The sequence below is a fragment of the Coregonus clupeaformis genome, chromosome 33, assembly GCF_020615455.1.
Source record: "Coregonus clupeaformis isolate EN_2021a chromosome 33, ASM2061545v1, whole genome shotgun sequence".
Taxonomy (NCBI): Eukaryota; Metazoa; Chordata; class Actinopteri; order Salmoniformes; family Salmonidae; genus Coregonus; species Coregonus clupeaformis.
This window is the reverse complement of record NC_059224.1, coordinates 21,014,144-21,150,745: the sequence shown is the minus strand read 5'-3', so window position 1 is coordinate 21,150,745 and position 136,602 is coordinate 21,014,144. Positions and strand designations below refer to the sequence as shown.

Below are 136,602 nucleotides of genomic sequence, written 5' to 3'. Positions count from 1 at the left end.
TAGCATTTATAGCAATGGTTATTAATTGTACTGCAGGGATGGAACGTAAGTCGAAGAAAATTGAGGTTGTGGTGGCAGTTGCAGAGAGGTATTTGGGTGTGCGAGACTTGACATCAGAAGAGTTACAGGGTGTGTTAAGTGGTTATGTCCCATCCTTTCAGGTTGAGGGCATGAGATAGGAATAAATAGATGTAATAGTGGAGTAGGTTGGTGTTAATTTGTTTTTTGTTTATTACATTTCTTTGAATTTGTGAGTGTAGTGTTAGATGGTAGGGTATTTCTTTATTTTTTATTTTTCAAGCAAAATATAAGGGAGTTGTACTCCAGTCTAGTAGGTGGCGGTAATGCAACATATTGGATGCCAACCGCCGTTAAACTCATCGAAGAATAATAATTTTGATCTGGTTTGCTGAGACGCTACTTGATGTGGTCATCACGCAGCAGTCACGTAATGAGAAAATAGTCAACATCCGATTCTGGAACGGGCATGGCTTTTTGCAATGTCAATTGCACAAACTAAAAAAAATGCATGTCGAAATATCAACCTACCGATAAATACATTCAGTTCGAAAGATTAAGAAAAATTAAAGGCTAGACCTACACGATAGTAATGAATGCAGCTTTCTATAGTCTTGAGAAGGAGTCTGTCTTCTAGTCGAGCTAGCTAGCGTTAATTCAGGAAAGCCAGCAGCCCAATTGCAGACTTCCATTGTCAAATCTCCACAGAATAGCCTATTGGATTTAAAATAAATCTTATTCTATCTTATTTTGTTTACTAGCGGTATACCAGACCATGTTATAAGTAAAACCACCTCCAGGGAAGCCATTTCCATCAGAGCCTTGTGGTCACTGCGTTACATTTCTGCCTGTGACTGCAAGTCATATTTGAGGTATATGGTTATTGTATGACTTGGGGTTGTTGGTTATAGTTTTAATATACCTTACATTACAGAAATAATGCACACTGCACCCAAAGGAAATATCTGAAGTTGATATATTGCGGGAAGTAGTATGACTACTGTTAGCTCAAGGGACGAAGTGCTCTTTACCTCTCCTCTAGTCACCTGCTACTTCAACTCCTGGATGTGACCCTAGACTCATACAATTTAAAGCTAAAAACCCAGACAAATCTATAGCTGTGAAGTATGTTGTCTCCAGATGGGCAGAGGTCAAGCAGAAGGAGGCACATTTGCACTAATGGCCTGCTACAACGCTGCTGCAGATGCTATACCATCCAGCGTCATCTTCAAAGGGTCAGACCAAATGTTAAAGTCTAACCTTGATGAAGTGTTCCAGCTTACCCTGATGAAGTGTTCCACTATTCATCTGAAAGTGGGAATTTGGACAAAACGGTTTTCAAAAGGTGGTATAATAATTGTTTGAGATTTGCTGCTTGTGCTGATTGTCTAAGGAGAAACAGATCTGCTGGACTCTGATATTATTATTATTATTATTATATTATCAATGAAGCAGGCAGAGATGGTGTTATATTGTTCCGTATCTACCTGCCACCTGACTTTCCCTTTGGGCTCTTCAAGGCTGAGTTTTCCAGGGATGCTTGTGACATCCTCCCTCCTTATAGGGACTTTGTCCCTAGGCACATGGTTGCCACAGTGTTGAAGCAGACGTATGATGCTTTTGAAACTGAGAGGACTGTGAAGGATGGGTTCAGGAGGACTGGTATCTTTCCATTTGACCACCATGTCATGGCTAGGTCTGTGTGGTGTGGGAGGGAAAAGATGAGGCCCGAGGTCGGTGCTGCTGGACCCTGTGATGATGGGCCAAAGGAAGAACAACCTGAACTTAGTGTGTCTGTGACAGACTATGACAATAAGAAGGCATTAAAGGCAAGTTCTCTATAATAATTACTTTGAGTCTCGGAATATCCCATGATTAATTTACACAAAATTAATATAACGTCATGTCACCATTGTACATGTTGATCTTTTGATTTACAGGCGGAATCTGATGCCAAACCGGTGCTGCCTGGGTCGTCTCTGCCAGTTTCTCTGCCATCAGAGTCTGTTGTGAAGAAAGAGGAGATATTAGATGTGGTGGTTAAAAAAGAGGAGGAAATTAAGGAGGAGGAGTTGAATGTTGTGTCAGACATATCCACAGTAGACCTTCATGTCACAGACTCCAATGAGGTGACGAAACAGAACTGCCCAAATAGTAATGCCAATAATCAATATTAGATTATCATTATCAAGGGAAGACTATCATGCTCCACTTTTCATATACCCACCCAGATCACAAGATTTTATTTTTTATTTTATTTATTTCACCTTTATTTAACCAGGTAAGCCAGTTGAGAACAAGTTCTCATTTACAACTGCGACCTGGCCAAGATAAAGCAAAGCAGTGCGATAAAAACAACATCACAAATTTACATATGGGGTAAAACAAAACATAAAGTCAAAAATACAACAGAAAATATATATTCAGTGTGTGCAAATGTAGCAAGTTATGGAGGTAAGGCAATAAATAGGCCATAGTGCAAAATAATTACAATTAGTATTAACACTGGAATGATAGATGTGCAAGAGATGATGTGCAAATAGAAATACTGGGGTGCAAATGAGCAAAATAAATAACAATATGGGGATGAGGTAGTTGGGTGGGCTAATTTCAGATGGGCTGTGTACAGGTGCAGTGATCGGTAAGGTGCTCTGACAACTGATGCTTAAAGTTAGTGAGGGAGATAAGAGTCTCCAGCTTCAGAGATTTTTGCAGTTTGTTCCAGTCATTGGCAGTAGAGAACTGGAAGGAATGGCGGCCAAAGGAGGTGTTGGCTTTGGGGATGACCAGTGGGATATACCTGCTGGAGCGCATACTACGGGTGGGTGTTGCTATGGTGACCAATGAGCTAAGATAAGCAGGGGATTTGCCTAGCAGTGATTTATAGATAACCTGGAGCCAGTGGGTTTGGCGACGAATATGTAGTGAGGGCCAGCCAACGAGCGCATACAGGTCACAATGGTGGGTAGTATATGGGGCTTTGGTGACAAAATCGATGGCAATGTGATAGACTACATCCAATTTGCTGAGTAGAGTGTTGGAGGCTACTTTGTAAATGACATCGCCGAAGTCAAGGATCGGTAGGATAGTAAGTTTTATGAAGGCATGTTTGGCAGCATGAGTGAAGGAGGCTTTGTTGCGGGGCGGGGGGGGTAAGTTGCAGCGGAGGGTGCAGAGCTGGTGACCGGGGGGGCAAGTTGCAGCGGAGGGTGCAGAGCTGGTGACCGGGGTAGTGGTAGCCAGGTGGAAAGCATGGCCAGCCGTAGCAAAATGCTTGTTGAAATTCTCGATTATTGTAGATTTATCGGTGGTGATAGTGTTTCCTAGCCTCAGTGCAGTGGGCAGCTGGAAGGAGGTGCTCTTATTCTCCATGGACTTTACAGTGTCCCAAAACATTTTGGAGTTAGTGCTACAGAATGCAAATTTCTGTTTGAAAAAGCTAGCCTTTGCTTTCCTAACTGCTTGTGTATATTGGCTCCTAACTTCCCTGAAAAGTTGCATATCGTGGGGGCTATTCGATGCTAATGCAGTACGCCACAGGATGTTTTTGTGCTGGTCAAGGGCAGTCAAGTCTGAGGAGAACCAGGGGCTATATCTGTTCTTAGTTCTGAATTTTTTGAATGGAGCATGCTTATTTAAGATTGAGAGGAAAGCACTTTTAAAGAACAACCAGGCATCCTCTACTGACGGTATCCATCCAGGATACCTGGGCCAGGTCAATTAGGAAGGCCTGCTCGCTAAAGTGTTTTAGGGAGCGTTTGACAGTGATGAGGGGTGGTTGTTTGACCGCGGACCCGTTATGGACGCAGGCAATAAGGCAGTGATCGCTGAGATCCTGGTTGAAGACAGCGGAGGTGTATTTAGAGGGTAAGTTAGTCAGGATGATATCTATAAGGGTGCCCATGTTTACGGATTTAGGGTTGTACCTGGTAGGTTCCTTGATAATTTGTGTGAGATTGAGGGCATCTAGTTTGGATTGTAGGATGGCCGGGGTGTTAAGCATATCCCAGTTTAGGTCACCAAGCAGTACGAACTCTGAGGATAGATGGGGGCATTCAATTCACATATGGTGTCCAGGGCACAGCTGGGGGCTGAGGGGGGTCTGTAGCAAGCGGCAACAGTGAGAGACTTATTTCTGGAAAGGTGGATTTTTAGAAGTAGGAGCTCAAACTGTTTGGGCACAGACCTGGATAGTATGATAGAGCTCTGCAGGCTATCTCTACAGTATATTGCAACTCCACCCCCTTTGGCAGTTCTATCTAGACGGAAAATGTTGTAGTTGGGGATGGACATTTCTGCATTTTTAGTGGCCTTCCTAAGCCAGGATTCAGACACTGCTAGAACATCAGGGTTGGCGGAGTGTGCTAACGCAGTTAATAACTCAAACTTAGGGAGGAGGCTTCTGAAGTTAATATGCAAAAAAACTACGCTTTTTACGGTTACAGAAGTCAACAAATGATAGCTCCTGAGGAGTAGGAGTGATACTGGGGGCTGCAGGGGCTGGGTTAGCCTCTACATCACCAGAGGAACAGAGGAGGACTAGAATAAGAATACGGCTAAAGGCTTTAAAAACTGGTCTTCTAGTGCGTTGGGTACAGAGAGTAAAGGGGGCATATTTCCGGGCGTTGTAGAATAGATTCAGGGCATTATGTACAGACAAGGATATGGAAGGATATGAGTACAGTGGAGGTAAACCTAAGCGTTGGGTAACAATGAAAGAGATGGCATCACTGGAGGCACCGATTGAGCCGGTCTCCGCGTGTATGGGGGGTGGAACAAAGGAGCTATTTGAGGCAGTTTGAGAGGGACTTGGGGCTTTACAGTGAAATTGTATAATAAGAACTAACTGGAACAGCAATAGGCAAGGCATATTGACATGGGAGAGAGGCATAAAGCAATCACAGGTGTTATTCGAGAGAGCTTTGACAACAACTGGTAATGGTGATGAAAGTTTGGGCTGAGGCTAAACAGATAAACAGGACAGGGTACCGTGTAAAGGAACAGTCCAGCAGGCATCAGCTGTGCAGCTGAGTGATCATAAGGTCCAGTGAACAGCAATATGTGAGTCCGAGAGCAGTTCGAATTGGTGCTACAGCACAGGCTAGCAGGAAGCACGGCTGTTGTTTGCGTGTGCTAGCGGGCCGGGGCTAGCAGATGGATCTGCAATGGGAAGCCTGTTGAAACCACAGACGATTACGTCGGCAGACCAGTCGTGATGGATCGGCGGGGCTCCGTGTCGACTCTAGGGTGTCCCGTCCGGTTGACAGAGAGGTAGATAGCCGGGAGATGGGCCTGACTCGAGGCTAGCTCAAGGCTGATTAGCCAACAACAACATCCATTTGGTTGCAGCTAGCTAGTTGCGATGATCCAGAGTTAAAGGTCCAGTGATTCAGTGATTCCGGCAGAAAAGATGCAGCTTATAGTTCAATTGAAGTGCGTTTGTCATTGCTATTATGTTAGCAGTTAGTACTTAGCAGTTTTATATCGAAGCCTTCATAATGCTTCTGTTTTGATGATTTAATTGCAGTAGTTTCCGAGAGATCACAGCCATGACTCCATTGAGAGATGGGATGAGACTTCGGGCCCTGACGATATATCGGAAGCGTCCCAGGAGATGACAGACGATTCTTCAGACTTATCAGATGGACCTGATGAATTGTTTGACATCAATTACATTTTCTCTGCAGATTTAGAATACTTTAACGAAGAAGAAGAGGTACTTATCATTTGGCCTGATATGGAACAGAATTCCAAGGCCAACAGCAGAAGTCTATTGTAAAACGGGGAGAATGTAGCCTCTGTTCATACACATGTGTTTATCTCTGTTTTGCTGCAGTTACCTGAAACTTCACAAGCTGTGAGAGAAAAAGCATCTTCAAAGTCGCTGCTGCCAGAGAAACAGTCACATACGCTCTTATCCAGAGCGACTTACAGTTAGTGAGTGCATACATTATTTATTTTTTAAATACTGGCCCCACGTGGGAATCGAACCCACGACCCTGGTGTTGCAAACGCCATGCTCTACCAACTGAGCTACATCCCTGCCGGCCATTCCCTCCCCTACCCTGGACCAATTGTGCGCCACCCCATGGGTCTCCCGGTCGCGGCCAGCTATGACAGAGCCTGGATTCAAACCAGGATCTCTAGTGGCACAGCCAGCACTGCGATGCAGTGCCTTCGACCACTGCGCCACTCGGGAGAGTACAGTCACCTCATGGTGAAACATTCCCAGTTGCACTAATGGGCCCAATCCAAGTGGCTAACCACAGAAATACAGGTTAGAAAGGTCTCATTTAAATGTTTACCTCATTTATGCCTTTACTACAGAGATACTACACATTTTATATGTTCTCTCCATTTGATATGAATATGACTTGGCCTATTAAGCCACTCTTTCAGTATAACGCATGCTAGATTTTTCCTGCTGCTCTAGTTCATGATCAAACACGTTTTAAGTTGTTTTTGAATAACCCCAAAACATGGGAGGCCTACGCCTGCGGTAATAATGAGAGCGATAGAAGAAACAATAGCAAGATATCGAATGAGAAATTTTAACAAACCTTACAGTTCAGCAAAGCATTATAATACAGAAATGATGCATGCACGCGAGGCCGGAAAACAAATACTTCCTTGCCGTTGCAAACCAAACGACCAAAAGCCTAATCCTACTAATTAAATATCATAAAAGCATTAAGACAATTAAAATAATGAAGATTATTTTCCAAACTATCCTAAAGTTGCAGCTTTTAAATTGGAATAATAATGAAAGTCAAAGTCTATGCTATTCTCAATCAGATTGATTTTGAACGACCAATATTTTAGGCCACAAGAAGAGAAATTGAGCAAACCAAGATGGAAAAATCGAATGAGTCAAAATAAAATTTTGGCAACAGCTGACGAAAGCTTATTAAATAAATGATACGTAGTTGGCCTAGGCCGATTTTCCATATTATTCTAGCAATGTGCAACCTACAACGCATATAGTAGCCTAGGCCTAATAAGAGCGGAGGATGAGACAAAAATGTGAATCAGTTTATAATTATCCAGTTCTGAGGACAGCACAGTTGCTCTGCAGCCCACAATGATTTACTACAACCCATAAGACACACAACCAGCGAGGCTCGTTGACTGTGTCACTTGCGCCCTCTTCAGCACACAGACACACAGAAAGGCGATGCAACCTGGTCTCAGAGCATTTCGTATTATTCTGTATGTAAATCAATGCTTTTAATTTTGTATGATATGTTACGTTTCGTATGGTATGTATTAACTTGTGATTACAATTTGTATGATATGTTACGAATTGCAAGAATGTTGCTAAATTTGCAAAACTAATGATATGTTACGAATTCCAATTTGTTGTTGCTTTGGATAAAGGGTTAAGGTTAGGGGAAGGGTTAGCTAACATGCTAAGTAGCTAAAAAGTACTAAATAGTTGCTAATAAGCTAAAACACTAAAGCTGTCCGTGATGGGATTCGAACACACAACCTTTCGGTTGCTAGTCGTTCCCGGTTGCTTGACGTTAGCTAAAAGGGTTAAGGTTAGGGGAAGGGTTAGCTAACATGCTAAGTAGTTGCAAAATAGCTAAAAAGTACTAAATAGTTGCTAATTAGCTAAAACTGTCCGTGATGAGATTCGAACACACAACCTTAAATAAAATGTTCTTATTTACATTTACGTAATTTAGCAGAAGCTCAAATCCAGAGCAACTTACAGTAGTGAGTGCATACATTTTCATATTTGTTTGTGCTGGTCCCCCATGGGAATTGAACCCACAATCCTGGAATTGCAAGTGCCATGCTCTACTAACTGAGCCACACGGGACCACCATAACAAACGTAATATTGCATACTAATATGAGTGTTTACTATGTTACGTGTAGTCTATGAGACTTGGCTGGATAGCCGGATAGGCCTACTAATTATAGCATACTATTTTGAGTGTTTACTATGTTATGTCTAGTCTATGAGACCTGGCTGGATAGCCGGATAGGCCTAGGCTACAACACATTTATTTCGTGCCACAGCTCCACCAGAGTGGAATAGGTCAATCGAAAAGATTTGGCTCCACTCAATATATTTTGTCAATGTCATGATTCCTCTCGTCCCTCCCATATTTGTATTTGTATTTATTTTGGATCCCCATTAGCTGCTGCAAATGCAGCTCTTCCTGGGGTCCAGCAAAATTAAGGCAGTTACACAATTTTTTTAACATTACAATACATTCACAATAGATTTCACAACACATTAAGTGTGTGCCCTCAGGCCCCTACTCTACTACCTCATATCTACAACACAAAATCCAAGTGTACATGTGTGTATAGTGTGTATGTTATTGTGTGTGTGTGTATGCATGTGACTGTGCCTACGTCACAGTCCCCGCTGTTCCATAAGGTGTATTTATATCTGTTTTTTAAATCTAATTTTACTGCTTGAATGAGTTACTTGATGTGGAATATAGTTCCATGTAGTCATGGCTCTATGTAGTATTGTGAAGAGATGTCTGGTGGCATGTCTTGTGTGGTATGGATGGGTGTCCGAGCTGTGTGCCAGTAGTTCAAACAGGCAGCTCGGTGCATTCAACATGTCAATACCTCTCACAAATACAAGTAGTGAAGAAGTAAATCAAATCACATTTTATTTGTCACATGTGCCAAATACAACAGGTGTAGACCTTACAGTGAAATGCTTACTTACAAGCCCTTAACCAGCAATGCAGTTTTAAGAAAAGTAAGAGTTAAGAACAATATTGACTAAATAAACTAAAGTAAAAAATAAAAGAGCAACAATAAAATAACAATAACGAGGCTATATACAGGGGGTACCGGTACCGAGTCAATGTGCGGGGGTACAGGTTAGTTGAGATAATTTAGGTCATATGTACATGTAGGTAGGAGTAAAGTGACTATGCATAGATAATAAACAGCAAGTAGCAGCAGCATAAAAAAAAGGGGAGGGGGGTCAATGCAAATTGTCCGGGTAGCCATTTGATTAGCTGTTCAGCAGTCATATGGCTTGGGGGTAGAAGCTGTTAAGAAGCCTTTTGGACCTAGACTTGGCGCTCCGGTACCGCTTGCCGTGCGGTAGCAGAGAGAACAGTGACTAGGGTGGCTGGAGTCTTTGGCTATTTTTAGGTCCTTCCTCTGACACCGCCTGGTATAGAGGTCCTGGATGGCAGGAAGCTTGGCCCCAGTGATGTACTGAGCCGTACGCACTACCCTCTGTAGCGCCTTGCGGTCGGAGGCCGAGCAGTTGCCATACCAGGTGGTGATGCAACCAGTCAGGATGTGCTCGATGGTGCAGCTGTATAACTTTTTGAGGATCTGAGGACCCATGCCAAATCTTTTCAGTCTCCTGAGGGGGAATAGTCGTTGTCGTGCCCTCTTTACGACTGTCATGGTGTGTTTGGACCATGATAGTTTGTTGGTAATGTGGACACCAAGGAACTTGAAGCTCTCAACCTGCTCCACTACAGCCCCGTCGATGAGAACAGGGGCATGCTCAGCCCTCCTTTTCCTGTAGTCCACGATCATCTCCTTTGTCTTGATCACATTGAGGGAGAGGTTGTTGTCCTGGCAACACACTGCCAGGTCACTGACCTCCTCCATGTAGGCTGTCTCATTGTTGTCGGTGATCAGGCCTACCACCGTTGTGTCGTCGGCAAACTTAATGATGGTGTTGGAGTTGTGCTTGGTCACGCAGTCATGGGTGAACAGGGAGTACAGGAGGGGACAATCTCTCCTCCACTTTGAGCCAGGAGAGATAGACATGCATATTATTAATGTTAGCTCTCTGTCTACATCCAAGGGCCAGCCGTGCTGCCCTGTTCTGAGCTAATTGCAATTTGTGGCACCTGACCACGACTGAACAGTAGTCATTTAGCAGACGCTCTTATCCAGAGCGACTTACATGAGCAATTAGGGTTAAGTGCCTTGCTCAAGGGCACATCGACAGATCTTTCACCTAGTCGGCTCGGGGATTAGAACCAGCGACCTTTCGGTTACTGGCACAACGCTCTTAACCACTAAGCTACCTGCCGCCACTAGGACCTACCTCGTTGATAGTGCTGTTAAGAAGGCAGAGTAGCGCTTTATTATGGACAGACTTCTTCACATATTAGCTACTGTTGTATCAATATGTTTTGACCTTGACCGTTTAAAATCCAGGGTTACTCCAAGCAGTTTAGTCACCTCAACTTGCTCAATTTCCACATTATTCATTACATGATTTAGTTGAGGTTTAGGGTTTAGTGAATGATTTGTCCCAAATACAATGCTTTTAGTTTTTGAAATATTTAGGACTAACTTATTAATTGCCACCCATTCTGAAATTAACTGTAGCTCTTTGTTAAGTGCTGCAGTATTTCAGTCGCTGTAGTAGCTGATGTGTATAGTGTTGAGTCATCCGCGTACATAGACACACTGGCTTTACTCAAAGCCAATGGCATGTTGTTAGTAAAGATTGAAAAAAGTAAGGGGCCTAGACAGCTGCCCTGGGGTATTCCTGATTCTACCTGGATTATGTTGGAGAGGCTTCCATTAAAGAACACCCTCTGTGTTCTGTTAGACAGGTAACTCTTTATCCACAATATAGCAGGGGGAGTAAAGCCATAACACATACGTTTTTCCAGTAGAAGACTATGATCGATAATGTCAAAAGCCGCACTGAAGTCTAACAAAACAGCCCACACAATATTTTTATCATCAATTTCTCTCAGCCAATCATCAGTCATTTGTGTAAGTGCTGTGCTTGTTGAATGTCCTTCCCTATAAGCGTGCTGAAAGTCTGTTGTCAATTTATTTACTGTAAAATAGCATTGTATCAAGTCAAACACAATTTTTTCAAAAAGTTTACTACGGGTTGGTAACAGGCTGATTGGTCGGCTAGTAAAGGGGGCTTTACTATTTATAGGTAGCGAAATGACTTTTACTTCCCTCCAGGCCTGAGGGCACACACTTTCTAGTAGGCTTAAATTGAAGATATTGCAACTCGAAAAGTTAGTAGTAGTAGTAGGTTTAAATTGAAGAAACTGCAACTCACTGTTGGCTGGGCTCCCTGCCTGTGCCTTTAAACCCCTACAACTCATCCAGAACGCTGCAGCCCGTCTGGTGTTCAACCCTCCCAAGTTCTCTCACGTCACCCCGCTCCTCCGCACACTCCACTGGCTTCCAGTTGAAGGTCACATCTGCTACAAGACCATGGTGCTTGCCTACGGAGCTGTGAGGGGAACGGCACCTCTGTACCTTCAGGCTCTGATCAGTCCCTACACCCAAACGAGGGCGTTGCGTTCTTCCACCTCTGGCCTGCTGGTCCCCCTAAAGCTGCGGAAGCACAGTTCCCGCTCAGCCCAGTCAAAACTGTTCGCTGCTCTGGCACCCCAATGGTGGAACAAGCTCCCACACGACGCCAGGACAGCAGAGTCACTGACCACCTTCCGGAGACACTTGAAACCCTACCTCTTTAAGGAATACCTGGGATAGTATAAAAGTAATCATTCTACCCCCCACAATTTTTTTTTTTTAAATAAAAAAATACATACACATTTATAAATAAATAATAATAATAATAAATAAATAAATAACTATATATATATATATATATATATATATATATATATATATAAAACAAATGAAAATTAAAAATATACTCAAAAAATAAAAAAATTAAAGAATTTGAAATTGTAAAGTGGTTGTCCCACTGGCTATCATAAGGTGAATGCACCAATTTGTAAGTCGCTCTGGATAAGAGTGTCTGCTAAATGACGTAAATGTAATGTTATGGCAAATAGGAGTGGCAATATCGTCCGCTATTATCCTCAGTAATTTTCCATCCAAGTTGTCAGACCCCAGTGACTTGTCATTGTTGATAGACAACAATAATTCAAATTACAATGCTTGTCTTTCATAATTTGGTCAGATATACTTGGATGTGTAGTGTCAGCGTTTGTTGCTGGCATGTCATGCCTAAGTTTGCTAATCTTGCCAATGAAAAAATCATTAAAGTAGTTGGCAATATCAGTGGGTTTTGTGATGAATGAGCCATCTGATTCAATGAATGATGGAGCGGAGTTTGCCTTTTTGTCCAAAATGTCATTTAAGGTGCTCCAAAGCTTTTTACTATAATTTTTTACATCATTTATCTTTGTTTCATAGTGTAGTTTCTTCTTCTTTTTATTCAGTTTAGTCACATGAATTCTCAATTTGCAGTACGTTTGCCAATCGGTTGTGCAGCCAGACTTATTTGCCATTCCTTTTGCCTCATCCCTCTCAACCATACAATTTTTCAATTCCTCATCAATCCGCGGGGATTTAACCGTTTTTACAGTCATTTTCTTAATGGGTGCATGCTTATTAGTAACTGGGATAAGCAATTTCATAAATGTGTAAAGTGCAGCGTCTGGTTGCTCAGTTGGTAGAGCATGGCGCTTGCAACGCCAGGGTTGTGGGTTCGTTTCCCACGGGGGGCCAGTATGAAAATGTATGCACTCACTAACTGTAAGTCGCTCTGGATAAAATGTAAAATGTAAATTACACACCACGGACCAACAAATATTATTTACACCAACAACATGTATATAATTTAAACACTATATTAGGCCCAGCCTTTGGAACTGGGGTTTTCCTAGACTACATCCGATGGATTTGGATACTGCTTTAAAGCACATTTCTGCAGCATTAGTAAAGATGTGATCAATACGTTGATGATTTCATTCCTGTGCTGTTTGTACAGTGGGAAAAAAAAGTATTTAGTCAGCCACCAATTGTGCAAGTTCTCCCACTTAAAAAGATGAGAGAGGCCTGTAATTTTCATCATAGGTACACGTCAACTATGACAGACAATTTGAGAAAAAAAAATCCAGAAAATCACATTGTAGGATTTTTAATGAATTTATTTGCAAATTATGGTGGAAAATAAGTATTTGGTCACCTACAAACAAGCAAGACTTCTGGCTCTCACAGACCTGTAACTTCTTCTTTAAGAGGCTCCTCTGTCCTCCACTCGTTACCTGTATTAATGGCACCTGTTTGAACTTGTTATCAGTATAAAAGACACCTGTCCACAACCTCAAACAGTCACACTCCAAACTCCACTATGGCCAAGACCAAAGAGCTGTCAAAGGACACCAGAAACAAAATTGTAGACCTGCACCAGGCTGGGAAGACTGAATCTGCAATAGGTAAGCAGCTTGGTTTGAAGAAATCAACTGTGGGAGCAATTATTAGGAAATGGAAGACATACAAGACCACTGATAATCTCCCTCGATCTGGGGCTCCATGCAAGATCTCACCCCGTGGGGTCAAAATTATCACAAGAACGGTGAGCAAAAATCCCAGAACCACACGGGGGGACCTAGTGAATGACCTGCAGAGATTTTGAGTGAAAACCTCCTTCCATCAGCAAGGGCATTGAAGATGAAACGTGGCTGGGTCTTTTAGCATGACAATGATCCCAAACACACCGCCCGGGTAATGAAGGAGTGGCTTCGTAAGAAGCATTTCAAGGTCCTGGAGTGGCCTAGCCAGTCTCCAGATCTCAACCCCATAGAAAATCTTTGGAGGGAGTTGAAAGTCCGTGTTGCCCAGCGACAGCCCCAAAACATCACTGCTCTAGAGGAGATCTGCATGAAGGAATGGGCCAAAATACCAGCAACAGTGTGTGAAAACCTTGTGAAGACTTACAGAAAACGTTTGACCTGTGTCATTGCCAACAAAGGGTATATAACAAAGTATTGAGAAACTTTTGTTATTAACCAAATACTTATTTTCCACCATAATTTGCAAATAAATTCATAAAAAATCCTACAATGTGATTTTCTGGATTTCTTTTTCTCATTTTGTCTGTCATAGTTGACATGTACCTATGATGAAAATTACAGGCCTCTCTCATCTTTTTAAGTGGGAGAACTTGCACAATTGGTGGCTGACTAAATACTTTTTTCCCCCACTGTAACTACCCTGGTAGGTTGACTGATAACCTGCACCAGGTTGCAGGCACTAGTTACAGTTTGATGCTTTCTCTTGAGTGTGTAGCCTGATGAAAGCCAGTTAATATTTAAATAACCCAGAAAATATACCTCTCTGTTGATATCACATACCTTATCAAACATTTCACACATGTTATCCAGATACTGACTGTTAGCACTTGGTGGTCTATAGCAGCTTCCCACCAGAATGGGCTTTAGGTGAGGCAGATGAACCTGTAGCCAAATTATTCAACAGTATTTAACATGAGATCCTATCTAAGCTTTACAGATATGTGGTTCTGAATATAAACGGCCACACCTCCAACTTTGGCATTTCTGTATTTTCTGTAGATCTTATAACCATGTATTGCTACCACTGTATCATCAAATGTATTATCTAAGTGAGTTTCAGAGATTGTCAGAATATGAATGTCATCTGTTACTAGCAAATTATTGATTTCTTAAGCTACATATGTTAACGTGGGCTATTTTTTGCACTTCTCTTGGATGCTTGATTGTTTTTATTGCTTTACTGGGAAGCTTAGCAGAGGTAGACATGCTCATGTTATTTATGTTAGTGCAGGGTGAGCTGCACACAGTAGACTTCCTACTAGGGCACACAGCCTCAGTGCTAACAGTATCACTCTGGTTCATAAGCACATGATTACTGCATAGAATAGCTGTGGGATCAGCAGAGGTATTCAGGGCAGTAAGAGGGACATAAATTGGGTTACTTACATTGTGTCTTCCAACGCCCCTGGGATAATCTACATTTGCTGAAGCATTATGACAATTCAGCGACACAATGGTAAGGATTAAATGAGCTGGGCTTGGGTAATTGATAAGTCATTGTCTCAACGCAGCCTTATAATGCTGTGAAAGGATCCAGGAACCCAAATGATTTGGGTGGATCCCATCCTCCTTATAATACAAGCTTTGTTTCCAGAAGGTATCAAAATTGTCAATAAATGTTATACCCACAGAGCTGCAATAGTCTCGTAGCCAATTATGGAGGGCTAAAAGTCTGCTGAATAGTTAAATGCCACAATTTAGGGAGGGCAGAGGGCCATATATTATGGGGCGTTTGTTGGTGTCAAGTAGTGACCCAATCAGTTCTTTAAAATCCATCTTCAGCTGTTCTGAGCTGCCCTTCATAATGTCATGGGATCCCACATGATAGACTCAATTTCCTGATGCTGGTTTAAAATGTTTGGGAGCAGCTTATTGATGTCCTGTACTCATGCTCCTGGATAGCACAAAGGTTATGCTCCAGGGACTGAGACATTTCTCACCATTGAACTGCCCAATACAACGGCCGGAGAGGGGAATGGCGAAATCCGCCCATTCCCACCCCTCACACAATTCGTTGAGTCTTTCACGGGCCCACGAGAAGCAGGATAGCATATGTAGCATGCGAGCTCGTGCTAGCAGACTTTTGTTTGTAAAAAATTGAGATTGCCACTAGGGGCGATAACATCATCAATGGGCAAGCACAGAAAATGATTTCAGATCCCTCCAATGTACTTCACTAATTTTCAGTCACCCTTTTGGCCGTTGGTATTACAGACCTTTTGTTTTTTGGGGACAAGTAACTTCAGCTTTTGGACAAGTAAAAAATTTGTCAAGCCCTGACATATCCCTGTGTCAGTCAGAATACAATGCACATCCCATCTAACATGTTTCCCCTTGTAATCTCAAAGAAGGGGACTTTGTCTTTGTCCTAGGCCAGGTCAGAGCCAGGCGTGCTTTGTAGGAATTAGGATTAGGCCTGTGATTTAGAAACTATGTTACAATTTACGAATTTGCTGAGGAAAGAATATGATTTGATTTAATTATGTAATTTGATAATCAGTCTTGGTGGATGAGTCAGGTGACAGCTCAGATGAAGAGCCATTGGTTAAGATGATCAGGAAGCCTCCAATAGACTGCCAGCTGAGCGAGAGCGTGAAGACACTGCTGAAATACACAGACCTGGCGGATGTGACAACGAAGCAAATCTACAATAGAGTAAGAGGACATATATCCAACATTATTAAAATTGCCAGCTTTTACTTGGTTAAAATCACATGATGCACACCAGATGATGTAATCCTTCTCTCTGGATGATGTAATCGGAAACACTTATCTTCTTCTATCGCTTTTTACTACAAAACAGAAACCCGCTGTTGGGCTGGTGCTGGAGATGATGAATTTGATGTTGAAAAAGGGTGGAATTGTCCTTTTAAATATGTTTTTCTAGTTCATTATCTTACATTGTGTGCTCTCTCTTAGGTATTTGAGATGTACCCCCAGTATGACCTGTCTAACAAGAAGGACATCATCAAGCAGACAGTGAAAGAGGTGATTTCTTTACAACCCAGGGTTTTAATCAAGCCATATTCATAGCTTTGACAGATAACATTATAATCAATGATCTCAGGAAATCATAGTTGCTATTGTGACAAAGACTCTGGGATTCCTACATATGCCTTTCCAGGATTTTTTTATTTTTTTTTACATACATGTTCAGACTTTTAAATACTATTAGTTTTGTGAATAAAATATTTAAATCAAAATCAAATTTTATTTGTCACATAGATGTTATTGCGGGTGTAGCAAAATGCTTGTGTTTCTAGCTCCAACAGTGCAGTATATCTAACAATTCACAACAATACACACAACCTAAAAGTAAAATAATGGAATTAAGGAAGATATAAATATTAGGATGAGCAATGTCATTTCTTGTACTGTACTGATTTGGTTTATGGTGCCGCTCTCTACTGTACAGTGTACACACATTGCATTAATAAGCACTACCCAAATAAGATGTTGAGAAATCTCCACATAGTGAATTTTCATTGTGATCCACAGAATGTAATAGATGTTTACTAATCAACTGTAAATGACACACCTTTTGAGACTCAATTTGGGTTTGTTGTGGATAAGTACAGCAGATGAGACAAGGCAATTAGCTTGCCCAGCAGCCCTGCCCTTAGGCCCCACTGTTTGGAGTAATGCACCATTGCTCTCCCTTCATCTCCCCCTCCTCCAATAACAAGATGATGCATTTTCTTCATGAAAAAAAAATTTATGCACTCACTAACTGTAAGTCGCTCTGGATAAGAGCGTCTGCTAAATGACTAAAATGTAAATGTCGTCAGAGGCCATATTCCCAATCTAAGAGCAGACTGACTCACTCTTCATTTGCATATGATAATACAAATGTTTAATCCTTGACTCGTGTCCTCTTGACTAAGACGAAAGGGGGTTTCACCAAAAGAGCTGGCAGTATCTCTGGAACACTTTCTGGCATGGCAAGCAGAGGTGGTATGCCTACTATGAAATGTATCAAATGTTGTCACTGCTAGCTTATTCTAAAGGAACAGGGAAGGCTGTCAATGATAACAGTGCATAACTACCATGAATGAGACAGAATGTCCATATAGGGTTTTCTAATTTTGTGAGTGCTTTTCAATAACATAGCCTTTGATCAAATGGCCTCTGGCCTATAGATTCTTATTGACAGGAAATACCTAAAGTTCCCAACAACTTTTTAAAGTTTTGACTTCATACTCTGCAAACTTGCACTCGAACGGTTTTGTTAAAATGTTAGGTTTGCCAACAGCGTTTCATTGATTTAATTGACTGCTGTGAGTTTTCAGTTTGCTTTTAACGCTGCTGGCGGAGGGAGGCTACATTTCAGTAATCACTGCCGTGGTCCCGCCCATAATTAAACTACACAGCGGGTTTAATTTCATACACCGTTACAATGCGTCTGGTAGGCCTACCAGTCGCGGTGCGTGGGTAAGCCAAGCATGGTCAAGTAAGTTAATGTTTCCGACATTTTCGGACTAGTAAACAACTATTCATTTATAACCACAGAGAGTTACCACAATTCGCAAAGAAACAGGAGCTGCCTCCCCTATTCCAGCACCATTTCAACTTTAATATTTCAACATCATCAAATCACCTATGCTTAGTCTAATACAGTGACAACTAAAAGATACCAAAAACAATTTAGTCAATCGACGTAAGCTACACTGATATAAAATATAAACACAACATGTAACAATTTCAAAGATTTTACTGAGTTACAGTTCATATAGGGAAGTCCCTAAATTGAAATAAATTCATTAGGCCCTAATCTATGATTTTCACATGACTAGGAATACAGATATGCATCTGTTGGTCACAAATACCTTTTTTTTTTTAAGGTAGGGGCGTGGCTAAAAACAACAGTCAGTATCTGGTGTGATCACCATTTGCCTCATGCAGCACGACACATCTCCTTGCATAGAGTTAATCAGGCTGTTGATTGTGGCCTATGGAATGTTGTCCCACTCTTCAATGGCTGTGCGAAGTTGCTGGATATTGGCGGGAACTGGAACACGGTGTCCACAGGAGGTCGGTGGCACCTAATTGGGGAGGACTGGCTCATGGTAATGGCTGGAGCGGAATCAGTGGAATGGTATCAAATACATCAAACACATGGTTTCCATGTGTTTGATGCCATTCCATTTGCTCCGTTCCAGCCATTATTATGAGCCGTCCTCCCCTCAGCAGCCTCCACTGACGCTGTCGTATACGTCGATCCAGAGCATCCCAAACGTGCGCAATGGTTGACATGTATGGTGAGTATGCAGGCCATGGAAGAACTGGGAAATTTTCAGCTTCCAGGAATTGTGTACAGATCCTTGCGACATGGGGCTGTGCATTATCATGCTGAAACATGAGGTGATGGCGGCTGATGAATGGCATGACAATGGGCCTCAGGATCTCATCACGGTATCTCTGTTCATTCAAATTGCCATCAATAAAGTGCAATTGTGTTCGTTTTCTGTAGCTTATGTCTGCCCATACCATAACCCCACTGCCATCATGGGGCACTCTGTTCACAACGTTGACATCAGCAAACCGCTCGCCCACACAACACCATACACGCTGTCTGTCATCTGCCTGGTACAATTGATACTGGGATTCATCCGTGAAGAGCTCAATTCTCCATCGTGCCAGTGGCCATTGAAAGTGAGCATTTGCCCACTGAAGTCAGTTACGATGCCAAACTGCAGTCAGGTCAAGACCCTGGTGAGGACGCCAAGCATGCAGATGAGCTCCTTGAGACGGTTTCTGACAGTTTGTGCAGAAATTATTCGGTTGTGCAATCCCACAGTTTCTTCAGCTGTCCGGGTGGCTGGTCTCAGATGATTCCGCAGGTGAAGAAGCCGGATGTGGTATGTGGTTGTGAGGCCGTTTGGACGTACTGGCAAATTCTCTAAAACTATTTTGGAGGTGAGTTATGGTAGGGAAATGAACATTCAATTCTCTGGCAACAGCTCTGGTGGACATTCCTGCTGTCAGCATGCCAATTGCACGCTCCCTCAAAACTTGAGACATCTGTGGCATTGTGTTGTGTGACAAAACTGCACATTTTAGAGTGGCCTTTTATTGTCCCCAGAACAAGGTGCACAAGTGTAATGATCATGCTGGTTAATCAGCTTCTCGATATGCCACACCTGTCAGGTGGATGGATTATCTTGACAAAGGAGAAATGCTCATTAACAGGGATGTAAACAAATTTGAGTACAACATTTGAGAGAAATAAGCTTTTTGTGCATATGGAACATTTCTGGGATCTTTTATTTCAGTTCATGAAACATGGGACTAACATTTTACATGTTGCATTTATATTTTTGTTCAGTGTAAATATGATGTGGCTGTCCATGGTTCTGATTTCTGTGTGTGTGTGTGTGCGTGTGTGCGTGCGTACATGCGATCGTGAAAGTAGAAAAAACATGTTGACTCACCCTACTTGTAGAGAATGCCATCTTCCTCTCTTTCATGTTGACGAAACGGTCTATGACTCTGTCATACAGTACACAGTTGTATTTTTTTGTGTCCTAGGCTACCTGGCTAAAATTCTTGCTCGCTAGCCTAACTTGCTTTCATAGGCAAAGTTGAGCCAGCTAATTAACGTTAACCTTCTACATTTTGCTACATATTGAACTTCCATCCTCCCAGGCCAGGGGCACAATGTGTGAATTTATGGTTGGACCAGAATTGCCATTATAATCATTGGCCAGTATGGAGAATGAAGTAAAACTACAAGTCCAAATCCTTATCTCCATCCATGGTTAATTTAGGAAAGAACCAATTTTAGCTAGCCCCCAGGGGACAACAACACAACAAGATGCAACAATTCAAGTTGTTTCTGTCAATGACATTTGGCTCTTGATGTGACTGGAGTGAAGCCACATCCAAACTGGCTTCCCTTGACACTATTTTGGTGTGCCAGGATTGTTTAGAGTTGAGCTCACTCAGTTTAGCTCAATGATTGGCTATTATTTTATACTTTTTTTTATCAAGGGAGGCCATATGCTCGCTGGCTTCCCTTGCATTCAATGTTATGGGGGGCAACAATGCCATACTCTTTTTGACCAGACAGCATCAGATTTATGGCCTACACATGCAGAGACAGATGCTTTCTCCGGTGAGATAAATTCAGCCTCTTGCGAATTGAAGGGAAATTATGAAACGCAGAGAGACGAAAGATACTTCTTCTATTTTTTTCTATTATTGTATCGGTCATTTTTGGGGGTAAGCATGGCTTCCCTTAGCATCCATGAATACACGCCACTGCAGCCTACATAGGGACACAGCGGTAAGGGTGGTCGACTTTGAAACGGTGGTTAGATCTAAAACGCCTTGTTTGTGCTGCTAGCACAGTGCGTGTTCTGTCTGGCCACGGTGCTTGAGTGACAGGCCGTCACTTGGGCATTTATTATTCTGGAGATGGAACGAAAGTACTCTTAAAAGGCCTATTAGGTTCAGCACTTGGCCAGCTCTGATGTATTTTATTGCAACGGAGCTGTTCATTATAGGCAGTGCTGAAACATTCATATTTTTGCATATTTAGGCCAGAAGTGTTTTACGGTGTGATATAAATAGTCATGTTGGATCTTTGATTGAAATTCAAGTAAACCTATTAAATAAAATTACATTTTGTAAATCCCAATACACTCTATATGATAAGCTACATAAACGCTTCGTTATAGTTCTGATGGCTATCAATCTCGTTGCAGAAAAAATAGCAAGTGTAACTTGGATGGGTGGGTGTAGACCGCCCATTTCAAGACAGTTCCAGTTGTCACCAATGACGTCAGGCCGAACATGAAGGGTTGTCCTCTGATTGATGGGCCTTCACTTCACAGGAGGACATAGAATGGCAACATATGACTCATTTTGAGATCACACCATTTGTCACAATGTCCGGTCATGATAGTGACATCAATATTGTAGAGGGATAAAACACTACCAAGGCTAAAACAAGGCTTGGAAAGAACATTCAGCTATGCATTCCCCTGATGAAGGCACTCTTAGCTATTATCCTTGGAGATAATTATTTGCACCTTGCAGAGACCGCATGTAGCCTAAGCCATAGCAGGAGAATGTTTAGGGGGACCCTTCTAAATAATAGGACCTGTATCTAGGCTACGTCTGAATTATACCTCAAAGTAACTCTATGAAAAACACTGAGGTCCCCCCAAGCACATACTGCACAACATCTCCCTATCCCTCAAAATGTCACTGTTAGTCTGGATCAATATCAGCACCATGACCCTGGGGCAGCAGCAGTGGCAGTTTCATAGCGTTGAGTCTCCATAAATGTTTATTTGTGTTGTGGAGCGCTGGAAGAACCTGACTCACAACTCGACCCTATAATGTACAGAGGAGGCCGCGGTCATGCCCCAGGGTCCAGGTCGCATCTGTCTAGGGTCTGCGTGGGATGCTTGCACGGGTTGCAGACTGATGTACTGATGTAGCCTAAAAATATAAATATGAAAAGTTACTTCGTAAACTTGGTTGAGACAAACCACAGACCCATAGTTCTTTTCTATAATGAATAGCAAGCACAGAACTATCTGTCTGTAGTCTATTTGATGTTTAGGCGTAGGCTTACTTTTTCAGTAAAAACTTGTTTAATTCGACCTCACACATTTTCATGACATTTATAGGCTAGGCCTACATATGCTTCGTTTACACAGACAACCCAGTTCTGATGTGTTGCCCAATTATAGGCAAAAGATCAGACCTGATAGGTCAAAAGACTAATTAGTGGCAAACATATCAGAATTAGGCTGCCTGTATAAATGCTGCCTTAAACACCTGCAATGTCAGATTGTGAAACCTATGATGATTTTTGATCGGTGCCTGTATGTGTAGGCCTACAGGCTGGTTGAAGTTATAACCACAAGAGGGCGAAATTGTTTCATAAACGATTCTTTGCTCAGACAAGTCGCACTATAAAGTTGCTAGACCTACAGTGCCTTCAGAAAGTATTTAAAATGTATTAAATTGAGATTTTTTGTCACTGGGCCTACACACAATACCCCATAATGAGCTATGTTTTTAGACATTTTTACAAATTCATTAAAAATGAAAAGCTAAAATGTCTTGAGTCAATAAGTAATAACAAGAGGAACACCTACGTGAGAATGCTATTCATTGACTACAGCTCAGCATTCAACACCATAGTGCCCTCTAAGCTCATCACTAAGCTAAGGATCCTGGGACTAAACACCTCCCTCTGCAACTGGATCCTGGACTTCCTGACGGGCCGCCCCCAGGTGGTAAGGGTAGGTAACAACACATCTGCCACACTGATCCTCAACACGGGGGCCCCTCAGGGGTGCGTGCTCAGTCCCCTCCTGTACTCTCTGTTCACCCATGACTGCATGGCCAGGCACGACTCCAACACCATCATTAAGTTTGCTGACGACACAACAGTGGTAGGCCTGATCACCGACAACGATGAGACAGCCTATAGGGAGGAGGTCAGAGATCTGGCCGTGTGGTGCCAGGACAACAACCTCTCCCTCAACGTGACCAAGACAAAGGAGATGATTGTGGACTACAGGGAAAAAAAAGAGGACTGAGCACGCCCCCATTCTCATCGACGGGGCTGTAGTGGAACAGGTTGAGAGCTTCAAGTTCCTTGGTGTCCACATCACCAACGAACTATCATGGTCCAAACACACCAAGACAGTCGTGAAGAGGGCACGACAAAGCCTATTCCCCCTCAGGAGACTAAAAAGATTTGGCATGGGTCCTCAGATCCTCAAAAAATTCTACAGCTGCACCATCGAGAGCATCCTGACTGGTTGCATCACCACCTGGTATGGCAACTGCTTGGCCTCTGACCGCAAGGCACTACAGAGGGTAGTGCGTACGGCCCAGTACATCACTGGGGCAAAGCTTCCTGCCATCCAGGACCTCTATACCAGGCGGTGTCAGAGGAAGGCCCTCAAAATTGTCAAAGACTCCAGCCACCCTAGTCATAGACTGTTCTCTCTGCTACCGCACGGCAAGCGGTACCGGAGTGCCAAGTCTAGGTCCAAAAGACTTCTCAACAGCTTCTACCCCCAAGCCATAAGACTCCTGAACAGCTAATCATGGCTACCCGGACTATTTGCACTGCCCCCCACCCCATCCTTTTTACGCTGCTGCTACTCTGTTAAGTATTTATGCATAGTCACTTTAACTCTACCCACATGTACATATTACCTCAACTACCTCAACTAGCCGGTGCCCCTGCACATTGACTCTGCAACGGTACCCCCTGTATATATAGCCTCCCTACTGTCACTTTATTTTACTTCTGCTCTTTTTTTCTCAACACTTTTTTTTGTTGTTGTTTTATTCTTACTTTTTTTGTTTAAAATAAATGCACTGTTGGTTAAGGGCTGTAAGTAAGCATTTCACTGTAATGTCTGCACCTGTTGTATTCGGCGCATGTGACCAATAAAATTTGATTTGATTTGATTTGAAGTATTGAACCCTTTTGTTATGGCAAGCCTAAATAAGTTCAGGAGTAAAAATGTGCTTAACAAGTCAAATAATAAGTTGCATGGACTCACTCTGTGTGGAATAATAGTGTTTAACATGATTTTTTTAATGACTACCTCATCTCTGTACCCTACTCATACAATTATATGTAAGGTCCTTCAGATGAGCAGTGAATTTCAAACACAGATTCAACCACAAAGACCATGGAGTTTTACCAATGCCTCGCTAAGAAGGGCACCTATTGGTAGAAGGGTACAAATAAAAAAAGCAGACATTGAATATCCCTTTGAGCATGGTGAAGTTATTAATTATACTTTGGATGGCGTATCAATACACCCAGTCACTAAAAGGATACAGGCGTCCTTCCTAACTCAGTTGCTGGAGAGGAAGGAAACTGCTCAGGGATTTCACCATGAGTCCAATAGTGACTTTAAAAGAGTAACAGAGTTTAATGGCTGCGATAGGAGAAAACTGAGGATGGATCAACAGCATTGTAGTTATTCCACAATACTAACCTAATTGACAGGGTGAAAAGATGGAAGCTTGTACAGAATACAAATATTCCAAATCATGCATCCCATTTGCAACAAGGCACTAAAGTAATATTGCAAAAACAAATTGGCAAAGCGATTCACTTTTTGTCCTGAATACAACGTTTTATGTATTTTCAAGCACAGTGGTGGCTGCATCATGTTATGGGTATGCTTGTAATCGTTAAGGACTGGGTCGTTTTTCAAGATAAGAAAGAAACAGAATGGAGCTAAGCACAAGCAAAATCCTAGAGGAAAACCTAGTTCAGTCCGCTTTCCACCAGACACTAGGAGATGAATTCACCTTTCAGCAGGACAATAACCCAAAACACAAGGCCAGAACTACACTGGAGTTGCTTACGAAGAAGACAGTGAATGTTCCGGAGTGGCCAAGTTACAGTTTTGACTTAAATCTACTTGAAAAACTATGGCAAGACCTGAAAATGGTTGTCTAGCAATGATCAACAACTAATTTGACAGAGCTTGAATAATTTTTAAAAGAGTAATGGGCAGATGTTGCACAATAAAGGTGTGGAAAGCACTTAGAGACTTACCCAGAAAGACTCACAGCTGCAATCGCTGCCAAAGGTGCTTCTACAATGTATTAACTCAGGGGTGTGAATACTTATGTACATTTTATATTTTTGTATTTCATTTTCAATATATTTGCAAAAATGTCTAAAAACATGTTTTCACTTTGTCATTATGGGATATTGTGTGTAGATGGGTGAGACAAAAAATATATTTAATCCATTTGGTATTCAGGCTGTAAAACAACAAAATGTGGAATTAGTCGAGGGTTACTTTTTGAAGGCACTATAAGAACGTTTAAAAAGATATTCGGCAAACACCAGAGGGCAGTCTGTTGCTTTATAAAATAAGTTGGGTTGGAGTCGCTGTCCTTGGTTCTGAAGCTGTCCAATGCATGATGCTGCGTGCCCCTTATTTGAATTTGTGGATAAGTTTATTAATTCATTATTTTTTTCACCATTGACGTAGGCTATATTTTCCCATCAAGCAAAATGTATTCAAGTCTTTGTGAATTGATTTCCGATTGAGGGGGGTTGCAATAGGCCTACATTGCTCTGTGGCTCAACCTAAGTGACTCAGGTTGTCTTGACTGTTAGGCTAATGGGATATGGTTGAGGGGGATAGTCAGTGACTTATAATGTTCTTCTAGTGCGTTTTCTCTGTCTGGTCTATGGTCACGCTTGTCATTGTGCTCATGTAACATCTTCTATAGCCTCCAGTCTCCTAAATCCCATTCAGTGGTGGAAAAAGTACCCAATTGTCATCCTTGAGTAAAAGTAAAGATACCTTAATAGAAAATGACTCAAGTAAAAGTGAAAGTCTACTTGAGTAGAAGTAAAAAAATATTTGGTTTTAAATATACTTAAGTATCGAAGGTAAATGTAATTGCTAAAATAGACTTAAGTATAAATCATTTAAAATTCCTTATATTAAGCAAACCAGATGTCACCATTTTATTTTATTTATTTATTTATTTATTTATGGATAGCCAGGGGCACAGTCCAACACTCAGACATAATTTACAAATGAAGCATGTGTGTTTAGTGAGTCCGCCAGATCAGAGGCAGTCGGGATGACCAGGGATGTTATCTTGATACGTGCGTGAATTGGACCATTTTCCTGTCATGCTAAGCATCCAAAATGCAATGAGTACTTTTGGGTGTCTGGGAAAATGTATGGAGTAAAAAGTACATTATTTTAAAAGTTGTCAAAAATATAAATAGTAAAGTAAAGTATAAATACCCCAAAAAACGACTTAAGTAGTACTTTACAGTATTTTTACTTAAGTACTTTACATCACTGATCCCATTAACTGTTCTCAGTAGGCTATCAAATAGGGTTTTGACTATGTGGTATACAGCTACGACCGAAAGTGACTTTTTCGTAGCAGATTAGGAAAATTAACGTAGCAGGTTAGGAGAATTAGGTTAAGGTTAGGAAAAGAATAAGGGTTAGCTAAAATGCTCTCCTAACCTGCTACGAAAAGTAACTTCCGGTCGTTGCTAGTCACAACCATCAAAGAGGTAGGCAGGCTACAACAGTAGGCTAACACCGTGTGACAACTATTCCTAATAAGTGTTCTTGCTCTCTCTTTCTCTCTCTCTCAGACACACACACACACATAATTATGCTCGGCCTCCATGTTCACACTGCACGGGGCGCGTGTCAGGAAGACATGTCCTAGTGTGCGCTCCGGTTGTTTACTGATTAAACGCCTTCTGCTGCTGGCTCCCCGTGTGCCCACGGAAAGCGCCCCTCTCTAGCTTTGTGGACTCCTTATTAGTTTTGATTATTTTTCCAAACGCTGTTTGATATTATGTACAGTTCTTCCTCTGCTGTCGCCTACCCCATTTCTTGGTGAGGAGAATATGGCACAGAGAATATGGCACAGAAATGACCCAACTCTAAACCAAACACCCCTCCAAAATGTGCAGGACTTTCGCCTTTGCAAAATACCAGTTGACTTTTGCCAATTAACTCAATCTACCTCTTCTGCTTTACCAGTTAAGGTCTTCAACTTTAACTATAGGTGGGAAGCCCATAGATCCTTAAAAGGTTACTATTTGGACTTAAGTCAGACTGCAACCAGCAGGCATTTCTGGCATCCATCCAGTGCCCTCCGCTTTTAGAGGTCAGATAGTGTGGATCAAAATGTACAATGTATAGCCTATAGGTGGATTAGCTAGGGTGGACCAGGACCACAATGATGGTCTCTCAACCCTTAGTAGAAAAATGAACATTTGATTGATGATTCCTCCAATATCTGGTCAACCGTTGACAAAACAAATCGAGGTATTCTCACACTGAATTAGTTTTTGCTGTGAGACGGTCCGGTTGTGGCATGGGGTAATGGGCCGGGTCACAATTCTGTAGACAAACACCATTTATCTTACCTGACTAAGCGGCTCGTGCACCGCTCAACTCTCTAATGCGGCACCACTGGTTGAGGCTGATTAACCCTCGTGTGAAGAATGATACGATTGTCTATTGTCTAAGAATAAGTGACCTGTAGTGGGATTTTAAACGTTCATCGTTTTGCCCTATCAAGACTGCAGCTTTTATGACCCGGTTTATGAAATGTGGTGAGAAACTGGCAGAGAGAGAGAAGAAGAAGAGGAGGGGTGGGGGGCTCTCGTGCTCTCACTGGAGGAGAGAGAAAAAAACGTCCGTTCGAGCCATTCAAACTCAACTATCACAAGGACCGCGCTGCACAGAAGACGGAGCAAGGCACGCGATATGTCTCGCGGATTCAGGTACGTCCCAAGTTCTCCCACCAAATTAATTTATGAAAGAAGAGATGTACAGATTAGGGCAGGTGTCGGGTTTGATATGCTCGTGACAAGGACAGATAAAGTGTAAGGAGTGCGTATAGGCTTCTCTCTTGTTCGATAATGCAATTTCATTGAATATTTGGAAACAGGCCACTGAGGTTTGTGAGCAATGAATTCGGGCGGTTGAGGGTGAAAAATATTGCATGCTGCGCATTGGATCTTATAGAGCATGATATATGGCTTATATGTTAGCCTATACCTAGAGACAGCGTGGACATCTGATGTATGTTCAAATATAATTTCACACCACTCAGTGCAACGATGTTCCATGTCATCAGACTGGGTATCAAGGATTTGTTCAGTAGTGTCTAATGAAGGGAATATAAATTGACATTGATTGGTTTAGGAACTCAATGAGATACTTTCTAAACGGTGGAAATACCAGCACATAGCTCCAGTAGGCAGTAGCCTACATCAGCAGCACCTGTGCGAAGCCGTTTCCTCAATAATCGTATGAGTTCGTTAGTGCGCTGTCCATGGTGCTGAAATGGCCTTCTCCGCAGCTCGGTTTTCTCAATGGACGGTGGGAGCGATGCCATGTACTCTTATTGGGAAATGGGGGGAAACGATGATAAACTGTCTCGAATTTTAAGTAGGCTATCATTTATATTACCTCTATTGGTTCAAAAGGGTCTACGACAATTGAACCATTAAAAAAAGATTGACTTCAGTGTTATTCTCAATGAACGTGTAAAGATAATTGCCCCCTGTGGTATAAATAATAGTATACTGAATTGAATCGAATTCTCGTTTTATGTTCTGCAGTTTGCAAAGGGATACTGTATTAGCCTTATTTCTAGTAGGCATGTTGTGTTTGGGCTATGAACTAGTCAATCTAATAATAATATGCTCGTGTTTATTGTGAGGGCCACCATTATTTTCAAACCCATGTAATTTAGAGACTATATGATAACTGTAAGATGTTGCATATCTGTTGCTGCCTTCACAATCTTGCTTGATCTTTTATGACAGTGTGTTTGATCTCTCTCCATGTGTGTTTGGATATGCTCAGGGCGCTGTGTTTCCAAACTATGGTCACTGGGTTAAACGTGGATTTCTGCTCAACTGCCCGGAGTGGATAGTATGCCCGCGTAGCTGGCACCGCTCATGCGATGTGGAATATGGCATGTGTAAAGATGGGTTTCCTCGTGCTCCTGTGTCTCCCTACGCTATTCTTCGACGTCCTCGTGCTGTCCCACAAAAGCAACATCTATGAGCGGTCGGCAGTCCCGCGAGCCGCACCCCGCTCCGTGGCCCGGATGGATGGAGACGTGATAATCGGTGCCCTCTTCTCCGTCCACCACCAGCCGTCTGCCGAAAAAGTGGCTGACCGAAAGTGTGGGGATGTTCGGGAACAGTACGGCATCCAGCGGGTAGAGGCCATGTTCCACACCCTGGACAGGATCAATGCCGACCCTTTCCTGCTCCCCAACATCAGCCTGGGCTGTGAGATCCGGGACTCCTGCTGGCACTCCTCCGTGGCCCTGGAGCAGAGCATCGAGTTCATCCGCGATTCCCTCATCTCGATCCGGGACGACAAGGACGGCTCCAAGTGGTGCATAGACGGCACGCCTACCAACCAGCCCCCGCCCTCCAAGAAGCCCATCGCGGGGGTGATCGGGCCGGGCTCCAGCTCCGTTGCTATCCAGGTGCAGAACCTCCTACAGCTCTTTAACATTCCCCAGATTGCCTACTCAGCGACCAGTATTGACCTGAGTGACAAGACGCTCTTTAAGTACTTCCTGCGGGTCGTGCCCTCTGACACGCTCCAGGCCCGGGCCATGCTGGACATAGTCAAACGCTACAACTGGACCTATGTGTCTGCGGTGCATACGGAGGGTGAGTCACTCAACCCACTCAACACAGGGGTTCTGAAAGCTGTGTGTGGGGTAGGATAGGATTAGGCCTAGTAGGCATTGTAGGAATGGCACGGCTTTGGAGAGGTTTTTTACATGCTGTCAAATCGCCTGTGTTCAGGTTTGAGATAAGAAATCCATGTTTAAGATAAATATGCCCAGCTATTGATAGAGGTGTTGGATAAATTGTTAAGGTGGTTTGTAAACAGTTAAGTACTTGCTAGCAGCTATGTGTGTCTTGTCCTCCTCCCTGCGGGCGTGCTCCCATGTGCAATATTGCGTTGGAAGGAAACTTGCTGTGGAATGGAATTCCCTCTCTCCAGACAAAACTATACATCTGGTGCAGTATAAGTATCCACACACACCCCAGGCATCTGGTGCAGTATAAGTATCCACACACACCCCAGGTAAAGTCAGTTATTTTGCCTTTCATCACACCCACACACCAGCAACACATCCAATCTCTCAAGCCACAATTCAGTCACATTTTTGTCAATGTTATCTGAATGGAAATGCATTTAGGTGTTTATTTGTATCTATTTATATTAAAAAGGAAATGAGATGTGATCTAAGATGTTCTGTCTCCCAGGATGTTTAATTTGATGCTAATTCTATTCCGTTAGAAAATAACAGGCGGGCTCTATAACAGGGCCACTAATGGACTGTTTCCCCTCTACTCTGTGCTGTGTAGCCTACTGTCAGGCTGGGTTACAGGTGGTGGAACCACATCATTAAGTGGGAATTTAAAGTATCTCTGGGCGGAATCATAGAAATAGAATCCCACTAGTAATTCTAATTCTATGCGTGTAACTAATACCTCCAAAAGTTCCCCCGTTATGTGTATTGATAGAAATCAACTCCCATCTGTGTTATTGCTATTCAGATGTAGAGGAATTACTGTGTTGAGTGTGTTTCCATCGTATGTAACCCCTGGTTGGGAGGGATGTCTAGTCTAAGCACAGCTTGCAAAGGGGTTCTGGCAATGCCCCTCAACACTGGAAATACCAGCACATCAATACAGCAGCCCACATAGCTTCTCAGCAGCACCTGTCTGAAGTCATTATCGGTAGGTAGTGTGTGAGTGCGTTGTCCAGAGTGCTGACATTTTTAATATACCAGTAGAGTACTCCACAATGCAAACACACACCATGTAAGCTCAATCACATAAAACTCTTTCACCAGTTTACCACTATTGTAAGTGGAAGAGGTAGAATTAGATGTGGAGATAGCTAAACTGTAGTTACTACAAAGAAATCTCTGCCATTAGCAGTTAGCCGAGGCTCCTCAGCATAAACCTCAATGAAATGTACCTAATGGTGAGAGTAGGTAATGATTGACAGGCGGAGTGTATCTCGGCTCTGAAGTGGACACTGAGGAATTCTGGGAGTTGTTAGAGGGATATGTGATAGAGGCCCTAAAGGGAGGGTCGAACTTTGGATCACCTTGTAAAGGTGGAACCTAGAAACCAGTTAGTCTCAAACCCGTCCCTAGGCAACACAGTGACTAGGGTCTGGTTTCAATGATGGACTCTTTTGCATAGAGGAACTACGTCACTGCCTACATCACTACTTTATCTGCTTGAATAAAATACAAAATAGTAGCTAGCAAGATGGAGATCACAGAGGTTCTTTTTAATGAGTGCTTTTCACAAGTGGCTAGTTTGCATCAACTACCTAAACCAAAACAACTGTAAAGGTTTTGCCTGAAAACCTAGGTTTTGAATCGCGACGTTCTGGCATGTCTGCATCGTGATTTGTTGGGAGAGTCCCCAGAAAGTTTTTCTTCCCCTTATCAACGTAGCACGTAGGCAGTGACGTAGTTCCTCTATGCCAAAATAGTCCATCATTGAAACCAGACCTTAGTCACTGTGTTACCTAAGGTCTGGTTTTTCGAGACTAGAAACCTGTAGGGGAGTCACAAAGTTCACAGGTCACGGTCAGGTTGAGAGGCAGGCAGGGCCAGGAGAGAGTGGAGGTGAAGGGCCATGAGGCTCAGCTAGGGGGTGCCAGGGATCTGACCTTCACCAGACCTGGTAGGTAGCAGTCCACTGGGATCAAAGAGAAGAGTGTTGGCATAATAAGGGTGTTGTATGTGAAGGGAAGCAGTGGAGGATAACAGTAGTAGTAGCCGCAGTAAGAGTAGTGTTTTTAATCTTCTACCAGGAGGATTTAGCCCACTGTGATGGCCACAACATTGGATTAATTGGATCTAACTAAACACATCTCTTCAGTTTGAAGCTATAGGCCTACTTGCCTATTTGAGTTTTAGAATATTAAGTGTATGCGGTAAATGGTGTTTCTGCACTTTGGGGAATGCTTTTGGATTGGTTAAAAATGTGGTATCTGCGGGGAGATGAAAATTGAGTGAATGTGTTAATTGATAGGAAAAATTTGACTGAAATACAACACTGAAATACTTAAATTGAAATGCAATGAATCTAAGGGGTTTAGAATTGATCAACCCTTATGTGAATTCACCTGTTCAGATAGAACTGCTATACTGGAAAACTAACAATTGGGGCCTAGTCTATAATATCATGCCAGAGTAATGCATTTGTGTGCTGCCAATTCAGCCCATTCTCATTTTTCAGAATAAGACAGGTGTGTGTGAGGGCTATGATTGTGTAAACAAAAGCACTGCATTAACATTGCAGACACATCTTTGATTGAAGCCAGCACTTTGAATATACATAATCCTCTATGCAGCATCCTCTATGCAGCATCCTCTATGCACTACTAGGACTGTGTCCCAAGTGGCACCCTATCCTCTACAGTGCACTTCTTTTGGCTTCATCAGCCCTGGTCAAAAGCAGTGCACTACATAGGGAACAAGATGCCATTTCAGACACAGTCTACATATGTAAAATAGGACAGTATTGCAGAGCTTGTACAACTGATTAGGATGTAATCATGGGAAAATGTAGGGTAGCCCTCTCCACACCATTCAGCATCCCTGATTGCAATCAGTAGCCACTTGACTATCTGGTTATATCAGAGGATGGATCAGGACAGCAGCACAGTCACAATACACTCACGGCCTGACGACTCAAAGTCATCAGACTACCACAGTTGTTAGTGTGGCTGAATCCAGTCACTATCAGCCTGGAGGGACTTGAGGAAGAGTATATTTTATTTTCCATTTTCTGTTCCAAAATGGTGACTCCTCGTTGGCCATTTTGTGTCTGCAGTGCTGACTTACCCCTCTGTTTCTCTCTGAACCCTAGGAAACTATGGGGAGAGTGGTATGGAGGCCTTCAAGGAGCTGGCCACCCAGGAGGGTCTGTGCATCGCCCACTCTGACAAGATCTACAGCAATGCTGGGGAGAAGCACTTTGACCGCCTGCTTAAGAAGCTCCGTGAACGTCTGCCCAAGGCCCGCGTGGTGGTGTGTTTCTGTGAGGGAATGACCGTACGCGGCCTCCTAATGGCCATGAGACGTCTGGGCGTGGCTGGAGGAGAGTTCCTCCTCATTGGCAGGTAAGGCACAAACCTGTAAGGCACTGATTTCTGGGCAATGTGGTTTTTGTCTTGTATTTAAAAGTGGGCGCAGGGTGGTTTTGTGCCACCTGCTTCCTGACACGCATGTCACCAAGGCAACCAAGTTGAATTAAAGCAGATACCATTAGTGCTAGTGAGAAATGTTCACCAGTAATTATTCATTTGTATCTCTGTCAAAGACGCACAACTAGAGAGGAAGCGCTGTCTCCTCACTGCTCATATTATGTTATTTCAATGTGTAGCTTTTGGAGACCTTGAGAATTGGCAAGGGCATTGTAGGATAATCACCTATATCCACTACATAAAACACTCCACAGACTACCAGGAACTACCAGTATCACATACCATGTACATACTGTAGCTATATGCATACAGGTATGAAAATAAAGATTTGTTGAAAATGATCTTTACAAATAATCAACAAAGCCTTCAAATTCCACAGTTCAAGGGGTTTCAGTTGCTCTTTTGAAGTCGAAACACCCCTTCCCCCTCTCTCTCCCCCCCACTTTCTCATTAGAAGAAGAGGGAGGGGAGAAAGGGAGAGCTACAGTCACAGTGTGACAACCATACAGTACACCATCAGTAAAGTACCAGAATATTAGTAACTTTCAAGTTTTGGGGGGGGAATTTTATAAGATGACATCTAGTGGCCTTTTTGGGTTCATCAGATTATCACAGGTGTCTGTAATTATTTCTGGCCCTCTGTGTGGCCTTATTACATGTATAATAGATAAAGTAATCAAATAAGATGATTTTAAAATAAAAAATAGAATGTCAAAGCTGTAAAACATGATCCTAACTATAAACCATCAACTTAGTGAATGCAATTGGTGTTTATATTTTATGCTGAAACATTCATATTAATTTATATTTTTACACACTTTTATTTATTTTACTATGTCAATATGTCTTTGATGTAAATGTTTTGTAGCCAAACTGTTGGCAGTTGGAAGAGTTGCAGAGTTAATTGAAAACAATGCCATTGTTGATTAGATGCTTTTTTCATTAATTAGGTTATTTTCTCTTGAATCATATGGTCTATCCACTAGAAACCCATGGACTATACATGAATACATATATTAAAAGTTATTCAAGTTTAAATTACCAAAGTTACCATAGATTGCCATAGATTACCTATTAATTACCAACATTTCAGAAGATTCCGGTAACTTTGGTAAATTACCAGTAGCTTTGCAACCCTAATCAAGACCTTCAAGGACAACGACAATCCTCTGTTGTCATCAAAAGTGATGTCTAAAACCTGACCTCCACTGCCACTGCCTCCTTTCTTGTTGCATGACATCCTCTCTATTTATTGGTGATTTATTGGGTGTGGAGGTTGGTTGAAGGACATTGGTTCTTCTAACTGTCAGGCTTATGTCTAAGGAGGAGGACATTGATGAGACAGGCAGAGTGATAGGGGGGGTTGTAGACTCTAAGCCAGGGTAAGTACTGTTCTCAGTGGATTTGCCAAACGCTTCTCAAACACTTCTGAAAACATTGCCCAAACACTGCTCCATCATCAGGGCCATCTTCTTGGAGAGCCCTTATGTTGCTCCTCTTATCTCTCACAGCTCTAGAGATGGAGGCTGTTATGTCTAATCAGCAGGGATGAAGAGAAAGCAGTTGCCTTCGTCAGGTTCTCTTTGTGTTGTTTGTGTCATATTCTATTGTATGGGAATTCAGTGGTTTTTGGAGGGGAAACAGAGGCACTCTCTCTATTCCAAGATCATGCCATATGAATTATCCATCGTAATGAAGCTCCAGTGTCTCTCCTCTCTCTCCTTCCCTACAGCATACCTCTCTGCTCTCCATCATTCCCTATCTCCCTCCATATCTTCCCTCTCTCTCCTCTCTCCTTCCCTACAGCATACCTCTCTGCTCTCCATCATTCCCTATCTCCCTCCATATCTTCCCTCTCTCTCCTCTCTCCTTCCCTACAGCATACCTCTCTGCTCTCCATCATTCCCTATCTCCCTCCATATCTTCCTCTCTCTCCTCTCTCCTTCCCTACAGCATACCTCTCTGCTCTCCATCATTCCCTATCTCCCTCCATATCTTCCCTCTCTCTCCTCTCTCCTTCCCTACAGCATACCTCTCTGCTCTCCATCATTCCCTATCTCCCTCCATATCTTCCCCTCTCTCTCCTCTCTCCTTCCCTACAGCATACCTCTCTGCTCTCCATCATTCCCTATCTCCCTCCATATCTTCCCTCTCTCTCCTCTCTCCTTCCCTACAGCATACCTCTCTGCTCTCCATCATTCCCTATCTCCTCCATATCTTCCCTCTCTCTCCTCTCTCCTTCCCTACAGCATACCTCTCTGCTCTCCATCATTCCCTATCTCCCTCCATATCTTCCCTCTCTCTCCTCTCTCCTTCCCTACAGCATACCTCTCTGCTCTCCATCATTCCCTATCTCCCTCCATATCTTCCCTCTCTCTCCTCTCTCCTTCCCTACAGCATACCTCTCTGCTCTCCATCATTCCCTATCTCCCTCCATATCTTCCCTCTCTCTCCTCTCTCCTTCCCTACAGCATACCTCTCTGCTCTCCATCATTCCCTATCTCCCTCCATATCTTCCCTCTCTCTCCTCTCTCCTTCCCTACAGCATACCTCTCTGCTCTCCATCATTCCCTATCTCCCTCCATATCTTCCCTCTCTCTCCTCTCTCCTTCCCTACAGCATACCTCTCTGCTCTCCATCATTCCCTATCTCCCTCCATATCTTCCCTCTCTCTCCTCTCTCCTTCCCTACAGCATACCTCTCTGCTCTCCATCATTCCCTATCTCCCTCCATATCTTCCCTCTCTCTCCTCTCTCCTTCCCTACAGCATACCTCTCTGCTCTCCATCATTCCCTATCTCCCTCCATATCTTCCCTCTCTCTCCTCTCTCCTTCCCTACAGCATACCTCTCTGCTCTCCATCATTCCCTATCTCCCTCCATATCTTCCCTCTCTCTCCTCTCTCCTTCCCTACAGCATACCTCTCTGCTCTCCATCATTCCCTATCTCCCTCCATATCTTCCCTCTCTCTCCTCTCTCCTTCCCTACAGCATACCTCTCTGCTCTCCATCATTCCCTATCTCCCTCCATATCTTCCCTCTCTCTCCTCTCTCCTTCCCTACAGCATACCTCTCTGCTCTCCATCATTCCCTATCTCCCTCCATATCTTCCCTCTCTCTCCTCTCTCCTTCCCTACAGCATACCTCTCTGCTCTCCATCATTCCCTATCTCCCTCCATATCTTCCCTCTCTCTCCTCTCTCCTTCCCTACAGCATACCTCTCTGCTCTCCACCATTCCCTATCTCCCTCCATATCTTCCCTCTCTCTCCTCTCTCCTTCCCTACAGCATACCTCTCTGCTCTCCACCATTCCCTATCTCCCTCCATATCTTCCCTCTCTCTCCTCTCTCCTTCCCTACAGCATACCTCTCTGCTCTCCACCATTCCCTATCTCCCTCCATATCTTCCCTCTCTCTCCTCTCTCCTTCCCTACAGCATACCTCTCTGCTCTCCACCATTCCCTATCTCCCTCCATATCTTCCCTCTCTCTCCTCTCTCCTTCCCTACAGCATACCTCTCTGCTCTCCACCATTCCCTATCTCCCTCCATATCTTCCCTCTCTCTCCTCTCTCCTTCCCTACAGCATACCTCTCTGCTCTCCACCATTCCCTATCTCCCTCCATATCTTCCCTCTCTCTCCTCTCTCCTTCCCTACAGCATACCTCTCTGCTCTCCACCATTCCCCTATCTCCCTCCATATCTTCCCTCTCTCTCCTCTCTCCTTCCCTACAGCATACCTCTCTGCTCTCCACCATTCCCTATCTCCCTCCATATCTTCCCTCTCTCTCCTCTCTCCTTCCCTACAGCATACCTCTCTGCTCTCCACCATTCCCTATCTCCCTCCATATCTTCCCTCTCTCTCCTCTCTCCTTCCCTACAGCATACCTCTCTGCTCTCCATCATTCCCTATCTCCCTCCATATCTTCCCTCTCTCTCCTCTCTCCTTCCCTACAGCATACCTCTCTGCTCTCCATCATTCCCTATCTCCCTCCATATCTTCCCTCTCTCTCATCTCTCCTTCCCTACAGCATACCTCTCTGCTCTCCATCATTCCCTATCTCCCTCCATATCTTCCCTCTCTCTCCTCTCTCCTTCCCTACAGCATACCTCTCTGCTCTCCATCATTCCCTATCTCCCTCCATATCTTCCCTCTCTCTCCTCTCTCCTTCCCTACAGCATACCTCTCTGCTCTCCATCATTCCCTATCTCCCTCCATATCTTCCCTCTCTCTCCTCTCTCCTTCCCTACAGCATACCTCTCTGCTCTCCATCATTCCCTATCTCCCTCCATATCTTCCCTCTCTCTCCTCTCTCCTTCCCTACAGCATACCTCTCTGCTCTCCATCATTCCCTATCTCCCTCCATATCTTCCCTCTCTCTCCTCTCTCCTTCCCTACAGCATACCTCTCTGCTCTCCATCATTCCCTATCTCCCTCCATATCTTCCCTCTCTCTCCTCTCTCCTTCCCTACAGCATACCTCTCTGCTCTCCATCATTCCCTATCTCCCTCCATATCTTCCCTCTCTCTCCTCTCTCCTTCCCTACAGCATACCTCTCTGCTCTCCATCATTCCCTATCTCCCTCCATATCTTCCCTCTCTCTCCTCTCTCCTTCCCTACAGCATACCTCTCTGCTCTCCATCATTCCCTATCTCCCTCCATATCTTCCCTCTCTCTCCTCTCTCCTTCCCTACAGCATACCTCTCTGCTCTCCATCATTCCCTATCTCCCTCCATATCTTCCCTCTCTCTCCTCTCTCCTTCCCTACAGCATACCTCTCTGCTCTCCATCATTCCCTATCTCCCTCCATATCTTCCCTCTCTCTCCTCTCTCCTTCCCTACAGCATACCTCTCTGCTCTCCATCATTCCCTATCTCCCTCCATATCTTCCCTCTCTCTCCTCTCTCCTTCCCTACAGCATACCTCTCTGCTCTCCATCATTCCCTATCTCCCTCCATATCTTCCCTCTCTCTCCTCTCTCCTTCCCTACAGCATACCTCTCTGCTCTCCATCATTCCCTATCTCCCTCCATATCTTCCCTCTCTCTCCTCTCTCCTTCCCTACAGCATACCTCTCTGCTCTCCATCATTCCCTATCTCCCCTCCATATCTTCCCTCTCTCTCCTCTCTCCTTCCCTACAGCATACCTCTCTGCTCTCCATCATTCCCTATCTCCCTCCATATCTTCCCTCTCTCTCCTCTCTCCTTCCCTACAGCATACCTCTCTGCTCTCCATCATTCCCTATCTCCCTCCATATCTTCCCTCTCTCTCCTCTCTCCTTCCCTACAGCATACCTCTCTGCTCTCCATCATTCCCTATCTCCCTCCATATCTTCCCTCTCTCTCCTCTCTCCTTCCCTACAGCATACCTCTCTGCTCTCCATCATTCCCTATCTCCCTCCATATCTTCCCTCTCTCTCCTCTCTCCTTCCCTACAGCATACCTCTCTGCTCTCCATCATTCCCTATCTCCCTCCATATCTTCCCTCTCTCTCCTCTCTCCTTCCCTACAGCATACCTCTCTGCTCTCCATCATTCCCTATCTCCCTCCATATCTTCCCTCTCTCTCCTCTCTCCTTCCCTACAGCATACCTCTCTGCTCTCCATCATTCCCTATCTCCCTCCATATCTTCCCTCTCTCTCCTCTCTCCTTCCCTACAGCATACCTCTCTGCTCTCCATCATTCCCTATCTCCCTCCATATCTTCCCTCTCTCTCCTCTCTCCTTCCCTACAGCATACCTCTCTGCTCTCCATCATTCCCTATCTCCCTCCATATCTTCCCTCTCTCTCCTCTCTCCTTCCCTACAGCATACCTCTCTGCTCTCCACCATTCCCTATCTCCCTCCATATCTTCCCTCTCTCTCCTCTCTCCTTCCCTACAGCATACCTCTCTGCTCTCCACCATTCCCTATCTCCCTCCATATCTTCCCTCTCTCTCCTCTCTCCTTCCCTACAGCATACCTCTCTGCTCTCCACCATTCCCTATCTCCCTCCATATCTTCCCTCTCTCTCCTCTCTCCTTCCCTACAGCATACCTCTCTGCTCTCCACCATTCCCTATCTCCCTCCATATCTTCCCTCTCTCTCCTCTCTCCTTCCCTACAGCATACCTCTCTGCTCTCCACCATTCCCTATCTCCCTCCATATCTTCCCTCTCTCTCCTCTCTCCTTCCCTACAGCATACCTCTCTGCTCTCCACCATTCCCTATCTCCCTCCATATCTTCCCTCTCTCTCCTCTCTCCTTCCCTACAGCATACCTCTCTGCTCTCCACCATTCCCTATCTCCCTCCATATCTTCCCTCTCTCTCCTCTCTCCTTCCCTACAGCATACCTCTCTGCTCTCCACCATTCCCTATCTCCCTCCATATCTTCCCTCTCTCTCCTCTCTCCTTCCCTACAGCATACCTCTCTGCTCTCCACCATTCCCTATCTCCTCCATATCTTCCCTCTCTCTCCTCTCTCCTTCCCTACAGCATACCTCTCTGCTCTCCATCATTCCCTATCTCCCTCCATATCTTCCCTCTCTCTCCTCTCTCCTTCCCCTACAGCATACCTCTCTGCTCTCCATCATTCCCTATCTCCCTCCATATCTTCCCTCTCTCTCATCTCTCCTTCCCTACAGCATACCTCTCTGCTCTCCATCATTCCCTATCTCCCTCCATATCTTCCCTCTCTCTCCTCTCTCCTTCCCTACAGCATACCTCTCTGCTCTCCATCATTCCCTATCTCCCTCCATATCTTCCCTCTCTCTCCTCTCTCCTTCCCTACAGCATACCTCTCTGCTCTCCATCATTCCCTATCTCCCTCCATATCTTCCCTCTCTCTCCTCTCTCCTTCCCTACAGCATACCTCTCTGCTCTCCATCATTCCCTATCTCCCTCCATATCTTCCCTCTCTCTCCTCTCTCCTTCCCTACAGCATACCTCTCTGCTCTCCATCATTCCCTATCTCCCTCCATATCTTCCCTCTCTCTCCTCTCTCCTTCCCTACAGCATACCTCTCTGCTCTCCATCATTCCCTATCTCCCTCCATATCTTCCCTCTCTCTCCTCTCTCCTTCCCTACAGCATACCTCTCTGCTCTCCATCATTCCCTATCTCCCTCCATATCTTCCCTCTCTCTCCTCTCTCCTTCCCTACAGCATACCTCTCTGCTCTCCATCATTCCCTATCTCCCTCCATATCTTCCCTCTCTCTCCTCTCTCCTTCCCTACAGCATACCTCTCTGCTCTCCATCATTCCCTATCTCCCTCCATATCTTCCCTCTCTCTCCTCTCTCCTTCCCTACAGCATACCTCTCTGCTCTCCATCATTCCCTATCTCCCTCCATATCTTCCCTCTCTCTACTCTCTCCTTCCCTACAGCATACCTCTCTGCTCTCCATCATTCCCTATCTCCCTCCATATCTTCCCTCTCTCTCCTCTCTCCTTCCCTACAGCATACCTCTCTGCTCTCCATCATTCCCTATCTCCCTCCATATCTTCCCTCTCTCTCCTCTCTCCTTCCCTACAGCATACCTCTCTGCTCTCCATCATTCCCTATCTCCCTCCATATCTTCCCTCTCTCTCCTCTCTCCTTCCCTACAGCATACCTCTCTGCTCTCCATCATTCCCTATCTCCCTCCATATCTTCCCTCTCTCTCCTCTCTCCTTCCCTACAGCATACCTCTCTGCTCTCCATCATTCCCTATCTCCCTCCATATCTTCCCTCTCTCTCCTCTCTCCTTCCCTACAGCATACCTCTCTGCTCTCCATCATTCCCTATCTCCCTCCATATCTTCCCTCTCTCTCCTCTCTCCTTCCCTACAGCATACCTCTCTGCTCTCCATCATTCCCTATCTCCCTCCATATCTTCCCTCTCTCTCCCTCTCTCCTTCCCTACAGCATACCTCTCTGCTCTCCATCATTCCCTATCTCCCTCCATATCTTCCCTCTCTCTCCTCTCTCCTTCCCTACAGCATACCTCTCTGCTCTCCATCATTCCCTATCTCCCTCCATATCTTCCCTCTCTCTCCTCTCTCCTTCCCTACAGCATACCTCTCTGCTCTCCATCATTCCCTATCTCCCTCCATATCTTCCCTCTCTCTCTCCTCTCTCCTTCCCTATTCATTCCTCTCTCTCTCTGTCCATAGGAGAGTGGGTCTTTTTTTAACTGGTGTGGTGGTCTCCATGGGAGAGAGAATGAAAGCAGTGGCTTAGCTCCACATGCTTCTGGGTCAGAGAGAGAGAGGAGAGAGAGAGAAAGAGAGAGAGAGAGAGGAATGAGAGAGAGAGGAGAGAGAGAGAGGCTTGAGAGAAAAAGAGGAGTGAGTGAGTGAGAGAGAGAGGGGTTAGAGAGAGAAAGAAAGTGAGAGAGAGAGAGAGGAGTGAGAGAGAGAGAGAGAGAGAGAGAGGAGAGAGAGAGAGATAGAGAGGAGAGAGAGAGAGAGGACAGTGAAAGAGGGAGATAAAGAAAGACTGACGGAGCATCACATACGCCAAACTTCTGTGTGTGTGTGTGTGTGTGTGTGTGTGTGTGTGTGTGTGTGTGTGCGTGTGTGTGTGTGTGTGTGTGTGTAAAACTTGGCTACAGTGTCATGGTCACACAGGCTTGGAGGTTGGCTGACAGATATTAGCTCATCAAAACAGAGCCTGCTACTCCATGCTAATTTGTGCCCTCGCATGCCAGCTGAGTGAGAAGCTGTTGATGAGAGAGAGATTGGATTTAGAGCTTAGGGTTTTAGAGGGAGTGTGAAAGACAGGCAGCGATACAGAGAGAGAAAGAGATGAAACAAGGTTAGGAGGGCTCATAGTTGAAATAGGGAGCGAGATAGAGGGAGAGTGACTTGAGTGAGACAAAGAGAGGACAAGAAATGGAGAGAGAGAGACAGGATAGAGGATCTCTCTCTATGACTGACAGAAATACATAAAATCACAGAGAGAGAGAAACAGCCTGAGAGAAAGAAAGGGAATCAGACAGAGAGAGATACAGACACAGACGGCAGGTTTAGAGTCTGAGAACTCTTGTTTTAGAGCTCTTCTGTTGAACACTCGCGTGCTCTTCAGACGAGGGCCAGGTGCACTCTCATACAGGAACACTTTATTCCTGCAGCCCCAGGCCTGCTCCACAACCCTACCTCCACCACTCATTCTCCTCTGCTCTTCTATTCTATTCTCAGTCATATGGCTTGTCCTTTGTCTCCGTCTCTCTGTGATGTTGCCGAGGGTAACTGGCGGGGGAAGGAATCAGACTGTTGCAGATTGATCGTCTCCATGGCTTCGCTACAGAGCGTTCTGTCTTTTGCTCTGGCCATTATGTCAGTCTTTTGGTTCCTGTCGCAATCTGTGCATGACAGGTCTGTCTGTAGAGATCTCTGGGGATTAAAGAAATGCCTAGGTCTGTAGTTTGAATCAAAGTGTTTTCATGACTTCAGTCAGTTTCATATCAGCATAGATAGATAAATGTATTCAGAAAGAGAATGTGATTTGTAAATAATTGTATTATGCATCAAGGCACAGCTAAGCAAAAGTAGAATGTAGTTAGGATGGGTGTGGTGTTGCATGCCATGTCACTATGGTGGATGGCTCTCATTGTGTCTGGGAGCTCTTTGTTACATGTTTAATATCCCTTTCTCTCTCTCTCTCTCTCTCTCTCTCTCTCTTCTTACTGTTATACAATTATGCAGCACTAGATCACAATAAATCTGCAATTCTTCCTTGATGACATCCGACAGCCCAGAAAATGAGTCTTTCCCCCTTTCTTTTTGGCTGAACATTAAAACCTTACTCAGGATCATCTTAGGTAACTCAAATATTTACTTTCTTAAAAAACGTTTTGTGGAGCTGCATTTACATGGAGCACTTTTGCTGAAAGTCTGTCACCCATGGATTTGCCATTAAAAGTGAATAATCCAAGCAGGTATTTTGAATGTCTGGTTCCCTACATTAGATTGTCTGGGTTATCATTGTGCCTAGCAAAAGCATGAAAAAGTGATTCCTTCACATAAAATAAACCAAGGCAACTCTCTCTCTCTATCTTACAAAACACAATCCTCAAAAATGCTCACAGAGGTTAGTGAGTTTCAGCCGATATTGAAGCGAGGAGGACATTTGTATGAGTTGCAGGCCATTGTAGCATTCAGAGTGCTTGCAGGTTTCCATTGAGCGTAAACAAGAATGAATGCAATTGCTGCTCCCTCGCTGAATGGATGAAAGTATATTACTTGCAGCATTATTTCTTCAATTACATTTTGTGCCCTGGCCGTCACTAGATAGAAAATAAAAAGCAGAGAAAAATAAATCAATTTAATGCTGCCTGCTGTGTGGTTGGGTTTGTCTAAATAGATGTATGGTTCAGTATTGGTTATATTGTTCTTATCACAGCCATGGGTCCCAGGCTCAGACCTTCTGGGTTTAGGGTTCTGATTAGTTACTTTGCATTAGATTTGATGTCTGATGGCGTGATTTCTTGGGTGGTGTTGGAGGCATGTGAGAGGAACTGTATATTCGGCCCCAGGATGTGGTTGGGTGTGAATACTGAACAGGTGTCCCATCACAAGGGGGCACTAACACCTCATGTCAGGACAGGGGACGTTGCGTAGAGGGAATCATAGATCTGGGTGTGAAGGGAGTAGTATCACGCTGTGCGTTGAGCTCTGACTCCGGAGTGAGCTAGACACACTAGTCTACTCTACACAGGCTCCCAGCATAGCGAACTGAGCTGTGGAGAGAAGCATCTATAGCTCTAGAACCCTTGCGAGCTGTCTCCTCTCACTCATAGTATAACTCTACCTTGTATGGAATAATGTGCCTGACCTGCTTACTGACTTTACTTCATTATCCATTGGGTAAATTACAGTTCTGTTAACTCAACGGTGAGTCTGTCTGTTTGATCATGATTGACACACAAAGTTATGATTAGTGGGGGAAATAAACACTGCTAAGAGATTATTTCCCCCAACAGCGCTGGCTATTAGTCGCATCATATCTACCTTTAGTCATCACCACCAGTGCCTGTTCCATCCATTACCCAACCTCCCCCATTAGAATGACTGTGTGGGGAGCAGAGTCAGTCCCACCCACCTGCTCGCAATTAGTACCATTCGTCTCCTCTATCTCCCTCTAATGCTGCCTGCCTCAATGCTGTTATTGCTACAGACATTTATATAAGTTGATTTTCCACTTGTTGTACTCACTCATTTGAGCCCCAGTCTTTTTTACATTTAGATTTTTGTGTTTCCTATTTTGCAGGCAGGCAGGTAGGTAGGCAGGCAGGCAGGTAGGCAGGCAGGCAGGCAGAGAGACAGACAGGAAGACAGGCAGACAGGCAGAGAGACAGACAGGAAGACAGGCAGACAGGCAGAGAGACAGACAGGAAGACAGGCAGACAGGCAGAGAGACAGACAGGAAGACAGGCAGACAGGCACATTGGCAGCCCAGGGACTTTTGTGTCTGAGAGATGGAGGTGAATCAGTATTCTTTCTTTCTTTCTTTCTTTCTTTCTTTCTTTCTTTCTTTCTTTCTTTCTTTCTTTCTTTCTTTCTTTCTTTCTTTCTTTCTTTCTTTCTTTCTTTCTTTCTTTCTTTCTTTCTTTCTTTCTTTCTTTCTTTCTTTCTTTCTTTCTTTCTCTCTCTGAGGCAGTGCCTTTTCCATTTCCTTAACGACTGGGCTCTGGTTTTTCTCCCAGCTTAATTAAATGAAACATTTAAGGAGAGAGAGAGGAGTACGAGGACACATTTAGCCCTGTCCTGCTTTTCACAGGCTTTTATCTCTCCTCTTCCCTATCTCCATCTCTGAGGAATGAAAGAACAGGAAGTAATTCCTGCATATTCACTATTTCCTCACACAGTGGCTTATTGTACAGTACAGACAGAACATAATGGAGTGAGCAGATTCATGATCTCCCTAAATTAATGGGCTACTTTCTCACTAGATTAGGACTTGTCTATGTAATCACAGAAAATGGTTCAGATTGAATAAGGACCTAGGGCTACATTATGAACATTTGATAGGGAGACTTCTCACCTCCTTGGCTGATCCCTCATCCCCAGTGTTGCTTGGGTAGGCCTAGGACAGCCTAGGACAGCCTGGGCTACCAGCATGGGGTGCATTATGGTGAAGTAGGTCAGTATAGTGGGACGGAGGAGGCCTGCCTGTGATTCCTGCCTAACAGATTATGTTTATACCCTTTTCTCAGAGAAGGCTGTGAAGTGAAGGGTGCTGTTCTTTAGAGGCGGCCCCATCTCAGCCTTGTCTCAGTCTCAGCCTTGTCTCAGCCTCGTCTCAGTCTCAGCCTCGTCTCAGTCTCAGTCTCAGCCTCGTCTCAGCCTCGTCTCAGCCTCGTCTCAGCCTCGTCTCAGTCTCAGCCTCGTCTCAGCCTCGTCTCAGTCTCAGCCTCGTCTCAGTCTCAGTCTCAGCCTCGTCTCAGCCTCGTCTCAGCCTCGTCTCAGTCTCAGCCTCGTCTCAGCCTTGTCTCAGTCTCAGCCTTGTCTCAGCCTCGTCTCAGTCTCAGCCTCGTCTCAGTCTCAGTCTCAGCCTCGTCTCAGCCTAGTCTCAGCCTCGTCTCAGTCTCAGCCTCGTCTCAGTCTCAGCCTCGTCTCAGTCTCAGTCTCAGCCTCGTCTCAGCCTCGTCTCAGCCTCGTCTCAGTCTCAGCCTCGTCTCAGCCTTGTCTCAGTCTCAGCCTTGTCTCAGCCTTGTCTCAGTCTCAGCCTCGTCTCAGCCTTGTCTCAGTCTCAGCCTTGTCTCAGCCTCGTCTCAGTCTCAGCCTCGTCTCAGTCTCAGTCTCGTCTCAGTCTCAGCCTCGTCTCAGCCTCGTCTCAGCCTTGCAGAGATGATCTCTAAGTCTCCATTTTCCCCTTTAGGATTATCCCCCGGTGTGTGTGGCATGATCTCTGTGCCTGACAGAACCAGTGTTGGGGAGACATTTTTGCAGTTTTAAAAGCTAATTTCTTGCAATTCTACACATTTTGCCATGACTTATGACATGTTAATATGATATCTGAGTGAGAATGACTAACAAAATGAATGTGGGTACCCCGGTCGGTAATTCGGCCATGATTACTACAAGTTTAGATAGCTGACTAGACTAACTAGACTAATTTACCAATCAAAAATGTTTTAAAGGTAGACACAGCAGGCCTCCTGAGTGGCGCAGCGGTCTAAGGCACTGCATCGCAGTGCTTGAGCGTCACTACAGATCTGGGTTCGATCCCAGGCTGTGTTGCAGCTGGTCACGACCGGGAGACCCATGAGGCGGCACACAATTGGCCCAGCGTCGTCCGGGTTAGGGGAGGGTTTGGCCAGCTGGGTTTCCTTGTCCTATCGTACTCTAGCGACTCCTGTGGCGGGCCCGGGCGCATGCACGTTGACATGGTTGCCAATTTTACGGTGTTTCCTCCGAGTTAAGCGAGCAGTGTGTCAAGAAGCAGTGTGGCTTGGCAGGGTTTCGGAGGATGCATGGCTCTTGACCTTCGCCTCTCCCGAGTCCATACGGGAGTTGCAACGATGGGACAAGACTGTAACTACCAATTGGATATCACGAAATTAGGGAGAAAAAGGGCTACAAAATCAAATATTAAAATAAGGTAGACTCAGCCAAATGACGTTGCCACGAGCAGCACCGCATATAATGAGTGAGATGGAAGACTTCGCTCTCACACAGTCACACACAGTATCTGCGCATGTGCACAGGTTCACTTCATGCTGTTCACAGCGTGGAAGCCACGAGACCAAAACAGCAGAGAAGTTGAGCCTCACGCTTCAACACTCTTAGTTGTTTTGGAAATTTACCCACTATGCTGTTTACTTTCTGCATCTACGTCTACCTTTAACTGACAGGGGCTAATAGAGTGACTGTCAGTGAGTGAGATATAACAAGAGAAACATTTCTGATGCACAACCAAGTTTCGAAATTGCACCTTGTGTATTCTACTATTCGAAATCTCAACAGTAAGTTGAAACCCTGACTGAGTTCTTTAAAAAAAATATGTAATTGTTTTTATTTGAAGAAATTACCGAGGTCCGGACCTCGTTGTCCTCATATGTAGCTACGGCCCTGGAGGGAGGGAGGGAGGGGGGGGACAGACAGAGAGAGAGACAGACAGAGAGATAGATATCTCTACTCCTCTCCTCCCCGTGCCATGTTGCTACCCTTTTGACCCATTTTATGAATCTGGGTTTAGATTCAGTTTATTAGGGCATGTTGTGGGGGTGTTGGCTAGTTGAGTGATATTAGATTCAGTTTATTAGGGCATGTTGTGGGGGCGTTGGCTAGTCGAGTGATACTAGATTCAGTTTATTAGGGCATGTTGTGGGGGCGTTGGCTAGTCGAGTGATACTGCACAGATATGTACACTACAGCAGTGGTTCCCAACCTTTTTTCCTTGGAGCCCCCCCTACTTGTTTCTAAGAAAAGCTGAGCTCCCCCATAAAGCGCACAAGCACTTGTCCACGTGACAACCAGTGTACGTCTGTGTGTAACAGCAGTGTTAGATGCGCTTCATCCTCACACAGCTGGGCAAACAGTCTCTTGTTAGTAGGGCGAGCCTTAATGAAGTTTACAACTTTAACAACAGTTGTCAGGGTGTTACTAAGGTCTTCCGTAAGTTTTTTACTGGCCAATGCTTGGCGATGTAGCATGCAGTGGAAAATTGCGCACCCCGGGGCTTTTTCCTTCAATCGGCTGTTAAATCCCTTGTTTTTGCCCATCAACGCTGCAGCCCCATCAGTGCAGCATGCAACAATATTCTCGTAGGGCAGATTGTTGGACGAGAGATATGAGTCCATAGCTATAAAAATATATTGGCCTGTTGTTTTTGTGGCTAGATTGGTAGACATAAGAATGTCTTGTTTCAAGTCATCACCGTCAATATATTGCACATAAACGATGAGCACGGATTCGTCTGACACTGTTGTTGTTTCATCCAACTGAATGGCGAAGGGAACATTCCTAAGCTTCTCGTGCAGCTGGTTTTGACAATATCCAGCCATTTGATCAATTCTGTCTTTGACAGTGTTGTCAAAGAGTGGGACGGTTCTCACTTTATCCACCACCTGTGGGCCACACAGCCTCTCTCTACAATTTTCAGGCAGGCGGATTTGATTAGCTGCTCTCCAATATTTTGCGGCTGTTTAGCCTTGGCAATTAATAGTGAACACTCAAATGACGCCTCCGTGGCTCTGTGTAAATCACTGCCTGCTCTTTAAAACTTTTCTGATGTCAGTGGATCTTTTTGATAGTGCCAACTGCTTCTTCCTCTCAAAAAAATCCTGACCTTCACCAATAGTCTCCTGGTGTTTTGTTTCCTGGTGTCGTTGCATTTTGCTTGGCTTAATGCTGTCATTAGCTAGCTTCTCGCCACAAATGACACATTCTGGCCGAGTCCTGTCCTTCAATAGAACCGAAGTTAAGATAAGTCATCAGCACTTTTAAGTTTCTTAGACATATTGTTTTATTCATAAAACTCTGCTCTGACTGCAGGAAAAACGAGCTGCTAGCTGAAACTGATTGAGCGTGGGATATTGACATGCACAAATATGATTTTTAATAACATTTTAAAATGTATTAATTTTACAATTAAATTATAGTGGAACATTTTATGCATGTTTGACCTCAAAGCAAATGAGATCACAGTTTTAATTCCAGCATATATCACATAAAATGTCACAGAGAAGGCAACGATAGTTCTACAGCTTTTTTGTGTGATTATACTCAATAGTAGTTCCACAAAGTATTTTATAGTTGATTTGTGAGACTAAATTGCATCTTGTTATGTTTCACTGAACAAGAGGCTTTACAAGAGGAATTTGAATATTCCTAACATACCACAGACTTTAATTAAAAGCTGAAAAACATTGTCAAGGACATCTCTCTCTCCAATTGATGCCTTGTTTTTTTTCTAGTATGAAGGACTGGTGAATGACATTGAAATGATCAGAAAGAGCATGCTGGGTTGGCATTTGGATGTCATTGTGAGATCAGACGCTGAGGCTGAAACAATGTCCTTGTTATGATGGCCCCTTGCTTATTCTCTGTTTTTATAGTTCGCACACATACATATGCATGAAAATGAATACATGTGCATGCATGCACACATACACAATTAAGCAATTACACACACACACACACCCACAAACACAATACACACACACAGTCTAACTGTAAAATGTTCTATCCTCGTGTGGGAAATGTGTAGAGTTGCAGGAAATTAGCTTTCAAATAGCAAAATGTTGTCTCTGCGGCCAAGAGGACAGACTCTTACATTTTCGGTGGGAGCCGCGCCATTGGCCACGCCCACGGCCACTGTCTGCTCGTGTCAAATGGGTCAAAACAAGGGAACAAGGGAACGCATAATAAATCTCTTACTTTTTTACTTTTTAGGAAACTCTTTTACAATCCATTCTTTCCCTCAGAAGACGGTGCATGTGATTAAGGCTCTACCCCGCCAATTAATTCATGGCTTCATAAATATACAAATGCGTTAGCTATCAAACTGGAACTAGATCATCTGAAACAGTCAGGGGATTTGTTCGTTTGTTCTCTCTCCTGGCACTCGGCTGAAAGCTCTGTTGTGTTTTAGACATCAATTATCTAACTGTTTGTTCAGCAGCTCTTCCACAACAACGTCTCACAACATTGAGGATCAGTCAATCATCTAGCCAGTGCTCACACACACACACTGATCTCTAATTGACCACTTGATGCATGTGGGAATTTGGACTTTAATATATTTAATAGCAATTTACTGGAATAAAAGGAAGGGTGCTGCCTCCAGTGATTCAACTAGCCTAGCTGTGATGTGGTGGGAATAATAGTAGTAGCAGTGGTAGGTGTTTAACAGTCTTAGTCTAAATGTGGTTGGGTCCGTGTTTTCATGATGAGGTACAGTGCATTCGAAAAGTATTCAGACCCCTTTACTTTTTTCACATTTTGTTACATTACAGTCTTATTCTAAAATTGATTTTTTTTTTATTGGGTCATCAATCTACACACAATACCCCATATTGACGAAGTGAAAACAGGTTTTCAGAAAAAACAGAAATACCTTATTTACGTAAGTATTCAGACCCTTTGCTATGAGACTCGAAATTGAGCTCAGGTGCATCCTGTTTCCATTGATCGTCCTTGAGATGTTTCTACAACTTGATTGGAGTTTACTTGTGGTAAATTCAATTGATTGGACATGATTTGGAAAGGCACACACCTATCTATATAAGGTCCCACAGTTGACAGTGCATGTCAGAGCAAAAACCAAGCCATGAGGTCGAAGGAATTGTCCGTAGAGCTCCGAGACAGGATTATGTCGAGGCACAGATCTGGGGAAGGGTTCCAAAACATTTATGCAGCATTGAAAGTCCCCAAGAACACAGTGGCCTCCATCATTCTTAAATGGAAGAAGTTTGGAACCACCAAGACTCTTCCTAGGGCTGGCTGCCTGGCCAAACTGAGCAATCGGGGGAGAAGGGCCTTGGTCAGGGAGGTGACCAAGAACCCGATGGTCACTCTGACAGAGCTCCAGAGTTCCTCTGTGGAGATGGGAGAACCTTCCAGAAGGACAACCATCTCTGCAGCACTCCACCAATCAGGCCTTTATGGTAGAGTGGCCAGACAGAAGCCACTCCCCAGTAAAAGGCACATGACAGCCCGCTTGGAGTTTGCCAAAAGGCACCTAAAGGACTCTGGTCTGATGAAACCAAGATTGAACTCTTTGGTCTGAATGCCAAGCGTCAAGTCTGGAGGAAACCAGGCACTGCTCATCATCTGGCCAATACCATCCCTACGGTGAAGCATGGTGGTGGTAGCATAATGCTGTGTGGATGTTTTTCAGCGGCAGGGACTGGGAGACTAGTCAGGATCGAGGGAAAGATTTAACGGAGCAAAGTACAGAGAGATCCTTGATGAAAACCTGCTCCAGAGCGCTCAGGACCTCAGACTGGGGCGAAGGTTCACCTTCCAACAGGACAACGACCCTAAGCACACAGCCAAGACAACGCAGGAGTAGCTTCGGGACAAGTCTCTGAATGTCCTTGAGTGGCCCAGCCAGAGCCCGGACTTGAACCCGATCGAACATCTCTGGACAGACCTGAAAATAGCTATGTAGCGACGCTACCCATCCAGCCTGACAGATCTTGAGAGGATCTGCAGAGAAGAATGGGAGAAACTCCCCAAATACAGGTGTGCCCAAGCTTGTAGCGTCATACCCAAGAAGACTCGATGCTGTAATCGCTGCCAAAGGTGCTTCAACAAAGTACTGAGTAAAGGATCTGAATACTTGTGTAAATGTGATATTTCAGTATTTTATTTGTAATAAATTTGCAAACATTTCTAAAAACCTGTTCTTGCTTTGTCATCATGGGGTATTGTGTGTCGATTGATTAGATTTGTTTTTGTTTTTAATCCATTTTAGAATAAGGCTGTAACGTAACAAAATGTGAAAAAAGTCAAGAGTTCTGAATACGTTCCGAATACACTGTATTTAAAGGTATATACAGTACAGCAGGGTACAGCAACAGCATGAAGAGAGAGAGAGAATGTCAATTTTTCTTTATCGCAAACTCTGATGTGAAAGTAGCGATGCATGTCTACCTTGGCAACAACTCATAAATAATTAATGGGGGTGTTAAATAAATGCTCCACCACACACACACACACACACACACACACACACACACACACACACACACACACGCATAGTCTATTTCCCAAACCCAATCTCTCTCTGCCATAGCCTGCTGTTGCAGTACTCCACGTCTCTGTGGGGACACATATTGGAGGTCCCTGTATAACATTGTATCGAATTTAGCACTGCGAATGCAGTTAGCTACTTTGGCGCTGAGCATGGACTAGACTGGTGATGGGAGGGAGGGGTGGAAGGCACAGTGAACAATAATTATGGTTGTTTTGATTGTGAATATCTGATGGGGGGAAGAGTGACGGTGGTTTGGGATACGCATATAAATGCACATAGAGCCTCAGAGGCAAATGTAACTGTGACTAATCAATTTCATGTGTTTCTGGCGTGAACTCAATTAAGAGAGGGAAGATATGATTCTGTTGGCTAACCTTTCTAAAAAATAAAACAAAAAACCACCCAGAATTCAGAAGCGTGTCAGTGGAGGATTATTAAGTGTTAACAATATTTGTGTGGTGGACCTTGAAAATGTGGGGAAATGTTTCCCTGTGTTTCTATCAGTGCTAAAAACGTTACCACTCCAAAATATTCAAGCAGCCCACTATATCACTCCTTATGCTTAATTTTCCTTAGATTTCACGGTTTCTCTTAGACCTTTAAAATGGCCAAACATGGCACAGACACCCCCCCCACACACACACACTGAGTATATCAAACATTAGAAACACCTTCCTAATATTGAGTTGCACCCACCCCCTCCCCACCACAAACTGATGCGCCTGGCACCTAATACCAACTACCATACCCCGTTCAAAGGCACTTAAATATTTTGTCTTGCCCATTCACCCTCTAAATGTCACACACACAATCCATGTCTGAAATGTCTCAAGGTTTAAAAATCCTTCTTTAACCTGTCTCCTCCACTTCATCTACACTGATTGAAGTGGATTTAACAAGTTACACCCATAAGGGATCATATCTTTCACCTGGATTCACCTGGTCAGTCTATGCCATGGAAAGAGCAGGTGTTCTTAATGTCTTGTACACTCAGTGTTTGCTCTTGTCAGTGGTAATTGGCTGCTGGCTGACTCACTCTCTAATTGGAGGGTAGCTGTCAACAGTACAGGTATTCAAGGCTGCTGCAGCCAGCAGCACAGAGAGAAAGAGAGCCAGTGAGTGTAGCCACATTACAGATGGAGAGAGAGAGAGAGAGACAGTATAGCCACCACCCACCAACCCAGACAGCCACATCAACACCAACTCGCTAGAGAAGAGAACAGCATAGCTTAGAGGAGCTCTGTATATGTAGTCATTTATTTTCTTTGTCTCTGTCTCTAGTATTTCTTCTTCATCCCAGATGCATGTCTAAATGAACTTCATTTAAAATCTGACACAAAGGGAAAGAAAACAAACAAACAAGCAAATTGAGGGAGTGTAGTAGACAGTGGCAGTTGGTGCCGTTTAAGATGAGGGAGGATTATTTAATTTTGAATACAATGAATACACCCCTGATCACACACCCACACAGTTCACTTTCATAGCAGCCACATACAAACTATTTATTTATATCTACGCGCTCTTCTCCTCTCACCTTTTCCCTTCGCTTGTGGACTTCAGTGCACAACACATCAGCTGTCTGTGACCAGGCGAAAAAACATTTCCAAGCCAAACCTTCATATCATGACTGCTAACCGCTACAACACAGCCTACATCGTTGTCACATCATAGTCAACATAGCTACTAGAACTAACACATTAGTAAACCTGCTACAATTATGCAGTACAGTGTAATTGTACAGTCAGCAGCATGCACTTTAGCAGTTACACCGGTGGGCCCCGGTGGCAATAAATTAATACAACCAAAAGCTTACCTTGACTTGGAAGAGTTCCAGTGCTGGATAGCCATAGCCAGCTAGCTAACATAGCATCCCTCTCTGTTTAGGCCAGGTGTTTGAGTAGGCTATACTAGCTAGCTGCATTTAATGCTAGCTAAGTAAGTGAAAGTGAAAAAAATATGATATGAAATATCTCTCTCTCTCTCTCTCTCTCTCTCTCTCTCTTGCTTCTCCTTAATTTTGGAAGAAATTAATTTGTTCACTGTTCAACTTTTGTCTTTCTCTCTGTTTGAGTCAACTACTCACCACATTTTATGCACTGCAGTGCTAGCTAGCTGTAGCTTATGCTTCCAGTACTAGATTCATTCTACGATCATTTGATTGGGTGGACAACATGTCAGTTCATGCTGCAAGAGCTCTGATAGGTTGGAGCTCCGGAAGTTGTCATAATTACTGTGTAAGTCTATGGAAGGGGGTGAGAACAATGAGCTGCTTAAGTTTTGTATTGAAGTCAATGTACCCAGAGGAGGACTGAAGCTAGCTGTCCTCCGGCTACACCATGGTGCTACCCTACAGAGTGCTGTTGACGCTAGTAGCATTCAAATAGTATTCAGACCCCTTCACTTTTTCCACATTTTGTTACGTTACAGCCTTATTCTAAAATGGATTTAATTCAATCTACACACAATACCCCATAATGACAAATCAAAAACAGGTTTTTTAAAATTGTTGCAAATTTATTACAAATAAAAAACTGAAATATCACATTTACAAAAGTATTCAGACCCTTTACTCAGTAGTTTGTTGAAGTACCTTTGGCAGCGATTACAGCCTTGAGTCTTCTTGGGTATAACGCTACAAGCTTGGCACACCTGTATTTGGGGAGTTTCTCCCATTCTTCTCTGCAGATCGTCTCAAGCTCTGTCAGGTTGGATGGACAGCTATTTTCAGGTCTCTCTAGAGATGTTTCAATTGGGTTCAAGTCCGGACTCGTCCCGAAGCCACTTATGCGTTGTCTTGGCTGTGTGCTTAGGGTCGTTGTCCTGTTGGAAGGTGAACCTTCACCCCAGTCTGAGGTTCTGAGCGCTCTGGAGCAGGTTTTCATCAAGGATCTCTCTGTACTTTGCTCCGTTCATCTTTCCCTCGATCCTGACTAGTCTCCCAGTCCATGCCGCTGAAAAACATCCCCACAGCATGATGCTGCCACCACCATGCTTTGCCGTAGGGATGGTATTGGCCAGGTGATGAGCGGTGCCTGGTTTCCTCCAGACGTGACGCTTGGCATTCAGGCCAAAGAGTTCAATCTTGGTTTCATCAGACCAGAGAATCTTGTTTCTCATGATCTGAGAGTCCTTTAGGTGCCTTTTGGCAAACTCCAAGTGGGCTGTCATGTGCCTTTTAATGAGGAGTGGCTTCCGTCTGGCCACTCTACCATAAAGGCCTGATTGGTGGAGTGCTGCAGAGATGGTTGTCCTTCTGGAAGGTTCTCCCATCTCCCCAGAGGAACTCTGGAGCTCTGTCAGAGTCACCATCGGGTTCTTGGTCACCTCCTTGACCAAGGCCCTTCTCCCCCGATTGCTCAGTTTGGCCGGGTGACCAGCTCTAGGAAGAGTCTTGGTGGTTCCAAACTTCTTCCATTTAAGAATGATGGAGGCCACTGTGTTCTTGGGGACCTTCAATGCTGCAGACATTTTTTGGTACCCTTCCCCAGATCTGTGCCTCGACACAATCCTGTCTCGGAGCTCTCGGACAACACTGTAGACCTTCATTGCAAAACAGTGTGTTTTAATCAATTATTTGGTGACGTGAATATATTTAGTATAGTTTTATCTAAAAAGGATAACTTTTGAAATGTTTCACTATTTTTATTGTTATGAAATTCACTGAGGAGGATGGTCCTCCCCTTCCTCCTCTGAGGAGCCTCCACTGGTAGTGGAGTTGACAATTAAGATGGAAGCCATCTTTGTCCCGTCTTTGTGATATTATCCACAAAGAGACGGAGATAGTAGTGGAGAGAGATATTTGGATTAATCAATGGCCACAGAGCTCAAGCTGAGGGGCTAGTGATCCCTACAGAGACCATAGAAACTATAGTAGACTTAAAGGTCACTGCCTATTACCTTGAAGAGCAAAGGACGGGACCTTGTTGGGAAGATTTGACACATGGCCTAAGCTCTGCTACTCTTTGTCCCCCTTCTCTCTTCATGTGGCCTGGTCTGAAAGGATACTGTCAGTGAACGTAACAATGACAAGACAGTGAGACTATTCTAAATTGCTCACCTCCTTGTTGGTTGGATACAGGTCGACTCCCATCTTCCAACATCTTGCAAACAGTTCTATCAGGTCGGTAAGCAGACAGAATGCAGCAACACCATTGCTACGGCTAGCAGAAGTCCCATGTGTCACTGGATAAATGGCTAAATTCCTGCTTATGAGTTCATGGGGAAATGTAACACAGACATAATTCTTTAGTAAATTATTTTATTGGTTTTCTGTTGTGATGAAAGCTTTTTTTCTTCAGAATGAACTTGCTCTTCCCTCTCCAAAATATTGAACTGACTGTGCATCAGTGCCCTGATTGAACTATTAAATGAAACATTCATTATACTGTAGTTTAAATAGCCTTTCTTCATAATTGATTTGTTAACCACGTTTGATGAAAGTTTAATTGGGAGTTAAGTGAAATGGGGTTTTACCAATAAGTGCCTTACAAAAGTTTTGATTTCTCTCCACTTCACAATTCAAACACAGTGCTTGGTCCTATGTAAAGTTCATTATCTGCTCTCTCTCTCTCTCTCTCTCTCTCTCTCTCTCTCTCTCTCTCTCTCTCTCTCTCTTCTGCTCTAGTGATGGATGGGCAGATCGTGATGAGGTGGTAGAGGGGTATGAACAGGAAGCAGAAGGTGGGATCACGATGAAGCTGCAGTCAGAGGAAGTGAAGTCATTTGATGACTACTTCCTGAAGCTGCGTTTGGACACCAACACACGGAACCCGTGGTTCCCAGAGTTCTGGCAGTACCGCTTCCAGTGCCGGCTGGCCGGACATCCACAGGAAATGAAGAAATACAAGAAAGTCTGCTCCGGTGAGAACCACTAATAAACTACATTACCCAGAGTCATGATGAATTAGCAGGGTTTAGGTTGGGAGGAGGAAGGTTATATTTTGACCACAATGTCAATACATGATGAGTTAGGCCGGGATAACATGAATAGTTAATCTTAATGTTTTGAAATAGCAATTGTATGATAATGATATTGAGGTCTCCCTTTTTCCCCCTTTCCAAATACTCTCTCTGCTTGCGAACAAAAGGTGATCTAGGTAAACTGAGTTGTTGCCCCACCAAAATCACTAACATCTTTTTTATGGATATTATTCACAACAAATCACAATTAACATACCGATTAGATGTATTACCTGAAACAATGCTCTATAAGCATGCTTTCAAACATTTTGTTAGAAAAGCTTTTCTAAGTATTGATGTTGTTGTGAGTGTGTTCACCTCAACATTTAGGTATTATACATGTACTACTTTGTAATACCTGACTCTCTTAAGACTTATTAAGTAAACCAATATGGGTTGATCTAAGATAGTTTGCTGTATCTCATGTTATGTTCTCTTCCTAAAGATCTCCAAGGTGGTAAGTGTATATTTCAGGATTAAGGAGATGATGACTTTACCTGCACTTGCATCGTACTGTATAAGCACATCACTTCACTTCGGCAAGACTTGTAGAGTTTGACTGGTGCCAGCTCTGAGGATCATGTTGGCCTCTTGTTCTACCTCTAGACCAGTGAAATAAATAGAAAGCTCCAAATTGGCTGCTGTGTTCGGAGAAAGCCTTTGGTAGGGTCAAATCAGTCAAACTCTACTGTACAAGCTCTTGGGTTGTTTTTTTGAAAGTACTGCAATGTGGAGGGAGCACAAGGAAGAATGAGTCACTGAAACACCCCTTTCAGTAGAACACCACGGTAACGGTATGAGAGCGATGTGTTCTATACCCCCTCTGCTGCCTATCTGCATGATCACCACAGACAAAATACGGCCATTTTGTAAATGTATAGAGAAACAATAGGAAAATATGGAGAGAAAATGGATTGAGATTTAAGCAGTTAAACATTCACGGAGTAGCACCTCAGGTACAGTATGATAATAGGGTGAATGAATGTATCTTTTAAAAAATGTCACTATTAGTGCTATGGTTGCCCTATTCCCTGTGCTTTGTTAATGTCCACCTTTGATTTGCCAGTTGTATTGCCTGACAATGCTTTCAGCTGGCTGATCAAAAATGCTTGTTACACAATATGGTGTCCACAGACTTAACTGTTTCTCCCTCAAGATTCCTCCAAGTTCTGTATCCTTTGGAAGAAAATAAGCCTTTGAACACCTTATTGTGATCTACTGTATGGTGTGTGCCAATTCTATTGTGCTGCAAAAGAGAGATGTTTTTGTTGTATGTTTTGATCCAATTATAATTCAAAACTCAGTTCTTTATGGGTAGGAGAAGGTTAGTTGTATAATTCTCTTGTGGTACAATATTGTTTGTGACAAAATGTTCACATTGATACGGCATTGTAAATCCAGCACAAACAAACAAAATGTTCGCCCTCCTTAGAAAAACAACATCAACCAATCCCCCATTTTGACATTCTGTAAATTTCTCACCAATCCCTAGGCAACGAGAGTCTTCATGAGAACTACGTCCAGGACAGTAAGATGGGCTTCGTCATTAATGCCATCTATGCCATGGCCCACGGTCTCCATGACATGCACAGTGAGCTGTGCCCTGGCCAGCCAGGCCTGTGTGAGGCCATGGACCCCATCGACGGCAGCAAGCTGCTGGACTACCTGCTTAAGACCACCTTCAGAGGGGTATCAGGGGAGGATGTGTACTTCGACGAGAACGGGGACACTCCTGGCAGGTGAGGGACATGGATGGAGTAGGAGGAGAGGAGGTGGCGAAAGGAGGAGGAGGAAGAGGGGGATGGGGGGGTTGCTATGGAGAATTGTTGGTGAGCAGATTTTGTGTGAAATGACTATGAACACATATGTATGGGCATACGTACACACACACACACACAACGTACACACACAATGTACACACACACACACACACACACACACCTTAACCACTCAGAATGAATGCCTAAACTGTTAACCTTTGAGTTATTTTTATTTTAACCCTGTAACCACACAGATTTAACCCTTTAACCACACGGAATTAACGCATCGAAAATAATATGTCGAATTTCGAAGGGAAAATATGAGATCTTGTTGCCAGCCAGCTACAGATAGTCCCTGAAAGACAGGTGAAAAACACCCCCAGTCATCTGTTTTTCAGCTAGAGATCAGAGCTAGTACTTAGGCATGGCCTCATAATCAAAATAGATCTGGGTTCTAATCCCAAATTGGACGTTCTGTACCCCTCTAAGTGGCTTTACCTGAAATTGCTTGGCAAAACTTCCAACTATATAGTCTGTAAGATGTTAAAGTGATTGAATAAAGGGGTCTGCTCTAAGCAAGGGATTTAGGGGTTATCATTAAATCACCTGCCACTTATTCACTCTTAATTTCTCCCTTTCTCTCTTTCTCCATTTTGCCCTTGCTCGGTGTCTTTCTCTCTCTCTCCCGTAATCTCTCCCTGTCCCTCTCCATTTATCTCACCCTCTCCATGTCTCCCCCCCTCACTCCCTCTCTCTCTCACCCCTTCACCCTCTCCTCTCCCCCTCTCAGGTATGACATCATGAATCTGCAAAGTGTGGGAGACGGTAGCTATGACTACCAGCAGGTGGGCTCATGGCACGAGGGCATTCTGAACATCGATGACTGGAAGCTGTGGATGAACAACAGTGACATGGTCCGCTCCGTCTGCAGCGAGCCCTGCTCCAGGGGACAGATCAAGGTACAGACACTGAAAAACCACGCTGAGCCAGGTTGGGCCAGGGTGGATTGGGATAGGTCCTGAACCAGTCCGTCAGGAATACCCAGAATCCAGTTTAGTGCACAACTACTTTGACTATGTTTGTGCTTTAATGATTTTGTTTAATCTTATTTTAACTAAGTTTGCTCTGTAAATTGATCCCTAGCTTAGGAATTGATGAGCAGATTTAGTTCCTGGTTGAAAAGGTATAATTTCATTGTGTATTAACACAATGCAGTGGAGCCTATATTATCTTGAGGAAACACCTTGAGTCTCTCCAACCAGGGCCAGTGTTATTCAGCCTGGCCATAAGCCCCCCATAGGGAGCATGCACACTCTCCTGTCTGCTTTAGCTGGGCAAGCAACAGCTTTGTTTACAGTGCTGTGCATCACCCTGTTTTACATATCACTGCTCTGGTAACATACACTCTAGGAACAGGACAAAGTAAATGCAGCTGAGCTTGTCTATTGGAATATAATTTGTGTGCGGCTAAGGAAAAACTGTTACACCATATAGGTTATTATAAAATGCACCTGACTTGACTTATTAATTTTAGCTCCAAGTGGCGCTTCAACTTGCACCATCAAGGCCATATTAGACGCTAATACCCATCTTTATATCTGATTGCGGTTAGTGCTGTGTGGGTGTGGGGGTTGTGATTTGTTGTGGTTTGGGTATTGGTATTGTTTTGACTGAGAGCTTGTGACCTCTGACCTCTTTGTGATCAGGTGATCAGGAAGGGCGAGGTGAGCTGCTGCTGGATCTGCACTACCTGTAAGGACAACGAGATTGTCCGGGATGAGTTCACCTGTCAGGCCTGTGACCTGGGCTGGTGGCCCGATGACGAGCTGGAAGGTAACTAACTAACTAACTAACTAACTAACTAACTAACTAACTAACTAACTGGGAACTATCTATTTATGTGCCATAATAACTGACTACATGGCTCTACCTAGCTGTAGCTCCCCCAGCTCCTACCCCCTCTAACCCTACTATCTTCTCTAACCTGTATGTCTGGCACAATACACAAATTCATATAATTTCATAGCTCGCATCCACCTGTGGGCTGCCACTCAAAAATAAGAAGTTTTAAAAAGTACACAAATACAAAGCATTGATCACCATGATCATACCACAGAGCCAAAAAGTAACAATACATTTAGTGTGTAAAGAAAAAAAAGAAGAAACATATTCTATTCTTGACACAATACATTATTTACTATTCAGTTCTATTGAGTACAAAATAATCTGAAACACAACCAAAACAAACAGCACATGCATTCAACAAATTTGTAGAGTCACAAGCTTGATGTAGTCATTGCATGCTATAGTACACACATAAGTGAATTTGTTCCAATACTTATGGTCCCCTAAAATGGGGGGACTATGTACCAAGAGTGCTGTCATTTCTAATATGGATTAAAATACCCTCAAATTAAAGCTGACAGTCTGCACTCTAACCTCACAGTCATTGTATCATAACCAAAGTGCTGGAGTGCAGAGCCAAAACAACAACAAACTTGTCACTGTTCCAATACTTTTGGAGCTCACTATATTTCTCCATATTCTGTTCCAGTTACTTTTTTAATGGCTAGCTCAGAATATGAGATTTCCAAAAGTTGCTTATATATTATAGAGATCAGTCCTTTCGGGAGCCCAGATCATTTATTTAGAAATGCCATCATTGGATGGTTCAGTTATTGGGTTTCCCAAGGGACCATAGAACAAAGGAGTTGCCTGGTAATGTATATGTGTCTTTCAAATCTTGGAATGTTCTCAAACCATTACTGCCCATGATATCAGCAAGGATACAGATTCCACATTTGGACCATTGGGTGGATGTAAAAGGCCGCCCTACAGATCGCAAAGCCTTATTGTGAAATATTGGAGTGTGGGCATGTCATTTTGATTTCCAGTTACGTTGTTTTTCAATTTTCCACCAAATAGAGATTGTGTAAGCAATAATAGAACCAAAGCGTAGTTTACATTGTTTAAGGGATATATATCAGTGAAGACCACCGCTTCCAGGGCAATAGGAGACACCATATTTCTTTCTATACTCAGCCAGGGGAAGGAAGAATCATGTCTAAACCAATTTAGGATGGGATGAAATGCTAATGCCTGGAAATACAATTGAATGTTTGGTACGGATAGTCCTTCTACGTCTTTCCCTCTTTGTAAGTTTGTTAATTTTATCCGGTATCGCTTACCTTGCCATATAAATTTTTTAACCGAACTATGGATTTTATCCCAATAGCCTGAAGGGGAAGACAAGGGAAACATTGAACTACAGAAATTCAGCCGTGGCAATATATTAGTTTTGACAATAGATATTTTGCCGGTTAAAGCAACTGGATTGTTAGCCCATCTGCTGAGGTCGGATTGAATTGATTTGAGTGTTCTGTTAAAGTTTCTAGCAATGGTTTTATCTAAGGTCTAGATAAAGTAGATATCGTCAGCGTATAATGAGATGACGTGATCTGTAAAATTGAGAGATATTGGTGTAATTTCTGTTGATTGTATAATTGCCTGGGCCGGGGGCTCCATAGACAATAACAATTGCAGAGGTGTGATGGGATCACCTTGCCTGCTACTTCTAGTAATTCTGAATGGAACAGAGCAGGTACTGCCTGTTATTACTATGGCTGAGGGATTGGCATATAGTATTTTAATCATATTAATGAAATTGGAGCCAAGTCCCCTATGTTCCAAAACCAACCAAAGATATTAACATTCTAGTCTATCAAAAGCTTTTTCTGCGTCGAGAAATAGAACTGCCCAAGGAGCTTTGGTTTCTGATGAAGGATATACAGTTGAAGTCGGAAGTTTACATACACCTTAGCAAAATACATTTAAATTCAGTTTTTCACAATTCCTGACATTTAATCCTAGAGTTAGGATCACCACTTTATTTTAAGAATGTGAAATGTCAGAATAATAATAGAGAGAATGATTTCTTTCAGCTTTTATTTCTTTCATCACATTCCCATTGGGTCAGAAGTTTACATACTGTCACGATTCAGACAGACGACCAGAGGACCACAATTGCGTCACACCAGAAAGTTTATTAAACTTAAGGGAAAAGGGAAGTAGGGAGTGAATGAAGGCTCCAGGGGTAACAGGGATCCCGTCCAATGCGCTGGGTCTGTGCCCCCCCCCAGTGGCAGCGATGCGTCCTATGAAGCCGGTGGTGGGTGGTCCAGAAGTCCTGGGGGGGGGGAGACACAGACACAACAGGGCGGAATGAAACCAGGCAGCAGTACAGTTCAAGGGAAATCCAAAATACGTAGTAGCAAGGCAGAAGGCTGGTCAGAGTTACCGGGATTGAAGAGTAGTCAGGAGTCGAATGGCAGAAGCAGGTCTGGATCTCCTGAGGCAGAAGAGTATCCAAAAACAGGCAGGTCCGGGGTCACAAAACCAGGGTGAGCCAGAAGCGCGAGCAAACAGGTTCGGGTGTGAGCTTTGCAGACGATCTGACACCGGAGAGCTGAAAGACAGGGCCTAAAATACTGGGAGAGGTTAGTGGGTAATGCAGCGCAGCTGGCAGAGTAATTAGAGCCGAGGCAGAGCAGGGACAGGTGGAGCTAGTTAGGCTGAGTAGAGAGAGGGAGGTGAGCAGAGTGGAAGATAGTGGAAACAAATTAAGGTGGTAACCCGGTGGAGTGAGAGGGCTCATGACAGAACCCCCCAAGGGACGGCCCCAGAAGTCCCAAGAGCAACACCACGCCGGGGCGGAGGAGGGGAGCCGGAGGAGGGCTAGAACTCCTCCGAACGGTCCGAGTGAACGTCCTCATCCTCGGAGGAAGCCGGAGGGCCGTGGTCGGGAGATGGGACAGGTCCCGAGACAGGATCAGGCACAGGACAGGAAGCCGAGCGGGCCGGACGGTTAGGGACCCCTCTGGGGCGGCCCCCTACGGATTGCAGGTTGATCCGGATGCCGTTGGTGGAAAGCGGTGATGAGAGTCCTATCCACAATCCGACTAGCTGGCACCCAGGTCCTCTCCTCAGGTCCATAGCCCTCCCAGTCAATGAGGTACTGGAGACCCTACCCCTCCGTCTGGACCGAAGCAGGCGGCGGGACGGTGTAAACCAGACCACCATCGACGAGCCGTGGAGGAGGAGGACCAGGCGCAGCAGGGACCAGCGGACTCTCATGGATGGGCTTAATCTTAGACACATGGAAAGTGGGGTGCACCCTCAGGGAATTAGGCAGTTGGAGCCGGACAGCAGTTGGGCTAATCACTCTTATGATAGGGAATGGGCCAATGAACCGAGGTGCCAGCTTCTGCGACTCCACCCTGAGTGGCAGGTTCTTCGATGACAACCACACCCTTTGACCAACATGGTAGGTGGGAGCAGGAATTCTCCGACGGTTGGCCCCGGTAGTGTAGCTGGCAACGGACCTGAGGAGTGTGGCTCGGGCTTGTGACCAGGTGCGGCGACATCGACGGGCAAAAGCAAGTGCAGATGGGCAAGTAACCTCCTCCTCCTGGCTGGCAAATAGAGGAGGCTGGTATCCATAAACACATTGGAAAGGGGACATACCGATGGCAGAGCAGGTCAGAGAATTGTGTGCGTACTCCACCCATGTCAATTGCTGCGACCAGGAGTGGGGGTTGCGTGAAGTCATGCATCGCAGTGCCTTCTCGAGCTCCTGATTAGCCCGCTCTGACTGCCCATTGGATTGGGGATGGAATCCGGAAGTCAGACTGACTGTGGCTCCCAGCAGGTGACAGAACTCCTTCCAAAAGCGGAGGAGAATTGTGGACCACGGTCAGAAACAACATCCCTTGGCAGTCCGTGGATCCGGAAGACGTGTTCCAGGACCACCTGGGCGGTCTCCTTGGCGGTTGGGAGCTTGGGGAGGGGGAATGAAGTGTGCCATCTTGCTGAAACGGTCAACGATGGTGAGAATGACGGTCATGCCACTTGAAGGGGGGCAGCCCCGTGACAAAGTCAAGGGCGATGTGAGACCAGGGACGTCTGGGCACAGGCAGGGGCTGCAGCAATCCGGCTGGGGGGCTGGCAGGACGACTTGTGTTGGTTGCAGATGGGGCAGGCTTGGACGAATTCCCGTACATCCTTCCTCAGAGAGGGCCACCAGAACCTCTGGGCGAGCAGGTTGTAAGTGCGGGTGGAGCCAGGGTGACAAGCTAGGCGGGAGTCATGTCCCCACTGAATGACCTGGGACCTCAGGTCTTCGGGGACAAAAGGCGGTCAGCTGGGCAAGTGCTGGGACCTGGCTGGTTACGGAGAGCCTCCAGCACCTGTTCCTCAACAGCCCAGGTCAGAGCTGCAACGATGCAGGGACTTGGCAGAATCGACACAGGGTCCTTGGAGGGGGTGTCATCCTTCTGGAATTGACGGGAGAGGGCGTCTGGCTTGGTGTTGCGTGATCCAGGCCGGTATGACAGAGTGAAATTAAACCTGGTGAAGAACAGGGCCCAGCGGGACTGCCTGGAGTTCAACCGTTTGGCCGTGCGGATGTACTCCAAGTTCTTATGATCGGTCCAAACGAGAAATGGAATGGTGGACCCCTCCAGCCAGTGACGCCACTCCTCCAAGGCAAGCTTCACAGCCAGCAGCTCACGGTTCCCTATGTCGTAATTGCACTCAGAGGGGGACAACCGACGTGAGAAAAAGGCACAGGGATGGAGCTTCCTATCCTCCGCAGCCCACTGAGAAATCACAGCACCAACTCCCACATCCGAGCGTCCACCTCCACAATGAATTGCCGGTCCACATCAGGCATCTGGAGGATGGGAGCGGAGGTGAACCTCACCTTGAGGGTACTGAAGGCTTTGTCGGCTGCTGGGGTCCAGGTGAAGGGTTGCTTGGTGCTGGTTAGAGCAGTGAGAGGGGCAGCAACGGTACTGTAGTTCGGATAAACTTCCTATAGAAGTTAGCAAACCCCAGAAACTGTTGCAGCTTCTTTCTGTTCTCGGAACTGGCCATGAAGTGACTGCTGATACTTTGGCAGGATCCATTTGGATACTTCCTTCTGCCACTATGTACCCCAGGAAGGCCACTGTCTTGACGTGAAACTCACATTTCTCTGCCTTGGCGTAGAGGAATTCTCCAGAAGACGATGAAGGACTTGCTGGACATGGCGGGTGTGTTCAGACAGGTTTCTGGAGTAAATTAAGATGTCATCCAGGTAAACGAAGACAAACTTGTTTAACATGTCCCGCAGTACATCATTCACTAGAGCCTGGAACACAGCAGGAGCATTGGTGAGGCCAAAAGGCATAACCAGATACTCGTAGTGGCCTGTTGGTGTGTTGAATGCGGTTTTCCATTCATCTCCCTCCCGGATCCGCACTAGGTGGTAAGCGTTTCTGAGATCCAACTTGGTAAAAACAGTGGCTCCCTGGAGCAACTCAAAAGCAGAGGTGAGCAGAGGCAGAGGGTAACGGTTCTTCACTGTGATGTCGTTGAGTCCCCTGTAGTCGATGCAGGGGCGAAGAGATCCGTCCTTCTTCCCCACAAAGAAGAAGCCAGCACCAGCAGGAGATGAAGATGAACGGATTAATCCTGCGGACAGAGAGCCATTGATGTAGTCCTCCATGGACTTTCTTTCAGGAGCAGACAACGAATAAAGACGACCCCTTGGAGGAGCTGTTCCAGGGAGGAGGTCGATGGCACAGTCGTACGGTCGGTGAGGGGGCAGAGATGTGGCTCTTGCTTTGTTAAACACCTCTCTGAGACCATGGTAGCATTCTGGGACATTGGAGAGGTCAGGAGCGGAGTTAGTAGGTACTGGCCGAGGGGGTAGTGCGGCAGCAAGCAGGCAGGTTCGGTGGCAGTCCTCTCCCCACTCCCTGATCACCCCGGTCACCCAGTCGAGCTGAGGGTTGTGCCGGCGGAGCCATGGGTAACCCAGGATGAGGGGTTGGCCTGGAGAGGGGAGCAGGTGAAACTGGATAGTTTCTTGATGGTTTCCCGGACAGACCCATCGAGACCCGGGGCCGTGACATGAGTGACCGATCCGAGTAAGTGTCCGTCCAGTGCCCGGGCAGGAATAGGAGGTGTCAAACGGAGGTTCTCCAGTCCCAGTTGGCGTGCCAGCTTGATGTCCATTATGTTGGCTTGGGCGCCAGAATCCACCAGAGCAGCCAGGGTGTGAGTTGAGTCAGAGAGGCGGAGGTGAACTTGCAGCAGGGGTTTGCGGTCGGAGGACTGGATGGTCATTGAACTCAACCGGACTCCCCCTACGCCCGGTGAGCTTCGGCCCTTTAAAGGGCAGGTTACCACACGATGTCCATCACCTCCACAATAGAGGCAGAGGTTTGAGGTGAGCGGCGCTGGCGCTCTGCAGGAGTGAGGGAGGCTCGCCCAATCTCCATAGGCTCAGACTGATCAAGCTGACCTGGGTGAGTGGCAGTAGATGACAGGAGCCCAGTCGGATCTCTCCGAATGCCGGTAGTAGGTGGACCTTGGCGCCCCCTCTCACGACTGACGGGTCTGTATCCTTCTGTCGATCCTGACAGTCAGTGCGATGGCTTCATCAAGAGTGGAAGGCAGTTCATGGGAGACCAACTGCGTCCTTGATATAGTCAGCCAAACTATGGAAGAACGCGTCCACCAACGATGGTGTGTTCCAAGAACTTCGTCTAGCCAGGGTTCGGAAGTCGATGGAATGGTCTGCGACTGTACGTCTGCCTTGTCGAATACTGAACAGTTCACGAGACGCCTCTGCGGTGGGTGAATCCAGGTCAAACACCTTCAGCATCTCCTCAGCAAACAGGTCGAAGGTTGCACATGCGGGGGTTTGACGTTCGAACTCTGCTGTTCCCCAGAGTCGAGCTCGGCCCGTCAGGTGAGTGATGGCATACCCAACTTTAGCCCCCTCCGTGGCGAAGGTCCTTGGCTGCAAGGAGAACTGAAGTCGGCAGCTAGTCAGGAATGGCCGGACCTGGGTTGAATCGCCGTTGAACCGCTCGGGGTTACCAATCTTGGGTTCGGAGCAGCGGCTGCAATGACCGGGGGCAGGTAACTCGGGGGCTGGGCTGGTGGGCAGACTGGCTGGGGGTAAGGTTGGTGAGGAGTTGAATGATCATGGCGAGTTGTTGTTGCTGCTGCTGGAACTGCTGCTCATGCTCATCGGTTTCCATGTCGGGAAAGTGTGCGCTGAGTCCATAATGGTCAGATCGTACTGTCACGATTCAGACAGACGACCAGAGGACCACAATTGCGTCACACCAGAAAGTTTATTAAACTTAAGGGAAAAGGGAAGTAGGGGAGTGAATGAAGGCTCCAGGGGTAACAGGGATCCCGTCCAATGCGCTGGGTCTGTGCCCCCCCAGTGGCAGCGATGCGTCCTATGAAGCCGGTGGTGGGTGGTCCAGAAGTCCTGGGGGGAGACACAGACACAACAGGGCGGAATGAAACCAGGCAGCAGTACAGTTCAAGGGAAATCCAAAATACGTAGTAGCAAGGCAGAAGGCTGGTCAGAGTTACCGGGATTGAAGAGTAGTCAGGAGTCGTAATGGCAGAAGCAGGTCTGGATCTCCTGAGGCAGAAGAGTATCCAAAAAACAGGCAGGTCCGGGGTCACAAAACCAGGGTGAGCCAGAAGCGCGAGCAAACAGGTTCCGGGTGTGAGCTTTGCAGACGATCTGACACCGGAGAGCTGAAAGACAGGGCCTAAAATACTGGGAGAGGTTAGTGGGTAATGCAGCGCAGCTGGCAGAGTAATTAGAGCCGAGCAGAGCAGGGACAGGTGGAGCTAGTTAGGCTGAGTAGAGAGAGGGAGGTGAGCAGAGTGGAAGATAGTGGAAACAAATTAAGGTGGTAACCCGGTGGAGTGAGAGGGCTCATGACACATACACTCAATTAGCATTTGGTAGCATTGCCTTCAAATTGTTTAACTTGGGTCAAACGTTTCGGGTAGCCTTCCACAAGCTTCCCACAATAAGTTGGGTGAATTTTGGCCCATTCCTCCTGACAGAGCTGGGGTAACTGAGTCAGGTTTGTAGGCCTCCTTGCTCGCACACGCTTTTTCAGTTCTGCCCACAAATTTTCTATAGGATTGAGGTCAGGGCTTTGTGATGGCCACTCCAACACCTTGACTTTGTTGTCCTTAAGCCATTTTGCCACAACTTTGGAAGTATGCTTGGGGTCATTGTCCATTTGGATGACCCATTTGCGACCGAGCTTTAACTTCCTGACTGATGTCTTGAGATGTTGCTTCAATATATCCACATCATTTTCCTTCCTCATGATGCCATCTATTTTGTGAAGTGCACCAGTCCCTCCTGCAGCAAAGCACCCCAACAGCATGATGCTGCCGCCCCCGTACTTCACGGTTGGGATGGTGTTCTTCGGCTTGCAAGCATCCCCCTTTTTCCTCCAAACATAACGATGGTCATTCTGGCCAAACAGTTCTATTTTTGTTTCATCAGACCAGAGGACATTTCTCCAAAAAGTACGATCTTTGTCCCCATGTGCAGTTGCGAACCGTAGTCTGGCTTTTTTATGGCGGTTTTGGAGCAGTGGCTTCTTCCTTGCTGATTGGCCTTTCAGGTTATGTCGATATAGGACTCGTTTTACTGTGGATATAGATACTTTTGTACCTGTTTCCTCCAGCATCTTCACAAGGTCCTTTGCTGTTGTTCTGGGATTTATTTGCACTTTTCGCACCAAAGTACATTCATCTCTAGGAGACAGAACGCGTCTCCTTCCTAAGCGTTATGACGGCTGCATGGTCCCATGGTGTTTATACTTGCGTACTATTGTTTGTACAGATGAATGTGGTACCTTCAGGCATTTTGAAATTGCTCCCAAGGATGAACCAGACTTGTGGAGGTCTACAATTTTCTTTCTGAGGTCTTGGCTGATTTCTGTCAAGCAAAGAGGCACTGAGTTTGAAGGTAGGCCTTGAAATACATCCACAGGTAGACTTCCAATTGACTCCAATGATGTCAATTAGCCTACCAGAAGCTGGAATTTTCCAAGCTGTTTAAAGGCACAGTCAACTTAGTGTATGTAAACTTCTGACCCACTGGAATTGTGAAACAGTGAATTATAAGTGAAATAATCTGTCTGTAAACAATTGTTGGAAATATTACGTGTGTCATGCACAAAGTAGATGTCCTAACCGACTTGGCAAAACTATAGTTTGTTAACAAGAAATTTGTGGAGTGGTTGAAAAACGAGTTTTAATGACTCCAACCTAAGTGTATGTAAACTTCCGACTTCATCTGTAATATATGTAATAGACAATGGAGGTTATCTGAGAATAATAGTTTTTTACCAATTTAGGTTAATACGTTTTGAGATGGGACGACAGAAGTTTAGAAGATATTTTAATATCTGATGTACTGATTTCTATACTCTTATTCTCTCTGTTTCACTCTGTCACGCCCTGACATAGAGTTCGCAAGTTGGTTTGGTCAGGGTGTAAATATCTATGTATGTGAATATCTATGTTGTGTATTTCTATGATGGCCGGGTGTGGTTCCCAATCAGATGCAGCTGTCGATCGTTGTCTCTGATTGGGGATCATACTTAGGTAGCCATTTTGCCTACCTATGTTGTGGGATCTTGACTCTTGTTTGGCATGTTTGTGTGTAGCCATTGTGAGCTTCACGTTACGTTGCTTTTGTTGTTTTGTCGTGTGTTAACTTAGTTAATAAACATGTATGCATTCCACGCTGCACCTTGGTCCAATCCTGTATTCAACGAACGTGACAGAAGATCTCACCACCAACGGACCAAGCAGCATGCCCAGGAGGAGCAAACACCCTGGACACAGCGGGACGCAACATTGGTAGATGTCCTCCTCGGTTGGGGGAAAATTACAGAGGAGTAAGCCGTCCGTTACGGTGAGGTAATGGAGGAGGCCTGGAGTCCGGATCAACGGCGACGCCAACGGTGCTGACGACGAATGAAGCCCGAGAGACAGCCCCAAGAAAATGTTGGGGGGGGCACACGGGGTGGTCGACGAAGCAGCAGGAGGCCGTGAAAGGGCTGACTGTGGAGGAGGAGGCCGCTATTGTAGAGGTCCTCCAAGACCTGCGGATCAGCAGTATGAGAGAGGAGGCCACCACATTACGGGGGCTGTTAGAGAAGAGGGAGCAGGAGCTCTCACTTCAGAAGGAGGCGCTGCAGGAGGCCCAAAGGGAGAAGGAATTAGTGGATGCACGGAGAGAGGAGCTGGCCAGGCAAGAGCTGGCAGAGCCAACTCCCCGTACTCATTTACATTTTAGTCATTTAGCAGACGCTCTTATCCAGAGCGACTTACAGTTAGTGAATACATTTTTTTTTTTTATACTGGCCCCCCGTGGGAATCGAACCCACAACCCTGGCATGGCAAACGCCATGCTCTATCAACTGAGCTACATCCCTGCCGGCCATTCTCTCCCCTACCCTGGACGACACTGGGCCAATTGTGAGCCGCCCATGAGTCTCCCGGTCACGGCCGGCTGCGACAGAGCCTGGATTCGAACCAGGATCTCTAGTGGCACAGTTAGCACTGCGATGCAGTGCCTTAGACCACTGCGCCACTCAGGAGCTGTAAGGAGAGTGTGTTCATTGACGAACCAAGTTATGCGGAGATACGCACTGTGTCGCCAGTGCGCTTTCACAGCCCAGTGCGTCCTGTGCCAGCGCCCCGCACGTGCCGTGCGAAAGTGGGCATCCAGCCAGGACGGGTTGTGCCAGCTTTACACTCCAGACCTCCAGTGCGCCTCCACGGTCCAGTATATCCTGCTCCGGTTCTACGCACTGTGTAACCAGTGCGCCTCCCCAGACCGGTACGCCCCGTACCTGCTCCCCGCACCAAACCAGTGGTGCGTGTCTCCAGTCCGGTACGGCCCATGCCTGCTCCTTGCACCGAACTAGTGGTGCTTGTATCCAGTCCTGTACGGCCCGTACCTGCTCCCCGCACCAAACCAGTGGTGCGTGTATCCAGTCCAGTATGGCCCGTACCTACTCCCCTCACCAAACCAGTGGTGCGTGTCGCCAGCCCGGTACGCCCCGTGCCTGCTCCCCGCACCAAACCATTGGTGCGTGTCGCCAGCCTGGTACACCCCGTACCTGCTCCCCGCACCAAACCGGTGGTGCGTGTTTCCAGTCCGGCACGGCCCGTGCATGCTCCTCGCACCAAATCGGGGGTGCGTGTCTCCAGTCTGGTATGTCCCGTGCCTGCTCCTCGCACCAGACCAGTGGTGCGTGTTCCCAGCCCGGTGCGGCCCGTGCCTGTTCCTCGCACCAGACCAGTGGTGCGTGTCCCCAGGCCGGTACGGCTGGTGCCAGAGCAGTCCGCTCCACCGGTGCCTGGTCTAGCTCCGGTCAGCTGCTCCACTCCAGTGCCAGAGCAGTCCGCTCCACCGGTGCTTAGTCCAGCTCTGGTCAGCTGCTCCACTCCAGTGCCAGAGCAGTCTGCTCCACCGGTGCCTAGTCCAGCTCCGGTCAGCTGCTCCACTCCAGTGCCAGAGCAGTCCGCTCCACCAGTGCCTGGTCTAGCTCCGGTCAGCTGCTCCACTCCAGTGCCAGAGCAGTCCGCTCCACCGGTGGCCAGTCCAGCTCCGGTCAGCTGCTTCACTCCAGTGCCAGAGCAGTCTGCTCCTCCACCGGTGCCAAGTCCATCTCCGGTCAGCTGCTCCACTCCAGTGCCAGAGCAGTCTGCTCCACCGGTGCCTAGTCCAGCTCCGGTCAGCTGCTCCACACATTACATTGCTTTTGTTGTTTTGTCGTGTGTTAACTTAGTTAATAAACATGTATGCATTCCACGCTGCACCTTGGTCCAATCCTCTATTCAACGAACGTGACACTATCACCTAAAGACATTACTCTCTCTGTCATGTGCTCTGCCTTCCCCAACTCTTCTCTCCTTTCATCTCAACTCCTGCTCTCTATCTGTCTCTCTGTCTCTCTGTCTCTCTGTCTCATCTTCCTCCTCTTGGTGCCTTCCCCTCCCTCTTGCCTTCTCTTCTCAGCTCTCTCTCTCTCCACTCTTCCCGCTTCCCCCTCTGTGCCTTCCCCCTGACCCAGGCATTGTTTTGTCAGCGATTCGAGCTGACGGGAGCTCTCTCTTCTCCTCTCACAGCTGCTAGGTGAAAAAACCCATTAGCTCTTTTAGAGGACACAGGTAGATTTCCAACAGTTTGTCGTCTGAGATGAAATTCCCCTCTTTCCTGTGAGTCCCTAAGCATGTCTGGGGAATACTAATAGGGAATATCATTCCCAGATCCGAGTGGAAAAGTGGAAAGGTGGCTATTTTTATGACTCGTCATTCTTACTGGGGAAACCAGCGTTTAGAGAAGGGAAGGTGTTGTGAACTTGACGAGCGAGGAAGTGGTGTGAGTCTTTTATAAGTAATGTTGAAATTATTCAAAGATCTACTTACAGCTTTGACAGGATTGTGTAGGGAAGAGAAATAAGGGATTTGAAGATTTTTGAGAGCGAGGATGATGATAAATGCATTTCATATTTGCCTCCCTTTTCCATTGGCGGTGTGTGAGCCTGATGCCTTGATAAACTAAGCTTGGAGGCCAGAAATGTAAAAATGATTGTGATTTGGGTTATGAGAACTAAATGATGCTGGTTGTGGTGGCATAGACGTAGGCAGGGCTAGTCTGTGGTGGTGCTGTAATGCTATTAGCTTGGAGCGCTGTGTAATACAAGGGTTTTAAGCTGAGTCTGGGGACGTCACTTTCCTCCTATTAAGCCCTTGCGAGTCTCAGTGTGTGTCTGATGACAAATCACCACCAATGCGACATGATGGACAGCTACACACACAGACACACACACACACACACTGACTGACACACACACACATACACACTTTACGCTGCAGCATAAGCATGAGAGGAAAATCGGACAGATTTGGACCGTGTGTTCTTGAGTAATTCTTCAGTCTACCCATGTTCCCATCTTTTCCATTTACAGAGCTTCCTATTTCTTTTCCACAATTTACATGCTTCAATTATTAGATAGACAACAATAGCATCTCTCCTTTCCTCTGTCCTCTGCAGGTTGTGTGCCCCTGCCTCTGAATTACCTGGACTGGTCAGACGTGGAATCCATAGTGGCAGTGTGTTTGTCCTGTGTGGGCATCCTGGTCACCCTCTGGGTCATCTTAATCTTCGTGGTGTACCGCGACACGCCCGTGGTCAAGTCGTCCAGTCGTGAGCTGTGTTACATCATCCTGGTGGGCGTCTTACTGGGTTACATCTGCCCCTTCACCCTGATCGCCTATCCCACCGTGGGATCCTGCTACCTGCAGCGTCTCCTAGTCGGCCTCTCGGCTGCCATGTGCTACTCCGCCCTGGTCACCAAAACCAACCGCATTGCCCGCATCCTGGCCGGCAGCAAGAAAAAGATCTGCACCAAGAAGCCCCGCTTCATGTCGGCCTGGGCCCAGGTATTCATCTCCTTCTTCCTCATCAGCCTGCAACTCATCCTGGAGATAACCCTGATCATCCTGGAGCCGCCCTTGCCCGTCAAGTACTACCCTAGCATCCGCGAGGTCTACCTCATCTGTAACACTAGCACGGTGGGCATGGTGGCACCGCTGGGCTACAACGGCCTTCTCATCATGAGCTGCACCTACTACGCCTTCAAGACGCGCAACGTCCCGGCCAACTTCAACGAGGCCAAGTACATCGCCTTCACCATGTACACCACCTGTATCATCTGGCTGGCCTTCGTGCCCATCTACTTCGGCTCCAACTACAAGATCATCACCACGTCCTTCTCCGTGAGCCTGAGCGTCACCGTGGCGCTGGGGTGCATGTTCTCGCCCAAGATGTACATCATCATCGCCAAGCCGGAGAGGAACGTGAGGAGCGCCTTCACCACGTCTGATGTAGTCAGAATGCATGTGGGAGACGGCCAGGCGGCTCAGCAGAGCAAGAGCATTCTCAACATGTTCCGTAGGAAGAAGAACAGACATGGAAGCACCAAGTGAGTAACCTTCAGTGATGTTCAGAACTCAGGTCCTAGAGATGAGGGCATATAGAAGGACAGAATAGGGCCTGCACACTCATTTGGATCCAAAAGTTGTCTTGTGACTACATTTAACATGTGTTTGTAGTCCCTACTCTGTCATTCTACTGTTTTCTGCCCAAATATGATGACATATAATGTGTGTTTGACTATACATTTTCTTGGTAGATTAGCCAATTAGAAACTAAATGTGATAGATATTCACAGATTCACAGATGTAATGCTGAGGTAATATATGTTGATTTAACTCAGAACTGGGCGTATCTTCAAAGCTAGTCCAATTGCAAGATTAACACAAAATAATGAGAGCGTATACTTTATGTATGATGATTAAAGAATAGATTTAAAGTGGATTCCTAATAGGCGTTCCACAGCAAAGATACTGACAGTAAGGATTGAGATGGGAGATGAGAGAATGTTGTCTGAGTGTTGTCTCTCACCATTGCTCTAATATGCCCCTCTCAAACTCTTCCAACAGACAGAGGTTGACTCTGACAGGCTAATGTTTAGACACAGGGCTTGGCAAACTCCTATCCTTGAGGACTGCGGTGTCTTTGGAAAATAAGGGCTCAGTGGTTAGTAGGAGGAGGGTCTACTAATCTTTCTTTATAGCTCCAGACTGGTTGGTGATTACAAGGTATGAATGACAGCCAGGAGACACTGCAGCCTTCAAGGGAAGGAGATGTGCACACCCCTGGTTTAGGCACTTTTGGTTTGTCCTGAATTGCCCTCACATTTATCCCAGTTTGAAGCATGAATGCCTCTCTGTCTCCCTCACTAATCATATAAGAGATACAAATCTAACCTAGCCTGCTATGCACAGCACTAAAACCTTGTGTCATGACTTTTTGTCAGACAGTACAGGCACCAGAAACATTTTGCAAGTGCATGTTGCCCATCTCAGCTTGATAAGGACTTACTGTAGATAGACAGGTCTACATTTGGTGGATGGCTCAAAATACTTTGAATTCAGCCATCTATGATTCATAATTCTGTTCAAACAGAACATTATGAAATTATGAATCACTAAGTATTTAGTTAAGTGCGCAGAATGATTATTAAAAGCATTGCCTCTTAGAATTAATGAATGACCCACAGAACTGCTGCCTCTTAATGTCGTTAAAACGTATTTAAAGTATTTTAACATACATATAGAAATGTTGAAATGCTGCTGTTATGTTCTATTGTGCTATATTGTTGTTGTTGTTGTCTAACCCTTCCCCCGGGTTGTCTCCGTCAGTAACGGCAGTCTTTATCTCGTTCATAGTTCTAATGGCAAGTCTGTGTCATGGTCTGAACCAGGTGCAAGACACCCTCAGAGGGGGGGGAATGTGTGGCACAGACTGTCTGTGCATGTGAGGAAACAGGAAGCCGGCTCGAATCAGACGGCGGTCATCAGGCCCCTAACTAACGCCACCGTCGACCCCCACAGCTGCGACCCCCGCCACCACCTCCACGGCCCTGGCACAGACCCCCACCTCCCCCACCCCGGCACCAAGGCTCTGTACAACCTGGCGGAGGAGGAGGGCGAGGGGGGGGAAACACGCCCTCTCTGGACTCCCCCCCACTCCCACTCTGGAACGCTCCACGGGCAGGACTCGGAGGAGCCACCCTCTTATTCTCACTTAACGGACTGTACCACCGAGCATTTGCAGGGGGCGATGGTGGACACGTACAGCTCCAATGTCCCTGGATTTAACGACACAATGGGTGCCTCCGGCATTCAGGCCAGCTCCACCAACCAACTCCAAAGTTTCACCTCCTCTCAGCTTTCCCATCCCCTGCAAGGGGGGGCTTCTTTTGGAGAGGAGGGCCTCATCTCCCCCCTGGAAGGGGCTGAGGGAGAGGCACTGGACCTCCTACACAGCTACACGGAGGAGGAGGAGGAAGAGGACGACGACGATGAGGAGGAGGAGGAGGAGGAGCTGGCTCAGAGTAAGCTGACTCTGGAAGACTCCTTGACTCTGACTCCCCCCTCCCCCTTCAGGGACTCAGTGTGTTCTGCTGGGTCGGTTCCCGGCTCCCCTGTCTCTGAGTTGGTCCTCTGCAGCCCCCCGAGCTCTGCCTACTCCTCCGTCATCCTCCAGGACTTCAGACAGAGCTCCTCGACACTGTGAGAGCCACCAGGCACTGACACACACACACACACACAGACACACCATGTTACTAAGAGGTAACATCAATGATTTGATAATGTATTAATTTATACATTTCTCCATTTGCTCTGTCATTCGCTTGCTTGGATTATACAATACTTTTTACATCAAGGCGGAGTCGAAATGAGAGAAAATAAAAAAGAAATGGAATAGTCCAGTAGCAATCATGTTTCTCAAGGGATGTGAGTTCCCACCAGCCTTTCTGCAAACTTTGAGACTGGGAACAGCGCCTACCCGGCTCTTGTGCCAAATGGATTGGCAATCACAATGATGGCTGTAGCTATATGGTTTGGTTTTGCTGTTGTTGTGCATTTAAAATATCCTATGAGACAAATGGAGGGAAGCCCTATTGCTGTGTATAAGGTGCTTGGGACTTATCCTATGATTTCAGTGAGATACAGGGACAAAGCCGGCTAAAGACTACAGATCACAGAATGTACTGCCTGTTTGGTCCAATACTGTACCTGTGCAGTTCATAATACTATGTGTAGCAGACGCAGCTGTTTCAAAAGACTCTCTTTGCCTTTTCTCATAAAGACTTAGTCGTCAATAAGAAGCACTCGCCTCAGCTTACCAGTACTTTTACTGCTGACCTCATTGCAGCTCAAACATTTGCTCTCTGATAGGAAATAAACTCTCTTTATGAACCGCAGGATATGCTACAGTATATTATATGACTGATGTTTTCATGCAGTATTATGTGTCTCCGACATTGCATACAGGGCCCCAAGGTACTGTAACATAATATACTTTAATTGGAGATTGGGTATTTGCGCTGTATGAGATACTTTGCAACATGTTTTGTTATTGTGCCAATCAAAGTAGTTTTCCAGTTCTCTGCATTAATGTTTACTGTATAGCTCTTTGCAGAGACTGGTGATGAGGCATCTTCAGGAGATTCTGAGATTGTGTACAATATTCTACATTATGTGGTGGGTTTGATTGTAGGCGACAGTAATTTTATGACATAAGTTCAAACATATTCTATGAAATCCTGAGACATGTTTGGTTCACACAGGATGCTATGAAGATGCGATTCTGTTTTCCATACTGTGTAGGGTGTCCACCCACATTGCCCAGAGTGGGTGAAAACGTGTTTTGGTGATGAAATTTCAATTCCTTATGTTATAAAATATATTTTACCAAGACAAATATTATTATTTATGTTCTGAATCATTCAGTGGGGTCTGTCTCTAACATATCATTAACATTATATCCAAAAAGCCGGATTTCGTAACCTAATACATCCTATAATAAGCACCGAGCTCTGTTGACATAGTGGTGCAGGTTTCTCGTAACAACATTTGAGGATTTAACATTTTGTGGTCATCGTCTTCAAAGTTGTTTCAGCGGGTCGCAAAAAGCAAAATATGCATGACACGAGCTGAATTAAATGTAAAAGGCTTTGAAAATAAAAAGCTTGGTATATGCTCTATGCTTCGTTGACATTTCACAGAGATAAGCTTGTTTTTGTGAGAAATCTAAAAAAATAACAGGAATTTCGAATTAATATGAAAAGCGTATGCTAAAATATGAAAATACTACATGTCATGTCTCAAAATCAATATCCATCTTACCTCCATATTGTTTTATGTCCTGCGGATTGGAGAAGAAAGATGACGAGTTCAACAGGAAAGTGAACCTGTCAGGTAGCCATAGCCTTAATTCTTGCACAAATGTACACAATGTACATTTCCAGATTTTTTGCCACTTTTTTCTCTAGCCTCCATTGATTTAGTCACCCTAATTCTGGCCATCCTACAAGGGTAAAAACTCCAATAACTTTTGAACAGATTATGACAGAGACATGAGGTTTGGACCATTGGTTTCTTAGAGGATTATCTACACAATTAACATATTTTACCCATTGGTCAAAAGATGCATTTTTGATTGGACACCCTATACTGTGTGTGTGATGATTTTTTGTTTTGTTTTCTGAGGTCACTGTGTCATTGTAATGGGAATATACTTGTGTATGTTTTCAAAGTTTGTAATACTGTTGAACCATCTCTCGTTTTTTCACACGGATGGTATGTTTGTAATATCAGTAAATGTTTATATATTTAGAATGTGAAACTATTTATACATTTTAAAACTCATCTTACAGATGCCTGTGAAAGAGCTGTGTGTTGACATTGATTTTGGGTAACTTTTCAGATAAACTTTACAAGTCAACCGTATCCTCTTGAAAATATTCAGTTGTAAAGCTTACCAATGGGTAGTTAGTTGTGGTAAGATTATACACGCTTCAATCTCGCTTAGATCTTGTACTATAAAATTGCAGTTGTATTGGTTTACTTGATCATACGTTTATTAGTACTTTATCTATAAGAATGAAAATCCAAAGTATATAAACATGAATATACAGTATGTATAGTACTATAGTATTGTAATTGTTATTACAAAATGTTATATTTAGCCTATTAGTGTAACTTGTTTGAAGGTTTTAACATTTCTTAAATGTAACGTAACAGAAAGATCACGTTTTACACGGTCTCAGCTTGAATGAGGTAGGCCTACATGTTTTTGGCAAGGCGAACAATGCTGTAAAATAAAAACCTTTTATAGTAAGATGACTGTTGATTGCATGATTTCATAATGCTTTAATTTGGGTTAACTGGTGCATTTTTTTCACCAATTAAATGGCAGTCCTGATAAACTTTATAATGCATTTGTCCAAATAGGCCCCTACCATTTGTTTGAACGTTTTGATTACAGGTAAAATGTACATGAATAGAAAACATAATATATTAGGAGCAATTAGTGCGTTTGAACAATCAGCATGAGCAGAGCAGCTCAAAAAAAAAAAAAAAATTGCAAGTGCCTCTCTCTCTCTGTCAGACTCACCATGGTTACCATGTAAACACATTAAGAGAGAAAAAAAAGTTTAACCGAAAGTAGACATTTCCGGGTCCTATGACTTATCAGGTGGTTTTGAGCAAGTAGGAGGAGGAGGGAAGTAGAGCGCTTTCTATTGTAGTTACCGTATTTCCAAACAGCACAGAAACGGAGAGGACAGTTTCCCATTGCCTCATCTTGTGAGAAAAAAGGAAGTTGTTGAGTTTGAGAAAGTTGTCACTGTCACTCGGAGTTTCACACCATGGCAGGCGGCTCGGTATCGGAGTGTAAGGAATACTTGTTCAAAGTCCTAGTCATCGGGGAGTTAGGTGTGGGGAAAACCAGCATCATCAAACGATATGTCCACCAGCTATTCTCCCAACACTACAGAGCGACAATTGGCGTAGATTTTGCACTCAAAGTGATCAACTGGGACAGCAAAACGCTGGTGCGGTTACAACTATGGGATATTGCAGGTAGGACATGGATGCACATTTTCATTAATATCAATACTTTTGAGATGATGTTACAAAAAATAGAGTACCATATGTTATGCACTGAAAGTGCTTGAGTGCAGTGACCGCGCATTTCTAGAGGGGAAGTTTAGGAAATCACAGGCGCTCGTGAAACCCGTCGCGCGTTCCCAGGAGAGCACTGTAAGTAATGTGACTCACAGGGCTGTTCGCACAATCGCAATAACTTTATTTCTTTGTTACTTGTTACATAAGTACGCAGGAGAACATTCAGATTGAAGTTACAATTCCTGTATAGACTGGTCTGTTTCGTTCCCACGTGGTATGATGATCAGGATAGCGCATATAATTGAGAATGGAATGTAGGTCATGGGCTGGTCGCCTGAGTGCCCACCCAGTGCTGAGAGGAATCCAACCTTTGCCAATTGGCATCACATTTCTACAGGTTGAGTAAGTTTCAGTTGGCTCAGTTCACACACACACACACTCTCTCTCTCTCTATCTTAAGAATAGCCTACAATCTAGTCTGTGGTGTTTTCCAAACTCAGTCATGCATGCCAGCACATGTTCTCTGTTCTCTTTCCAGTCGTGAACCCTCCATTCTTCTTTTGTCAACTTTATGACAACCCATTTTGTAAACCTCATGACAAGCCCTCCATTCAGGATCTTATCATTTAAGAATCTAAAATTAGATTGGGAGGCAGATTGCCACATGCCACTTGAAACTGTTTACACTGTTTAAAAAGATCCTCCTCACACTTTTGAGTTGTGACTCTGTAAACATTTACAATGGGTTTTGGTTCTATGACCTCAAGGCACTTCACTGCCATATGAGGCCTTACTTCTAGTGGGGGGGCATTTGGTCAGGGATTCATGGGAAGCAGTCGTCAGGTAGCTTAGTGGTTAAGAGCGTTGTGCCAGTAACCGAAAGGTCGCTGGTTCTAATCCCCAAGCCGACTAGGTGAAAAATCTGTCGATGTGCCCTTGAGCAAGGCACTTAACCCTAATTGCTCCTGTAAGTCGCTCTGGATAAGAGCGTCTGCTAAATGACTAAAATGTAAAATGTAAATCATCACTGATAAATCAATTGGTTTGACTTAAAGGCTAACCTCAGCCTCCTACCATGACGAATACACAGCTCACATGATCATATTTCTTCTCACATTCTTCTCACATATTCCCCCCGTCCCGGACACAAAGACTCTAATGCAATCTTCTAACAGGACTCTCATTGAATGGATACATTTATTATTGGCTTCCACTATGCGTCACATGTGAGTCTTTATTAGGCCAGGCAGGAATACAGGCAGCCATATGGATACAGCTGACTCCCTGTCATACGCCTGCCATCTGAGAGAGAGGCTACACGTTTATCATTAGCCAGGAGTAAGAGCTCTCTGTGTGTGTGTGTGAGAGAGAGCGGGAGAGTGAACTATTGCTTTTATAGGCAATCATGAGGTTGTGAGATTGGGATCAGGACATGCACAGTAGCCTATAACTGTCATGATTTGAATTTGTGAAGTATGTTGTGACGGATGTTCAATTCACTATGAATGAGGTTGAATTTGAAACCAGATATAGAACTAGGGAAAACCACTCTGAGAAGTAAAGTCTGACATGTAGGTTGGCAGACTGACATGGACAGAGACAGACAGTCTTCACAAAGACTGTTGAAGGATGACTGCTGTTTTATCATGATCTCATCACACACTGGCAGCGCTATGAGACAGGTCGTCACGACAACCGTCATCTGTCACTAGATCTGATAGGTGATGCCATTGTCTCAAAACAGGTGGTGTCACTCCTCCGCGACGCTGGTCCCTCAACTGATCTGTCTTCTAAGACTTTGAACTGACATTTGAATATTGCACATCCACCATTCAAAAAAATGAAAACATAGATCCTAATTTTTGATATATCACTGTGCTCTCGTATGACTCTCCATGAAATAGGCAGAATAACTAGCTAGCTAAATTATGTGATTTTATAGTTTGCAATTGTGTGAAAATAACTAACCGGTGGCTATCTCCTGCATACATTTTGTGCAGGGACGTTGGTCGCCAGTGCAATGGCTTGATCAGCTGTGTAGCTAACTGTTGTAGCTAGCTAGCTTACTGATATAGCTAGGTAGCTCTTCCTTCACTGACATAAAAAGATTGCTTAGCCTGTTTAAATTACCCTGAAGTTGTAGACATGCAGCCCATACACAATTAAGAGGAACTGGTAGTTATGAGATCAGTCCGTAGTTCAGCATGTTTCTCCACAATCGTATCGTTGGGTCAGCTGAGCACAGCAGCTGACTCAGGAGGTTACTGTAATGACTTGTGGCAGAAGAACAGCTGCTTCATGAAAACCCATAATAATGTCAGCATTAGCACTACTAGCTACAGTAGCTTGCTAGCTAGCTTTTGTTGGAAGATTTAACATTGTGTGTGCAGCACTAAGTAAGTAGCTGGTTGGTTAGCAGCAGCGTTTCAGTTAAAGATGATTTCAGTGACTGGTTCAGCTGTTAGACAAATTTATGCTAGCTTTCATGGGCAAACTTCAGAAATACTGCTAATTGAAGCACAATAATACTTAGCTAGGTGTAAAATGGGGCGACTAAGACCTCCTCACCAAAAATGAAAAAACATTATTGACATTTATTGTTTTAACATAGATTCATTCAAACAGTTTGAGGGGTTCAGCAGACAATGTCACCTAGGTAATATTTTCGAATGTTATGGCAGCCCATTGTCGCTGGACTACATTTTATCTATCCCATTACCCTTTGCGAGATACGAGACAGTGCAGGCATAATCGACACGCTATCTGATGCAAGACAATGAGGTGACACAGAGAGAGAGTAGGACAGCGTGCAGATACCCACCGACATGGGTGTTAGCTCATACCAGGGAAGGCAGCCTGTCACATATGGATGGCACTCTACCAAAGGAGCTGTGAGGTCAAAACACACACACACTTCCTCATTCACATTTACTGATTGTATCATTGCTAAAGATAAGCTGTGAGAGAGAACACACTCTCACACCCACACAGATATAACATCGGATGAACTCTGAGGGGGATGACACACATACACAATTATATACATTATACACACCCTCCCACACACAGACATACACAATATACACACCTATTCTGGAGACAGTGAGGATGACAAGGACTCAGAGAAAATAAGGAATTAGGGAGAGAAAGTGAGAGGTGTATTGCCAAGTCATTAAGAACAGTCATTAAGCATTTTAATGGTGCAGAAAAAGGGGGTGGGCTTGTCCTCATGGCAACGATAAGGACCAACCAACGTCGAACCAACATCGTCTTTACTCTCCCATAATGATTACAATCTGGGATGGAATGATGGTAATCAGGGCCTTGTGGAAGATGAATGTACGTTGGAAGTCAGCGTGAAGCCAGGGCCTCGCCCGCCCCTGTGGCCCAGAATAGCTGCCCCTTCTCTGGGCTTGTCTGAGCAGGGGGACAGGATAATTACAACCATGAGGTGGTGGTGGTGGTAAATAAGCCAGCACCTTGTGCCAAGGATTTAGACATCCTGAGAGAAGGGCACCTCACTGGTTCACTAGAGGGGGAGGTGAGGAAGGAAAAGCAGAATGGGGGAAGGGGGGGAGGGAGAGGGCCAATTTTCCAACAAGGGTATTACCATTTTACAGTATTGGATTATGTGGCAATGTTCATAGTCTAAAAGACTGTAGAGAGTAACTCTTCGGTTCGCATGCTCCTTAGTGGAATGTGACTGATGAGTCGTGGTTTAGTTATGGACTTTGTTTTACAGCTTCTCCTATGCCACTCACTCTGCATGTTGCAACTTCCTATTGGCCCTAGCTGTCTCGTAATGACCACCATATGTACTGTACCTCCGCCAGAGAAACATTTGGCCGGCATTTGAATAGAATTCTGTGGGGTTTGGTTCACAGCCCCGAGCCTCCCAACAACTAGAATGGCGCTGTAATGGAAAGAAGCCGTTTTACAGGCTCCTGACCAATTCTGCTGTTTTGTGTTTATTTGCGCTAATCTTATTTTCTTTGTACATAATGGTTCCACCATCGTTTCCTATGACCGAAAGAGCTTCTGGACATCAGAACAGCAATAACTAACCTCGATTAGGATGAAGATGTCTACTTCATCGAGTCGGAGGCGCAGGACATACTGCTCACCCCGGACCAGGCCCTAATCCCCTAGACTCGAAAAAGAAAAATGCGGTTTAAGAGAGGCGGGCATGCTGACGAAACGACGTCGGCGAGTACGTAAACCGCCTCTACCCTCAGTTCTATTGGCGAACGTACAATCTCTGAAGAACAAACTGGACAAGCTTAATTCGAGACTATCCTATCAACAGCACCTGAATAACTGTAATATACTATGTTTCTTGGAGTCGTGGCTGAACATTGACATGGATAATAAACATCTAGATGGTTTTTCTATCCATCGGCAGGACAGAACAGCAGCGTCGGCTAAGCTCAAGGGGGGAGGTGTGTGTGTCTCTTTGTTAACAATCTCTAATATTTAGGAAGTCTCAAGGTTCTGCTCGTCTGAGTTAGAATACCTCATGATAAGCTGTAGACCATACTATTTACAGAGAGAGTTTATCTATATTTTTTGTAGCTGTCTGTTTACCACCATAAACTGATGCTGGCACTAAGACCGCACTCAATGAGCTGTATAAGGCCATAAGCCAACAAGAAAATGCTCATCCAGAAGCGGCGCTCCTAGTGGCCTGGTAATTTTAATGCAGGAAAACTGAAATCCGTCTTACCTAATTTCTAACAGCATGTCACCTGTGCAACTAGAGGTGAAAAAAAACTGTAGATCACCTTTACTCTACACACAGTAACGCATACCAAGCTCTTCCGCGCCCTCCATTTGGCAAATCTGACCATAACTCTATCCTTCTGATTCCTGCTTACAAGCAACAACTCAAACCGGAAGTACCAGTGACACGCTCAATACGGAAGTGGTCCGATGAAGGGGATGCTAAGCTACAGGACCGTTTTGCTAGTACAGACTGGAATATGTTCTGGGATTCATCCGATGGCATTGAGGAGTTTACCACATCAGTCACCGGCTTCATTAATAAGTGCATCGATGTCGTCGTCTCCACAGTGACCGTATGTACATACAGTATCCCAACCAGAAGCCATGGATTACAGGCAACATCCTCACTGAGCTAAAGGCTAGAGCTGCCGCTTTCAAGGAGTGGGACACTAATCTGGACGCTTATAAGAGTCCCGCTACACCCTCCGACGAACCATCAAACAGGCAAAGCATCAATACAGGACTAGGATTGAATCCTACTACACCGGCTCTGACGCTCGTCGGATGTGTTAGGGCTTGCAGACTATGACGGATTACAAAGGGAAACCCAGTCCCGAGCTGCCCAGTGACGCGAGCCTACCAGACAAGCTAAATGCCTTCTATGCTCGTGTCGAGGCAAGCAACATTGAACCATGCATGAGAGCACCAGCTGCTCCGGACAACTGTGTGATTACGCTATCCATAGCCGATGTGACTAAGACCTTTTAAACAGGTTAACATTCACAAGGCCGCAGGGCCAGACGGATTACCAGAATGCGTACTCAGAGCATGCACTGACCAGCTGGCAAGTGTCTTCACTGTCATTTTCAACCTCACCCTGACCCAGTCTGTAATACCTACATGTTTCAAGCAGACAACCATAGTCCCTGTGCCCAAGAACGCCAAGGTAGCCTGTCTAAATGACTATGGCCCCTGTTACGTTCTCCCCTCTGGTGTAGTTCGTCTGAGGAGGAGACGTAAATGCCCGTGCCTACGCACACAATGTAAACTAGATGGATGGGGAAGAAATGTGGGGTGTAACTAACTAAAATAATGGGACACAACAACCAGTACTCATTGTTAGCCCTCTGGGGTCGTTTAGTAAGGTACTGAACAACATGTACAACACCCATAAAGAAACAGTAATAAAACAAAGACCAATCAAACAAACCAGGGATGATAAGAGAAGGGAATGTTTGGGAACGGGGTCCAAGTAATGAAAATAAACAAAAGGTCCCTCCGCCTCTACACACCTAATTCTTCCTAACACTCTAAGCCCTAACCCGCTTTCCTACCTGTTACCACAAATACAGGGGTGACACCCGCCCGGCTAACCTAGTGTGTAAAACAGTGGGTTATCTACGTGTGAATGTACACCCATGGGCAGAACTACCTTCCTCTGCAACTGGATCCTGGACTTTCTGACGGGCTGCCCCCCAGGTGGTGAGGTTAAGCAACAACACATCCGCTACGCTGACCCTCAACATGTGAGCCCCTCAGGGGTGCGTCCTTAGTCCCCTCCTGTACTCCCTGTTCACCCACGACTGTGTGGCCGCGCATTTCTCCAACACCATCATTAAGTTTGCCGACTGCACAATGGTGGTATGCCTGATCACCAACGACAATGAGACAGCCTATAGGGATGAGGTCAGAGACCTGGCAGTGTGGTGCCAGGACAACAACCTCTCCCTCAATGTCAGCAAGACAAAGAAGCTGATCGTGGACTACAGGAAATGGAGGGCCGAGCACGCCTCAATTCACATCGATAGGACTGTAGTGGAGAGGGTCGAGATCTTCAAGTTCCTCAGTGTCCACATCACTAAGGATCTATCATGGTCCACACACACCAACACACACCTCAGGATGCTGAAAAGATTTGGCATGGGCCCTCAGATCCTCAAAAAGTTCTACAGCTGCACCATTGAGGGCATCTTGACTGTCTGCATCACTGCTTGGTATGGCAACTGCTTGGCATCTGTTTTGCTCTACGACCCCCACAAGCGTCTTGTGAGTCGTCTGTCTGTAGCATCTGAACAGTTTTGGCTACACACTAATACGACCACTCTGTGGAAAGGTGAGACTCTCACGAACATGTACATGTTTTTTTTTTCTAGGACACCCACAGGCCTCACAAGACTCGTCTGAAGGTTCCCTGGTATCAGTTGGAAACATTTATGGAAGTATATATGGAGACTTTTTAGTGCCAAAAATAAGTGGTTAAATCCATATATATATATTTATGATATATTTCTTATATCGCTCAGATGTAGGACAGAGACTTCAGAACAAACTTCCTTTAGATTTTTTGGTGGGACTATTTGTTGTTCCATGTAGTGAATCTGTTATTCAATGTGTTTGTATGGGCTAATAGCAGTAAGGCCATCTGTTTTTTAAAAATATATTTTTGGGATACTATCAATTGTTTTGATACTTAAAATTCAAACTCAATAGCAAAATGATCCTTGGTTTGACGTTCTTAAAACAATTCCATATAGCTTAGTAGAACCTTCCCCACTCCCTCTTAGACTGTTTGCTAAGTTTTTTGTCTCCTCACATACACTGCTGCTACTGTTTATTATCTGTCACTTGTTCTTAGTTATATGTACACATCTACCTCAATTACCTTGTACACCTGCACATCGACTCTGTACTGGTACCCTGTGTATATAGCCAAGTTAACGTTACTCATGAATTTATTATTACGTGTTTTAATTTTCTATTATTTCTCTATTTTCTTTCTCTCTGCATTGTTGGGAAGGGCCCGTAAGTAAGCATTTCCCTGTTAATCTACACCTGTTGTTTACGAAGCATGTGACAAATAAAATGTGATTTGATTTGGGGGGAACAGACTGGTGAGACTGCCTCTGTTGCCGCTGCAACAGAGGCAGGCTTGGACAGTTTCCATGGTAACCCGCCCACAGATAGCATCTCGACGGAGACCGTAGAGCAGAGACCAACTAAATGTTAATTTTTTCTTGAGTGGATGGTCGAGGGACTGGAAGATAATTAAAAATAATTTGTAGACTGCAAATTGACCAAGAAGCCCAAACAAATATCAAATTTGACCTTGCTTAAATTTGTATACGGTCACGTGTCTCTCTATTATGCGTGGGAATACTTGAGAATAGATTTCCAAAATTGAAGCTGATTTCCTGGTGTTTTTAGTCTTTTATGTTCAACAATAAAACATTTAAATAAATATTGAAACCACCCAGATTCAGCCTGCGGCCCGCCAGTTGGGGTACCCTGCCGTAGAGGAATCTCAGTTTCCTAGGGCGCAGAATGATGAAACGTTTCTCATTCTGTGTTTCCCTCTTTCATAAAGACAACTCCCACAAGGACCATGGAGAAGAGAGATGGACACTTCCCGTTATGTGTCTGTAGAAAATATGACTTTCCCTCCTTGACTAACTATATAGATACACTGCATGACCTAAAGTATGTGGACACCTGCTCGTCGAACATCTCATTCCAAAATCATGGGGCAGGTAGTGTTTTCCTGGCATCTGCCAAACCCAGATTTGTCCATCAGACTGCGCGATGATGAAGCGTTATTCCTCATTCCAGAGAACGCATTTCCTCTGCTCCAGATTCCAATGGCGGCGAGCTTTACACCACTCCAGCCGACGCTTGGCATTGCTCATGGTGATCTTAGGCTTGTGTGCGGCTGCTCGGCCATGGAAACCCATTTCATGAAGCTCCCAACGAACAGTTATTGTGCTGAAGTTGCTTCCAGAGGCAGTTTGGAACTCGTAGTGAGTGTTGCAACCGAGGACAGATGCGCTTCAGCACTCGGTGGTCCTGTTCTGTAAGCTTGTGTAGCCTACCACTTCACGGCTGAGCTGTTGTTGCTCCTAGACATTTCCACTTCACAATAACTGCACTTACTGTTGACCGGGGCAACTCTAGCAGGGCCGAAATTTGAGAAACTGACTTGTTGGAAAGGTGCCACGTTGAAAGTCACTGAGCTCTTCAGTAAGGCCATTCTACTGCCAATGTTTGTCTATGGAGATTGCATGGCTGTGTGCTCTATGTATACACCTGTCAGCAACGGGTGTGGCTGGAATAGCCGAATCCACTAATTTGAAGGGGTATCCACATACTTTTGTGTATATACAGTGTAGCTGTAGCCTACACTAAACTAAAGTCATTTAAAGTGAAACTGACAGCGTTTTAACAATATGAAACCTTATTGAAATCTGTTCATATACACCCCAGGTAGAATATGACACTTTTTTCATATTTAATTTTCTGACAAGCGAGCACTTAGATATGGTCATTTTCACGTTTTCATAAATTCATACAATGTTTGGGAATGACGTATAGTAAGGCATTTGTGAAAATTCTATAGCAATATAGAGTGGGAAAGCGGCCGTGCGTTTGGACAATTTAATAGACACTGCAGTGAATAAAACCTAATAAAAACATCTGTCTTGTCCAACACCAGAGTCTACGCAGACCGTTGCGCCATAGCCAATCAGAGCTACAGTAGGGCTTTTATGCAAATAAGCCATTTGCCACACGGGCCTGCCATCATTCACTTTGAACTGGACTGTGTGTTTGCAGGCAGTAGCAACATCGCGACTTTAGTTCATTAGAACACAATCGCCAAAAGCCACATACACCTAAATGGATTTCTGCAAATATGTAAATACCATGGGAGTCCTCTTACATCTTACATTTTGAGAACTTCACAGTCCTATTGATCAAACAACCATGAAAAGGAGGCTAGCTCTCCCTCAGTTGCCTATGCAACAGGATCAACAACTAGCTAATGCTAGCCAGAACGAGATTAGCTCAAATCTAACGAGGGAACATCAGATAAACCCTCTCAAACGTTTCAGCTAGTTGGCCGTCAAAATTGTACCCTGCTTGTCCTTCTGCAGCTGGCCTGCTTGTCCCAACTCACGTTTTGACAACTGAATGGGAACTTGCCTGCCCGCCCATTTGATCGATGCCAAATACATTTGATTGACAACTAAGAGATCTGCTAACTGTGGATAACAGTCATTCAAGTTCAGCATAGGTAGCTAGCACAGCGATTACATTTCTTGCTAGCTAACCAAATGACACCTGCATATCTAGCTGAAGCCACCGAAAGATGATATGAGGGGAAAAGGTCGGTCACTCAGCCACACCTCCAATGACATGACATCCTCCTAGCAGCTAGCTAGCTAACGTTAGGCTCTGTGTTTTTTAGCTTGCTAAATAAATAATGAATGCAGCATTGCTGTATGGTGCACTCAAAATGTATTGCACTGTAGTTGAGTAGCCAGCCTATGCTACCGCTCAATTGTTGCTGTAATAGGCCTACATGTTTCTCCTTTGCATGGTGTTTTGAGGCAGGTTTAGTTTTTTAGTTATTAATTGTCAAGCTTTAAAAACCGAAGCCAGACTGCAACATTTTAGTAGCCTAGCTAGGACTGTGGCATGTCTGTACACTTTCCCGCCGCTGCGAGCTGTAAACGAGACACGCGAAAGCACCACAATTTGAAGTTGAATTCACAGATGCAAGTGCATCAGGCTGTCATTTAATAAAGTAGATACCTCAACTGTTGACTCAGTTATACTGGCTTGTGTGTCCTATTGCCTATTGTCCTTTAGTAGTAATTTACAGTGCATTTGGAAAGGATTCAGACCCCTTGACTTTTTCCACATTTTGTTACATTACAGCCTTATTCTAAAATTGATTAAATTGTTTTTTTTCCCCTCATCAACCTCGTGTGTGTGTGTGTGTGTGGCTCTGGGAGGAGGGTGTTGTGTGATGTTGGCAGTGCTTGATGTGACTTGTAGTGTAACGCTGGCGGTATGGTAGGGGGCCAAAATGAATTGACAACCCAAATCATTGTGCGGGCCGGATATAAATGTGTCACGCCTTGTGTTTGATACGTGCGCTAGCCTATTAGCCACGTTATGACTGACTTGTGATCATTGCCCTTGCTAGTTTGATTGTATTGACATTCCCAGCTTCAGTTACAGTTGGCCGTTTTTGTTCTAAATATTGAGTCATTAAAACTGAAACAGTGCATCATCCCGAATGTGATTTACAACCTAATAGCAATATTTTCTGGACTACCAAGAAATGTATTGATGAACTATATTAATCATGCATTGAACTGCATCCATCTATTCTGCCAACAATGCCTTACTGTACGTCATGGAAGTTTGAGTCAAATATAACCTATTTTTATAAAGTTGGTTTTGAAGCATAAACTGGGAATTTTTATATGTTTTACTGATATTATGATGACCTGTTTGTTTCATATCTGCAAAGAAGTTAAAACGCTGTCATTTCCACTTTAAAATATATTAAATTACTGACATTGACGCTTGGAATAAACATTGTGCAAGTTCTATGAGAATAGTCTCAGAGGATCTTAAGCAATGCATGCTATTTTATTTTGCTTGGGATTTTATTAATATCCAGCATCTTGTCGAATTTCACAAACTGCAGTTTCAGTTTGAATTCCCTAATGATTCTCTCTCCTCCCTGTTCGTTTTTGTAAAGATTCCAGTTTTACAGACTTGACATTCTTTCCTTCACTTCAGGAAGTGATATAAAACACACACACACACAACCATGTTTACCAGTAAATGGCAAAATGGCCGACCTGTCTTAACTCACTATTGTCATTAAAGTCTCCAGCTTTAATGTAGCCTATACAGCGAGCCACTCAGACCCTTTGCCTGTTGAATGCTAATTAAGTTAGCATTAGACACAGCATTTCTCTATTACAGCACATGATTCTTATTTCTCCCCATAAACTCAGTGTTATCCTGTTCTGCCTTAACAATGTTGAATTGCTGCCTACATCGAAGTTGTGCCATTGGGGGTTAGAGCTATTTACAAAACTTGCCTTGGAGGTTGCAGTAGAATAGATAGATAACAAGTCGTCTGTTGTTTAACCATTGAACCTCATCCTGCCTCTAATGGCCTAACACCTCAGCACAAACTACAATCATCACGCTGTGTGTGTGCATCTGTGTGCACACTGGCATGTGTGTGTGTTGGATTTATTGAATGGTTTAATCAATATCTATGAAGCGTTTTCACTCCTTTTCCCCCTGGGAAGGTAAGGGCTACTAGTCTGGCTAATACTTAACTAGAAGTACTCCTGACTGGCCTCCCGAGTGGCACAGCGGTCTAAGGCACTGCGTCACAGTGCTTGAGGCGTCACTACAGACCCGGGTTCGATCCCAGGCTGTGTCACAACCGGCCGTGACCGGGAATCCCATAGGGTGGCGCACAATTGGCCCAGCGTTGTCCGGGTTAGGGAAGCGTTTGGCCGGGGGGGGGCTTTACTTGGCTCATCGCGCTCTAGCGACTTCTTGAGGTGGGCCGGGCACCTGCAGGCTGACTTCGGTCGTCAGTTCAAAGGTGTTTCCTCTGGCACATTGGTGCAGCTGTTTTCCGGGTTAAGTGGGTGGGTGTTAAGAAGCGTGGTTTGGCGGGTCATGTTTCGGAAGACGTATGACTCGACCTTCGCCTCTCCCGAGCCCTTTGGGGAGTTGCAACGATGAGACAAGATCGCAATTGGATATCACGAAATTGGGCAGAAAAAGGGGATAAAAAAGAAATATATAAAGTCCTCCTGACTTCATAGTTTTGATGTTGTCGGCACGATGTGGTCCTCTGTAGCTCAGCTGGTAGAGCACGGCGCTTGTAACGCCAAGGTAGTGGGTTCGATCCCCGGGGCCACCCATACACAAAAATGTATGCACGCATGACTGTAAGTCGCTTTGGATAAAAGCGTCTGCTAAATGGCATATTATTATTATTATTATTATTATTATTATTATTATTATTATTATTATTATTATAATGAAGGGGGCTGTGCTTTTACTTGATGGTTCTCCTTCGTGTCTTTCTCACTCAAACACCTACAGGCACAGCCACACACAGCCCCCAAACGCTGCCCTCTTGCATTACAACTGTTGGATTTTCAATTCCAAACAATGAGAGGTCTCAATCCCCCAGGGGGGAAGAAACAACATTTGAGAGAACCAATCAATGAGCGAATATTGCATTAACAAACAGCCTCTTGTGAGTCACAGCTCTTCCTCGCTGTGTGGTAGCATGGGTCGCGTCAGCAACGCTAGAGGGCTACTCCTACAGAATACATTTTCCATTTTAGTCATTTAGCAGACGCTCTTATCCAGAGCGACTTACAGTTAGTGAGTGCATACATTTTCATACTGGCCCCCCTGGCCCCCCGTGGGAAACAAACCCACAACCCTGGCGTTACAAGTGCCATGCTCTACCAACTGAGCAACGCTTACATATCGAACACACCATCTGAGTGGCACTGAATATTGAGCCAGGTGTTGAAAGTAACATTTGCTTCTGACATTAACTCTTCCCCTAAAGCTTCTTACCTCATTTAATGATGGTATTGAAGAGATCAATTTCCAATGGCTTTCAATAAAGTGAAGCTTATTAAGTCGGCTCTAGGGCGATTCCATTCCAGCATGGCCAGAAAATACAGTATTTTTTGGTATCAGGGCAATTCCACGATAACAGAGTGATGCTGATACTCACTGTTCACTTTAAAATGTATGCCAAACAAAAACCAATGATTGCAAAGTTAAACAAACCATACAACAATTTCACAAAAAACACATCAACATTTTCACCTGCACTGTTCTTCAAGTAAATGTGTTTTTGTCAAAAATGGCAAATTGTTAAAAGTAGACTGGCAATTCTCACATAACTTCATTGGGAGGAAGGATGTTTAGATAAGCAAAAAGCTGTGATGGTCCACTCAAAAAAATGTAGCAGAAAGCTTAATTATTAAAAATAAATAAATATTTTCACTGCTTCAGGGATATAGCGTACACAGACGTTTCGGTTTCGCAGCCGCCTTCAGTGTGTAGGTACAAATCTTTTTCATTCAAAACATCATTTATAGCGAACACAGCAGGTGCTTCTAATCAGGGTTGCCTCTCATCTGCCAATCAGGGATGTGGCTTCTCTGGTCTACCTTTATACAAGTTACAAGAAATATAGAATTATACGGTATGGAAGCGGGCACGAAGGGTAATTGGGGGCATCAGGTGTGAACTGTTCATGAATCAATTGCCTTAGGTGTCCTCTCACTTCGATACATTATATCAATTTATGAGATAGCTTACCACAAAGGACATCAGCATCGGCCGTTCATAAATATGTGGAGCTAACTCATAAATGATATGCAAAATATGATATGGACAGTGTTCTTGTACAACGGTCTAAATTTGGCCAATAGGAAGGAGGTAATCTAGTTATTTGTTTAAACCGTGTGGGGATATGGAGTTTAATATATATATATTCACATGGCTTCTCTTTGGAGTAATTTGTTGTCATAATCATCTCCTCTGCGTGGTGGATTAACTTTTTCAATCCCGACGCAACACAATTCATTAATAGAGTGATTTTGTTCTATAAAGTGTTTCACAACAAGGCGTACTTTCCATGCGCGGGATGTTTTTCCAATATAAATCTTATTGCAAGAACAATGTAAAATATAAATAACTCCTTTAGTAGTGCAAGTTATACATGACTTTATCTCATAGGTCCTAGAAGTCTGAGGGCATACAAAGCTAGTACATTTTGTTATGGTGCTACATGAGGTACATGATCTACAGGGGAAACATCCTTTATGAATGTCTATTTTCTCTCTCTGACCACATCTGATTTGACCAATATGTTTTGATAGATTTCTTGATCGTTTATAGGTAAATAAAGGTGGATTCTGGAAGGCAGAATGTAAAGAGGATTCTGATGATAGAATATGCCAGTGCTTATTGACAAAGACGTGATGCCATTACGGCTATCATTGAAAGTAAGTAAACAGTTTACAGAAAACTGTTTATTCTGTTTTTGTTGGGATTTATTAAGTAACTGGCTTCAGTTCAAGCTTTTAACTTGTTTTGAGCTTTATCAAGCCAGGTATCGGGGTATCCTCTCGAGCGGAAATGCTCAAGGAGAGAATTTGATTGTCATGTTCTTACTCTGTGTCACAGATGCAACACAGTCTATGAAGTTGGCTGACTAGTAAACCTCCTTTTAGGGGGAGAGGATGGTACAGTAACTATCATCTGTCAGTATAGTATTTTCATCTGTAGGTTTTCTGTAATCTGTAGTATTTAGAGATTGTCCCTTCTTTGTAACCTTAAGAAATGTATAGAGTTTATGTTCTTTTCCATAGTGAAGGAAATTGATTGTACTCTAGAGTTATGTAGTTAAGAAATTCATTAGAATTTAATCCAGATCATAAAGCAATCGTCTATCAGGGATGGGCAACTCCAGTCCTCAGGGGCCTGATTTGGTGTCACACTTTTGCCACAGCGAACACACCTGACTCCAATAATCAACTAATCATGATATTCAGTTTAGAATGCAATTCGTTTAATCATCTGTGGATGCTAGGGATGGGGGGAAAAGTGTGACACCACTCCTGCCCCCGAACAGTTGTCCATCCCTGGTCTATAGCTGGTCCAATATTTGATTATTTTAATAAATGAAATCCAATTCGAATTTTCCCATGAAGATATTTGCATAGTTAGGCGCTAATGGGGTTGCCATCGCTGTTCCAAAGGTCTGTAGGTAGTAATATTTGTCAAATACAAAATAGTTTTTAGTGAGCACTAGTTGCGCAAGCTCAATTATATAATTTGTAGGCACATCGCTTCCGTGGTTGGAGAGGAAGAATTTGAGGGCCTCTATACCTTCATCATAAAGAGCGACTAGCCAATTTCCTTCACTAATAACTGGTATACATTGTAGTTTTGATAGAAAGTCAGTGGTGTCTTTTAAACAGGATGGCAACTGCTTGTTGGAAGGATGTTAAATATGCTTTTTACATTTGTATCACAATTTATTTTAGAAAATCATGAATGTTTGCCTGACGACACACTGAATTCTTCCACTGCTCTATCTATCGCTACATACTTCAGTCTGAATCTGCCATCATTTAAGTTGTTTGTGGTGACGAGGGGCGTTGTACAAAACAAAGTAATCAGCGATTGGATCGTCTCTAACCAATCAGAGTATCAAGCCAATGACGAATTTTCAAAACGTTGCTTTACTTACGTGTGTTCTGGCTCTGGTCCAACCCATCAGTTTCTGGGACCAATCAGACGGTCCATTTTCCAATTCACTGTTGGTGGTGCTCATAAAATGTAGCAGAGAGCTCTCTCTAGTCTGACTACAGTGACTAGAGAGAGACAAGGCCATGTGCAGGGAACATTTCATAACATCTTAATTGACTTCTGCACAGTGGTGAAAAGAGGATGGAAAATGAAAAGGAGCTTAGAGTATCACTGCTTTGCCATCACTCCCAACCTGGAAACAGGTTCACATACTATACATACCAAACTTTAAAAGTGATGTTGTTGCTGATAATGAAAACAGACTTTTAAAGTTCGGTATGTACAGTATGTGAACCTGTTTCCAGGTTGGGAGTGAAAACCAAAGCTGAAAACCACATCAAATCAAATGGTATTTGTCACATGCGCCGACTATAATGGGTGTAGATTTATCTGTTAAATGCTTGCTTACGACCTCTTCCCAACAATGCAGAGTAAAAAAATATATAATAAAAAGAAAGATAGTAACGCAAGAGGAATAGAATACACAAGAATGGAGCTATATACAGGAAGTACCAGTACCAGGTCAATGTGGAGCTATATACAGGAAGTACCAGTACCAGGTCAATGTGGAGCTATATACAGGAAGTACCAGTACCAGGTCAATGTGGAGCTATATACAGGAAGTACCAGTACCAGGTCAATGTGGAGCTATATACAGGAAGTACCAGTACCAGGTCAATGTGGAGCTATATACAGGAAGTACCAGTACCAGGTCAATGTGGAGCTATATACAGGAAGTACCAGTACCAGGTCAATGTGGAGCTATATACAGGGAGTACCAGTACCAGATCAATGTGGAGCTATATACAGGGAGTACCAGTACCAGATCTATGTGCAGCTACAGTGGGGGAAAAAAGTATTTAGTCAGCCACCAATTGTGCAAGTTCTCCCACTTAAAAAGATGAGAGAGGCCTGTAATTTTCATCATAGGTAAATGTCAACTATGACAGACAAAATTAGAAAAAAAATCCAGAAAATCACATTGTAGGATTTTTAATGAATTTATTTGCAAATTATGGTGGAAAATAAGTATTTGGTCAATAACAAAAGTTTCTCAATACTTTGTTATATACCCTTTGTTGGCAATGACACAGGTCAAACGTTTTCTGTAAGTCTTCGCAAGGTTTTCACACACTGTTGCTGGTATTTTGGCCCATTCCTCCATGCAGATCTCCTCTAGAGCAGTGATGTTTTGGGGCTGTCGCTGGGCAACACGGACTTTCAACTCCCCTCCAAAGATTTTCTATGGGGTTGAGATCTGGAGACTGGCTAGGCCACTCCAGGACCTTGAAATGCTTCTTAGGAAGCCACTCCTTCGTTGCCCGGGCGGTGTGTTTGGGATCATTGTCATGCTGAAAGACCCAGCCACGTTTCATCTTCAATGCCCTTGCTGATGGAAGGAGGTTTTCACTAAAAATCTCACGATACATGGCCCCATTCATTCTTTCCTTTACACGGATCAGTCGTCCTGGTCCCTTTGCAGAAAAACAGCCCCAAAGCATGATGTTTCCACCCCCATGCTTCACAGTAGGTATGGTGTTCTTTGGATGCAACTCAGCATTCTTTGTCCTCCAAACACGACGAGTTGAGTTTTTACCAAAAAGTTATATTTTGGTTTCATCTGACCATATGACATTCTCCCAATCCTCTTCTGGATCATCCAAATGCACTCTAGCAAACTTCAGACGGGCCTGGACATGTACTGGCTTAAGCAGGGGGACACGTCTTTCACTGCAGGATTTGAGTCCCTGGCGGCGTAGTGTGTTACTGATGGTAGGCTTTGTTACTTTGGTGCCAGCTCTCTGCAGGTCATTCACTAGGACCCCCCGTGTGGTTCTGGGATTTTTGCTCACCGTTCTTGTGATCATTTTGACCCCACGGGGTGAGATCTTGCGTGGAGCCCCAGATCAAGGGAGATTATCAGTGGTGTTGTATGTCTTCCATTTCCTAATAATTGCTCCCACAGTTGATTTCTTAAAACCAAGCTGCTTACCTATTGCAGATTCAGTCTTCCCAGCCTGGTGCAGGTCTACAATTTTGTTTCTGGTGTCCTTTGACAGCTCTTTGGTCTTGGCAATAGTGGAGTTTGGAGTGTGACTGTTTGAGGTTGTGGACAGGTGTCTTTTATACTGATAACAAGTTCAAACAGGTGCCATTAATACAGGTAACGAGTGGAGGACAGAGGAGCCTCTTAAAGAAGAAGTTACAGGTCTGTGAGAGCCAGAAATCTTGCTTGTTTGTAGGTGACCAAATACTTATTTTCCACCATAATTTGCAAATAAATTCATAAAAAATCCTACAATGTGATTTTCTGGAGAAAAAAAATCTCAATTTGTCTGTCATAGTTGACGTGTACCTATGATGAAAATTACAGGCCTCTCTCATCTTTTTAAGTGGGAGAACTTGCACAATTGGTGGCTGACTAAATACCTTTTCCCCCCCACTGTATATACAGTGAGTACCAGTACCAAATCAATGTGCAGCTATATACAGGGAGTACCAGTACCAGATCAATGTGCAGCTATATACAGGGAGTACCAGTACCAGATCAATGTGCAACTATATACAGGGAGTACCAGTACCAGATCAATGTGGAGCTATATACAGGGAGTACCAGTACCAGATCAATGTGCAGCTATATTCAGGGAGTACCAGTACCAGATCAGTGTGGAGCTATATACAGGGAGTACCAGTACCAGATCAATGTGGAGCTATATACAGGAAGTACCAGTACCAGGTCAATGTGGAGCTATATACAGGGAGTACCAGGACCAGATCAATGTGCAGGGGTAATAGCTATATACAGGGAGTACCAGTACCAGATCAATGTGCAGTGGTATGAGGTATTTGAGTTGGATATGTACATGACGGCAGGGTAAAGTGACTAGGCATCAGGAGGATAGGATAATAAGAAGAGTGAAATAAAGAACAGAGTAGCCTTCAGAAGCTTCTCAATTTACCAATCGTCTCTCATCAACAAATAGCTGACATTTTGAACGTATCAGAGCACTTCTGTCAATATTTGACTCTATTGACTACCCAGTTCACTAGTTCATTCGATTAACGCTGGAAAGCATTTTCCCTTCGAGGTCGGACTGAGCCTGACCCTTAAGTGTGTGTATCCTGTCGAATAAATGACAACACTTTATTTTAAGGGTACCTAATTAACCATCTATAAGGCATTTGTAAATTATGTCTACACCATTTATTAATCATTACTCCCACATTTATGAACATTTACTAATCATTAGTTAAGTATTTTTGCAGTCCCTAATCTAAAGTGAGCACTTTATACTTTAGAAATGTTTTGATTGACCAGTATAATTTCTCACAAAATTATGGGCATGCCATTGGTAGACGTTCCTGCAGTATCTGGTAAAAGAACAATCACACAACACAGGATGTTTAAGGACATATATATACACATGTGTGAATAACTAGCGTACTAACATTTTACAAATGTGTGTGTAATGATTAATAAATGGTGTACACAATTTATAAATGCATTATAAATGGTTTATGAGGTACCAGGGGTTTCATGCACCACAAAAATCTGAGGGGGCACAAAGTATGTGAGGATTGCTGGGGGGTGGTCCGGCGGGGGCTAGGTCTGGAAGTTGGAGGAATTGTGCATTTTTCAAACACCTGAAACACATTTTCCTGCTATCTAAAGACATAATCATTATGCTTAATTCTATGTCAAAATGTTTATTTTACTGCATATCTAAGCATACCTCTTCAGCCGTCTGTATCCTCCTGACTTATTTTAATTTTTTTTACAAAAACTGCTTCTCTACATCTCTGAATCTGGGTGAAAGATTGAAAGGAATGTGAGTCTTATTTAGTAATTGCTTGCTTTTCTAAAGACCTACCATCGTTGCCAGTAGGCATGCCAGGTAAAATAGTTAGACAAGCTAGCTACTCTAACTTAATTGATAGCCTGAAATGGCTTCTTGGTAGCTAGTTATGAGGTTGGGAGATAGGTTCCCTATCTGGGCTAGCTAAAGACAACTTCATAAAGTGGCTAGGTGGCTAGTAGTATTACACCGAAAGATTTGAAAAAGGACAAATCTGAGGGGGCACGTGCCCCTGTGCCCCCTATGGGCATGACACCTCTCTAGGTACCCTCAAAATAAAGTGTTACCCAAGAAATATGCCCGGAAAACGTTTAATTAGGTTATTTTTTCTGTTTTTCTTATTTCTGTATTCCTCTTCTAAGACTTCTTCTCTTGGATCTCTGGGCACCAAAAGGCCTGGAAATGAAAGCCTTTATTTCAATCCATCATCTCTCCTTCCCACTGTGCCGTGTCCCCAGTGAATTCACCTGGGGTTAAACTGACTAAATTTAGACCCTCAATTATGAGCAATTACTGAGCAGGCCCATAGGCCCCTCGGTGTATTGACTCCCTCACTCACACCCGCACTGCGACATGCCGCTCAGTTTCCATACGTAGCTGGGTAAGTACCTGTAATGAAGTGAAACTGCATGGGGGAGAAACTGCCATCACGGTTCCTGAAACAGCTCTCTTTATTCAGTGTTTAACTTGGCTGCAGTGGAGACTAGTGCTGTGCAGTGAGGTGAGCTACTCCTCATTGCACTTGGATTAAGTGTGCTGCAACAGCAGCAATGCCCATTTCTGTTGTGAGTAACTTACATGTGTTCAGTCAGTGCGACCATTTTTAAACACTGCCACGTCATTATCCTTCTAATTTGATGTCCACATTCCAACACAAAGTTCTTTCTTGGATGGTCATTTTAGAATTAGGTGAGAAGGTAGCCATGAGTCATGCAACCCCTTAAAATATCTGGGCATTGGCCACCTGCTCTCAGAGCTGGTACATACTGGTTTGTTGTTTGTGGAACTGGCAATTAGACCATAAATCAATCCTTCACCAGGCTCAGTTAGATGTATCAAAAATGTATGCACTCACTAACTGTAAGTCGCTCTGGATAAGAGCGTCTGCTAAATGACTAAAATGTAAATGTAAATGTATCAAAACCAACTGAGCTGTTGCCAGATTAGCATAGCAACCTGCCAGATCTCTTCAATAACATACCATGGGTGCTCTGTCATCTTCTGATGAGACTTTTCTGTCATAGAGAAAGGGTAAAGTTAAAGCCAACATTCGAACCACTCACTCCTGAGCCTGGATTCGAACCACTCACTCCTGAGTGGCGCAGTGGTCTAAGGCACTGCATCGCAGTGCTAACTGTGCCACTAGAGATCCTGGTTCGAATCCAGGCTTTGTCGCAGCCGGCCGCGACCGGGAGACTCATGGGCGGCGCACAATTGGCCCAGCGTCGTCCAGAGTAGGGGAGGGAATGGCCGGCAGGGATGTAGCTCAGTTGATAGAGCATGGCGTTTGCAACGCCAGGGTTGTGGGTTCGATTCCCACGGGGGGCCAGTATAAAAAAAAATATGTAGTCACTAACTGTAAGTCGCTCTGGATAAGAGCGTCTGCTAAATGACTAAAATGTAAATGTAAATGTAAAGAACCCATAGTGATATCATCAGAATAGATCTCTGTCTCTGTGTGTGTGTGTGTGTGTGCACATGGTTTTAAACATCCATACAGACATGTGGACATGGAACTGAGAGCCTTCTAGCATTCTAAAAAACTTTATTGGATGCTTTAACAGAACACCCCAGAACAATCTGAAGTCTTCTATGTTCCATTCCGACTAAGTATTCTTCTGAGAAACGGCAGAGGGGTGGATCCGCAAGTGCTCAGAGATGGGAGGATGATCACAGCTCTGTCTGTTCCACTTTATCCCTCTCTTTTTGGACTGTCTGTGGGGCAGGCAGCAGTGTTCAGTGGAGTGCAGATGCTCTTTCATCCCCTTATATGGCTGTCAGTCTCACACACATGCAACCTGCCTGACACAAATGTAGGAAGCCTTATGATCGGCAAATGATGTAACATGTAGAAGAGGTCTGATCAGAGAGAGAGAGAGAATTGCTGCAGGGGTGTGATCCTGGACCCCAGCCAGGTAAAGCAGAGGTAAAGTCTTCCCATTAATCCCCCAACCAAAGATTCACCTTAATTGAGGTACGCCTCAGTGAACAATCACTCACAGGTTGATTGATTTCAGCAGTCTTGAAGGTTCTATAAATTATTGTCCTGGAAATGGTTTGTGGAAGATGGGACTCCACCTCAAATCTGTTTGCTCTCAAGGTTTTGTCCAGTTCGCATTCATGTAAAATTGTTAGGGTCAATTGTGTTGCAATTTCCAAACCAAATTGCCACACATACAACAGGGGAAATGCTTGAAAGCATAATATCCATTTTATTTGACTTGTCATCTGACATAATTTGTAGTTTGTTCAGTTGTATTTAAGGTATACATACACATTAAGGTGATTTAGATAGGACAATCATCCTCATATTATTTACAACCCATGCTCCATGTCGACTAAAGCTATGCGTGCAAATTGTTAATCAATGCCGCAGGCACTTGGCCATTCATTATCAGTGTCTGCATTTTCACTCCTCTCTGAGATTAGTAGCTAATATACAGACTGATAAAATGGCTATGGAATAATAGTCCTGCCATTGTGGTGACTGTATTTTGAGTAGTGCCTTGCTTAGATTGATAGTGACACCCCAGATCCCGGTGGTAATTCCCCTTGCTTTCACTTTGTAAAGCATCACTCCAGATTCCTCCCAGTAAGACTGGAGAGAAAGGGTTCATTATCGAGGAGGCAGATTTCTTTCTTGGCTTGTGTCTTTGGATTAGAGTCATGACAAATTAGAAAAAGTGGGTCAGGATCCGTTTGTCATATTTGGTGGGGAAGGGGAACCAAAATGAAGGCAAACCACTACTCTCACACAGCTCTTTGGAGAAGGAGAATAAAATATGTTAAATATCTCGTCTTCTGAATGCAGCCTCAAGACTTAACACATTGATTTTACTTGAGACTGAGAGACTTTTACCTTCATCTGTCATCTGATGAAACACTGGCTAATCCTCACTCAGTTTTATATCCATGTCTAAAACATGTACGTATTCCTGGTAAACTGGGCTAATTCTCCCCTAACTGGCACCTTTTAAATGTCTCAAATGTGAGTGATGTAGTGGAGTAATCGATCTCACAAGTGGTCCTTGTTGTGCTGTGCTCAATGCGCTGGGTAATGGGGCCGGTGGAATGTCCTGTCACAGGTCTATCTGTGTGCGTACAGAAGGAACAGGCCCTGCTTTGATGTCTCATTAGCAACACTCAAAGGCTAAGTCGCTCCCACCCCTCTCATATAGGCCTGCTCCTATGTTTTGTACATTCAGATGGCTTGTTTTTCTTTGACCCCTTTCTGATGTCCTCTTTTGGGCTGTAACAGAACCTCTGCATTTTGTAACCCATTGAGCATTTGAACCAACAGCATTTTGTTTACTAACTAGTCCATCTCCTTACCTACTTTGACACAGGCCTACTAGGTTTAATTATGTACTGTACCATTGACCCATTGAGTTTCTGATCGTGTTGCTTTCCTGTCCCCCATGCAGGTCAGGAGCGATTTGGGAACATGACGCGGGTATACTACAAGGAGGCGGTGGGGGCATTCGTGGTGTTTGACGTGACGAGGGGCTCCACGTTTGAGGCCGTGTCCAAATGGAAACACGACTTGGACAGCAAGGTGAAACTGGCCAATGGGAGTCCTATCCCCTCAGTGCTGCTGGCCAATAAGTGTGACCAGAAAAATGAGACCTCCAACAACACTTCCCTCATGGACAACTTCTGTAAAGAGACTGGCTTCCTGGGCTGGTTCGAGACCTCGGCCAAGGTGAGACACACACACAAATACGCCTACACCATAAGACTATAACACAGTGGTGGCTGGTGGTACTTTAAATGGGGAGGACAGGCTCATAGTAATGGCTGGAATGAAATGGTTTCAAACACATCAAACACCTGGTTTCCATTTGTTTGATACCATTACATTCACTCCATTCCAGACATGATTATGAGCTGTCCTCCCCTCCACTAGCCTCCTCTGCTATAACAGTGTGCTTTGTAGCTATTAGCTCTCCCCAAATCATAAAGCATTAACTACAGTAATAGTACTACAAATACTATTACAGCTAGTGTGTGCATTAGGCTTTTTTTATCAGCTTGAACTGAAGGTAACTGTAGGTCTTTGTTTCCAAGGTTGTTTCCTAATGTTTTACAGGTTGCTTTCCAGTAAAAAAAAAAAATGCAAATATGTGGATTGTCAACGACAAACACAAGGACAAACCTTTTTCTGTATTACTCAGATCAGCTCAGAGTAGCATGAAATTGCCCATATTAAGGCCACATGTTTAAGATGGCTGACATTCCTCAGTGTATTAAGGATAAACCAGTGCTTTCATGGCTCTAGTTGCATGGCTGATTCACTGCAGCTTACCATTTTAAATCATGCTTCACACATGACGTTACTGTGCATTGTTTTTATGATAGTTTTTTTGTGCAACATCGAACACTGAATAGATGGGGAAAAAACTAAGGCAAGAATAGCATGAAAAGGTAATGTAATACAAGTGTTAAGCCACTGGTGATTTAAGCCCTGACTGGGGGGAGTTAAATCAAAACATTTGGTAGCAGTACTCCTCGTGCTGCCAAATCTAATTATTTGTACTGTGGGTCATTGTGCTGTTGAAAGGAGCAGAGTTGGAAAACACAAGCATACCCCACCGTGTCACTCTGAGCACTTTAAGTTAGGAGAGACAGAAGCATGCTAGCCAACAGTTCCAGCCAGCGTCACAATAACAACAATAATGGAAGCTGTCTTCAATGCCATTCCAAGATATGTAAAAGGCCTTCAATTGAGTGCATATCCTCATCTGACAACACTCTGCTTTGTTTGACAGCTTAAAGCTTTTTATTGGAGGTTGTTAGGCGAGGTCTTTAGAGAGAAATTCAAAATTACATTTGTAGTATTAGGGATCAGGGAGCAGGATTTCGTTAAGGTGTATGTATATATGTACACTACCAGTCAAAAGTTTGGACACACCTACTCATTCCAGGGTTTTTCTTTATTTTTACTATTTTCTACATAATAGTGAAGACATCAAACCTATGAAATAACACATATGGAATCATGTAGTAACCAAAAAAGTGTTAAACAAATCAGAATATATTTTATATTTGAGATTCTTCAAATAGCCACCATTTGCCTTGATGACAGCTTTGCACACTCTTGGCATTCTCTCAACCAGCTTCATGAGGTAGTTACCTGGAATGCATTTAATTTAACAGGTGTGCCTTCTTAAAAGTTAATTTGTGGAATTTATTTCCTTCTTAATGCGTTTGAGCCAATCAGTTGTGTTGTGACAAGGTAGGTGGGGTTACAGAAGATTTGGTAAAAGACCAAGTCCGTATTATGGCAAGAACAGCTTACATAAGCAAAGAGAAACGACATTCCATCATTACTTTAAGACGTGAAGGTCAGTCAATACGGAACATGTCAAGAACTTTGAAAGTTTCTTCAAGTGCAGTCGTAAAGACTATCAAGCACTATGATGAAACTGGTTCTCATGAGGACCGCCACAGGAATGGAAGACCCAGAGTTACCTCTGCTGCAGAAGATAAGTTCATTAGAGTTACCAGCCTCAGAAATTGCAGCCCAAATAAATGCTTCACAGAGTTCAAGTAACAGACACATCTCAACATCAACTGTTCAGAGGATACTGTGTGAATCAGGCCTTCATGGTCGAATTCCTGCAAAGAAACCACTACTAAAGGACACCAATAAGAAGAAGAGACCTGCTTGGGCCAAGAAACACGAGCAATGTACATTAGACCGGTGGAAATTTGTCCTTTGGTCTGGAGTCCAAATTTGAGATTTTTGGTTCAAACCGCCGTGTCCCATCTGGTTTGGGCTTAGTGGGACTATCATTTGTTTTTTAACAGGACAATGACCTAACACATCTCCAGGCTGTGTAAGGGCTATTTTACCAAGAAGGAGAGTGATGGAGTGCTACATCAGATGACCTGGCCTCCACAATCCCCCGACCTCAACCCAATTGAGATGGTTTGGGATGAGTCGGACGGCAGAGTGAAGGAAAAGCAGCCAACAAGTGCTCAGCATATGTGGGAACCCCTTCAAGACTGTTGGAAAATTATTCCAGGTGAAGCTGGTTGCGAGAATGCCAAGCGTGTGAAAAGCTGTCATCAAGGCAAAGGGTGGCTATTTGAAGAATCTCAAATATAACATATATTTTGTTTAACACTTTTTTGGTTACTACATGATTCCATATGTGTTTTCTCATAGTTTTGATGTCTTCACTATTATTCTACAATGTAGAAAATAGTAAAAATAAAGAAAAACCCTTGAATGAGTAGGTGTGTCCAAACTTTTGACTGGTACTGTATGTATGTATGTATGTATGTATGTATGTATGTATGTATGTATGTATGTATGTATGTATGTATGTATGTATGTATGTATGTATGTATGTATGTATGTATGTATGTATGTATGTATGTATGTATGTATGTATGTATGTATGTATGTATGTATGTATGTATGTATGTATGTATGTATGTATGTATGTATGTATGTATGTATGTATGTATGTATGTATGTATGTATGTATGTATGTATGTATGTATGTATGTATGTATGTATGTATGTATGTATGTATGTATGTATGTATGTATGTATGTATGTATGTATGTATGTATGTATGTATGTATGTATGTATGTATGTATGTATGTATGTATGTATGTATGTATGTATGTATGTATGTATGTATGTATGTATGTATGTATGTATGTATGTATGTATGTATGTATGTATGTATGTATGTATGTATGTATGTATGTATGTATGTATGTATGTATGTATGTATGTATGTATGTATGTATGTATGTATGTATGTATGTGTATGTATGTATGTATGTATGTATGTATGTATGTATGTATGTATGTATGTATGTATGTATGTATGTATGTATGTATGTATGTATGTATGTATGTATGTATGTATGTATGTATGTATGTATGTATGTATGTATGTATGTATGTATGTATGTATGTATGTATGTATGTATGTATGTATGTATGTATGTATGTATGTATGTATGTATGTATGTATGTATGTATGTATGTATGTATGTATGTATGTATGTATGTATGTATGTATGTATGTATGTATGTATGTATGTATGTATGTATGTATGTATGTATGTATGTATGTATGTATGTATGTATGTATGTATGTATGTATGTATGTATGTATGTATGTATGTATGTATGTTATGTATGTATGTATGTATGTATGTATGTATGTATGTATGTATGTATGTATGTATGTATGTATGTATGTATGTATGTATGTATGTATGTATGTATGTATGTATGTATGTATGTATGTATGTATGTATGTATGTATGTATGTATGTATGTATGTATGTATGTATGTATGCTGAACAAAAATCTAAACGCAACATGTAAAGTGTTGGTCCCATGTTTCATGAGAAATGTTCCATACGCACAAAAAGCGTATTTCTCTAAAATGTTGTGCACAAATATGTTTACATCCCTGTAAGTGAGCATTTCTCCTTGGCATATCAAGAAGCTGATTAAACAGCATGATCATTACACAGGTGCACCTTGTGCTGGGGACAATAAAATGTGCAGTTTTGTCACAACACAATGCCACAGATATTGCAAACATTTCTAAAAACCTGTTTTCACTTTGTCATTATGGGGTATTGTGTGAAGATTGATGAGGGAAAAATATAATTTCATCCATTTTAGAATAAGGCTGTAATGTAACATAATGTGTAAAAAGGGAAGGGGTCTATCCAGGCTCTGTCGCCGCCGGCCGCGACCGGGAGACTCATGGGCGGCGCACAATTGGCCCAGCGTCGTCCAGGGTAGGGGGGAATGGCCGGCAGGGATGTAGCTCAGTTGATAGAGCATGGCGTTTGCAACGCCAGGGTTGTGGGTTCGATTCCCACGGGGGGCCAGTATAAAAAAAAATATGTATTCACTAACTGTAAGTCGCTCTGGATAAGAGCGTCTGCTAAATGACTAAAATGTAATGTAATGTATGTCTGAATACTTTCTGAATGAACTGTATATATGTATATGTGTGTGTAAAGAATGTGTGTAGCAATCGGCTCTCTCTGTGTGAAAATTAGGTCAACTGGGATCTGCCTGTCATGAAGCAATGGAGGGAACTCTCTCTTTTTGTGTGTGTGTGTGTGTGTGTGTGTGTGTGCCTCAGTTCACTGGGTCTTTAGGTTTCTGCTAGCTCCTGTTACTGCAATTCTGATGCCCCCACAAGCCCCTAACCCTGGGTAAACGACAGTTACCTCTCACACGTTCCCCTGCAGTGCCCCTGTTCCCTACACACAGTAGCACCATTCCAGACAGACACTGTACCAGGTCTGAGAGGGGGGTCATACACACCAATGAAACAATATGTGTTTGAGCAGGGTTTGTTTAGACAGTTGTAGCATGCGCGCACACACACACACACCAGGTACATCCACATTCCCTAGCCCGGTAGTTCCCAACTTTATTTTTTACTGTACCACCAACAGATTTCTTTCTCTGCATGGAGAACCCCTGAAGTATCCCCTCATGTGCATTTTACCAGTAGGCTTATGGTCTCACGAGTCTTCTCAAGTACCCCCTGTGGATAGGCCATGTACCCTCAGGGGTCCTAGTACTCCTGGTTGGGAACCACTGCCCTAGCCCACAGGGAGACCTTTTAGAGCCACACAAACTGTCTCTTTATCAGCTTTGAGGATGTGATACCCTCGGCATTTCCCAGCTCAAATCCTGAGCTGTTAGACCTGTAAGAGCTTAGACATGTCCTTTGACTGATTATAGCTTAAGTGTGCCACTAGAAACCAAAGCAGGCCACTGCTATTTCAGCCCCATCTCTGCTATAGGAGAGAATTCCTCCCTGAAGAATCGGTCAAGTCCAACCTTATACAGATACACTCATAATAGGCCATCATGTGTTGAATCATGTAGCACAATCAATATTCATATCCAATGTAAAATGCCCCTCATGAAGCCACCCTGATTATTACTTTGAAAACTTTATTTTCTGTATAATTTCTCCTAGGATAACCTATTAACCTTCATTGTGAGAAAGGCTTTATCTATGTCTGTTCAAAGCCTTGAGAATTGTGTGCGTGTGTGTGTTTTTTTAGCCTGTGGGATTGTATGCAGTGAGCACTACTGTCTAACAGTTAAACAGAATGGCAAACATTAGCTTTCAGGATTTCTCAGGCTTCGTGAAATGCAAAATGTCCATGCTACTGAATTCCCTTTTCTGTCATCACCTGCAGCTGTGCATACGCATGTGAGTGTGTGTGTTCATGTGAGTGACAGAAGGTGTGCCAGTACCCAGCATGCACCAGCACATGTTCCTAAGATAAATGACTCCATTAGGGGACATAACTCAGATGGTTGGCATGGCGCTCTGGCTGTGTGTGTGCACGTATGGAGCTCTGGCTGTGTGTGTGCACGTATGGAGCTCTGGCTGTGTGTGTGCACGTATGGAGCTCTGGCTGTGTGTGTGCACGTATGGAGCTCTGGCTGTGTGTGTGCACGTATGGAGCTCTGGCTGTGTGTGTGCACGTATGGAGCTCTGGCTGTGTGTGTGCACGTATGGAGCTCTGGCTGTGTGTGTGCACGTATGGAGCTCTGGCTGTGTGTGTGCACGTATGGAGCTCTGGCTGTGTGTGTGCACGTATGGAGCTCTGGCTGTGTGTGTGCACGTATGGAGCTCTGGCTGTGTGTGTGCACGTATGGAGCTCTGGCTGTGTGTGTGCATGTACCACCCGTGTGTTTTTAGAGAAATGTCTGCCCTTATTTTGTGCTGAACCACTATTCTAACAACCATCTCCTTAATTATGAGACTCAAGGGAAATATCACTCTCTCTCTTTCTGCTTCTCACTGTCTTTCTCTATTTACCTCTCTCCATTGGTCCCCCTCCTTCTCTCCCGTTCTCCTTCCCTTCCTCGTCTGTCTGTCTGTCTCTCACTGACTCAATCACACATGAAAGGCTCTCTGAGGAGCTCAGCTGGATCTGTTTTTCTCACCGGCCTCATGTTTCTGAATTACTGAGGAATTATGAAATAACTTCTTGGCTGTAGGGAACTGACCAGCTACACAGCAGATGTAGCAACCAGGAAAAATAGCCCCAAAACAACAAACAAAACGCTAGTTGAACGCTAGTTACAAGACAAAGTATACCACCCCACATTCATGGACACACGCAGTTTGCACAATCATTTGCCCTAGATACTCACCCTTCAGTTGATGCTCAGTAATGCATTGGCCACATTAGCCATACAGGCTTAATCTTATTTTATTAATTTTTTGTGTGTATTTTTTGTATTGAATTTAAAACATACAATCTACCTGCAGTGAAGCTGCTCAACAATTATGTTTAGTCATCTAGAAGACACTCCCATCCAGAGCGACCCACAGGAGCAACCAGGATCAAACGCCCCGCCCAAGGGCACATCGACAGATCTCCCACCAAGTCGAATCGGGGACCCTAACCAGCGACCTCTCGGCCACTCACCCAACCTCCCAAACGCCAGGCCACCAACCATCCAAGATCCCCTCCCACAGTTCCCCGAGAGATGCCCCTCAACCATCCGAGACTCCCCCCCCCAAAAAAACCTCCCCCTCCATTTCTGTATGGACATTGCTTTGTACACATGGGCATGCTGAAACAGGAAAGGGCCTTCCCCAAACTGTTGCCACAAAGTTGGAAGCACAGAATCGTCTAGAATGTAATTGTATGCTGTAGGAACTAAGCCCAAACCATGAAAAACAGCCCCAGACCATTATTCCTCCTCCACCAAACGTTACAGTTGACACTATGCATAAGAGAAGATAGTGTTCTCCTGGCATCCGCCAAACCCAGATTCGTCCGTCGGACTGCCAGATGGTGAAGCGTGATTTATCACTCCAGAGAAAGCATTTCCACTGCTTCAGAGTCCAATGGCAGCAATCTTTACACCACTCCAGCCGACGCTTGGCATTCCGCATGGTGAGCTTAGGCTTGTGTGCGGCTGCTTGGCCATGGAAACCCATTTCATGAAGCTTCCGACTAACAGTTCTTGTGCTGATGTTGTTTCCAGAGGCAGTTTGGAACTCGGTAGTGAGTGTTGCAACAGAGGACAGGATTTTTAAGCGCTTCAGCACTCGGCGGTCCTGTTCTGTGAGCTTGTGTGGCCTACCACTTCGCAGCTGAGCCGTTGTTGCTCCTAGACTTTTCCACTTCACAATAACAGCACTTACAGATGACCAGGGCAGCTCTAGCAGGGAAGACATTTTATGAGCTGACTTGTTGGAAAGGTGGCATCCTATGACGGTGCCACGTTGAAAGTCACTGAGCTCTTCACTAAGGCCATTCTACTGCCAATGTTTATCTATGGAGATTGCATGGCTGTGTACTCGATTTTATACACCTGTCAGCAATGGGTGTGACTGAAATAGCAGATTCCACTAATTTGAAGGGGTGTCCACATACTTTAGTATATATAGTGTATCATTCAAATATGCCGTGATGTTTAATGGTCCTCTGTAGCTCAATTGGTAGAGCATGGCGCTTGTAACGCCAGGGTAGTGGGTTCGATCCCCGGGACCACCCATACGTAAAAATGTATGCACACATGACTGTAAGTCGCTTTGGATAAAAGCGTCTGCTAAATGGCTTATTATTATTATTATTATTTAACATACAATTTTAAATCTATCTAATCGAATAGAATCCACAGATTGCGAGTTGAAGATAAATACTTTTACTAAGAGTATTAGTATATTAGTAATTGACTGACCAGGTCTCTCCAAATCTCCCGACAATGCTATTTCTAGAGTCAGTTTTAGATTAATATTATGCTTTTCAGCCATTCCTGAACCTGAAACCAGAAACAGGCTAACTGAGGGCAATACCAGAACAAATGGTCTTGATTCTGTATCCTCACAACAAAATCTGCAGAGCTGCGATGATTGTATGCCCCAAATATTCAACATTTTGTTTGTGGCAAGAATTTTCTGTACAAGAATTTTTGATGAAAAGCTCAAAGTCTTGAATCTTGCGTCATTTTATATATCAACTCATACACCCTGTGCCATGGAATCGGTACATAAAAAATCTCTTCCCAGCTATTTAGCAATCTGTATGGCACAGCCGTCAACATCCTGGTCCTCAGATGAAACCAGTATACTTTCCTATTTATGCTATTTTTGTTCCTCTGCCAGTTTTTATATTGGGCAGACAGACCAGTTCCCTACCTCCTCCCGCTGCCACCTGCCTCCTCCATTTGTTGGTTGTAATCTTGGATTGAGCAGACCTTCCCATACAATTCCGATAGCTCCATGAATGGCATAACTCTACCATTACAATTTACAATATCATTTAAAAACAAAATACAATTCTCAAACATCTTTTCCATAAATACAGGTATTTTATCAACCAGCACATTTGAGGTCAACCATAATATTTGTTGTAATATAGTTTCTGGGGAATGAAATTGCTCTGCATTGCTAGTTTGAAAAAGAGAGATACTTTGGACTTGGGAAAGCTGATCTGAGATCTATTCTAAGAACCTCCCTAAAGTCTAGAACCACAGACTCCGATAGGACATCCCTCAACACAAAACACTGCAGGTTCTTTTTAAAGATCCTTACTTATTTTTTGTAATTTTAAATAGATTTCTAAGTCTTTTTGTAAATGATTGTAAAGCCCAATATAGTACTTTACAATAATTGTATGGCTTTTATCGCGATCGACCTGTTGGCGCGCGCACTGCTTAGAGGGAACATTGGTCACCATGTGAAGGATCGGCCAAGCATTCAGAAGCATGCCTCAGGCTACGGTCCCTAAAGGTTGGGGAAGGCACACAGGTCACATGACTTTCTGTGACATCTTGTGGTTGAGACATCGACTGCTGGACAGCTCAGAGAGAGAGACCATGCGGAATCCATATGTCAAGGGTGTACTATATTGGGCTTTACAATCATTTACAAAAATATTTAGAAATCTATTTAAAATTACAAAAAATAAGTAAGGATCTTTAAAAAGAACCTGCAGTGTTTTGTGTTGGGGGTTGTCCTATCTGAGTCTGTGGTTCTAGACTTTAGGGAGGTTCTTAGAATTTATTTCGGATTAGCTTTCCCAAGTCCAAACCTGAACTAAATAATTACGAGGTTTGTTTGCCTGCTTATTTTTATTGGACTTCAATTGGGTTTTGATTTCCTTATTTATTGACACACCAGATTCGTCCTGTGTTCATGACCTCACCAGCATAATACATCCTAATCAAAGAGCAGTTTATTCTCAAATAGTCAAACTCAAAAAACTTGAAGAATTTTAGTTGAAATCCCATCTGCATTCATAATTAGATGAACTTTGATGTGTTTGATGCCATGCTCCATCGACTTAGGCCTCTCAATTCTGTTTGATGCGGCGTTGACACACTTGTGTGGTCCAGTCATACACTAACCCTGAGTTTCGCTACTCCCAAGGTGCCCTGGCTGTATCTCTGAAGTGTCCCTTTGTACATGCCTTAGCTACAGTCGAGGCCTGGAGAAGACTCATTAATATTCATAACCTTTCCAAAGCGAGGGATGACAGCTTTGTGCTGTGCTGCGCTCGTCTGCCGAGGAGCAAAAAAAGACAAAAGGAGGATGGCTTTGGTTTAACCCTGCTGTTTTCAAGGCCCACTCTCTGACACCTCTCAGATGCCTGCTGGGGTATATGAAGTAATCTAAAGAACTTTAGCGGAGTTATCAAAGAATTATGGTCAGATTGCTAATGTTGGAAGCCTAGTCACAGCCATTATCATTGGGAAGGTGGTCGTCTGGAGTTGACAGCTGAAAACATAACCTATTTTGCTTGAGTAGAGGAGAAAGGACCAATGCTTTATATCTTTTTATAGGCTAATGTTCTGTGTAACAAATGGATGCGGCCAAACCGGTTTCACCAATGTTGCATCTCATTAGGTAACTGCCTAAACCAATATCCCCCAGCAACTGTATTTGTGTTTTAATGTGAATTGAGATGATCTTTAACCTTAAGCCTGTTATTTTTTTACCTTTCCCAGGACAACATCAACGTGGATGAGGCAGCTCGGTTCCTGGTGGAGAACATCCTGCTGAATGACAAGGGCCTGCCGTACGAGGAGAGCAACGGAGACCGCATCAAACTGGACCAGGAGACGATGGCTGCCGAGAGTAAATCAGGCTGCTGCTAGCACTGAGGACTCCTACTGCGTCCCCGGATCTAGTGCTCTCCCTGATGCCCTGTGTTATCAGGCTCTGGTTGTGGAAGACAGAGGAGCACCCTGATGGAGGTGACACACTAGATATAGAAACTTACCCTCTTACCGTTACCACTATGTTCTCATTGTTCTCACACTGTTGTCACAATTACGCATGTAATTGTCATGTTTCATAATGGTTTCAATAGTTTTTTTTTCTTCTCATATTTTTCTCTGAAGGCGTGAACAAAGGTGGGACTAAGACTGTGCCATAAATAATACGTTTGTCTGTTTTTTATCATGATGATCGGTGTAATGTTTTCAAGTGTTCTTCTAGGCAATGCTAGTCACACACGGACACAAAAGGACATCTTGAAAGAAAAAACATATAATAGAAGGAAGGTACCATAGGAACTCTGATTGAAATCCCTAAGCGACTTGATGCCTTTTTTTCGAAAATATTAATCTGTTTTGGGGGGGGTGTAGATCAGTTTTAATATTGCAGATAGATTTTAGGTTCTATCAAATTAATAGTTTGCATCATTTCTAATCCTCTTTATTTTTACCCAACACTACTGCCCCTCCCCTGATTGGAGTAAACGAATGGACAACAATACTTTTACTGCTACTTAAAGCTTTCACATGTACGGTGCATGTAGTTAACTAATTATACATGTATTCCTAATTTCCTCTTTCTGCAGTTGCTGGATTTTCACTTGATGTCTTTGTGATAGTACGAAAGAGTACATCTAAGATGTGTATTTTTTTTAAACATTTGTGCTTTATCATGGATGTATAATTCCTTGTGAGGTACAAAAAGCATCAGGCGTGGGAGTGAACCCTCCCTCTGCCCAAGAAGTTGAGTTTCATAGGCAAGTGTAAATGCTTTTTGAAGCAAAGTGCTGGGTCTATCAAATGGTTATGTGACAATATACATTGAATCTACCACAAGAACAAAAAATAATAAACATTTTAATTGAGACTGCATTGCATGTTTTGTCTTCTTGGCTTAATCCTTTATTAGTGACAATATTTAACACAATGGAATTGAAAGTGTGTGTGTTTGTGTGTGTTAACGAAAACACTAGTTGGAGGTGATCCCTCGAGGCTCAACATAGGAACTGAAAATGGAATCGGAGAAATGGAAATTCACGTTATAAAATGTTTCACAACATCATTCCCTGGGCTCGTGTGTGTGTCAGGCATGGCCATGCGGTACCACTTAGAGGAGGCTGTGTGTGTGTAATAGTCATCAGACTGTTCTGCTCACCACTGCAGCTCGTGTTCTCCCATGCTCCTATTATTATCAGAGAAGAAACCAACGTCACACTGGCCTCCAGGACACAGACACACTCAGCAATGTCTACTACTGCCCATTGACTTGCTCGCTACTGACTTCCGCTCATTTATACTGTAATACAGTATACAGTGGGGGAAAATAGTATTTAGTCAGCCACCAATTGTGCAAGTTCCCCCACTTAAAAAGATGAGAGAGGCCTGTAATTTTCATCATAGGTACACATCAACTATGACAGACAAATTCAGAGAAAGAAAATCCAGAAAATCACATTGTAGGATTTTTTATGAATTTATTTGCAAATTATGGTGGAAAATAAGTATTTGGTCACCTACAAACAAGCAAGATTTCTGGCTCTCACAGACATGTAACTTCTTCTTTAAGAGGCTCCTCTGTCCTCCACTCGTTACCTGTATTAATGGCACCTGTTTGAACTTGTTATCAGTATAAAAGACACCTGTCCACAACCTCAAACAGTCACACTCCAAACTCCACTATGGCCAAGAGCTGTCAAAGGACACCAGAAACAAAATTTGTAGACCTGCACCAGGCTGGGAAGACTGAATCTGCAATAGGTAAGCAGCTTGGTTTGAAGAAATCAACTGTGGGAGCAATTATTAGGAAATGGAAGACATACAAGACCACTAATAATATCCCTCGATCTGGGGCTCCATGCAAGATCTCACCCCGTGGGGTCAAAATGATCACAAGAACGGTGAGCAAAAATCCCAGAACCACACCTAGTGAATGACCTGCAGAGAGCTGGCACCAAAGTAACAAAGCCTACCATCAGTAACACACTACGCCGCCAGGGACTCAAATCCTGCAGTGCCAGACGTGTCCCCCTGCTTAAGCCAGTACATGTCCAGGCCCGTCTGAAGTTTGCTAGAGTGCATTTGGATGATCCAGAAGAGGATTGGGAGAATGTCATATGGTCAGATGAAACCAAAATATAACTTTTTGGTAAAAACTCAACTCGTCGTGTTTGGAGGACAAAGAATGCTGAGTTGCATCCAAAGAACACCATACCTACTGTGAAGCATGGGCGTGGAAACATCATGCTTTGGGGCTGTTTTTCTGCAAAGGGACCAGGACGACTGATCCGTGTAAAGGAAAGAATGAATGGGGCCATGTATCGTGAGATTTTGAGTGAAAACCTCCTTCCATCAGCAAGGGCATTGAAGATGAAACGTGGCTGGGTCTTTCAGCATGACAATGATCCCAAACACACCGCCTGGGCAACGAAGGAGTGGCTTCGTAAGAAGCATTTCAAGGTCCTGGAGTGGCCTAGCCAGTCTCCAGATCTCAACCCCATAGAAAATCTTTGGAGGGAGTTGAAGGTCCGTGTTGCCCAGCGACAGCCCCAAAACATCACTGTTCTATAGGAGATCTGCATGGAGGAATGGGCCAAAATACCAGCAAGTGTGTGAAAACCTTGTGAAGACTTACAGAAAACGTTTGACCTGTGTCATTGCCAACAAAGGGTATATAACAAAGTATTGAGAAACTTTTGTGATTGACCAAATACTTATTTTCCACCATAATTTGCAAATAAATTCATTAAAAATCCTACAATGTGATTTTCTGGATTTCTTTTTCTCATTTTGTCTGTCATAGTTGACGTGTACCTATGATGAAAATTACAGGCCGCTCTCATCTTTTTAAGTGGGAGAACTTGCACAATTGGTGGCTGATTAAATACTTTTTTTCCCCACTGTACATATGCAATTTGAGTAATGGTCTATCAGTGCCAGTTCAACATAACTAAGCCACTGATTACTTTTATAAAGTGGACACAAGTGGAATTTTATAAAGGCTAAATGTACAGTAGGCCTACTTTCTACTACCCCATATACAGTAAAGCTGTTTTCACATTATGACAAGTTGGCTGATACTTACAAACACACTCCAGCAGTGTCCCTTGATTTAGTGTAACAACAATCATGTTTAATACTACCCGACCTAATGTACTCTACCAGTCAAAAGTTTGGACACCTACTCATTCAAGGGTTTTTCTTTTTTATACTATTTTTTATATTGTAGAATAATAGTGAAGACATCAAAACTATGAAATAACACATATGGAATCATGTAGTAACCACAAAAGTGTTAAACAGATCAAATATTTTTATATTTGAAATTCTTCAAATAGCCACCATTTGCCTTGATGACAGCTTTGCACAATTGGCATTCTCTCAACCAGCTTCATGAGGTAGTCACCTGGAATGCATTTCAATTAACAGGTGTGCCTTCTTAAAAGTTAATTTGTGGAATGCATTTGAGCCAATCAGTTGTGTTGTGACAAGGTAGGCGGGTGGTATACAGAAGATAGCCCTATTTGGTAAAAGACCAAGTCCATATTATGGCAAGAACTTTGAAAGTTTCTTCAAGTGCTATGATGAAACTGGCTCTCATGAGGACAGCCACAGGAATGGAAGACCCAGAGTTACCTCTGCTGCAGAGGATAAGTTCATTAGAGTTACCAGTCTCAGAAACTGCAGCCCAAATAAATGCTTCACAGAGTTCAAGTAACAGACACATCTCAACATCAACTGTTCAGAGGGGACTGTGTGAATCAGGCCTTCATGATAGAATTCCAGCAAAGAAACCACTACTAAAGGACACCAATAAGAAGAAGAGACCTGCGTGGGCCAAGAAACACGAGCAATGGACATTAGAGTCCAAATGTAAGATTTCTGGTTCCAACCGCTGTGTCTTTGTGAGACGCGTGTGGGTGAACGGATGATCTCCGCATGTGTAGCTCCCACCGTAAAGCATGGAGGAGGAGGTGGTGTGGGGGTGCTTTGCTGGTGACACTGTCTGTTATTTATTTAGAATTCAAGGCACACTTAACCAGCATGGCTACCACAGCATTCTGCAGCGATACGCCATCCCATCTGGTTTGGGCTTAGTCGTTTGTTTTTTAACAGGACAATGACCCAACACACCTCCAGGCTGTGTAAGGGCTATTTTACCAAGAGGAGAGTGACGGAGTGCTGCATCAGATGACCTGGCCTCCACAATCACCCGACCTCAATCCAATTGAGATGATTTGGGATGAGTCGGACGGCAGAGTGAAGGAAAAGCAGCCAACAAGTGCTCAGCATATGTGGGAACTCCTTCAAGACTGTTGGAAAAGCATTCCAGGTGAAGCTGGTTGAGAGAATGCCAAGAGTGTGAAAAGCTGTCATCAAGGCAAAGGGTGGCTATATATATTAAAATATATTTTGATTTGTTTAACACTTTTTTGGTTACTACATGATTCCATATGTGTTATTTCATAGTTTTGATGTCTTCACTATTAGTAAAAATAAAGAAAAACCCTTGAATGAGTAGGTGTGTCCAAACTTTTGACTGGTACTGTATACAAATGGAAAAGTAAATGTTGCTACATTCCCTGTTGTTGGGATTTGAATGCATAGCTTTGGCTACTCATAAAGTCAAGGTTATCTTTATAGGATATGTTTTGAGTAGCCAATTAATATTTTATTAAAGAAATAGCAACAGTCAAATTAATCTCATTAATGACAATACCCAGAGACAGACAAGGAAACAGTCTTTCTATTTTGACTTTAGTCCGTGTGAGCCAAACATAAACAGAGAATTAGATTAGGCCTGCACACAAGAGTACAATAGGCCTATATACATCTGATCCAAATCCAGAATTTTAGAGCTATTTTATTTTAATGCACCTTATTGTGCTCTTATCTTTTCTTCTCAGTGTAGCTAATTGTTTTTTTTAAATACCTGTAGCCTAATCTGTAGCCTGTTACCTTCAATCTAATGCATTCTAACAACAGCTGATCAGCAATTGCAATAGAACTGTGACCATGATCACAATTGATAACTTCCAATTTCATTAACTAAACATGGCCATTAATAATTGCATAATAACACAAGGCTACAACAACAACAAATTGAAGTTATAGGCTATTTATTAAATCCGTTTGCCAGCTCCAGGTAGGCTACACAAATAGCATAAATTGATTTGCAATGACTCCAGCGATCATCATTTCAACATATTTCTTGTATAAAATGGAAGACTACAGTAGCCTACATAGGCATAGAAATTAATAGGATAATTGATGGCCAACAGATGCAAATGTATCATTGTCCACATTTAATGTCAGTTTCATTGTGGACTTTTCCCCATAACAGAAGAATGCCAGGGAGTTCTAGAACTTCTATTTCAAATTTCCGCTCCAGACCCAAGCAAAGTCGACGTTAGAAAGCAGTTTAAACCACCTCCGAGCGAATTTATGTAATGTGCTCTAGAGCGCCTAAAGTCGTTTTTCTGTGCTTTGTCACCGTTATTTATTTCTTGATGCGCATCAGTTTTATAGAAAAAGGGTTGGAAATAGGTTTCTCCGTAATGACAATTTAAATAGCCTACCTACAACCTAGGAAAAAGTTGTCACGACATGCGCTTGTGCTGCTCTGGCTGCTTTCACTCATGAGACTCAGCTGCCTGCTGCAGCCCTCAGTCTCAAAACACACATCCGTCCGGAGGTCTCCCTTGATCTTCTGGGTCTGGGGCTTTTTCAGTAAGAAACATATCAAACTTTTTCCAGCTTCCCAGTAAAAACAAACTGCTCTCTCAAGTCATGTAACATTAACATTAGCTAGCTAGCTAACACTGTCACTTATTTGAGCTAATAGTTCAGGTGAATCAACGTCCAAGATACAGCCGGAATGTCAAAAGCTCCACCAAAGAAAAATGACTTGTCCTCCAGCCGAGTCGCATCACACAAGGACAGATACCAAAAAGAGTGAGGGTGTGTTTGTAAATTTAGAGTGCTCAAAGTGCGCTCTGGGCGTGCTTAAATTCAGAGTGTTTTGCTCTGGGAGCATTCAGAGTGCACACTGGACGCTCTGGCGGAGGAGTAGGGTTGATCCGAGCAATCTGACCTCACAATGGCAGTCAAGCACCCAAGCTAACTGGCTAAAGTTGGCAAGCTTGGTAGCTACTTCCAGACAAATGAGAGAACACCTCACTCTGACCATTTTACTCGCTCTAGCAGAGCTGGTTAGGCTGTTTTCATGATATCTAGAACGTTGGTGACTGTAACTGTGCTGCTGCCAACAATTTGGCACACACATCTGACCACTCACGGTTCAGATAACTGAGAATCATGTCCAGTGAGAACTGAAATTGACAAGTGGTCCTGAAAGGAAAGAGGAGAAAGAAAACTTAGGCTATAGCACTGCTATAATATGAATGACATGGCTGTATAAGCTAGCACAGGTAAGTATATAAAAAAATTAGCCACCAAAATTGTCGCAACCCCTATTACTAGCCTGTTCAACCTCTCTTTCGTATTGTCTGAGATCCCCAGAAATTGGAAAGCTGCCGCGTCATCCCCCTCTTCAAAGGGGTGACACTCTAGATCCAAACTGTTACAGACCTATATCCGTCCTGCCCTGCCTTTCGAAAGTATTTGAAAGCCAAGTTAACAAACAGATCACCGACCATTTCGAATCCCACCGTACCTTCTCCGCTATGCAATCTGGTTTCCGAGCTGGTCATGGGTGCACCTCAGCCACGCTCAAGGTCCTAAACAATATTATAACCGCGATCGATAAAGACAGTACTGTGTAGCCGTCTTCATCGACCTGGCCAAGGCTTTCGACTCTGTCAATCACCGCATTCTTATTGGCAGACTAAATAGCCTTGGTTTCTCAAATGACTGCCTCGCCTGGTTCACCAACTACTTCTCAGATAGAGTTCAATGTGTCAAATCGGAGGGCGTGTTATCTGGACCTCTGGCAGTCTCTATGGGGGTGCCACAGGGTTCAATTCTCGAGCCAACTCTATTCTCTGTGTATATCAATGATGTCGCTCTTACTGCTGGTGACTCTCAGATCCACCTCTACGCAGACGACACCATTTGATATACAGTGGGGAGGACAAGTATTTGATACACTGCCGATTTTGCAGGTTTTCCTACTTACAAAGCATGTAGAGGTCTGTAATTTTACAGAAACCTTTGTTTGCAATTACAGAGATCATACGTTTCCTGTAGGTCTTTACCAGGTTTGCACACACTGCAGCAGGGATTTTGGCCCACTCCTCCATACAGACCTTCTCCAGATCCTTCAGGTTTCGGGGCTGTCGCTGGGCAATACAGACTTTCAGCTCCCTCCAAAGATTTTCTATTGGGTTCAGGTCTGGAGACTGGCCAGGCCACTCCAGTACCTTGAGATGCTTCTTACGGAGCCACTCCTTAGTTGCCCTGGCTGTGTGTTTCGGGTCGTTGTCATGCTGGAAGACCCAGCCACGACCCATCTTCAATGCTCTTACTGAGGGAAGGAGGTTGTTGGCCAAGATCTCGCGATACATGGCACCATCCAACCTCCCCTCAATACGGTGCAGTCATCCTGTCCCCTTTGCAGAAAAGCATCCCCAAAGAATGATGTTTCCACCTCCATGCTTCACGGTTGGGATGGTGTTTTTGGGGTTGTACTCATCCTTCTTCTTCCTCCAAACACGGCGAGTGGAGTTTAGACCAAAAAGCTCTATTTTTGTCTCATCAGACCACATGACCTTCTCCCATTCCTCCTCTGGATCATCCAGATGGTCATTGGCAAACTTCAGACAGGCCTGGACATGCGCTGGCTTGAGCATGGGGACCTTGCGTGCACTGCAGTATTTTAATCCATGATGGCGTAGTGTGTTACTAATGGTTTTCTTTGAGACTGTGGTCCCAGCTCTCTTCAGGTCATTGACCAAGTCCTGCCGTGTAGTTCTGGGCTGATCCCTCACCTTCCTCATGATCATTGATGCCCCACGAGGTTAGATGTTGCATGGAGCCCCAGACCGAGGGTGATTGACCGTCATCTTGAACTTCTTCCATTTTCTAACAATTGCGCCAACAGTTGTTGCCTTCTCACCAAGCTGCTTGCCTATTGTCCTGTAGCCCATCCCAGCCTTGTGCAGCTCTACAATTTTATCCCTGATGTCCTTACACAGATCTCTGGTCTTGGCCATTGTGGAGAGGTTGGAGTCTGTTTGATTGAATGTGTGGACAGGTGTCTTGTATACAGGTAACGAGTTCAAACAGTGCTTTCACTCTAGTGGTAGCATGAGACGGAGTCTACAACCCACACAAGTGGCTCAGGTAGTGCAGCTCATCCAGGATGGCACATCAATGCGAGCTGTGGCAAGAAGGTTTGCTGTGTCTGTCAGCGTAGTGTCCAGAGCATGGAGGCGCTACCAGGAGACAGGCCAGTACATCAGGAGATGTGGAGGAGGCCGTAGGAGGGCAACAACCCAGCAGCAGGACCGCTACCTCCGCCTTTGTGCAAGGAGGAGCAGGAGGAGCACTGCCAGAGCCCTGCAAAATGACCTCCAGCAGGCCACAAATGTGCATGTGTCTGCTCAAACGGTCAGAAACAGACTCCATGAGGGTGGTATGAGGGCCGACGTCCACAGGTGGGGGTTGTGCTTACAGCCCAACACCGTGCAGGACATTTGGCATTTGCCAGAGAACACCAAGATTGGCAAATTCGCCACTGGTGCCCTGTGCTCTTCACAGATGAAAGCAGGTTCACACTGAGCACATGTGACAGACGTGACAGAGTCTGGAGACGCTGTGGGGAACGTTCTGCTGCCTGCAACAATGCAACATCCTCCAGCATGACCGGTTTGGCGGTGGGTCAATCATGGTGTTGGGTGGCATTTCTTTGGGGGGCCGCACAGCCCTCCATGTGCTCGCCAGAGGTAGCCTGACTGCCATTAGGTACCGAGATGAGATCCTCAGACCCCTTGTGAGACCATATGCTGGTGCGGTTGGCCCTGGGTTCCTCCTAATGCAAGTGTAGTAACTAAATAATGATGCTAATTATGCTGTGAGAACAAGGAATCCGCGGACACTGTCCTCGATTATAATAGTTTTATTATAATGAAGATTTCAGCGCCAATTTACAGACTTCTGCAGACATCTGGAGAACAACGGCCCAATCTCTTAATATGTTGTTCTCCCCTCCTTTGTTTCAAGTCTCGAAAACAAAAAGAATAGGATTATGACAAATAACAATTTCTCTTATTGAGTAACTTTAACAATAAACCAAAATCACATTTTTCTATGGAGTGTAAATAAATTTCTATGAAATATGAACAAATCTTTATGGAGTGTAAATACATTTCTATGAAATATGAACAAATCTTTATGGAGTGTGAGAGCGAAAAACCTGTCTGGCAGCTTTCTTTCCAAATATCCATCAATCAATCAAGACAGTAACATTCTCTCACGGCCCCTCTGCCCCAGGCAACCACCTAAGTACTCCAGATCAATTCATAAATCTTTATCAATGCATTTTAAACTATGATGCAATTGAATACACATGAAAGCCTCAGCAAACAAAATACAATCAAAAATCACATTCAGGCTGGTCGACCCATCGGACCCTCCTGTGGATTCTCTCTGTCCCTGCCTAGACCCAATATCCCTAAGCATCCACGAAATAAACAAAAACATCTGAGATCCCCACATGTACCCCACTACAGCAAATATCATTCTTCAAAAAGGAATACAGAAAAAATATGACATGAATTATGTATTACACATGCAAATATGTCTATATATCATTGCAGACACTGGAATGTAGTCCACTACACTTCATCTCCTCAGCAGTGTCGACTTTCAATGAAACGTGGATGATGGAATCTGAACATTTCCACACCTTCCTTGTTCCACTTCCTCCAGTCCATTCATATTGTCCATTCCTATTGTCCATGTTTGAGTATTTGAATCCCCTCTACACATTTCCCCATATGCTTCTGGAAGAAAAGAAAAGACCAAACAGTATATTTTGCAAAACAACACATTCACATTGAAACATCAATATCAACAATAATATAAAAATGATATATAACATGAATCACATTCCATTTCCCCCCTTTGATTCATCACAAAATACTAAATATCCCAATAATATGTAAAAACATGTGAAAAATGATCGGATATTCAAAATTGATATCTATCCATCAATACTCCTTTGAGTATTGACAGAAGGTTAAACCCTCTTATCGTTTCATTTGCAAAACCCTGCAAAGTATAGGTAATATTATCAATTTGATCTGCCAAAAATGTTACACCATACCATGGAAAAAGTCCAAGTCCCCACTTCTCTCCTAGACTTATCCTCCAATGGTAGGCTTCCAGACTATGACATTTCTTCATTCCCCTTTTCACCCTATTTCCAAACCTAGAATCAGATTTATCTGTGTCCGGTGCTTCCCCTCTTTTAATGGTAAAAACCTCATATGGAAGCTTCAACGTCGACATGTAACAACATCCTGTCCATCCATAGGGTAAGAATATATATGCTTTATCACCACAAACCCACCAAATATCTCTAAAATTCCCAATAGTCACATTACCAGGCAAAAGCTGATCTTTCACCATCAAAGTCCTGCTCTTCTTACTAACTGGAACATAAAAAGTTACATTATATTTCTCATTACTAACCTTGTGTTCATGCTTACCCAAAGTCATCATATAATCATCACAATCTGATATTCCCATAAACATACCCTTTCCATCATATGTTTTATTTCAACAAAAACAGCTTTTAGCCCTCACGGGTTTCACCTCCAATGCTTCAGGAATCGCTGTTAACTGATTTTCCTTCCAATCTAACAAATTCACATAGGGTAATTCATTTAACCAAGAACACTTAAACCTAGGCCTAAACAAATGCTTCTACAACAACATTATTATATCTGTTAATGATTGTTGCTGATACAACAGCCATGATAAAGCACAAGATTGACACGTACTTGATAGACATATATTCTCCCTGATCTTCCCCTCTAACATTACGCAAAATAAGTGAGCAATCACTCATAACCCTCTTCCACTTCATATCGTTGTACAAAATATACTTCCTTTGACTAGGTTAAACAGCTTCTACTTCTTGTCCTGATAACAACACTTCTTCTCCATAATTATCTCTCCACTTGACTCTAAATTTCCCTTCACCACTGTTCTCTCTCTTGTGCACTCACATAGAAGCTGAGCTGACTTTCCTAGAGTTACTTCAACCCTAGTTTTCTTAACTTTTTTCTAGTCTGACTTTTCTCCCCAATTTTTCAAAAACCATTTCACTGATTTATCCACAAATTCCTTTCCCCCTAATTTTTCAAAAACCATTTCACTGATTTATCCACAAATTCCTTTCCCACTAATTTGAGGATATGTGATCGGGAAGTCCCCACCTGCTTATGACTTCTTTATACAAAAACTTGGCAAACGACTGAGCATATTTTAGCTTAGTTGGACATCCTATGCACCTATTGGTGTAGGAATGTAATCAAGAATAACAGTCACACCCCTGTAAACATTATTTTTCAGACAGATTGTGCACCTGCTTATGACATAGTCAACCTGTTCAAACAAAAATGGTTCCCAAAAACCTTACTCCTTTGTGATCTTTCTCCTAACCTCCTTGCAACATTAGCTAACCCATAGCTTCCTAAATCATCAGACCAAATAGGTCTAGAGGCGCTACTATCAACCCCTCATGGTTTCTCCAAAGACAACAAACATTCTTACTCTGAGGATTTTTTCTATTGTCCTCAAAACACCTGCTTTTGAAAGTCCTTCAATTTCTGGTTCAATCCCTTGGATTGCTTCATCTTTCAATCGATACTGATTCTTCCAAGGAGGTCTGCCTCCTGGTTGAAGTTCAACCTTCACCTCAATTGGGCTGATTTCACAAGTCCAATATCGGTACTGTGTTGAGACCACAAACATTCTTGAACTTTTTTATACATCTCCTCTTTCATAGGGTCTTAATCCATCTTCACACTACAAATAGATTAATGTGTCATCCATACAGCTTATGACTCTCCTTGTCCTTGAGCCAAAATCTTCACTCCTCCAAATCCCCAAATTCTCTTTCATCAGTACAAAAACAACTTTCTCTGCTTCTGTCATCATTTCTCCTATTTGCTTCTGCTCATAGCCCTCATGTGGCACACTCAATCTCAAATTCTTTATCCAGATAATCGTCTGTGTTTATCTTCATAGCTGCTCCTTGTGGTCCTAAAATTATTTACTTTCTTTGGTTGATGACTCAACCATTCCTCTGAGTTCAATTGGGCAGCATTCTTAAAATACTTGAGCTTACAATGAAATGGATATTCCCGAAGCCTCGCATCTGGCATATTTTCCCCCCTAAATTTCTCCCATATCTTAGCCTGCTTCAAAAAATCTTCACTGAGATTTCCAATCCAGAATACTGTAGACGAATCCATCTCTATCATCATCAACAATTGGTAAACCTTTTCCTTTGGCACTTCTACCAGACAGCCGTCTGGTGTACATCTTATTTTACAGTTCAACTTACACAATGCATCTCTTCCCAACAATGCAATAGGTGTATGTTCTGATACCAGTATGGGTATTGTAATTTTCTGATTTTTATAGCAGAGCTCAATTGGTTCCGTAAGAGGAATCAACTGTTTCACTCCCTCAAATCCCTTTCCTAATTAGTTGATTGGACATAGTGAGATGTGTAACCTCTTCAGGCCTAACACAGATAAAAGCAGCTCCGCTATCCACCATCACTTCCAATGGTCGGTTGTTTATTTTCACTTCAATTGTTGGATCTTTTCCCCCGTCCTGATGCTACCAGCTGACACCCCCCTTTCGGATCTTCTCAGCACCCCATATAATCCTTGCTCCTGGCCCCTATAGGGGTTCACCTGTCCTCCAGATGATCTTGACTTGCCCCTGTATCTTCCTCTGAAATTCCCTCTGGTGTTTCCTTCTGGCCCATTGCACTCACAGCAAAGTCACCAACCTGTCCACAATTATAACACACTTCTGAAGATTGTTGGAAGTATGGCTTAAATCTTCCTCCTTTTCCTCTTTCTAAGCCTTCTCGTCCTCTTCCTCTCCAATTATGTGTCTGTCCAGAGACTGGCTGTGGATATGAAACAACTTGTACCACTATTGGTGGCTGGTACAATTGCATTTGACCTGGTTCAGTTGAAGCTGTGGCAGTGATTGTTGATTTGGTGCACACTGATTCTTCATAACCAAAGCTTATTTCTTCTCGTTCTTATTCTCCCCCAGTTGTATTTGATTGAGTTTTCTGAGAGTTTCTTGGTCCTGTTCTTTCTGGTTGTGTTCCTTTTTCCTGTACAGATCCACTTGATGGTCTATGTGATCTATATCTCTTTCTATTTCTTCTGTGCTAATCATTGTAGAATAAAATCCTCTTGAACATGAAGCACCTTTAATCTCCAAATCTTCATCGCTTTCTCCATCTTCACTTTCATCAGAGATCGAATCTCTAGTATCCTTCTTCTTCCTTCAACTTCCATCACCCCTTCTTTCCTCTCTGGCCAACCTCCTTCTTATCACAGGGTCATATCCACCCATGATCTCTTCTCAATCACTCTGATCATCATCATCATCATCTTCAAGTTCCATCCTCCTGAACCTCACTCCACCCTTAGTTTCCAGACATCTCGTTTTCTTCTTACTTTTGGAGTTTGGATTCATCTTTATGGTCGTTTCTGCTTGTCCTCTCTCTATTATTCGTTCATCTTCATCTCTGATGCAATAATCACCCTCCTGAATGATCACTGGAAGCTGAGGATAGACGTCCTTAAACTCTACTTCTTTCTCATAAGGTGGGGGTCTGTTTGCTTAATCCGTATGTGAGAAAGGTGTATTGACTTCTGCCATTAGTTTTTCTGTCATCTTCACCTCTTTTACCATTTTCTCTATACCTCTGTTTCTTTTATCGTTGGTATCTTTCATCAGTTTTTGTCCTTCATTTTCAAACAGCTTAAGAACACCCAGCTCTCTTTGTCTCTTTTCTTTACGTTGTTCCCTTTTGTTCCCCTTCTTTTGATCTGCCTTATAAATTGATACAAGGACTTTCATTATGTTGATGACGTCAGGGTTAAGAGTCCCTTCCACTGGCCATGGTTGTTCAATGTCAGGCCAATGTTTATTCCATTTTCCAGATAACCTTGCAATACCATTAACTAGAGGATTACTATTTTCTACTACATCAACAGGAGTAATTACTTTCATAGTTTTGATGTCCTTTTTCCCCATTGTAACAACTCTTTTATATTCCTTTATTGTGAATTCTTTTATTATTTTAGACTATGTAGCTTATGGTTCCCTCCTTTATATATATATAATCAATTAATCAATCAATATATATTTAATGTTTTTTGTTGTTGTTTTTTTTAAATCTATTTATTTTACCAATTTATTAATTAGTGGCAATCTTACCACATCCGATCAGGAAAAGTAAAGGAAAGTAGTCAACTTCAGAGCAATCCAAAAAAGAAAGACCTGTAATCCAGCAACACTACAGCACTCACAAACCAATTGCTTAATAAGCACCCAATGACCTTAATTTTACAGAATAATGTCAGTGCTCGATTTACAACACAACTCTAATCAAACCAACTCATGCACAAAAACTCCAATATGCAATTACATCAATTGATCAGTCTGTTGCCAAGTCCCTGCCAAATTGTCACAACATGAAATATGCTAGGCACACAAAATATCCTGTATGGGAAGGTAAGTTTTGTAAACAGAACAGTACTGGCCTTAATTTGACTGGATCCGTTGCAGCACACCCTGTCGCGTGATTTACTTGTCAGCACCTCCTCTCTCTCTCTGTCTCCTCCTTATCGTCTCTCATATCACAGAAGAACAAAGAAACAGACAATAATTTAGTATTTTATGCATTCACTGGGTTATTTCAACCATTCAATACTCCTCTGTTCACATTCGCGCTAAGAAATAAGCAAACAGCTTAACTCAGGAATATTATAGATAGCTCAATAACATTTTATTTTATTTATTTTTAATCCGTCAACATATCTCTCATTTATCAATTCAATAGATCTCAATCAAATAGTTTCATCGTTAAGCAACAGCCGATTTAACAAACAGAATACTTTATTAGTGTGTAAGTCTCCCCCTTCTTCTCTGTCTGCTCTGAGTCTGCGTCTCCCAGCAGCTCAGTGCAGGCAGGGGAGTGGCATATTTGCTCTACGTAACTCTAAACTCATAAAATCCCACGCATGCGTAGTCCATTCACCAGTGCGATTTCAGAGTGAGAAGAGCTCCCAAGCAGCTCTCTCCAAGCTAACCAACAGAAAGTAGACAGACCAGCTGTCCCTCCGTTATTTCCCCCAACAGACAAACAGTAACACTCAACAGAACTCACAAACCAACACAAAACATAGAACACAAATCCTACTTTGAAGTTTCTTAACTTCACTTATCCTAATCTGCAGATTTATAGTTATTTTCTTATCAATTACAAAACATCTCTATACACTCTTAAAAACTCCTCCCTGTAGGCTCATGATTTTCTAATAGTTAGTAAACGTTCTCTTTTTATAGAGACTCATAAGATTTTTAACCTTAACGTCCTTCCAGGGGGCTCATATATAGTTAACAATTATTAACGTTCTCACAAACGGAGACTCATAAGATTTTAACCTTAACTTACATATTTCCTTACAAAAAACAAAAACCCCTGTTCTCAACCAAAACATATATATGTATATATCTCTAACATAAATCTTATCCTAACATGAGTCGACACACAGTTTAAACACAACAGAGACGTCTTTATTTTATTATTTTTTCTCCCCCACATACACACACACACACACACAGTTTAAGAGGCTTATATCCGTTCCTACGGACCTCTTAATACCACCGTCGCGCCATTTTTTTTCATTGTTCCTAAATTTATGCTACCTCGAGTTTGCAGATATTCAAATGAGAGGTTACATCGAACATATACCTCGTCAACTATAAGTTGAGCGGTAACTTGCAACCAAATGTATCTACCACAATCTCCAGTCCCCGGAACTGACCTAAAAACAACCTAGTGAGTTTTCAGGATTTTCGGCCCATCCTAATGATCGCCTCGTTTGAGGGCTTGCCATAGATCCGCGACATCCTAATTTGTATACATTTTTCCTTGGCCTTATTCCTTCATTCTATTCTTTTTCAATTTTCCTCAAGCAAAATATCCCTGTGTCCAGTATTATCAATACCTATAGACACTCCCCCCTGTTTGCGTTTTTTCCAACACAAACAAATTTAGAAATTTAGAACGGACTCTTATCCCACAGCAAAGAACAGCAAAATGCACACACAAGTCTTTCAAACGGTACATCTCCCCAGCGCACACACCCACATAAGCAAACGAACCGACCAGCGCACAAAATTGTGAGAAATCTCACCTTATGTGCCGGCGTCTTGAGCGGGAGTCACTTTGTAGCTCATGAATGGAACGCTGGAGAGACGCAACACGTCCCAAAGGTCCTCGTCGCCATTCTGTAGTAACTAAATAATTATGCTAATTATGCTGTGAGAACAAGGAATCCGCGGACACTGTCCTCGATTATAATAGTTTTATTATAGTGAAGATTTCAGCGCCAATTTACAGACTTCTGCAGACATCTGGAGAACAACAGCCCAATCTCTTAATATGTTGTTCTCCCCTCCTTTGTTTCAACCATGGTATTTATATCCTATGCCCTATGTAACATAATATGGGTGTTTTCCCATAAACCAATCCCAGGAGGCCACCTAACAGACTTCCTCTAACACACCATTTGCAAACATCAACAAAGTCCGAAACTGTTTAGACATTACACAAGACAATGCTAGACCTCATGTGGCTGGAGTGTGTCAGCCGTTCCTGCAAGAGGAAGGCATTGATGCTATGGACCGCCCGTTCCCCAGACCTGAATCCAATTGAGCACATCTGGGACATCATGTCTCGCTCCATCCACCAACGCCACGTTGCACCACAGACTGTCCAGGAGTTGGCGGATGCTTTAGTCCAGGTCAGGGAGGAGATCCCTCAGGAGACCATCCGCCACCTCATCAGGAGCATGCCCAGGCATTGTAGGGAGGTCATACAGGCACGTGGAGGCCACACACACTACTGAGCCTCATTTTGACTTGTTTTAAGGACATTACATCAAAGTTGGATCAGCCTGTAGTGTGGTTTTCCACTTTAATTTTGAGGGTGACTCCAAATCCAGACCTCCATGGGTTGATAAATTTGATTTCCATTGATAATTTTTGTGTGATTTTGTTGTCAGCACATTCAACTATGTAAAGAAAAAAGTATTTAATAAGATTATTTCATTCATTCAGATCTAGGATGTGTTGTTTAAGTGTTCCCTTTATTTTTTTGAGCAGTGTATATATATAACAGCAAGGGCTATACACTACAGCAGGCATAAGGCCTAGTCATAAGGCCTAGTCACATGGCAATAGACTAAACAGCCTATTGGACTTGTAAAAATTAAACTCAGGCAAATGTGCTCAAATAAACATTACAGTAATGTTGAAATGTATACATAATATAATTGCAATGAGCATGTGTGTTATACAGTCGTGGTCAAAAGTTTTGAGAATGACACAAATACTCATTTTCACAAAGTCTGCTGCCTCAGTTTTGATGATGGCAATTTGCACATACTCCAGAATGTCATAAAGAGTGATCAGATGAATTGCAATTCATTGCAAAGTCCCTCTTTGCCATGAAAATTAACTTAATCCCCAAAAAACATTTTCACTGCATTTCAGCCCTGCCACAAAAGGACCAGCTGCCATCATGTCAGTGATTCTCTCGTTAACACAGATGAGAGTGTTGACGAGGACAAGGCTGGAGATCACTCTGTCATGCTGATTGAGCTAGAATAACAGACTGGAAGCTTTAAAAGGAGGGTGGTGCTTGAAATCATTGTTCTTCCTCTGTTAACCATGGTTACCTACAAGGAAACACGTGCCGTCATCATTGCTTTGCACAAAAAGGGCTTCACAGGCAAGGATATTGCTGCTAGTAAGATTGCACCTAAATCCACCATTTATCGGATCTTCAAGGAGAGAGGTTCAATTGTTGTGAAGAAGGCGTCAGGGCGCCCAAGAAAGTCCAGCAAGCGCCAGGACCGTCTCCTAAAGTTGATTCAGCTGCGGGATCGGGGCACCACCAGTGCAGAGCTTGCTCAGGAATGGCAGCAGGCAGGTGTGAGTGCATCTGCACGCACAGTGAGGCAAATACTTTTGGAGGATGGCCTGGTGTCAAGAAGGGCAGCAAAGAAGCCACTTCTCTCCAGGAAAAACATCAGGAACAGACTAATATTCTGCAAAAGGTACAGGGATTGGACTGCTGAGGACTGGGGTAAAGGTATTTTCTCTGATGAATCCCCTTTCAGATTGTTTGGGGCATCCGGAAAACACCTTGTCCGGAGAAGACAAGGTGAGCGCTACCATCAGTCCTGTGTCATGCCAACAGTAAAGCATCCTGAGACCATTCATATGTGGGGTTGCTTCTCAGCCAAGGGAGTGGGCTCACTCACAATTTTGCCTAAGAACACAGCCATGAATAAAGAATGGTACCAACACATCCTCCAAGAGCAACTTGGTGACGACCAATGCCTTTTCAATTATGATGGAGCACCTTGCCATAAGGCAAAAGTGATAACTAAGTGGCTCGGGGAACAAAACATCAACATTTTGGGTCCATGGCCAGGAAACCCCCCAGACCTTAATCCCATTGAGAACTTGTGGTCGATCCTCAAGAGGCGGGTGGACAAACAAAAACCCACAAATTCTGACAAACTCCAATGATTGATTATGCAAGAATGGGCTGCCATCAGTCAGGATGTGGCCCAGAAGTTAATTGACAGCATGCCAGGGCGGATTGCAGAGGTCTTGAAAAAGAAGGGTCAACACTGCAAATATTGACTCTTTGCATAAACTTAATGTAATTGTCAATAAAAGCCTTTGACACTTATGGAATGCTTGTAATTATACTTCAGTATACCATAGTAACATCTGACAAAAATATCTCATAACACTGAAGCAGCGAACTTTGTGAAGACCAATACTTGTCATTCTCAAAACGTTTGACCATGACTGTATATAGAATAGAAAATAGCCTAGCATCATAAATGAGCAATGCTAATAAACGGCTAATCGCTAACCGTCATGCTAAAATGCTCATGCATTCTAATGGTAGTGCTAACACTAGCGGGAGTGCGAGCTAGCTAACAAGCTCAACACACGGTAATTGTACACAATAGACCACAAAACTTAGCTCCACATAATATGACACAGATCTCAAGGCACTTACAGTGGGGAGAACAAGTATTTGATACACTGCCGATTTTGCAGGTTTTCCTACTTACAAAGCATGTAGAGGTCTGTAATTTTTATCATAGGTACACTTCAACTGTGAGAGACGGAATCTAAAACAGAAATCCAGAAAATCACATTGTATGATTTTTAAGTAATGAATTTGCATTTTATTGCATGACATAAGTATTTGCTCACCTACCAACCAGTAAGAATTCCGCCTCTCACAGACCTGTTAGTTTTTCTTTAAGAAGCCCTCCTGTTCTCCACTCATTACCTGTATTAACTGCACCTGTTTGAACTCGTTACCTGTATAAAAGACACCTGTCCACACACTCAATCAAACATACTCCAACCTCTCCACAATGGCCAAGACCAGAGAGCTGTGTAAGGACATCAGTGATACAATTGTAGACCTGCACAAGGCTGGGATGGGCTACAGGACAATAGGCAAGCAGCTTGGTGAGAAGGCAACAACTGTTGGCGCAATTATTAGAAAATGGAAGAAGTTCAAGATGACGGTCAATCAACCTCGGTCTAGGGCTCCATGCAAGATTTTACCTCATGGGGCATCAATGATCATGAGGAAGGTGAGGGATCAGCCCAGAACTACACGGCAGGACCTGGTCAATGACCTGAAGAGAGCTGGGACCACAGTCTCAAAGAAAACCATTAGTAACACACTACGCCATCATGGATTAAAATCCTGCAGCGCACGTAAGGTCCCCCTGCTCAAGCCAGCACATGTCCAGGCCCATCTGAAGTTTTCCAATGACCATCTGGATGATCCAGAGGAGGAATGGGAGAAGGTCATGTGGTCTGATGAGACAAAAATTGAGCTTTTTGGTCTAAACTCCACTCGCCGTGTTTGGAGGAAGAAGAAGGATGAGTACAACCCCAAGAACACCATCCCAACCGTGAAGCATGGAGGTGGAAACATCATTCTTTGGGGATGCTTTTCTGCAAAGGGGACAGGACGACTGCACTGTATTGAGGGGAGGATGGATGGGGCCATGTGTCGCGAGATCTTGGCCAACAACCTCCTTCCCTCAGTAAGAGCATTGAAGATGGGTCTTGGCTGGGTCTTCCAGCATGACAATGACCCGAAACACACAGCCAGGGCAACTATGGAGTGGCTCCGTAAGAAGCATCTCAAGGTCCTGGAGTGGCCTAGCCAGTCTCCAGACCTGAACCCAATAGAAAATCTTTAGAGGGAGCTGAAAGTCCGTATTGCCCAGTGACAGCCCCGAAATCTGAAGGATCTGGAGAAGGTCTGTATGGAGGAGTGGGCCAAAATCCCTGCTGCAGTGTGTGCAAACCTGGTCAAGACCTACAGGAAACGTATGATCTCTGTAATTGCAAACAAAGGTTTCTGTACCAAATATTAAGTTCTGCTTTTCTGATGTATCAAATACTTATGTCATGCAATAAAATGCAAATTAATTACTTAAAAATCATACAATGTGATTTTCTGGATTTTTGTTATAGATTCCGTCTCTCACAGTTGAAATGTACCTATGATAAAAATTACAGACGTCTATATGCTTTGTAAGTAGGAAAACCTGCAAAATCAGCAGTGTATCAAATACTTGTTCTCCCCACTGTACGTTTAGATGCACGCCCAATTAAACATCAGACATACAGGGATAGGCGATATGCACAGGCGAGCATGATGTATTTCCGGTTAAATCTCAGGATGGATGTAAACTTCCGGTTATCGTAGAATGCTGTGCTACCGTATGCTAGCATTGAATGCTTGTCGTCAAAAACATCCAAAACTGTTAATTTTCGTTGTTGTTGTTGTTTATCTTAATGTTTTTACTTGTAATACTTCGTCTTGACTTATAACACGATGACGTGTAAATGTACGAAAGTGTCCTTTCAAAAACGGGATGACAGCTCTTCCAGCCATCACTGCTGTGTGCCGCAATGTGCAGTGTCTGCCAGATGTAATTCTTCTGTTAGTTTTTTAAAACTTTTCCCAAAGACAGTGAATTACATAAATGGTGGGTGATTAACATTCGACGAGTCAACTTTCTTACAACAAACACACAAGTCTGCAGCCAACACTTTCTAAGTGAAGATGTGATAGAGCCTCCGACTCCTGCTGGGCGCAGACGTCTGAAGAAGGGAGCTGTTCCAGTGCTGTTTCAATGGAACTATTTCAGTCTTCCAGCCCCACGGCCCGGAGTTTGGGAAAGGACCGAGCGTCCCAACACAGAAACCATGAATGATCCGTCTGTGGAATTGGACTGTCCTCCTGACCATGACTACTGCAACAGTACTGAACCTGCTGCGCTGGATATGTCCCTTGACCACAATGAAAAACTTAGTGTAGAGATAGCAAGGCTCCGAAATCAAATTGAGGAGATAACTATCAGCAGCAAGTTCTGCTTGGAGCGGTTTGCTGGATCTGATGATGACATAAGGTTTTTCACAAGGTAAATTAAAATGTCCAATGTGTTTAATATATAGGCCTATGTATTTGAGCTGTCAACAATGACTAGTATTATTATCTGTTTAAATGTTGCATGTGTGATGTGTTGAAAATCTAAAACTATCTAGATCTAGGCTATCTACTAGCGCATTAATTGTATTTTAAAATACTGAGAAGAGCAGTAAGCAAAAGGACTGACTTGTGCGTGGTCCAGTTTCTGACCTTAGTGCCAAATGTTCTAAGATGTTGTATAACTGTCAATAAGGATGCTAACATGCTTGCAATTTAATGTTGTGTATGTACACTTGAAATATAGAAATGTAACACGTATGTCCCACAGGTTAGTAAGTCATGCCCACCTGATGGCCTTTTGGAAGCAGATATAGCCAGCCACCTGCAAGATCAAACGGGTGACAAGAGCACGAAGTGTAGCAAAGACTGATGAGGCCCCTCACACTGGCAATGCAACGGTGAATATATTTTACAGTTGTTCTTACAAAGCAAGATATATTGCATCATCTTATCATCTTGAAAGTTAAGCCAGTAACAATCTATTTGACTGTCAGGTGGAGGTGGTGGGTATTGATATGACAGGATACTGCCAGTTTGTACCTTGCCAAAAATGGAGTCCACGAGTGGTTTGTCAGATGTGATGTTCATTCTG

The 136,602-nt window shown here is 43.8% G+C and overlaps 2 protein-coding genes across 3 annotated transcripts; both read left to right on the top strand.

Moving 5' to 3' along the window:
• Positions 1 to 27,525: 27,525 nt before the first annotated feature.
• LOC121548777 (metabotropic glutamate receptor 1) lies at positions 27,526 to 78,372 on the top strand. Of its 2 annotated transcripts, none has more exons than XM_041860338.2 (9): positions 27,526 to 27,617; positions 28,708 to 29,534; positions 32,775 to 33,027; positions 56,394 to 56,629; positions 58,221 to 58,467; positions 59,279 to 59,447; positions 60,195 to 60,321; positions 73,445 to 74,375; positions 75,685 to 78,372. In XM_041860338.2, exons 2-9 carry the CDS (start codon positions 28,808 to 28,810, stop codon positions 76,532 to 76,534), a joined length of 3,540 nt encoding a protein of 1,179 aa, XP_041716272.2. In that variant the 5' UTR covers positions 27,526 to 27,617; positions 28,708 to 28,807; the 3' UTR covers positions 76,535 to 78,372. The 2 variants fall into 2 exon arrangements, with proteins under 2 accessions (XP_041716272.2, XP_041716273.1); XM_041860339.2 differs by having other exon boundaries at positions 75,720 to 75,916.
• A 1,134-nt stretch (positions 78,373 to 79,506) lies between these two features.
• LOC121548775 (ras-related protein Rab-32-like) lies at positions 79,507 to 114,059 on the top strand. The gene is made up of 3 exons (XM_041860337.2): positions 79,507 to 79,887; positions 103,325 to 103,602; positions 113,891 to 114,059. The coding sequence occupies exons 1-3, from the start codon at positions 79,674 to 79,676 to the stop codon at positions 114,038 to 114,040; spliced, it is 642 nt and encodes a 213-aa protein (XP_041716271.1). The 5' UTR covers positions 79,507 to 79,673; the 3' UTR covers positions 114,041 to 114,059.
• The last annotated feature ends 22,543 nt before the right edge of the window (positions 114,060 to 136,602 follow it).

What these genes read in the sequence shown, in the direction of transcription:
- LOC121548777 (XM_041860338.2), top strand. Translation starts at nt 28,808, where the DNA reads ATGTGGAATATGGCATGTGTAAAGATGGGTTTCCTCGTGCTCCTGTGT. An exon ending in GCCCGATGACGAGCTGGAAG is followed by an intron (nt 60,322 to 73,444) that starts GTAACTAACTAA and finishes TGTCCTCTGCAG; the next exon opens with GTTGTGTGCCCCTGCCTCTG. An exon ending in AACAGACATGGAAGCACCAA is followed by an intron (nt 74,376 to 75,684) that starts GTGAGTAACCTT and finishes TCTCGTTCATAG; the next exon opens with TTCTAATGGCAAGTCTGTGT.
- LOC121548775 (XM_041860337.2), top strand. Translation starts at nt 79,674, where the DNA reads ATGGCAGGCGGCTCGGTATCGGAGTGTAAGGAATACTTGTTCAAAGTC. An exon ending in ACAACTATGGGATATTGCAG is followed by an intron (nt 79,888 to 103,324) that starts GTAGGACATGGA and finishes TCCCCCATGCAG; the next exon opens with GTCAGGAGCGATTTGGGAAC. An exon ending in GGTTCGAGACCTCGGCCAAG is followed by an intron (nt 103,603 to 113,890) that starts GTGAGACACACA and finishes TACCTTTCCCAG; the next exon opens with GACAACATCAACGTGGATGA.